Below are 121386 nucleotides of genomic sequence, written 5' to 3'. Positions count from 1 at the left end.
AATGCACCCCGACAGTCAATATGGTCAGGGCGCATTGATACCCGATGGCGCCTCTGTAGTTCCGGCTCCTGTGAACTCAGAGGGATGTGCTGGGAGTAGTGCACAGAGCGGGAGGTGTAGGAGGGCACTTCCAGTGGCAGTGCAGATTACAGACTGTGGAGCACAGGGCTTGAGCACATGGCTGGATAAGGGAGGTGAAATCCAATAATGAGCCGGTGGAAGGCAGCAGTGTGATGCAGGGGAAGGGGGCAGAGAGCCGGAGCATTATGTGTATATAAGGCAGTGTTTCAGAAGGAGGAGGGGGGCAAAGAGCCAGAGCATTGTGTGTATATAAGGCAGCAGTGTGATCCAGGAGGAGGAGGGGGGCTGAGAGCCGGAGCATTGTGTGTATATAAGGCAGCAGTGTGATCCAGGAAGAGGAGGGGGGCTGAGAGCCGGGGCATTGTGTGTATATAAGGCAGCAGTGTGATCCAGGAGGAGGAGGGGGGGCTGAGAACCGGGGCATTGTGTGTATATAAGGCAGCAGTGTGATCCAGGAAGAGGAGGGGGGCTGAGAGCCGGGGCATTGTGTGTATATAAGGCAGCAGTGTGATCCAGGAGGAGGAGGGGGGCTGAGAGCCGGGGCATTGTGTGTATATAAGGCAGCAGTGTGATCCAGGAGGAGGAGGGGGGGGGGTTGAGAGCCAGAGCATTGTGTGTGTATATAAGGCAGCAATGTGATCCAGGAGGAGGAGGGGGGCTGAGAGACGGGGCATTGTGTGTATATAAGGCAGCAGTGTCATCCAGGAGGAGGAGGAGGAGGAGGAGGGGGGCTGAGAGCCGAAGCATTGCGTGTATAAGGCAGCAGTGTGATCCAGAAGGGGGGGGGGGGGCTGAGAGCCGGAGCATTGCGTGTATAAAGCAGCAGTGTGATCCAGGAGGAGGAGGGCAGCTGAGAACTGGAGCACTGTGTGTATAAGGCAGCAGTGTAATCCAGGAGGAGGAGGGGGGCTGAGAGCCAGAGCATTGTGTGTAAAAGGCATATAAAAATCGTGTTGGTGGTCCGCCGGATTCAAAATTGCGAGTTTAGTGGTCTGAGGTCCAAAAGGTTGGCAACCACTGGTCTAGAAGTGGAATGCGTGTTCCTAGGCAGGCTGCCTTTACATACAGAGCACCCTAGGTAGCATCCACATGTGATGCTGAGCCTCCATGATGGGAGGAACTGTCAATGAATGAAAGAACTGGGATAGTAAAGCTGGGGAGGAAAGATAAAGCTAGACATCCCCCAGCCAGGAAATGAATAAGGTGCTGTCTTGCTGCAGCTTCTAACGCACATTGTGAGAAGCTTACAGTGTGCATTGAAATCAGAACTGTGCAAGACTGAAGGGAAAGCTGGGGGTCAGCTTGAAGATTTTCCTTTACTTCCCATCTGATTAAACCTTTGTCACCGGGACAAGAAATGGGGAAATTGCTATAATGGAGCCAGGAAAGTAATAAAAGCCTGAGATGGAATCGGCACCTAACCTACGCTAGTCAAAAAAAAAAAAGTTTGGCTTGATCTGCACTTTACTGTAGTTCCTCCTTGGCGTATTCCACAAGGCAGAGAAATGAGCAGATGTTCCTGGCAGCCAATCAGAAGTCATCTTTCGGACTGTAGACTGAATAAAGATGAAAGCAGCTGATGACATAAGATCATTGCTCTTTGCACTGTAACTGAACACTCCTGTACAAGTTAATGCAACGTGACACGAAATACCGCTACCCCCTGTGCGCAGACTGACGGCTCGGCCTCTTGCACTGTACACAAAAGGAGTCTTCAACAGGAAGTCATTAAACCTAACGAGCACCATCTTCATCCTGGGCCCAGGACTCCAGTAAAGAGGCCCCCAGTGACAGGAAAACAGACTCCACATTGACTCCGCTCTATGCAGGGGTCATGCCGTCACCACTGTAAATCTCAGGGGCACACGCCTGCCTTGTAGGAGTTAAAAACGCAGGACCCCCTGTACACTCGATACAAGGAAATGTTTCATTCACAAATGGCTTCCTGAAGTGCAAGCCACCGGCTGGACAAATAAATATGTTAGAGGCTCAGAAAGGGAGAGTGACAGAGCTATAGGAAGCCGGGCGGATGTATCCAACACACAAAAGTGTTAACAGAATAAGGCAGCATTCATCACACTGAACGCCACGAATTTCACTACTTGTCGACCGCCTAAGTGGGAAAATACGTCATGATTTTGCAATGTAATACCGAGGTTATAACTGCAGTTAGAGGCCATATCCTGGTATTACATTTTTCTGCAGCTGCTGCTCTTTACGATAAAAAAAATAAAAAAAAACAGACCCAGCAGTTGATTAGCCGCTGGATCACTTTTAGAAGCAGCCCCACTGCCTTCTGGTGATTCTTGGGCTTACCTGGCTCCAAAAAGGAATTAAGCCTCGTACACACACACCGATTGTTGGCCGACCGATCGGCCGACTTTTGTCCAGTGTTGTGTTGGTCAAAATGTGCTCTAGACTGCACACGAATTTTGACGGCCAACAACAACCAACTGCAGAAGTGATGTCATGTGCTGGTTTACTTTTCGTGTGTTTTTTTCTTCTCTGAGCATGCCCAGTCTTGCTCATCTGACTTTTATCGGCCGAAATCTGTACTGACTGAGGAACAATCGGCCGTTCTGCTGACGGCCAACAAAAATTTTATAGCATGCACACCAGATTTTGTTGGGCTGAAAAGTCACAGTTGGTTGTTGGAAGCATCATACTAACAAGCCGACAACCGGCCGATTGGAGGTTGGCCGAAAATTTACGGCCAACAATCGGTGCGTGTGTACGGGGCTTTAGGGTTTTTGGTTTGTAGCGTTCAGGTTCTGGGACGATCTGCTTTAAAGTGGATCTTCACTACATCTGAGCACCACAAACCCCATTTAATTCATTTTTAATATTTAAAGCAACCCCCCCCCCCCCCATCTATCCATGTCTCCATACTTCATTTTGTTGAGAAATCACTTTAAAAAAAATACCACCCTGGCATTTCTGGTTGTAGCCATCTTGAGTAAGGGCAGATGATTAATGTAGCATTTACTTCCTGTAATCAATCTGCCCTTAGCTCAAGCCTACAGGCAAGAGGGTGGGCTTGACTGAGAAAGCCCCTCCTGATGACTCTTGGGATGTAGTACATAATTTGCCTAGGCAAGAAACTAGGAAGCACTTAAAGAAATGTAAAATAAAAAGTTTATAACAAGTAAACAGGATATACTTGTCCTATCAACTAACGCTAGCAGCTTGAGGATTAAAACAATGTTGATTGTTTTCATGCAGAACTTCACCCAAAAAAAAAAAAAAAAGGTGGTTTGGACAGGTACCCGCTCCCACTTCCCGTCAGATACACCACCGTGACTGACCTGATCCGGAAGTTTACCCCTCCTCCTTTCCCCACAGCGTTCTGGGACCTGTAATGTGTTTCAGAAGGCTGTAGGGAAAGGAGGGGTGAAATTCTGGCTCAGGTCACCGTGGTGCATCTGACCGGAAGTGGGAGCGGGTACCATCACAAATCGTAGCGCGACTCGCACACGCGCAGTAGAAACCTGGCTGTAAAACTGCAAAACTTTAATGCCTGTTTCCCTTATAATGTCGGCGCCTGGACCCAAAGCAGACTGAAGAATCGGCTTGGATGAGGACATTGTCGGATCCCTGGACAGGTAAGTGTCCTTAAAACAGCAGCTACAGAATTTACATAGATACACAGTAGGAAAGGTTGAATAAAGAAAATAGTCCATCAAGCTCAGCCTGTGTGGCTTTATGTGTGTTCGTGTAGACAATCATTTCCTATATCCCTGTATTGTGTTCGCCAAGATTCACATCCCAGAGTTTAAACTAGGGATGCACCGATCCAGCTTTTTTGGAGCCGATACCGATATCTGGCGAGGTGAAATCGCTGATACCGATACGGAGCTACACACAAAGCAAGCGGCTGCAAAGCCGCTGCTTCATGTGTACGGCTCCTCCATTCACAGGCGGAGTGCATCCGATATCACTCCGCCTGTGAGCCGGACCTATACAGGAAGTAGCGGCTCCCATCCAAAACTACTACTGCACCTAGTAAGGGATGGCTGAGCCGTTACTCATCAAAAACCGGATCGGCCCGTGGGACGGCTGAACTTTACCGATCTCCGAACCAGCTATTTTGTCCGGATCGGGGCCGATTTCCGATCCAAATATTGGATCGGTGCATCCCTAGTTTAAAACTATCAATACTTTCTGCTGACACCACTGATTGTGGAAGAGAGTTCTACATCCTCACTGCCCCGACAGTGAAAAATCCCCCACGCAGCTTAAGGTTAAACCGCTTCTCCTCCAATCTCATTGTGTGACCACGTGTCCTCTTACACTCAGACAGAATAGTTCGCTACCTACACTGGGATCACCATTGCGATATCTGTACATTGCTATCATATCTCCTCTCTAGGGAGAATATATTCGTGCTTGTAGTCCTTCAGTCCCCTTTATTCATTTGTCAGCCCTTCTCTGTACTCCAGCACATCCTTCCCGAGGACTGGTGACCAGAAATGGACAGAATACTCCAGATGTGTGCCAAGAGTTTAAATCAATGGTAGAATTATCGTTCTCTCTCTGGAGTCAATTCCCCTTTTTAAATGCATGCCAATAGTCTGCTGGCTTTGCTTGCAGCAGCTTGACATTGCATGCTATTGCTCAGTCTGTCTTCTACCAGGACCCCCAGATCCTTCCCCATCCTGGAATCCCCCCCAGAGCTTCTTCCACTAGGGAGTAACTTGCATACATATTTTGAACACCCCCCCCCCACCCCCACCGTGCATCACTTTACATTTTTCAGTGTTATTTGTAGCTGCTGACTTAATTTTTGGGGGGAGCCTGGAGCTCCTCAAACTTGTCAGCAGGACGGGAAGTGAAATCTCTAACTGAGCCCAGGATAGCAGTCAATGTAAGTAGCCATGTCTGCTGAGCACTTTGTAAATAGGAAAGAACGCACAACACTCACCCCCACTGAACCTTGAGTGTATAATTCCTCAGGAAGGCAACATCTTTATTCTGTAGAGTGCAGTAAATGTCTTCAGCTGTTTCCAAAGAAATCTAAATTGATGACAGCTGCAAAAAGCTCTCATTGTGAACGATCGTTCCTAGCGTGTCCTACTTCGCTTTACAGACAAGTATTTATATGAAAGTTTGGTAATTACTATCTATTGCCCAGAGCTCCCAAATCCATGCGGCTTTTTTTAGTACAGAGTAAGACAAGGATACGGCAGGGCTCACACCTTTGCCTTGCGCTAACATGTATTGAGAACTTGTTCACATCAAGTGCATTAGGCAGCCTAAAGGCCCGTACACACGCACCGATTGTCGGCCGTAAATGTTCGGCCAACGTCCGATTGTCGGCTTGTTCGTATGATGCTTTCCGACAACCGACTGCGACTTTTCGGCCAAACAAAATCTGGTGTGCAGGTTATAAAATTTTTGTTGGCCGTCACCAGAACGGCCGATTGTTCGCCAGTCAGTACAGATTTCGGCCGACAAAAGCCAGATGAGCAAGACTGGGCATGCTCAGAGAAGAAAAAACACACGGAAAGTTAATCACCACATGACATCACTTCTGAAGTTGGTTGTTGTTGGCCGACAAAATTTGTGTGCAGTCTAGAGCACATTTCAACCAACAAAACACTGGACAAAAAGACGGCCGATCGTTTGGCCGACAATCGGTGCGTGTGTACGGGGCTTTACTTATGCCGCAGTCCCAACACAAAACAAGGCAATGGAAAAAAGTCTGGTTCCAGATTAACCCAGTTCACACCACTGCGCTGTGGAGCAACATGCTAAAAAATATGATGGCATTCAGCACTTTTTTCAGCATGGTGGAATGGGATTCACTGCATCACACTGCAGCCAAAAATAACCTAAAGCAGTTGTAAAAATCAGACATATAAAAAATATAATCACGCATATCCCTCTAGTGTGTATTTGTCTCAATCCAGATCAAGAAGTGTCATTTCTGTCTGCTGCCTCCTTCTGCTATCAGCATGACTCACTACTGACAAGTTTTCCTGACGCCAAGAGAAGAAAAAGAAAAGAGAAAGAAAGAAAGGAAAAAAAAGAAAGAAAAGAAAAAAAAAAAAAGCAGAAGGAAGAAGAAGAAGAAAAAAAAAAAAAAAAAAAAAAAAGGAGAGTGCTCGGGCACACAGCCTGTGATTTAACAGCCTCGGCCCTGTTCCAGTGTGCTGTCTGAAAGGGACTGTGTCTCTTCCATCCAATCAGCTCTTAGAGTTCTCCTCACTGATCTCTGTAGAGTAATTTTAGCTCGCCGCCCCCTTTTTTCTGACAACTCAGAAATTCCAGACTTTGAATGGATGTAGAGAAGACTGCAGATAAACAGGTGCCACTTATGCAGGAGGATTTGTGTCAGAAATTTTCTGTGTATCACATGAAGCCAGTCACCTCACTGGGTATGTGGAAGGGTTTACAACCACTTGATTGAAACATCACATGACTTTTTATTAAAGCTGAAACAAAAAACTTGTATAAAAATAAATAAAAATGCACAAATGCATGCATGGCTGCAAGTGTGAATGAGCCCTAAAACCCTTTTATTGCACATGTAACATTGTTGTTATTCAAAATGCATTGTAACAGACAAATATATTTAAAAGAAACCTGCGCTATAGCGCAAGTATGTAAATGCTCTGCATTGCCAAAAATAGCACACTTTTTTTTTTTTTTGACACTGCACTTTTTTAAAATGTAAACAACAAAAAAAAAAAAACAAAAAAAAAAAAAAACACACACACACGGAGCCCAAGCCCTCATTTACATTAAATGCGTGACATCTGTAATTGCACAAGTTTCAAAGACGCAGGTTAGGGTTGTACTTTGAAGACATCTGTGTGGCTTAATGCAAAGAGGTCTATTCAAGTCACACCCAAAAGTAGTGCAGGAACTACTTTTCTTCAAAATGATGCAGCACCGCAAAGTTGGCGTTGCATCAATTTGAAAATGACCACTGCCGACAACAGGAGGAGACTTTTCCTGCATCTTGTTGCATGACAAGTCGCTCCAATGTGAACGAGGGCTAAGTCTAGGCTCACACATGTCCAGCTGCAATTTGCAGTCCGGTGCGGTTTTGTTCACCGGTTCAGGTGCAAATCTTTACTGGAATTCGCACCTAAACCGGACCAAAAAAAAAAAAAAAAAAAAAAAAAAAAAAAAAAAAAAAAAAAAAAAATCGCACAGGACCCTTTTCAGAGACGGACAGTGGCCGCCCAGGACGTGTGAACCAGCTCCATTGAAAACGGATCTGATTCACATATATGTGAAAGGAGCCTTAAACTAAACTGAGAAAACTATTTTTTTTTTAATATTATAAATATATAGTATATGCAGGCAGCCAAACTTATCTGCCCCATTGCAACAATCTCTGGAGCTGCAAGCTCATTATATATACTCCGCACACCTGGGTGCTGGAATGAATGACATCCTGAAATTGCATCATTATGTCCTGGCCAATCAAAGCGCAGCTCATTGCATCTCTGCATTTTTTTATGCCGAAATTAATGAAGTTCAATGCACAACTCTGCATATTCTCAGCAGAATTAGGTGCTGGAATGAATGCACTCCTATGTGTGGAAGTTACATCATTATGGGCTGGCCATTCAAGATGGCCAATGATCCCAAACCCAAACGAAGACTGGGTGAAGGCGTTCTGCTTTTCATTGTAAAAAGAAACCTGCCAGTGACCCTGTTCTATAGGGAAAGTTACAGGTTCACTAAAACACTGAGCAAAAATAAAAAGAATAACCTGCGCTAGTGTAGGAATAAACCAAAGTGAGCTGCAACCATTTTGTGAGATATACACAATACAAAACATACAATAAATATATGTCGCGCTAATAGTGAATGTCCAAAAAAAAAAAAAAAAATCAGTTGATATCAAATCAATCAACAGGTGATGAAATAAGGAATCCTTGATGTGACCATAAACAGGCTTAGATACCACCAAAGGTCCCTTCTCTTATCAGCCGGACGAATGACCAACTCTTTATTCTTACACAGAGTCCAAATTTCTTTTGGACCCTTTTGCATTTTACCTTAATTTGGTATAAATCCCTTAGAACCCAGCTGGAGGCCTACCATGTCCCCAATACACCGATTGAACACCTGATGTGGTTACAGCCTAAGGACCGCCCGGCAATTTTGTGTCCTACTTTGTCCCTGTCATTAGATATCTGGAACAGATTGACGAAACGTCACGGCTTCAGGTCCCCCCATGCCCCTATTGGGTAATCCTCGGTTTCCTCCGGGCCTCTGTCCCCAAGCATTTTCATGGTGGACCAACAAAGCTCTTCTCCGCCTAGCTGACCTAATGGACAACAGGGGTGTTCTCTCTAAAACTGTACTACGGGACAAATATTTTCTGCCAGAGAGCGAGATTTTCCGCTACACCCAGATCCTTCACTATGCCTCTTCTCTGAAGAGCCTCTGATTTGACTACCTCTACCCCCATGGAGTATCTTTGTAACAACATAGACAAGCAGAAGGGTTATATTTCCACGATATATACTATGTTACTCGATGATGATACCAAATTGCCTTATATGACCCGGCGGGAAGCGGATCTGGGTGAGGAACTAGATAGGGCGGAGTGGAACAAGCTGGCACTCATGAACTGTAAGTCCCTGATAAATACCTCCCTAATAGAGGCAAATTATAAAGTATTTCTCAGATGGTATATGGTCCCGGTTCGGCTGGCAGCAGCAGTCCAGGGAGCATCTCCTTTATGCTTTAGGGGCTGTGGCCAGGTGGGCACGGTCCTCCATATTTGGTGGACCTGCCCTAAGGTCCACCGGTTCTGGATACGAGTATACAACTTCATCTACTCGCTCACGAGTGTCAACTTGGTCAAATCCCCTATACAGGCGTTGTTAGGCAAGCCAATTGAGCAAACCCCTACATTTACGAAGAGGTTGGTCACCTTTATATTCACGGCGGCCAAGATCGCCATAGCTCGTTCATGGCGGTCCCTGGTGATATTGTTTTGAGTTGCTTAAAGCTAAGCTGACATGGATTATGGTGAATGAGCGCATGGTAGCCATCCTCCAAGATAAGCTACCCCTATTTGAAAAGACATGGGACCCCTGGATCAGATATCTGGCGGGACCTAGATGATTTACAGCTGTTCCCCAACAGGCTCACAATTGGGGGGACAGTCGTGACAGCAGCACTCCCCCGTACCCGACCTGGATGCCAATTAATCCTTCCCCCTACCTTTCCTCTTCATTTTCTTTTCCACCTTTCTCCGTTTCCTTCTCTTTCCTAAGTTGTTTCTTTGTGATCCCTCTTTCCCTATGGGGTTCGGACACCTGACGGAGCTAACCCCCTGGGGACTTCTTTGGGGTTTTTCTTCTCCCGCACACCGCTTCCTGTGGCCCCGCTGTCCCCGATGGTGGGGCGGTGGGTTGGGGCCCGGGTGTTCGACTCTCCCCTGCCTTGGCGCAGTGTGTTCCCTTTATGGGGCGCTGGGTGGGGGGGGGGTGGCCCTGGGCCTGCCTTGGGCCTCCTCGGTGCGGGGCATGGTGGGTTGCGGGTGTGGGAAATGTTTTTATTGTGTGTTCCGAGGGGCTGCGTCCCCGAATCCCTTACCCATGCTGTAATGTTGCACTTTTTGACAGTCAATTACCTGGTGCTTTCTGTTATGTTATTGACTTGCACTTAAAACCTAATAAAAACCTATTGAAAACTAAATCCCTTAGAACCACATCACAAAACACCTTGAGAGAGGGACCTAGTGCTCTTGGAGGCTTACGGCCAGCCAAGGCTCACATTGAGGCTTGGCTAAGTTTATACTGTATAAGTAGCGGTGATTCAGCACGCCACCCGTACCCCAGAAGATGTCAACATATGACGAAACGTATAGGATGGAGCAGCTTGCTGACATCACCACATTTGCGATCCCCGGAAGGATGGGCTGTGTTTTTCATGCTGGTCAGCATGTTTGTTTTAAAGGCAATTTTAAGTTGCCAACCAAGTAAGTGCAATCTTTTAAAGACATACAATAAAAAGTGTTAACGATCTACACTATGTGGAGCCCTTTATGTTTTTGGGTGTCTCTATGATGTTACCATTTTCAGTATCGGTATGTGGAGCTTCGAGAGGACCCTGCACTACATAAAGGCACCGGCTGGGTATGAAACCAAAAGAGTCCCTTACCTCTAAATACAGGGTCAATAGTTGCTGGTAAGAGCATTTTAGCCTTTAGTGGTGGTGGTGGTGTTACCTAAGACTATTTATGGTGACGGACAGCATGGTCTCATGATCACCACATCAAGGATTCCTTATTTCATCACCCATGGAATGATTTGATAATCAACCGATTTTTTTGGACATTCACTATTGCGCAACTTCTATTTATTGCATGGCACTAAAATGCTGGCCTGTTGCTTACCCTTACCATCCCTTAGTAGGCTTAGTTGGAGAAAGAAGAGTCACGTGTGCCCCATACCCATGTACCAGGTATAGGTCATCGTTCCAGGTGAACAAAGGTGAAGCTACAGACAAGTATTTGGGTGATCCTGTTGCTTTTCCTTGCATGGAAAAGATTGTCAAAGTCGATAATTTTGCACTAGATATTACTCGGTACCAGAAGCACGCAAATTGAAAAGTGTCTGGTCTCCATCTGCCCTACAACACACGATGTGCGGCTTCAATCGTGACAGATTCGCAACAAAACCTACAAGCAATTAGTTTCACAAAACACATACAGCTGTGTGCAAAGCAGAGCCGCAAAGCTTTTTTCCTCCATAAGGAAAAGTATCCAGAGCGATAGTAATGACATCTTTATTTGCAGCGGGAAGACAAATGGAAGACACTTTTAATAGCGGCTGTGATTTCAGGCCGTGTTGAAATGATTTCAGATCTGCTGCCAGCGATCTGTCACACAGATCTTAGTCTGGAGACGGCAGCGCTCATTCATAAATTACCCAGCAGCTCATATGGGAAACTATGCAGAAGGAAATGTGTTTACACTTTGTAACAACTACAATGTACACTGAAGGAAACCCGTGCTTCGCTCTTCTACAGCTGCTCTGCAGCCATTGTGCGAGATGTGAATCAACCAATGCAGAAATCAGGAGCCGGTCAGTCCAAGTTTAAATCGGACCTAACCTCTCCCCCCCCCCCCCCCCAGCCTTTGCAGCCAAGGAAGCTTCCATCTTAGCTTCTACTTAATCTGCAACTGCCATGGTGCTGCACGTGATCCGTTATGACTCCCAGCTGTTTGATGGTTTTGGAAAAACGTTATATTTCTTTTTCAGCAGAGACCCTAGAGCAGTGGTCCTCAACCCTGGCCCTCAGGGCCCACTAACAGGCCAGGTTTGCAAGAAATACATCCCAGCTGATATCATTTGCTGCTCAGCGATTGCAGTATTCTAGTCTGCATCTCCCCAAGGTAATACTTAAAATCTGGCCTGTTAGTGTGCCCTGAGGACCGAGTTGAAGACCACTGCCCTAGAGAATAAAATGGAGATCGTTACAATACTTTATGTCACACCGTATTTGCGCAGCGGACTCACAAATGCAATTTTTTTTTGGGGGGGGGGAATACAACTTATGAAAAAAAAAAAAAAAAAAAACACCGTAAAGTTAGCCCAATTTATTTATTTTTATAATGTGAAAGATAATGTTACGCAGAGGAAATAGATATCCAACAACCCAACATGTCATGCTTCAAAATTGCGCACGCTCGTGGAATAGGGACAAACATGGTACTTAACATCTCCATAGGCGACTCTTTAAAAATTTCTACAGGTTACTAGTTTAGAGTTAGAGGGGGTCCAAGGCTAGAATTTATGCTCTCACTAATGATTGCGGCGATACTTCACGTGTGGTTTGAACAGTTTACATATGTGGGTGCGACTTGCATATGCACTTTCTGCGCGCGAGCTTGGAGGGACGAGGCACTTCGAATTTTTTTTTTCTCTTTATTTTACCTTTTATTTTAAAAATGTACCTTTAAGCGCCGGTTCACATAGGAGCGACGCTACTTTCAGGGGCGACCTCCGAGATCGCGGTGCGAGCAGCGCGCCGCGACCTCGGAGCGGCCGCCACGGACTTCATAACATTGAAGTCTATGGCGGTCGCCTCCTGGTCGCCCCAAAGAAGCTCCAGACCCTTTTTCTAGGGTCCCAGCTTCCCTATGGGAGGCGACCTGTGAGGCGACCAGGTCGCCCTAGTGTGAACCGGGGCTAAGAAAAAGTATTTTGGTCACTTTATTTTCTATTAAAAGGAATGTAAACATCCCTTGTAATATAAAATCAATAAATACCAGCGCTGTGATGTATAAATAGGTGAAGATAAAAAAATTGTATGTTAAATCCTGAAGCTGCTGCTCACTAGGTAAAACACCAGAAAAGCTACAATTCATAAAAGGCAGCGCCAACAGGTAAAAAACAAAAAGACACACACACATATATATATATATATATATATATATATATATATATATATATATATATATATATATATATATATATATATATATATATATATATATATATATATATATATAGATATAGTGCTAAAGGTGTATATAAAAATATAACTGATCAAAATATTAAAATTCATATAAGATAAAGTGCATACGTGATCACCAAGTACAAAAATCAATACATAAAGTGCAAAAAAGATTATATATATATGCAACCATATATAAGGTGCAAAGTATATAAGCTGCAGTCCGAAACTCTACGCGTTTTGCCCGCCTTAATGGGCGTTATCAAAGACCTAGAGGTCTTTGATAACGCCCATTAAGGCGGGCGAAACGCGTCGCACTTCCGGGCAGCGGAGCATTACGACGTCCTTTCCTGTAACCACCGTGGAACGCACGCCGGCAGCGTACACGGATGTGGAGTGACATGCAGAGTTTTGCTTCCTGCCTGGGACATGGATGGATCGATGGCTCTGGTAAGCTGGGAAAAAGACTTCGAAGCGGTGGGAGGGGGCACCTCTCCCTTGGCCCATAAAAGTGATCCTGTGGCGAATCCACCGCTGGGGCCACTTTTATGTGAAAAGAGCCCTGTAAGAAAATACCAGGGTTATGGCAGCTATCTGCAGCCATAACACCAGTATTGAATGTCAAAATAACAACGCAAAACTGTGGCGGACGGCCTGGAAGTGGTTAAAATTTGATTTTTTTTTTTTTTTAATCGAAATTTTAATAAAATGCTTTGAGTAAAATTGTATCTAAAAAGATACCGTATTTTCCGGCGTATAAGATGACTTTTTAACCCCTGGAAATCTTCTCTAAAGTCAGGGGTCGTCTTATACGCCGGATATCGTCTTATACGCCGAATCAGAATATGCGGTGGAGGGGGGGGGCGCTCAAAAACATCCGTGGTATGCCCGGGGTATGGAGAGAGTGGCAATGTGATCACATGCATCGGGAAAAACCTGCCTTTCACCCGTCTGACCCGCCCGCTCGCTTGCCCGCTCTGGTATCCTACCTTCTTATCGGCTTCCATCCCTGCGTCTCGCTCCTGAGGCCTGAAGCGGTGTAGGTGCACATGCGCGATAAGATTCGGCGGCGGGGATACCAACTCTGACAGGGAGTCCTGTGTCATAGACTACGGTACAAGCAGGGCAGGGGCCAGACAGGTGAAAGAGGCGGGTTTATCTGGTCACATCTATTATTACCAGATAAAGGGGTGTAAATTAAGTGGAAGAAAATAAATAAAATGATGTTTCCCAACTGTATATACGGTACAATATAAAATTTAAGGTGAAATACCGGTATAAAAGATAAAATATAAAATCACTCCTTTATCTGGTCACATCGCTGCTCTATACCCTGGGCAATACCATAATCTCTGAGACAGGAAGGGCTGGGCAGGCAGGGAGAGCCAATCAAAGCTTACAAGCAGCCATTATAGCAAAACATAGCAGTACAGTATACAGTATATTGAAATCAAATCTGATGTTTTTTTCTTTTTTATTTGGTGTGCGTGTGCATTGGAAGAGGGGTAGTCTTATACGGAGAGTATATCCCAAACTTTATATTTTAACTGGAAAAGTTGGGGGTCGTCTTATACGCCGGAAGATACGGTAGTTTTCTATTTAAGATACATTATTAATTTGGTTTATTCAGCACAAAATGGAGCTTAGTTATGTAGCATGAGGCTGTATATTCTGCAATATTTACATTTTTGGTGAACTCATTCAATGAATCCAAGCTCTGCAGGCTGAGATAACATGCACTGCATTGATGCATTCACACAATTTCACACCAAATACCAGCAAGAATAAGTCCTTACATTTAAAGAGACCCTGTCATTTCAGATCCAGCATTTAAGCGCCTGTTAGCGGGCATCCACTCCCCTGCTGCCACCACGTCCCTCACCTTGTTGTGTCACTGCCACATCACCAGCTGTCCCATTAAAGTGAAAGACTGTCGGTGAGTCAACAGCGGGTCAGAGGAGGAGCTGATGTGGGACAGATGACATTTGCTCCTTAAAAATTATGATTTAAAATCAAGCCTTTTTTCTAGTGATTTAAATCAAATCAAACCTGACTGACATGCCAGGAATTTAAACTGTTAATGGGTTTAGTTCCACTTTAAGAGTACCTTCAGGCCTCATGCACACAGGGTGTTAGAGAAAAACCAGCTGCAAAACTAGTACTGCCGCCAGGAAAAAGCAGCTGTAGAAAGGCGCTTTAGAAGCGTTTTGCATTGGCAATGTGCATTTAGCAGCATTTCTCTGCCCTCTTCTATTTTTCACTCCAAAATTCAATTACCACAGCTTAAAAAAACACTTGATGCGGCTTAACACCGTATACAGCGTTAACACGCATTGATATTGTAATGGGATTAGTGCAGCGCTATAAAAAAAAAATTTCCACTACAAAGTACAATGAAAGTCCATTAAACTAAATCAAGACAAATCCATGCAGGAGGGGCCCATGCAGAGAAAGTGCTCATAGTCTATAACAGGGATCCTCAAACTACGGCCCTCCAGCTGTTGTGGAACTACACATCCCATGAGGCATTGTAATACTCTGACATTCACAGACATGACTAGATATGATGGGAATTGTAGTTCCTGAACAACTGGAGGGCCATAGTTTGTAGACCCCGGGTCTAGTACATATACTGGATCCCTTGGAGCTTGATGTGAAAAGAGCATTCAGAGCCACCAAACAGGCTGGCCTCCTACCTTGCCAACTGACCTCTGAGCTAACAGTGGGTCATAAACACTTAAATCTCTCCACACCAAGTATAGGAATAGCTGGGAATTTTTCCAGGACCATCCCTCAGCTCCAGGTTCAGATATGGCAGAACAATCCTGACCCCACACGTGCAGCTCAAGTAAAGAATAGAAGGCAGAGCATAGTGAAGTACTTCCAAAAACACAGTTTATTAAATACAAATAGTGCCTCTTACTTGAAAAAGCCCTGTGCGCCCAGTGCTAGGTAAAACAGCATGTAATACAGAGTAGTTTCAGGATACAGCTCGCAAAGCCAGATCCTCAGTGAGACAGCGGGTGACGTCACGACTCCTCCTACCCTCCGTACGCGTTACGTCCCCTTTAGCCGCATCAGGAGTTTTTACAGCTGTAACGCTGCTGCTCCAGAACGCACTTGCTCTGGGTTTTTTTTTTGCAGCTTAAAAAAAAAAAACAACGCTTATGCCACTAAAAGCCTAAGTGTGCAAGGACACATAAAACATGAAGATGCTCCTAAGAGTGGCAGGAAAAAACACTGTAGGAACAATAAAAATACTTTTGATTGATTGTATTAAAAAAATGGTTGCTCAATTTACCTGTTTCTGCCTGCATAACAGATGTATGGAGGCAAAGGAGGTTGGGCTTTAAATGCCCACACATCGCACATATCATATGTCACTGGGCAGCCAATGTCCCCATGTCAGAGTGCATTCACTGCATCAGACAGCTCTCAGACCCCCACTAACAATCGGTAGCTGCTGGGACCAGATCCCAATCATGTGACCACTGTGCCAATTACAATGGTCACATGATCACTGATCTTTCCCAATGGGGACACAGACAGGAATAGGATAGAGGTCCTTACCCTTCCATACTCTGCCCAAACCCAGAATAACGTTCTGAAAGAAGGTCTTTAAAGAGTACACATGCAAGAATGATTAAAGCTGGTTTCATACAGGCTTTGGCTTGTATAAGAGCAGTGTGAACTGCAAGCTTTGCTGAAGCTTTTAAAAGTACCATTCAGCTCATGTTTGAATGGCGATTCTAATAGCAGTGCCGATTGTCACTTTAAGCAAGCTGCTAGCAGGTTTCAGCAGACTTTCAATAAGCGTTGAGTGCCGGTTCACACTTATGCGATGCGGGAAGGCTGCGAATTCGCAGCCTGTTCTCGCATCGCACACGCACCCCCGGCAGTTCACACTGCCATATGCGATACGCTGGGGGTGTCAATGTAATCTTAACGACACCCCCAGTTTGATCGCATATCGCAGTGCGATCGTGCAGTTCGCACAGGATCGGATCGCACAAGTGTGAACCGCTGTGCGATCCGATCCTGATGCGGCTGCAAAAATGCCTCCTGTGCGTGTTTGCAGCGGGTGCGATGCGAATTTAGCCATACAAACTGTATGGCTAAACTCGCACCGCACAGCCGATCGCATGTAATGTCGGAGCAGTGCGCTCCGATATTACATGCGAACCCGGCACTCGCACAAGTGTGAACCGGCACTGAAGCCTGCCAGCATCTTGTTTAAAGTAGCAATCAGCACTGCCATCAGCATTTACAAACTGTAGCTGAATGGTACTTTAAAGTGATTGTAAAGTCTTTGTGTATAATATATGTGCAGTTGGTTTTGAACAGAGCAGCCTAGATCCTCCTCTTCTTGGGTCCTTCTCTGCTGCTCCTAGCAGCTCCCTCCTGTCGAATGCCCCCACATCAAGCAGCTTGCTATGGGGGCACCCGAGCAGAGTTGCAGCTCCTTGTGTGCATTCAGACACAGAGCTGTGGTTTGGCCCCACCCCTCTCTCTCCTGATTGGCTAACTGACTTTGAATTGACATCTGTGGGAGCCAACGGCACTGCGGTTGTGTCTCAGCCAATCAGGAGGGAGAGTCCCGGACAGCCAAGGGACTCATGGACATCGCTGGATAGAGAGGGGGCTCAGTAAGTATTAGGGGGTGCTAGGTCAGCTGTTACAGACTTTTTATAGAATGCATTAAGATAAAAATCCTTCTGACTTTACAACTCCGTTAAAGTCTCTTTTCACACTTTGATGCCCCCGACTTTGGAGTGCAACTTGGATACGATGTTGGTTTTTACCAGCGATAATGCACAACCGTTGCATTGTATAACATACGGCTTTTATGCAACTTTTAAAAAAGGTCAACATTGAAGTCTATGGCCCTCAAGTTGCATGAGCATCAGACCAAAAGTAGTGAATGAACTACTTTGAAGTCGCTGCAAATTTAGGTCACACATTTGATTGGACTTCATGTTTCCCAACGATAACCAAAGTCGCCCGACAAGGTGTACAAGTTAGAAATGGAGCCTAAAGGCTTCCACAAAGCTTGCTGAAAGCTCTGCAAATGCTTTGTCAAATCTTGCTGTTTACACTGCAAGCTGAAGCCCGTATGAAACCGGCCTATGAGAATTCTGAAAGTGAAGCACCATCTTGGGGCCTACAGGAACTATGAATAAAGCTGATCATACATGACTGGAAATTCAGCCTGTTCAGCAGACACCAGACAAATTTCTGTCCATATATGAGCACCCTGGTTGTACAGGAGGCTGATCTACCAATCGACTTCTGTACAACCAACCTGTCTGGTTTCTCCTGTAATGAATAGTGCCACCGCCACTGATCATGGCATTCTGATGGCAGGGAAGACCCCTCCGCCATTAGAACACAATAGCTTAGTGCAGTGATGGTGAACCTTGGCACCCCAGATGTTTTGGAACTACATATCCCATGATGCTTATGCACTCTGCAGTGTAGTTGAGCACCATGGGAAATTTAGTTCTAAAACATCTGGGGTGCCAAGGTTCGCCACAACTGCCTTAGTGGGAACAATTCACCCATCCACCTTGAATGTGTGGAGAGGGGAATCGGATTTTATTTTTTTTGATTAATGTATGGGCTGCCAAATCCTCAGATCTTGTTCCATCCACCCAGGGAATTCTCAGACAAGCTATACAGACACCTCGACTTCCAGCTCAGAACCAAAGTGACTGGTGATCTATCACTAAATGATCCTCAGTTTTTCATCCCGCTTCAAAGCCATTGAATGGGAAGTGCACTTTTAATGTCTTTTCCGTTTCCAATTCAACCACATGTGACAAATTATTTGCAGCTTTCTCACAGAAGTCGTCAGAAGCGATCTGATCCATAACCAAGGAGAAGAGGTCAGACCAGCGCCCCGATGTCAGGATTCAGTCTGGTTAGTATTATTAAAGTTTGTGCCTAAAGCCAATTTAGCAGGCTGACAGCAGTGCAGAACGCACGGACGCAGCCTACAGGACTCGGAGCAGTCCCTCCTCCCTTCATGAAAAACGTTGTGCAAACATCAGACCATCCTTTACATCAGTCATGTGTTCCTTCAAAGCTATGAAACTTCTCTCAATTAGTGCAATTAAACAATTTCTCCCTTTATGAAAGTCACAACACAGCAGCCTTCAGCTAAAATCAGGTTTGTAGTCTTATGTCTGATCTGTAGCATGATGATTCAGAGGGGACATAACTGGGAGGACTCTCTCTATTAACTCCATCTTCACTAGTAACCTGAACAGCTTGCCGTACACCCGACTCTTCTACAAGATGAAGGCCAACTGAAGAAAGCCTCGTACACCCGCAACGATTGTTGGCCGACCGATCGGCCGTCTTTTGTCCAGTGTTGTGTTGGTTGAAATGTGCTCTAGACTTGCACTAGACTTTTGTTGGCCAACAAAAACCAACTTCAGAAGTGATGTCATGTGATGGTTTACTTTCAGTGTGTTTTTTCTTCTCTGAGCATGCCCAGTCTTGCTCATCGGATTTTTGTCTGCCGAAATCTGTACTGACTGACGAAAAATCGGCCGTTGTGGTGATGGCCAACAAAAATTTTATAGCCTGCACACAAAATTTTGTTCGGCCGAAAAGTCAGTCGGTTGTCGGAAGCATCATACTAACAAGCCGACAATCGGACGTTGGCCGAACATTCACTGCCAACAATTGTTGCGTGTGTACGAGGCATTACACAAACCTCCCCTAGACACCGGCCACAGAAAAACGCTAAAAACGTCCCCTAATGTGCAGCAATGAGTGCCACTGATAGGCTGCATTGATGGGCACTGATGAGCCTTCATTATTAAGGCAGCACTGATACGACACGGATTGGTGGCCACATTGGCTGTCCAGGGAGTAGCATGCTCTCAGGCTGCCTAGACCCCACTCAGAGCTGAAGTTGGAGCCCAACTAGGGGGGGGGGGGGGGACCCAGCGAGGTGGTGTCCGGCTTGGGACAATTGCTGAGCCCATTCAAAGCTGTCGATTCCTGTTCCAGGGAGCCCCCGCGGACAGCTTTATGCAGACCCGAACCCAGTGAGAGGTAGGGGGGGGGGGGGGGAACGCTGCCCAGGGAACACTTCCTGCCAAGAGCTCCGCTCTGCCCCTGTCAGCTCCGCTCCTCCCACAACCTTCCCCTCCTAGTACCTTACAGCCCCTCATCCCCATGCCAGCCACTGGGGCCGACACCAGCCCAAACAGACACTTTGCTTTGAAGCATAACTCCATGCAAATGGTTTAGTACACAGAATACAAACCTACATGGGGGGTTATTTTTTACCTCTCAAAGTTGTATTTGTCCATCCTGTCCTGAGATTTACTCTGTTCTCACTTTGGTAGAGCGGGGGGGGGGGGGGGGGGGGGGAGTTGACTTTTCTAGTGCAATTATATAAAAATTACAAATCTTATATCCTCCCCAGCCAGTGATTGGACATGGAAAGGAGAAGCAGAAGGCATAAGCTCATCCCTCTGTCGCTCTCTACATCTATAATCATTCTTGTTGGTGCATGAGCTCTGCAGCACAACCGATTGGCTCCCTCTGTCTGAGCTCTGCTGTATAGGGACTGCAATAGTCTGATACAAAGTCAATTGCTTGCATTTAAAAACAACGATTTTAGTATATAAAAAACAGGGCTCGACAAATCCCAGGCGCCAGGTCACCATGTTGACTAAAAATGTGGATTGGCACCTGGGATTTGTCGAGCCCTTTTTTTTTTTTACATACTAAAAACATTGTTTTTTAATGTAAGCTATTGGCACCAGATGGATTCTTCTAGTTGCCATCTTTTGCAATTTAGAACCGTGTGAAATGTTTAAGGATTCAGTCTCAATCCCACATCTGGTGGACCTCCACAGGACTCAGAAGACAGTTCGGTACCAACAGACATAGCATTTGCCAAATAATGTCTCATGTAGATGCACGTCAAATGCAGGTCATCAGATTTCCATTGACTTCAAGGGAGTAGTGTTGATGACCGCTCAGAGGCTGCCTTTTATCTGCTTTGTACTTTGCATGCAACATGTCCTATGGAAGTGCATTTGAATTGCAGCCTTGTCTAATCAAAAATTGCACTTTGCATTCAAATGCTAAATTTGGGCAGCCTTGCATTTGTAAGCAAAAGACATGAGAACAACACCCATCCACAGGAGCTTAAGGCAGGCCATAGATTATCAAAAAATCAACTGTGTTGATAGGGGGAATCCCTCCTGTGAAACTATTGTGCTCCCCCAGCAGGGGGGAGGGTGAGGGCTGTCCCGGGAGAACAGTGATTATTGCTAGCAGCTATAGCCACATGCTAGAAATCCAACAAGCTGATTGTACCCAAGTCAATCCCTGGATCCACTTCAATATCAATACAGTACAATCAGCTTGCCCATAGATGGTTCGAATCTCAGCCAGTCCCTGCTGAACCAGCCAAACATAAATCCATGTATGGCCAGGTTTAGGGCTCATTCGCACTAGAAAAAGCATGTGAATTAGGGATCGATCGATTAGGGGGCGGGGTGGGGGGAGAAAGGAGACAGAACTTCTGAGGGATGGCGCCGCAGCCCCCTCCCCTCTGAAAGGTGCCAAACGTGGCACCAGAGGTGGAAGCAGAAGTTCCACTTTTTGGGTGAAACTCCGCTATAAGTACAGAGGAGGGGTTTGGGGTACTACAGACCCCTGATCCCTCCATAAACAGTACCTGTCACAAGAGAGGTTTACATTCCTTGAGACAGCAAAAGACGTTAAATGTGCAGAATATCGGCACCCAATATCGGGCTGAAAAAACTATATCGGTCGATCCCTAGTGTGAATGGCACAGAAACACAGTGCATGTTCCTGTGTGATTCACATGCAGTTTTGTGCACAGCGATTTCTGCCCATTCATTTTGAATAAGGAAAAAAAAAAAACGCATCAGTAGTGCATGCAGTCGGATCACGTTACTTTACCATCATGCGATCCAGTACTGGCAAACGCACTGCATTAGCGATCTGTGTTTGGGTTGTCAAGAATTTTGCACTTACACCTACTGCAGATTGCAAGGGCAGAGTGATTTGAATGCGAATGGAATGCGAATTCTCCTGCACTGTGTATAAAGGCCCAAAGTGTTGCCCAAACCATCTTCCTTTAAACAAAAAAAAAAAAAAATAGGCTTTTTCTTCTGATGGTGGATTATGTAAATGTTGCTTGTTTATGCTTTATATACTTGCGTCTTTTATATGGTGACAACCAGAGAACTGGCTTTTGTTTACAGGATATATCTGCTATTACCAGATCTTTTCAATAAAAATATTGAAATAAAAAAATATACGCGGAAACTCAAACGCAGGGCAAATAGGACCTGACCTGGTGGAAAAATAAAATGTGCTTTACATCTACAGCAAACAGTCACACAGCAAAGCAGTTTCGCAAAACGCAGGTTAGAATATTTGCCCCTTATTTCTAACAGTAACTTCAGAAGGTACAGCGACTCTGAAGACATTCTTGGCTCATTACCGAATTGCTGTTTTCACCCACAAACCTGCTCCTCCAAATTGGAGATGAAATATTAATTCCTATATATTGGCTATAAACGCACCCATAATAATAACCAGGATTCCATCCCAAAACAAGACCCAACAGCTCTAATTGTTTCTTTTGAAACTGTTGATTTTGGGTTTCCTTAAAAAGTTTTGTAAAAATTTTTTATTGAAATTGATGGCTTTAGCAACTCTGATCAAACTGATTCAAGCCCCGTACACACGCGACGATAATTGGCCGTGAATTTTCGGCCAACGTCCGATCTGCCGATTTTCGGCTTGTTAGTACGATGCTTCCGACAACCGACTCCGACTTTTCGGCCGAAGAAAATCTGGTGTGCATGCTATAAAATTTTTGTTGGCCGTCAACACAACGGCCGATTTTTCGTCAGTCAGTACAGATTTCGGCAGACAAAAATCAGATGAGCAAGACTGGGCATGCTCAGAAGAAAAAACACACGGAAAGTAAATCAGCACATGACATCACTTCTGAAGTAGATTTTTGTTGGCCGAGAAAATTCGTGTGCAGTCTAGGCACATTCCAACCAACAAAACACCACTGGACAAAAGTCGGACGATCGGTCGGCTGATAATCGTTGCGCGTGTACGGGGCTTTAGGCTTAAATAGAAACTGCGGCCAAACTGATGAAGGTAACCCAAGGCCAACCATTTTGAAAGACACCATGGCCAGCCTGATCTAGGTAACCTAACTGCCAACAATGTCAATAGGCTACTTTGATCTATTTGGCTATAGTTTGTCATTTTTTTTGGCCTTGAGTACACTTAATCAGTTTTGTTGCTAGTTTCTCCTGAAATGGTGTTGGGTTACCTTGCTCAGTTTGGTCAGCATCTTCTAATACCAACAATTCCAAGAGAAACCAAACTAATCTAGGCAACCCAATGACAACCATTTTGATAGAAACCCTGACCAGCGATCTAAGCAATCTACTGCCAAGAATTTCAATAGGTTGCCCTGATCAATTCAGTTATAGTTTCGAAATTGTTGACCTTGAGTTGCCTTGGCCAGTTTTGGTCCTAGTTTCTCCTGAAATTGCTGGCGTTGGGTTGCCTTGATTAATTTGGTCAGCTTTTCCAATGTTGACATTTTGATAGAAATCATGGCCAGACAGATCAAGGCAACCTATTGAAATTGTTGGCTGTAGGTTGCCCAGATCAAGCTGGCCATGGTTTCCTTCAAACTGGTTGGCCTCGGGTTACCTTGATCAGTTTGGACATTTACACATGTAAAGGAGTGCTACGTCACGCAGTCCGTTCAAAATGAACGGGCTGGCACGCACCTCAGGACGCAGAAATTGGACCAGCGTCTTTGACGCTATGCAACGAAACTTCATTGGCCAGATGTGTTGAGATGTCATTCAGATTCCTTCACTCTGCATTATCCCATTGCAGGCAGTATGCAGTACCTCACATCGCGGTGATGCGTACAGGACTGTGAATGTTCCACAAATAAAGGTTTTGAACGGGGCCTAAGGGGTGAACTGAATGGCCTCTGTCCCTTCAGTAAATCAACACCATCATCCCTGAAGTCTAATGCCCCGTACACACGCATCGATTATTGGCCGGGAATTTTCGGCCAACGTCCGATTTTCGGCTTGTTAGTATGATGCTTCCAACAACCGACTCCGACTTTTCGGCCGAAAAAAATCTGGTGTGCAGGCTATAACATTTTTGTTGGCCGTCAACACAACGGCCGATTTTCCATCAGTCAGTACAGATTTCAGCAGACAAAAATCTGATGAGCAAGACTGGGCATGCTCAGAGAAGAAAAAACACACGGAAAGTAAACCATCACATGACATCACTTCTGAAGTAGATTTTTGTTGGCCGAGAAAATTCGTGTGCAGTCTAGGCACATTCCAACCAACACAACTCTGGACAAAAGTCGGCCGATAATCGTTGCGTGTGTACGAGGCATTAGTGCAACACAGACACAGTCCAGGCACTGAGCGCCCACTCTGATCGGTCGATCTGCATTTGCTACAGCACACATCCATTTCAAAAGCAGTAATAACAAGGGACAGAGTTAAATCCCCCCCCCCCCCAGCCATCACTTACAGTGTTATTACAAGCAATTTAACTTTCCCAACACAGAAAGTAATAAAAGACTTTCAGACAGAATTTAAACTGTCCTCTCTTCACCTCAAAGTACAGAAGGAATGCCTAGGGAGGCAGACCAGCACAGGGAAAACGAGAGTCACACTCACCGGACAGGTTTCTTCTGAACTTTCGAAGGGTCTGGCGGAGTGTAAGGGATGATCTTCGGCTCGAAGTTCTCATTGTTATCCATGCCGGCCGGAACCGAATTGGGCTTCCTGACGACGCTCACATCGCCCCTCGAATCAGAGGACACCCCGGGGCTGCCGGGGACCCGCGGGCCGCTTCCACAAGGCTCCTCCACCCATGTAACACTTAGCAGGCTGAGGGTGAAGCCCAGGGAGATGCCCACCACCACAGGGCCCACAGGCCGCAGTAGGGACAGCACCATCGAAAGTCTCATCTCCACTGAAAAAAAAACAGGAGGCTCCAAACCAAGGACTGGCTTCAAGGCTTGTGTTCTGTAGGCTGTGTTCACCAGTCACTGCACCAAACTCATCCCCAACTGGAGGAACCCAAAGAGATGTAGTACAGGTGGAAGAGGTGAAAAGACTCAAGGGCGGGGGGGGGGGGGGGGGTACTCTACGTAGGTGATAGGTAGAGATGTAGTAATGTAGTACAGGTGGAAGAGGTGAAGACTCAAGGGGGGGGGGGTTACTCTAGGTAGGTGATAGGTAGAGATGTAGTACAGGGAAGACAGGTGAAAGATGCAAAAAGGGGGAAGTTACTATAGGTAGGTGAAGGATCCAGAAGAGGTGTGTAGAGGAATGGGAGATACAAGGAAGAGGACTGGTATAAGATTTGTGCACCGACCAATAAATACGGAGTATAAAAAGAGCGAGAACGCTAATAATGGAAGGAATGTATCAGAAGAGGGGACTAAGCCCAGATGTAGGGAGGGATGGAGTAGAAGATTGGGTTGACTTAGCTGCAAGTTTCAAGGGGCTAGTGATGATATGAAACAAAAGAAAGATGAGGCAAAGGATATTAGAAGAGAACAAAGATGACACACTGGTGATGGGGGGTTGGCTAGAAGAGGATGAGGTTGAAAAATGGCCAAAGATGAGAGTTAAAAAAGAGAGATGAAGAAAAGGATGGGAGATATCAGAACAAAGGCCAAGCGGGAGGATGGGGGTAGAGTAGAAAAAGATGGAGATGACAAAGTTGTATAACAGGTAAGAGTATTGAAAGAGAGACAAGGCAGAGGGTGGTCAGAGTTTATCAGAAGACCAAGGACCTCCAACTAAGAGGATGGAGATGACGGAGTCGTAGAATGACCAGGAATGGAGAGCGAGATGAAGCAGAGGATGGTGGATCTAGATGGAAAGCCTTTATAGTAGAGAAAAAATGAAGCCCTGGGAGATGGGGGGGGGGGGGGGGTAGAGTAGATGAGGATGAAGTAGACAATGTCAGGAATGAAGAGGACAGTTGTCAGAGATTGGGGGACAGAAGATAACAGAGGGGCGAAGCTGAGGATGGAAGGCGTAGATCAGAGACGTAGTAGGAGAGGACAAGGATGAAGAAGACGAAGACAAGGTTGGAGGTGAAGAAGACAAGGTTGGAGATGACAAGGATGAAGAGGACAAGGTTGGAGACAAAGAAGACGAGGCTGAAGACAAGGTTGGAGACGAGGATGAAGAAGACGAAGATGACGACAAGGTTGGAGACGAGGAAGACGAGGAAGAAGAAGACAAAGATGAAGACAAGGTTGGAGACGAAAGAAGACGAGGAAGAAGAAGACGAAGATGACGACAAGGTTGGAGACGAGGAAGAAGAAGACAAAGATGAAGACAAGGAAGACAAGGAAGAAGAAGACAAAGATGAAGACAAGGTTGGAGACGAGGAAGAAGAAGAAGACAAAGATGAAGACAAGGAAGAAGAAGACAAAGATGAAGACAAGGAAGAAGAAGACAAAGATGAAGACAAGGAAGAAGAAGACAAAGATGAAGACAAGGAAGAAGAAGACAAAGATGAAGACAAGGTTGGAGACGAGGAAGACGAGGATGAAGAAGACAAAGATGAAATCAAGGCTGGAGACGAGGATGAAGAAGACAAAGATGAAGACAAGGTTGGAGACGAAGAAGACGAGGATGAAGAGGACAGTGGATAGAGGGATGAAGCTGAGGATGGAAGGTTTAGATCAGATGGATGTAGTAGGAGAGGATGAGGATGATGAGGAGAGTTGTCAGCAGTTTAGGGGACAGCAGAGGAATGAAGCTGAGGATGGAAGGCGAAGTTTAGAGTGATAGGAGAGGATGAAGAAGAGGATGGGGATGAAGAAGAGGATGGGGATGAAGAAGAGGATGGGGATGAAGAAGATGGGGATGTAGCAGAGGGGTGACTGAGGAGGAGGATAGAGATGTTCGGCAGGGATGGCGCACACAGCAGCAGTAGCGTTGTACAGACACAGAAGAAGTAGACTTGGTGTAGGAATGTGGCAGTCACAAGGTGACAACAGCCCAGGAGGAGATCAGGTGGGGTAGTCAGCTCTGTGAATGGCCTTTAAAGAGAGCAGTCCATGTGCCGGGTGTCTCCTCTGCTTCGGCGGTCCCTCAGCCGGCCAGTCCCGATATCTCCGTCCCCTCACACGTCCCGGAGCCCAACTCCCATTCACTCCTCTTCCTCCTCCTCTAATCGCAGCTCCCAGCAACCCGCCTGACGTGTCACCTTTCCGCCCCGCCCTTTCCCGAGTCCCTGCCCTGCGTCATCGCCCTTTTTCCCGCCCACCCCGGGCTTCACAGGGAGGCCTGGAACGCAAAGCCGGGCAGCGTGGTGCCGAGGCGGCCCGTGCGCTGTGATTGGCTAAGCGCGCGGGGAGGGCGTGGTGCGAGTGGTATCTGGGTGAAGGGAATGAATGAGAAATGTAATTAAAGTTTTTATGTATAATGAGATTAGCCCGTCTATAGATACATTGCCTGGGGACACATAGAGCGAGGCCATTTATTATTGCTTGTAAATTATTGGCTGTGACTGAGGCCCAATGTACTCCCCAGGTATATGAGAACTCAGGTAAGTCCGTGCCCAGGTATGACTGAACTCAGGTAACCTGCATCCAAAACGCAAGTATTTTGTTTTTGCCGCAATTTGCATTTTTAAATCTGTACAAAAACACAGAAAGTACAGCAAAAAGCACTACAGAAATACTCAAAAGCAACGTACATAGGTGTGAATCGAGTCTAAAGCCCCGTACACACGTACCGATCGTCGGCCGAACGATCGGCCGTCTTTTGTCCAGGGCTGTCGGTGTCTGTTGAAAACTGCTAAAGACTGCACACAAATTTTGTCGGCCAACAACAGCCGACTGCAGAAGTGATGTCATGTGATGGTTAACTTTCCTTGTGTTTTGTCTTTTCTGAGCATGCCCAGTCTTGCAAATCTGCTGTCTGTCGGCCGAATTCTGTACTGACTGGCGAACAATCGGCCGTTCTGGTGTTGTCCAACAAAAATTTTAAAGCATGCACGACAGATTCTTTTCGGCCGAAAGTGCGATGTCGGCTGTCGGAAGCATCATACTAACAAGCCTACAATCGGTCGTCGGCCGAATATTTACGGCCGACAATCGGTACGTGTGTACGAGGCTTAAGTCTGCACCCAGGTATGATTGAAGTCAGGTAGGTCTGCACCCAGGTAAACGAGAACTGGAGTAAGTCTGTGCCCAGGTATGACTGAACTGGGGTACGTCTGCACCCAGGTATACGAGAACTTGGGTAGGTCTGAACCCAGGTATGATTGAAGTCAGGTAGGTTTGCAATGCACCCAGATATACGAGAACTCAGGTAAGTCTGCGCCCAGGTATGATTGAAGTCAGGTAGGTCTGCATCCAGATATACGAGAACTCAGGTAGGTCTGTGTCCAGGTATGACTGAAGTCAGGTAGGTCTGTGCCCAGGTATGACTGAAGTCAGGTAGGTCTATGCCCAGGTATGACTGAAGTCAGGTAGGTCTGTGCCCAGGTATGACTGAAGTCAGGTAGGTCTGTGCCCAGGTATGACTGAAGTCAGGTAGGTCTGTGCCCAGGTATGACTGAAGTCAGGTAGGTCTATTCCCAGGTATGACTGAAGTCAGGTAGGTCTGAACCCAGGTATGATTGAAGTCAGGTAGGTTTGCAATGCACCCAGATATACGAGAACTCAGGTAAGTCTGCGCCCAGATATGACTGAAGTCAGGTAGGTCTGCATCCAGATATACGAGAACTCAGGTAGGTCTGCACCCAGGTATGACTGAAGTCAGGTAGGTCTGTGCCCAGGTGTGACTGAAGTCAGGTAGGTCTGTGCCCAGGTATGACTGTAGTCAGGTAGGTCTGTGCCCAGGTATGACTGTAGTCAGGTAGGTCTGTGCCCAGGTATGACTGAAGTCAGGTAGGTCTGCGCCCAGGTATGACTGAAGTCAGGTAGGTCTGCGCCCAGGTATGACTGAAGTCAGGTAGGTCTGCGCCCAGGTATGACTGAAGTCAGGTAGGTCTGCGCCCAGGTATGACTGAAGTCAGGTAGGTCTGCGCCCAGGTATGACTGAAGTCAGGTAGGTCTACTATGCCCAGGTATGACTGAAGTGAGGTAGATCTCTGCCCAGGTATGACTGAACTGGGGTAGGTCTGTGCCCAGGTATGACTGAACTGGGGTAGGTCTGTGCCCAGGTATGACTGATCTTGGGTAGGTCTGCACCCAGGTATGACTGAAGTCAGGTAGGTCTGTGCCCAGGTATGACTGAACTGGGGTAAATCTTCATCCTGTAATGTCATGTCTGAACCCAAATATGTTTGAACTCCGGTATATCAGAATCCAGGTATGACTGAATGGCCAGTATAACAGAAGTCAGAGGCCCTCCAGGGTGTTCAGGTGAATTCCATTAGCTCTTGCATTGTTCACTGTCCTGTTGGGGGGGATCTTTGTTTACTATCTGCCAGAAACAAAAGCTCTGATATAATTGGGTTATTTTGATGACAATCAGATAAGGCCGCTGCCCAGTGCTAATTGTAATCTCCTTATGCATAATAATCCTCCTCATTCCATTCACTGGGCCTAGTAACAATGGCCGTGCTCATGCAGAATGGAGCCTGAGGAACCTCATCACCGGTCAGGTTTACCTTATCTCACCCCCCACACCCTCCGCCTTTTATCTGCTGGGAAATCAGAGCAAACTCCACTGACAGGACAATTTTTTCCGCCAATGAAAACCATCAAATGGCCATAGGTCCCTTCTGATCAATTCAGACTCTGTTTCAATTGAATTCGATCAGCAGGACAAAATATTGTCAATCTTTTTGCATCGATCGGCAGCACTGAGATGCTGATCATATCGTACACATGAATACAATCAGATTATGAGATGGCATGGTGGAAACCAAGATATGATCGATAATTTATGAATCATATCCTAACTATCGGTCAAAATCCACTTGCCCATGTGTTGCTTATAAGTGGAAGGGGTTGCTGATTATAGATCGATTTTATAATTGGAAGAGATCGACCAGAAAATAAATCCATAATTTTTTCAAAGAGTGTATGGTCATCGTTAATCTTCCAATGGGGACACTTGTTCCAGACACAACTAATGCCGGCCATACACGCTTCAATATATCGACTTCTTTTCCAGTCAGTCTCTTCCGATAAGAATAATTTGATCTATAGTTGACAGCCCATTTGTTCGATTTGCAGCAAACGGGGGAAGTGAATTTTGATCAATATTTAAAATATGATTGTCATGATCATAAATTATTTATCACATCTCTGTTTCTACCATGCAATCTCATAATCAGATCAATCAAATTGCGATTGTATACGTTGACAAAGTGCTTCAATCGATTCATAACAATTAATAATTTTCAACCCGGCAGGTCTGATTTAGTTTGATCGAATCTAATCGAAACTGAGCTTAAACTGATCTGAAGGGAAGTTATGATTGTTTGTGGATTAGATTTCTTTTGATCAGTTCTATCGGATAATAAAAACAAAACACGTGCGATCACCATCAGAGGGGATTTCCCTCACATTGGAGAAATTTTAAGAAGACCATAAATTATACAATTTTTCTTTTGTGCAATTTTGGTTTGCAGTAAAAATGATCGCTTGGGGTCAGGGACTGATGTGAATGAATAGCATGGAAAGTGCTACGTAAATTGTCAATGCTTTAACCGCTTCCCCACTGCTCACTGTGCGGCTACTGCAGCACAGTGGCTCGTTATCGTCTGGCGACGTAGGTCTACGTCACCAGACATTGCGCGAGGCTCGCTCCCGCTGTTTTCAGACACAGCGGGAGTCGGGCCAGGGGAGGAGCGGCGGCGATCGCCGCTGCTCTTCCCCGATCGTCGGGGAATCTAGTTTGGAGATCCACCCGCTTGTGTAAACAGAGCGGGCGGATCTCCTAAGTGACAGGCAGGGTCAGATTGCAGGGTTCAGCATAGCTGAACCTGCGATCTGTCCTTGAGTCACTCAGTCCCCTCCCCCCACACATGTCAGTAAGCACCAGGCATACATTAACCCCTCCCTCTCCAATAAAATGAACCCCTTCACTGCCAGTGTCATTTTTACAGTAACAGTGCATATTTATAGCACTGATTACTGTAGTAATGTCACTGGTAACCCAAAAGTGTCAAAAATGTCAGTCAAGGGTCCGATTTGTCCGCCGCAATGTCGCAGTCCCGCAAAAAAAATATCGCAGATCGCTCGCCGCCATTACTCGTTAAAAAAAAAAAAACACCAAAAACGACAGAAATCTTTCCCTTAGTTAGTAAACGCAATAACTTTTGTGCAAACCAATCAAAATACGCTTATTGCGATTTTTTTTACCAAAAATATGTAGCAGAAAACAAATTGGCCTAAAATTATAAAAAATTTTGATTTTTACATTTTTTGGGGGGGAATTTCATATAAAAAAAATGTGAAAAATATTGTTATTTTTTCAAAATTGTCGTTTTTTTTTTTTGTTTATAGCGCAAAAAGTAAAAATCGCATAGGTGATCAAATACCACCAAAAGAAAGCTCTGTTTGTGGGAAAAAAAGGACGTCAATTTAGTTTGGGTACGGTGTCGCACGACCGCGCAATTGTCAGTTAAAGTCGCACAGTGCCGAATCGCAAAAAGTGGCCTGGACGTAAGACAGCAAAATCCTCCGGTGGTAAAGTGGTTAAAATACCTATAATATTTTATTGTTACTTCCTGTTGTCTGCTAGACAGGAAGTGAAAGAAAAAATCTCCAATCTGCTATAGATAGAGAAAAAAAAAACGTAAAGGTTATCAGCATTCCACCCAAAAAAAAAAAAAAAAAAGTTTTCTCTTTAGTTATACTTTTAGTATAAAAAGTTTTAACTTTTTAGTTACCCCCTTGGCACTGGCCTTAAGCAAATATATACGGCCTCTCTGCGCCTGGTCCTGCATGTTTGCATGAATTGTTTTGAATGCACTTGTGCTGAGACCAAGCACGGTTCCCATCTCCTAACCAAAAGCTCCCGATCTCAACAAGTTTTTGGACCACGTGACTGCGGTGACAACCAATCACGGCAGTCACATGATCTTAAGCCACACCCCGCCTCTCGGCGTCATAATCCACTTAAAGTGTCGGGAGACGCTGGTGCTAAGAGGCTAAATGTGTTCATCTAAAATTGACCAAAAATCAGCGTGTTTCCCTGGCTGTTGGAGTAGAATTTCTAGTAGAATTTAATTCTAAATTTTTTATCTTAAAGGGTAACTCCACTTTCATGGGGAAAAAAAAAGCAAATAAAGAAAAAATATTATAGCGCATACAATTGCGACACGAGTCATATTGTAATTAAATGTTATTCAAATTTACCTTTCCTTTTCAATCTGCAGCCGCTTTAATTTAATGAAATTCAATACAATATGGCCGCCTGGAGGTGTTCTGTACACAGAATGCATACTGACCACACCCCAGACACATCATTTCCTGCTTGTGTGATTGGCTCACCAATTTTCCCAGAAGTCTGCCTAAGATACAAGTCAGATTTCTGCCATCCCCTGCAAAAAAAATGTCATTTTTGATGAAATACTCCCAATAGGAAATCATGGCTAAAGGGATGCAGGCCCAACAGTTTTTCATCATAAGTGCTCTGCAGCTGCACAGCTGATCGATAAATATGAAACCACTCCCATTAGACCCACTCAGCACAGAGGAACAAACAGGGATTTCTTCAGAATAACAAAAGGTAGAAATCTGCAACAAAAATTGTTATAATCCTTGTAATGTACATGGATCACCCAGAGGGGAATGTTTTTTTTCTCAACAAAAGTGGAGTTACGGTTTAAGAACAGTATTCAATTTTTGAACCCTTTAGTGGGGTCAAATCTACATTCGCTGTTGACAGCAGTGATGAGAAAATTTGGAGGAGAAGGATGGAAAACGATTCTTGATTGAACAAATTTGTAACAGTGTATGTGGTGTTCATTCAGTGAAGTCCATTTCATTACAAAATAAATGTTAAAGGCAAAACTAAAATTTGGAAGTACCTTCGAACGTCCTTTGCCAAGTCTTTGAATGCACTGAGTTTTTTACGAATGTTCGACCGCCTACTAGTGCATGGCCAGCTTTAGAAACCAGCAGTTCAAACTATGAGGTAGATTTGCATAAACTGGAGCACACAGAATCTGGTCCAGGCTAGAAGCTGATTGGTTACTACGGTATGCACAGCTGCACCAGACTCTGTGTGCTCCAGTTTTAGGCCCTTAAGACACGGACGTTCCAATCGGGTCTACTTGTCAGTTTTTCAGGCGGACCCGATCAGACCATCCATTGCACTCAATGGAGCTGCGGATGTCAGTGGACATGTGTCCGACATTCGATCTGATCCTGTCCTGATCAGTTCCTTCTGGCGGATGGGATCAGATGACAGTAGGATGGAAGCGGACAGGCGGTCCAATTCCATCCAACCGCCCCATAGAGAACAGTGAGCTGTGTCCACACTGCATCAGCAGAGCCGTAACAGGCCTGTCATCCGCCTGCTCAGCGCTGTGATTACCTGCTGAGCAGGAGGATCCTCTTGCAAGGTTTGCAACCGTGTGAAAGGGGCCTTAGTAAATCCCCCCTAATGCCTCTGCTGGAGTGGCCCGCCGATGGGTTCTATGTGAGGTAGTAACATTTAGAAACCTGTCTCTGATCCTGATTTATCAAGATGAAAAGGCACTTAAGATGTGCTAAAAATAGCACTCAAGGTTTCTAAAATGACATACTAATTGAGATTCCTTTTAGCCTGCCCTAAGGGCACTTTAGGGTGCAAAGCTGCAAGGCTCTCTCCAGCCAGTATGGCTGCAGCTCTGTACAAGTAGGGAAGCTGGACAACACTTAGCTGGTACTGTCAGGCAGCCAGAGCTGACCAGAAGGACCTCCACTCCAGGGGTAGGTGGGAGTGCAGGTCAGCACACTCCTGCCACACTGCGGTCCCCATCTGCTCCAACAGCTAAAATCTGTCAGAGCAGACAGGAAACTAGGGCCTGGCAGGAAGAAGGCTTTAATAGGGCTTCTAATGTGAAGGGTCCCTTGTGTAAAAGGGAATCTAATGGGGACCCTGATGTGAAGGGAAGTATGATGGGGACCCTGATGTGAGGGGGGATTATGATGGGGACCCTGATGTGAGGGGGGATTATGACGGGGACCCTGATGTGAGGGGGGGATTATGATGGGGACCCTGATGTGAGGGGGGGGGGATTATGATGAGGACCCTGATGTGAGGGGGGATTATGATGGGGACCCTGATGTGAGGGGGGATTATGACGGGGACCCTGATGTGAGGGGGGGATTATGATGGGGACCCTGATGTAAGGGGGGGGGATTATGATGGGGACCCTGATGTGAGGGGGGGGATTATGATGGGGACCCTGAATTGAGGGGCGGGATTAGGATGGGGACCCTGATGTAAAGGGAAGTATAATGGGGACCCTGATGTAAGGGGTAGTATAATGGGGACCCCAATGTAAGGGGGGCTCTGATGTAAGGGGGAGAACGATGGGGACCCAGATGTAAGGGGGAGAATGATGGGGAACCTGATATGGGGGGGGGGCGCTCTGATATAAGGGGGAGAATGATGGGGATGCTGATAAAAAGGGGGGGGGGTATAATGGGGACCCTAATGTAAGTGGGGGCTCTGATGTAAGGGGAAGAATGATGGAGACCCTGATATGGGGGGCTCTTATATAAGGAGTTAAATGATGAGGACTCTGATGTAAGGGGCGTATAATGGGGACCCTAATGTAAGAGGGGGGGCTCTGATGTAAGGGAGAGAATTATAGGGACCCTGATGTAAGGGGGAGTATGATGGGGACCCTGATCTGGGGGGGGGGCTCTGATGTAAGGGGTAGAATGATGGGGACCCTGATGTAAGGGGAAGAATGATGGGGACCCTGATATGGGGGGGAGGGGTCTCTGATATAAGGGGGAGAATGATGAGGACTCTGATGTAAGGGGGAGTATAATGGTGCACCCTGATGTAAGGCGGGGGCTGTGATGTAAGGGGGACAATTATGGGGACCCTAATGTAAGGGAGAGTATAATGGGGACCCTGATGTGGGGGGGGGGCTCTGATGTAAGGGGGAGAATGATGGTGACCCTGATGTAAGGGGGAGTATAATGGTGCACCCTGATGTAAGGCGGGGGGCTCTGATGTAAGGGGGAGTATGATGGGGACACTGATGTAAAAAGGGGACTCTAATGCTGGGTGGAGTATGATGGGGACCCTGATGTAAAGGGGATTCTGATGGAGACTATGCTGTAAAGGAGGACACTTATAGGGATCCTGACCTAAGGGGGGCTCTGATGGGGATTGTAATGTGAAGGGGGCTCTGATGGGGATATTTTCAGTCTATGAATATTTTTAAAAACTAAATTTGGCCATTATATTGAAATGTTTGGAGTCCTCTGATCTAGCAGATTCCTCCCTTCACACTAAACATGTGGCTGGGTGAATGTGCCCATTGGCTATATGGTATGCTGACAGCCAGCATTCCTAAAGCCAGTCATACATGGATCAAAATTCGGCTGGTTCTCCAGGGACGGGTGGAATTTCAATCCATGTATGGACAGACTGGTTCTACATGAGTCAATCCACTGACTGACTTCTGTACAATAGGGCTGTTGGATTTCCCTGTTCGATCAGCACTGCAGGTTATAGCTGGCAGCACTGATCAGTGTATTCAGATGGCAGGGAGGTCTCCCCACTGTTAGAATAAATGTGTTTAGCAGGGAGGATTCCCCTATCCACATAGTTTTTTTTTTTTCACCCCACTTGTTGAATAAAAAAAAAAAAACACTCATCTATGGGCTGCTTAACTCTGGCTATAGATGAATGGGATTTCAAAGGAAAATTCATACAACAATTCTCAGAACATTCGTTTTGTTGTGCGAAAGATTTTGTTTCCCTTTCTAACATTTGATTTTTGAATGAATTGACTTTACTGAATGAAAACTACACACTGTTAGAAACATGTTCCTTCAACATCCCGCTCCTTTGAAATTTCACGTCACTGCGGTCGAAAATGAATGTCACTTTGACCCACCAACAAATAGAAAAAGGAACAAACTTTCTTAAAACATTCTTTTCCCAAGAGTTTTCGTTCAAAATTCTACCCATCTATGGCCAGCTTTACTTTTAAGATACCAAAATCAGCAGCTGCATCTGATTGGATATAAGCTCTGCTCGGCAGACCATTTTTCTCCCTGGCTCCTTCCCCAAAAGTCAGGGCCACCTACAACTCAGATTTCGGCTGAGGAAGCCGGAATCGTCTGCATTTCAAGCCACTATTGCAGTCTGTGCTCCTTTATCGTTTATCTGTCTCTCTTCTCTTAATTGTTCTTCGTTATCAGCAAATTCAGATCTAAATCCCCCCTGCAGTGCCTTTCCATAGTCTTGTTATCACTACAAAAGGGAACAAAACTCCTTTTCTTTTTGAAATGCTAATAGTATTTATCCCCCCCCCCCAAAAAAAAAAGCTTTTATTTATAAATGTAATTTACTGCAATTTGCATATTGCAGTCCAGATGCTGCTATAAACTCTGAAAGTACTGTATGTTGTGTTGCATATATTTTAACCACTTCTGTTCCCAAAGGTTTAACCCCCTTTCATGACCAGGCCTTTTTTTGCGATACAACACTGCGTTACTTTAACTGACGATTGCGCAGTCGTGCAACGCTGTACCCATATAAGATTTATGTCCTTTTTTTCCCACAAATACATAGCTCCCAAATGTCCCTGATTTTGAGAAACTGTCCCTGATTTGGAACAATGTCCCTCATTTCTCCTCATTTGTCCCTTATTTTGGTTTGAAGTATATAGCCAGTGCTGTATCTTGGCCTAGGCCAACAAGGCCCAGGCCTAGGGCAGAACTTTGCAGGGGGCCAGCAAAAAACCTGATGGGGCTGCACTGATATGCTGCCCTGATGGGCACTGATATGTTGCACTGATGGGCACTAATAGACTGCACTGATGGCCACTCATGAGGCAGGACTTATGAGTTGCTTTGATAGGGCTGCACTGATAAGGCAACACTGATGGGCACTGATATGATGCACTGATAGGCTGCACTAATGGGCACTGAGAGGCTGCACTGGTGGCCACTGATGGGGCTGTACTGATGGCCACTCATGAGGCCGCACTGATATGCTGCACTGATGAGGCTGCACTGATGGGCAGTAATGAGGCTGCACTGATGAGCATTGATAAGGCTGCACTGATGGACACTGATGAAGCTGAACTTATGGGAACTGATCAGGCTGCACTGATAGGCACTGATGGGCACTGGTAGACTGTGGTTGTGGTCTGTGGTTTACAGATTACAGGGTGGGTCATACACAGGAAAGGGTGTGTCGTTTACAGGAAGGGGTGGGTCATATTTAAATTAGGGGTGCCCAAAGTTTAGTCAGGCCTAGGGCAGCACAAAACCTAAATACACCACTGCATATAGCTGTATATAAAATGTACTATTTATCTATCAAAAAGTGTTTTGCAATGCTCAACCTTTTATCCAGTTTCTAAAGTGTTGCATTTGTACATTTCAAAAGCCAAAAAAAAAAAAGGAATAGAAGTGTTAAAAAAAAAAGCACTTGGGTTTAACTAATAATTATTTGTATAATTCTCCTTTATGGGGGTGTGGAAGGGGTGTGTCCGACATCTATATACTTTTGCTAATAGGTGTCCCTCATTCCCATCTCAAAAGTTGGTAGGTATGCAAATAGTGTTTTCTTTTGGTGGTATTTGCTCACCTCTGCGGTTTTTATATTTTGCACTAGAAACAAAAACAAAAAAAGAGTAACAATTTTTATTAAAAAAAAAAACATTTCTTACTTTTTCCTATAAGGCTGCATTCACATGTCAGCGTATTGACCGCGGGCAGAATCGCCGCGATTCCGCCCGCGATCTAGAAATCATTGCAAATCGCGGGACGCATGTGCGTTGCCCGTGATTTGCAATAGCACCCCAAACGCTGTGCGATGTTGCCGCTATTTCCGCCTGCTGAATCGCGGTAACATCGCACAAAGAAAGATCGCGGGACGCATTACGCCCAAAAAAGTACAAGAGCTTCTTTGGAGCGTAATGCGTCCCGCGATTTTTTTTGCGCAATGTTACCGCGATTCGGCAGGCGGAAATCGCGGCAACTTCTCACAGCGTTTTGGGTGCTATTGCAAATCACGGGCAACGCACATGCGTCCCGTGATTTGCAATGATTTCCGGATCGCGGGCGGAATCGCGGCGATTCTGCCCACGATCAATACGCTGACATGTGAATGCAGCCTAAAACACTTCCAATAAAAAAAAAAATTTAAAAAGTCAAATTTCTTCATCAGTTTCGGCCAATATGTATTCTGCTACATGTTTTTGGTAAAATAAATCCCAATAAGCGTATATTGATTGGTTTGCGCAAAAGTTATAGCGTCTACAAACTGTAGAATAGATTTATGGAATTTGTATTTACTAGTAATGGCGGCGATCAGCGACTGCGACATTGCGGCGGACAAATCGGACACTAACTGACCCTTCTTGGGCACCAGTGATGTTTTTACAGTGATCAGTGCTAAAATTTTGCACTGTCACTTTGCTAATGACACTGGAAGGGAAGTTAACATCAGGGGGGCGATCAAAGGGTTAAATGTGTTCCTAGCGGGTGCTTTCTGGCTGTGTGTGGGGGCTGCTTCTACTAGGGGGAGGCAGAGATTCGTGTTTTTGCTTACCAGAATCAGAGGATCACTACCTTCCCTATTAACAGAACGGCGATCTGCCTTGTTTACATAGGCAGACCACCATTCTGCCTCTCTCGGGAACAATCAGCGGGTCCTGATGAACTCGCTAATTGGCTGACGCTGTGTCCAATCACAGCAGGAGCAGGGTCGCCGACGGCGCACATGCGTGCCCTAGGCCTTGGGGTTCAGGATCAGGTACAGGTTACGTGATCCTGCGCAGAGGAGCCCCTTTGTCGCTGTATATATACAGTATATGGCGGCAAGTAGTTAATGAAAGTTTTGTCTGTATTTCTCAGATATTACAGAATATAAGGACACGGGTTAATTTACTAAAGGCAAATAGACTTTGCATGTGAAGTTACTCCAGAGTTTAGTAAATTAGTTAAAACTTCTCTTTCCAAAGAATAACCAATCATGTGCAAGGAAAATAAAAAAAGAATAGACAGCATTTTTGCTTGCACGCTATTGGATGATGGAAGTCATGATAGAAGTCTGCAGAGCTTCTGTTCTTTTTATTAAGCTCTGGAGCAACTGCACTTGCAGAATGCACAGTCTACAGTATTTTCCTTTAGTAAATCAACCCCACAATCTCTCTCTGCTCCTGAGGCCGGGCTCAGCCCACATCTCCCATCAGCCCTTGCAGAAGATCTATGATATTAGCATGCGTTGCATTGACTACATTTCCCAGATTCCTCTGCAAGGGGGGCAGTCAGAGGAAGCTGCAGGGCAGGTGAGAAAACATGTTTCTGAACAAGTTTTGCCAATCCGTTGCCTAATATATTAAATTATACAGCAAATGCTGATTTATTATATAGTATATGTGTGCAATTCGCTGGCCATGCTGGGACTTGTGGCTCCGCGAATGCTGGAGGACAACAAAAAGCAAAAGGATAGATAATTAATATATATAGTAATAGGCTGCAGTGCTGAGCAGAAGTCCAGGACAAAGACTTTATGTCTGGTTGTAGTCTGTATAAATAAACACGCTGTGCTGGTAACTGCAGTTTGACTGAAGATACGGTTTGCTCTTTAACGCTGAACTCCAGGTAAGTAAATACTGTCTAAATCCATTCGTCATGTGTATTCTTCCCTGAATCTTGGTGAGCTGTGTGTATTTCTTCCAGATCCGTGCAGTAATCCAGTGTGAGAATTTCCCTGTAATGAAGACCCCTCACTGCTGCTTTCTCTCCTTGTGCAGAGATTCTGGTCTTGTCTCCGCCCCCTCCTGTACTGTCCTGTCCTTTTTTTACAGGCAGATTGTAGTGGGTGGAGCCTGATAGCCTCCTCCCACAGCTCTGCTTGCTGCACAGGCTATGAACAGCACAGTGATGATGTCCCTGCTTGTAATTTACAAGGTAATATCTGGGTTTGCAAAGGCATTTGGTGCACACAAAATGGATTTATTTCCTTTGCGGCCATTGAAGAATCTATTTAAATGAAGGATCTTATGCCTGGAAGTGTCCAACTTTAGACCTGATTTTGCATACTATGAATTTTAGTTGCATAACTCCATTCTAAAGTCCTAAAAAACAGGCTAGAGACATGGGAGGGTGTATGCAACCGCCTAGAACTTCACTCTCTCAATAAACATTGACTATTCTTAATCCTAATGCTAGCATTAGTAAATAGACAGGAACCAATATTCTATTTGCTTGTTTTAACTACTTCAATACCGGGCACTTTCACCCACTTCCTGCCCAGGCCAATTCTCAGCTGTCAGCGTTATCACACTTTAACCACTTTACCACCGGAGGATTTTGCTGTCTTACGTCCAGGCCACTTTTTGCGATTCGGCGCTGTGCGACTTTAACTGACAATTGCGCGGTCGTGCGACGCTGTACCCAAACGAAATTTACGTCCTTTTTTTCCCCACAAACAGAGCTTTCTTTTGGTGGTATTTGATCACCTGTGCGATTTTTACTTTTTGCGCTATAAACAAAAAAATAGCGTTTATTTTTAAAAAATAACAATATTTTTCACATTTTTTTTATATGAAATTCCCCAAATCAAAATTTTTTTACATTTTTGGCCAATTTGTTTTCTGCTACATATTTTTGGTAAAAAAAATCACAATAAGTGCATTTTGATTGGTTTGCGCAAAAGTTATTGTGTTTACTAACTAAGGGAAAGATTTCTGTCATTTTTGGTGTTTTTTTTTTTCAACGCGTAATGGCGGCGATCTGCGATTTTTTTTTTTTACGGGACTGCGACATTGCAGCGGACAGATCGGACCCCTGACTGACATTTTTGACACTTTTGGGGGTACCAGTGACATTACTGCAGTAATCAATGCTATACATATGCACTGTTACTGTAAAAATGACACTGGCAGGGAAGGGGTTAATTTTATTGGAGAGGGAGGGGTTAATGTATGCCTGGTGCTTACTGACGTGTGGGGGGGGGGGGGGGAGGTGGCTGAGTGACACAAGGACAGATCCAGGGTTCAGCTATGTTGAACCCTGCAATCTGACCCTGCCTGTCACTTCAGAGATCCGCCCGCTGTGTTTACACACAGCAGGCGGATCTCCAGACTCGATCCCCGACGATCGGGTAAGAGCAGCGGCAATTGCCGCCGCTCTTCCCCTGGCCCGACTCCCGCTGTGACTGAAAACAGCGGGAGCGAGCCTCCGGCGGCGCGCGCGCGCCACCCACAAGGAGCGGAGTCCAGCGACGTAGGTCTACGTCGCTGGACGGGAACGAGCCACTTTGCTGCAGTAGCAGCAAAGTGAGCGGAGGTAAAGTGGTTAAATGCCAATTGCAAAACTGTACCCAAATTTAATTTTTATCATTTTTTTTTTTCACACAAATAGAGCTTTCCTTTGGTGGTATTTAATCACTGCCGGGTTTTTTATTTTTTGCTTAAAAACAAAAACTAGACCATAAACTTTGAAAAGAAAAAACTTTTTTCTTTGTTTCTGTCAGTAATGTTGTAAGTGAGAAAGTAGTCTACTAATGAGGCTACCTATAGCGCTTGCTCATATAGTAAATAATAAATAATAAATAAATGTAGCTGGTGGTCAATAAATAAATAAATACTCCTTAAATGATATATACCATGAATTAATACCTTAATAATAAAATTATTAATACTATGCAGTGTATTCAAATAAATAGTGAATTAGATAAAAGTGTTTGTGATTCATACAATAAAGTCCATAAAATGTGACTGTAGTGAAAAAAGTTCAAATAAATTGGTGAGTCTCTTGTGCAAAATGATGCTTATCCACAAAAAAAGTGCGGGTGCTGAACGTGGAGATTTTCCGTTCACTTTGTGATAACAGTGCAGCTCTGGTTCCTTTTCCACGTGATAATGGTAAGAGTGGGTCACTTACCAGATGATGTGGGTCTTGTATGCCTTATAGCATCAAGACCAACAAGGTTTAGGTAGCCTCCAGGCTAAATAGGGCTCTCCTCGTGGCTCACTTGGGATGGTGGACTCCCCCCTCTCCTCTCACCTCAGGTCAATATAGGAAGGAAGACAAAAAGGTGCTCCGGATGGTGTAGTATTTTTAAAAATTAAATTTTATTCCCATTCAATGGGTAAAAAAACATCAGGGCAATGGTACAAATGAAAGCAGAAAGCATAAAAGAAAATGAAATGCCAAAAAGGCCACTAATGGCCGCTTGTGAACGTGTGTGCCAATTCAAACTGGCTGCAGAGTGGCGAGCGGGGGAATGTCCGGCTTGAGTTCCACCTGCGTCATACGTCACGTTACGCTGTGCGTTCCAAAACTTACGCGTTTCGTCACATCCGGTGACGTCTTTGGAGGAAAGAAAATAAAAATACTACACTGTCCGGAGCACCTTTTTGTCTTCCTTCCTATATTGACCTGAGGTGAGAGGAGAGGGGGGAGCCCACCATCCCATCCATCCCAAGTGAGCCACGAGGAGACCCCTATTTAGCCTGGAGGCTACCTAAGCCTTGTTGGTCTTGATGCTATAAGGCATACAAGACCCACGTCCAGGGGAGGACTGGGCCAGGGGGCAGAGGGGCAATTGCCACCCAGGCCACTCTGATGCCCCATAAAAAGGCTGCACTGCTTCTGCCACAGACATGCCTAAAGGATTCCTGGTGATGAGAAGTAAAAAGTCCCTGCCGCTGACCTACTGAGGGTGGGATTAAGACAAGGACAGAGTGCTGCCCTCCCCCCCCCCCCAGCATGGATGGTGTAAGCTATGTCCGAGCAGAGGCCGGTTCCATGCCCCACTGGAGACTCTCCTCCTCCAGCCAGCCCTGACCGAACTGTCCCCGCTCCCCCCAACCGCCCCTGCTGGTCAGGTGGGGAAACCAGATCCGGCCGGCGAGTAGAGAGTACCTGGAGCAGAGCTTCAGCCTGGAATAGGGGTCACAAGGAGGCCGGGAAGAGAGAGAGTGGAAGGGGGGCTGAGTCGCTGCACTGTGTGCCTCTGGTTTGTACTTGCCCCCTGGGCTGAAAGTTGCCAGTCTGCCCCTGCCCACATCATCTGGTAAGTGACCCACTCTTACCATTATCACGTGGAAAAGGAACCAGAGCTGCACTGTTATCACAAAGTGAACGGAAAATCTCCACATTGAGCACCTGCACTTTTTTTGTGGATAAGCATCATTTTGCACAAGAGACTCACCAATTTATTTGAACTTTTTTCACTACAGTCACATTTTATGGACTTTATTGTATGAATCACAAACACTTTTATGTAATTCACTATTAATTTGAATACACTGCATAGTATTAATAATTTTATTATTAAGGTATTAATTCATGGTATATATCATTTAAGGAGAATTTATTTATTTATTGACCACCAGCCACATTTATTTATAACATTTATTTATTATTAACTATATGAGCAAGCGCTGAGGTAGCCTCATTAGTAGACTATTTTCTCACATCCTACCTAATTATTCTATAGCAGCTGCTAAAAACGTACACATATATGCACATTCAATCATATAATTTAATTTAAATGAATTGGACACACTAGGCGCGGGGTATATACCTCGGTATATTTCCTTTATAAGTAATGTTGTAAATTTGTAATTTTGTGCGCTGTACAGTGGGCAGGAAGTAGTTAAAGCGGAGTTCCACCCAAAAGTGGAACTTCCGCTTTAAATACTGCTGACCCCTCACATGCCACATTTGGCATGTCATTTTTGGGGGGGGGGGAGCGGGTACCTATATTTGACAGGTACCCGCTCCCACTTCCGCTCAGGCCGCCTAGGCAGCTCGAGCGGAAGTTCTCCTTTCCCCCTCCCTCCCTGCAATCTTCTGGAACACATCACAGGTCCCAGAAGATTGCTCGGCCATTCACAACGTGCACCGTGACTCGTGCATACGCAGTGCTCACCCGGCTGTGAAGCCGCAAGCTGTGACAGCCGTGTGCCCACACAAGAAATGCCGGTGCCGCCGAGACCAGAGGGAGAGGAACGAGGCTTTGGGCGGCCACATCCCCGGATCATAGGACAGGTGAGTGTGTTTATTAAAAGTCAGCTACAATTTTGTAGCTGCTGACTTTTAATAAACACAAAAACAAGTAGAACTCCACTTTTAAACTTTTTTTTTTTTTTACATTTCTTCAGTTACTTCCTGGGTTCTTTACACTTTAAAGGCGGTCCTTGTAACCTTCATGGCCCTAGGGCAGCGGTTGTCAACTTATGAGCTAAAGGGGGCCTCAAATGCGACCCCTGACATCACCCAAGGGCCACACATAATGTTCAATATATATATATAAAGTAAAACCTTGGTTTGAGAGTAACTTGGTTTAAGAGCGCTTTGCAAGACAAGCAAAATTTTCAAATAAATTTTGACTTGGTATACAAGCGATGTCTTGATATACAAGTAGCCTCAAGTCACTGCTAAGTATAAAAGAGAAGAGAGGCGCCTCTAAGTGTAGCAATATGGTTAAATTTAATGAAGGTACAACATTTAGCAACTCACATGGTTGATGATTGGAACAGGCACATCTAAGTATGCAGGCATTCGGGGTAAAGCTGTCTACATAGACCATCCTCCGCACCGCCATCTACGTCATCCCTTCCATGCTGCCCCTCGCTTTCAGATCGCTTTACTGCAGGGTGGTCTTCCCGGTCAGGATTACAGACTGGCGGTGCAGAAGATAGTCTATGTGGACAGCTTTACCCCGGATGCCTGCATACTTAGATGTGCCTGTTCCAATCATCAACCATGTGAGTTGCTAAATGTTGTACCTTCATTAAATGGAACCATATTGCTACACTTAGAGGCGCCTCTCTTCTCTTTTATACTCTGTAGCTCCTAGTGGATTTTGCTTCTAATTCCCTTATGGAAGCAGCTATTTGTGGATGGACATTTTATGCAACCTATCGCAATGCTATAATCTTTTTATATGGACTATAAACTGAAGGACTTATGAATAAATGGTTGTGGAACGAATCATCTGAGTTTCCATTATCTCTTATGGGGAAATTTGCTTTGATATAAGAGTGCTTTGGATTACAAGCATGGTTCCGGAACGAATTATGCTTGCAATCCAAGGTTATATATATATATATATATATATATATATATATATATATATACAGCTGCAAGAAAAAGTATGTGAACCGTTTGGAATGATATGGATTTCTGCACAAATTGGTCATAAAATGTGATCTGATCATCATCATCATCTAAGTCACAACAATAGACAATCACAGTCTGCTTAAACTAATAGCACACAAAGAATGAAATGTTGCCATGTTTTTATTGAACACACCATGTAAACATTCACAGTGCAGGTGGAAAAAGTATGTGAACCCCTAGACTAATGACATCTCCGAGAGCTAATTGGAGTGAGATGTCAGCCAACTGGAGTCCAATCAATGAGATGAGATTGGAGGTGCTCATTACAGCTGCCCTGCCCTATAAAAAACACACACCAGTTCTGGGTTTGGTTTTCACAAGAAGCATTGCCTGATGTGAATGATGCCTCGCACAAAAGAGCTCTCAGAAGACCTATGGTTAAGAATTGTTGACTTGCATAAAGCTGGAAAGGGTTATAAAAGTAACTCCAAAAGCCTTGCTGTTCATCAGTCTACGGTAAGACAAATTGTCTATAAATGGAGAAAGTTGCTACTCTCCCTAGGAGTGGCCGTCCTGTAAAGATGACTGCAAGAGCACAGCGCAGACTGCTCAATGAGGTGAAGAAGAATCCTAGAGTGTCAGCTAAAGACTTACAAAAGTCACTGGCAAATGCTAACATCCCTGTTAGCGAATCTACAACACGTAAAACACTAAACAAGAATGGATTTCATGGGAGGATACCACAGAGGAAGCCACAAATATTCTGTGGACAGATGAAACCAAAGTTGAGTTGTTTGGAAGAAACACACAACACTATGTGTGGCGAAAAAGAGCCACAGCACACCAACATCAAAACCTCATCCCAACTGTGAAGTATGGTGGTGGGAGCATCATGGTTTGGGGCTGCTTTGCTGCGTCAGGGCCTGGGCGGATTGCTATCATTGAAGGAAAAATAAATTTCCAAGTTTATCAAGACATTTTGCAGGAGAACTTAAGGCCATCTGTCTACCAGCTGAAGCTCAACAGAAGATCGGTGTTTCAACAGGACAATGACCCAAAGCATAGAAGTAAATCAACAACAGAATGGCTTAAACAAAAGAAAATACACCTTCTGAAGTGGCCCAGTCAGAGTCCTGACCTCAACCCGATTGAGATGCTGTGGCATGACCTCAAGAAAGCGATTCACACCAGACATCCCAAGAATATTGCTGAACTGAAACAGTTCTGTAAAGAGGAATGGTCAAACATTACTCCTGACCGTTGTGCACGTCTGATCTACAACTACAGGAAACGTTTGGTTGAAGTTATTGCTGCCAAAGGAGGTTCAACCAGTTATTAAATCCTAGGGTTCACATACTTTTTCCACCTGCACTGTGAATGTATACATGGTGTGTTCAATAAAACATGGCAACATTTCATTCTTTGTGTGTTATTAGTTTAAGCAGACTGTGATTGTCTATTGTTGTGACTTAGATGATGATCAGATCACATTTTATGACCAATTTGTGCAGAAATCCATATCATTCCAAAGGGTTCACATACTTTTTCTTGCAGCTGTATATATGTATAAAATGTTTGAGAGGACTGTTAGAAAATTCAGGCCTAAGTGCCGGTTCACACATTCACACATATGTGATGTCAGACATTGCATGTGATTCGCAGCGCACTGCTCTACAAATCACATGCGATGTCTGTGCGTTGCAAATTCAGCCGTACAGATGGTATGGCTGAATTTGCATTGCATTAGGACCAAAGTCACACAGGACCCTTTTTTTGGTCTGCACCAGAATCGGATCGCATGGGTGCTCACACCTATGCGATCCGATTCCTGTCCAAATTGACAGTTTGCACTGCGAAATGCGAACTGATCTGGGGGTGTCATTAACTTTGTATTGACACCTGCAGCAAATCTCATATGGTAGTGTGAACTGCCTTTGAGTCCAGTGCAATGCGAGAACCCGCAGTGGATTCGCAGGGTACCCGCATCGCATATGTGTGAACCGGTACTAATACAAGAAATGAGGGTCATAGAGAGAGGACAGGTTACATTGTTGGCTGGGGATATGCTGCAGAAGACAATAAAAAACTAGGAGCATGTTACATGAGGCTAGTAGCGAATAATGCTATCACCTTATTTAATGTTCCCACTACACACTGCTGAGGGCCGCACATCATATACCAAAGGGGTGCAGATTGGGCACCAGGGCCCTAAGGTATTAGGAAGGAATATTCTGTTGTGTGTAAATATGCTGTGCATGCATGCACAAAATGCCAAAGTCCTTGGGACCTGCATCTGAGTTTAGTTCCAGTTTAAAGAGAACCTTTTAATCTTACCACTGCATTCTTGAGCGCTGACTTTTCTACATTGAAGGGTCAGTGACCGTTCTGCTGATTGAGAAGAATCTGGCTTTTCTGGATTTCAGTAAGCAGTTCTTCAAATGCCTGGTACACATGATGAGATTATTGGACGAATGATCGTCCTTTTTTTTTTTTGGCAAGCTAATCTCATTTTGAAAAATGAAGAGTTTACTAAAGTTAAGAAAAGTCTCTTATGACAGAATACAAATTTGGAAGTGATGTAATGTATTGTATTTATATTGAATTTTGAACGATCTGGTATCTTATGAGAATTTTCGTGCTTATCCGACCTGCTAATCTCCTGATTGGCTCTGGAAAGCAGTGTACTAACGTGCAGATTGCCGTACGATCGCTTCAAAAGAAGTATTTTGCGTATGATTTTCTGATCGTGTGAATGGGTCTTAACTGGGGTCAAGGCTCTGTATCCTGTGCCCATTCACTGCTCTACACTGCCAACCATGGGCATCATTGGCTTTGGTTGAACAGTTTTTGTTTCACTGCAATCAAGTTGCTTTTTTACATTTCTTCAGTTACTTCCTGGTTTCCATGCCTAGGCAAATGATAAATACAAAGAAGTAGAATGCCCAAGGGACTTTGTGAGACACAAACCTCAAGGTATAAACATACAAAATGTATTGAATATTTAAACAGTTTTGATACATACAATTAAAAATAATTCTGGTAGACATAGGTGAATACATATATTCATGGGTTGGGTTTCCATAGTTAAGTAAATCAAGGTATGACTGAGAATCCAAGGTGTAAATGTATATATGATAAATTTCTCTACACGTTTCGCGAGGCAATGCTCGCTTTCTCAGGAGATACATATATAAATGCCTAAAATTAGAGACAAAGTTGTTAGGAATCGGAGCAGAAAGGATGGATAAGGAAGGAAAAGGGGAGTGAGAAGGGGACAAAAACAGGGGGGGGGGGGCAGGCTAAAAAGGGAGAGGGTAAACCAAAACGTACAATTATATATATAAGTCCTAACAAATTTCCAAACCAGGTTAAATAGTCAAGTAAATTCATGGTTCCCATAAGTCTCCCCGTTGAAAATGAAAATAAAGGAATACAGAAAAAGATCCATATAGTTCTTCCGGGGGGGGGGCTGTGGAGGGGAGGGGGCCAGCCAGACAGGCAAACGTTCAAGGAGGTGACCAGATGTCACGATGGTCGGGGTTTACAGATACTGAAAGGTGGAAAACAGCAACAGTAAAACTCAATGAGGGGGCCATTGGCACTTGTTGCAAATGGCAAACCTGACACCCCACGTGCAATAGTGCAAAAAAGAGCCCAGTATAGACGTAGAAGTAGCTGATGGTGAAAGTATAAAGTATAGACAATATAAAGAAGAAAGGGCACTTTCCCAGAGTGGGATTGTGCATGGGTGCGATAGATGATATATGGACCTCATTGGGCGTCTACCTTAGGGTAGATTAGTCTCACAAAACACGTAGAGAAATTTATTAAATATACATTTACACCTTGGATTGTCAGTCATACCTTGATTTATGTAACTATAGGAAACCATGCATATATGTTTGTACCTACAGTATCTCACAAAAGAGTACACCCCTTACATTTTTGTAAATATTTTATTATATCTTTTCATGTGACAACACTGAAGAAATGACACTTTGCTACAATGTAAAGTAGTGAGTGTACAGCTTGTATAACAGTGTAAATTTGCTGTCCCCTCAAAATAACTCAACACACAGCCATTAATGTCTAAACCACTGGCAACAAAAGTGAGAACACCCCTAAGTTCAAATTGGGCCCAAAGTGTCAATATTTTGTGTGGCCACCATTATTTTTCAGCACTACCTTATCCCTCTTGGGCATGGAGTTCACCAGAGCTTCACAGGTTGCCACTGGAGTCCTCTTCCACTCCTCCATGACAAAATCACGGAGCTGGTGGATGTTAGAGACCTTGCGCTCCTCCACCTTCTGTTTGAGGATGCCCCACAGTTGCTTAATAGAATTTAGGTCTGGAGACATGCTTGGCCAGTCCATCATCTTTACCCTCAGCTTCTTTAGCAAGGCAGTGGTTGTCTTGGAGGTGTGTTTGGGGTCGTTATTTTGTTGAAATACTGCCCTGTGGCCCAGTCTCTGAAGGGAGGGGATCATGCTCTGCTTCAGTATGTCACAGTGCATGTTGGCATTCATGGTTCCCTCAATGAACTGTAGCTCCCCAGTGCCAGCAGCACTCATGCAAACAAGACCATGACACTACCACCACCATGCTTGACTGTAGGCAAGACACACTTGTCTTTGTACTCCTCCCCTGGTTGCCGTCACACACGCTTGACACCATTTAAACCAAATAGGTTTATCTTGGTCTTGTCAGACCATAGGACATGGTTCCAGTAATCCATGTCCTTAGTCTGCTTGTCTTCAGTAAATTGTTTGCAGGCTTTCTTGTGCATCAACTTTAGAAGAGGCTTCCTTCTGGGACAACAGCCATGTAGACCAATTTAATGCAGTGTGCGGCGTATGGTCTGAGCACAGACAGGCTGACCCCCCCACCACTTCAACCTCGGCAGCAATGCTGGCAGCACTCATACATCTATTTCCCAAAGACAACTTCTGGATATGACTCTGAGCACGTGCACTCAACTTCTTTGGTCGACCATGGCGAGGCCTGTTCTGAGTTGAACCTGTCCTGTTAAACCCCTGTATGGTCTTGGCCACCATGCTGCAGCTCAGCTTCAGGGTCTTGGCAATCTTCCTATAGCCTAGGCCATTTTTTATGTAGAGCAACAATTCTTTTTTTCAGATCCTCAGAGAGTTCTTTGCTATGAGATGCCATGTTGAACTTCCAGTGACCAGTATAAGAGAGTGAGAGCGATAACACCAAATTTAACACACCTGCTCCCCATTTACACCTGAGACCTTGTAACGCTAATGAATCACATGACATCGGGGAGGGAAAATGGCTAATTGGGCCCAATTTGGACATTTTTACTTAGAGGTGTACTCATTTTTGTTGCCAGCGGTTTAGACATTAATGGCTGTGTGCTGAGTTATTTTGAGGGGACAGTAAATTTACACAGTTATACAAGCTGTACACTCACTATTTTACATTGTAGCAAAGTGTCATTTCTTCAGTGTTGTCTCATGAAACGATATAATAAAATATTTACTAAAATGTGAAGGGTGTACTATGTGTACTGTATGTGTATATGTATACTTGCCTTTTCTTTGCCCCTCTGCTGCTCTGTTCAGATGAAGGGAATACCCCCTTTTTTCTGCACTCTCTATATTTTTCTTCGAGCAAAAAAATTACTATAAAAAAATATGGGGCTTATACACTATAGTACAAAAAGTATTGGGACACCTGCCTTAACACCCACATCAACTTTATTGGTATCCCAGTCTTAGTCTGTAGGGTTCAATATTGAGTTGGCCCACCCTTTGCAGCTATAAACAGCTTCAACTCTTCTGTGAAGGCTGTCCACAAGGTTTAGTAGTGTGTCTATGGGAATGTTTGACCATTCTTCCCGAAGCGCATTTGTGAGGTCAGGCACTGATGTTAGACGAGAAGGTCTGGCTTGCAATCTGCACTCTAATTCATCCCAAAGATGTTCTATCAGGTTGAGGTCAGGACTCTGTGCAGGCCAGTCAAGTTCCTCCACCCCAAACTCGCTCATCCATGTTTTTTAGACCTTGCTTTGTGTACTGGTGCTTATCATTTTTGTGGAGGGAAGAATATGACATGGGTATTTTTTCCAGGGGTTGGGCTTAGCCCCTTAGTTCCAGTGGAGGGAACTCTTAAGACGTCAGAATACCAAGACATTTTCGACAATTTCATGCTCCCAACTTTGTGGGAACAGTTTGGGGACGGCCCCTTCCTGTTCCAACATGACTGCGCACCAGTGCACAAAGCAAGGTCCATAAAGACATTCGTATGATTTAGTCCGATTTTCTGATGGTGTGTAGGGCCCTCACTGGTGTCAGGGCTCTGTATCCTGTGCCCACAGACTGCTCCACACTGCCAACCACGGGCAACATCAGCTTTGGTTGAACAGCGTTTGTTTCAGTGCAATTAAGTTGCTTTTTTGATTGCACAATGGCATCACTAATCCTGTTTACTGCAGAAAGCATTAATCGATCTATCCTATGTCATCATAGCCATAAATGCCAGTGAAGAAGGTTAATGATACAGTCATGTAATAAATAACAAAGTGCACCTTTGTATGAGGCTGTTTACTGTAATAAACAAGGTGATAAGAACAGGAAGAAGAACACAAGTCAGCACATTTTTAAAAATGATTTTATAACAGTTCACACTTTACTGGTTCCTTACATCCCTAAACACTTGGATATATACAAGAAAGGCAATCAGTTTGAGCTTCTTGTGCTAAAACCAGGCTGTGTAGTTTAGATATCAAAGTGAACCTGTATTCTATTATGATATAACCTGTCTAGGGGGCCTATTCACACCAGCGAACGCCCAATAAAGCAGTTTTACACTCCACAGCAAACACATTTTTAATATATTACAGCTTGACAATTCTTAGATGTGATGGCTGCATTCGTTTTTTCTTTTTAAGGCTTTCTTTCTTCTATTTTCATCTGGTGATCCAGCCAGCATGTCTGTTCTTTTTCAAAAGCACAAGGTCTCCAGCAGAATGTATCTGTTTACATAGATAAGACAAACCATTTAACAATAGAAGGGGTTTTTAAAATGATGAACTTTTATTCATGCAAAACCTTTATCCCAAAAGGAACAATCTGTTTGCTGTAACCGCTTACAAATGCATATGTAAAGGAGGCTGCTCTGTAATGGAGGCACTGTGATGTAAAGGAGGCTGCTCTGTAATGGAGGCATTGTGATGTAAAGGAGGCTGCTCTGTAATGGAGGCACTGTAATGTAAAGGGGGCTGCTCTGTAATGGAGGCACTGTGAGGTAAAGGGGACTGCTCTGTAATATAGGCATTGTGATGTAAAGGATGCTGCTCTGTAATGGAGGCACTGTAATGTAAAGGAGGCTGCTCTGTAATGGAGGCACTGTGAGGTAAAGGGGACTGCTCTGTAATGGAGGCACTGTGATGTAAAGGGGGCTGCTCTGTAATGGAGGCACTGTGATGTAAAGGGTACTGCTCTGTAATGGAGGCACTGTGATGTAAAGGGGCCTGCTCTGTAATGGAGGCACTGTGATGTAAAGGGGCCTGCTCTGTAATGGAGGCACTGTGATATAAAGAGGACTGCTCTGTAATGGAGGCACTGTGATGTAAAGGGGACTGCTCTGTAATGGAGGCATTGTGATGTAAAGGGGGCTGCTCTGTAATGGAGGCACTGTGATGTAAAGGGGCCTGCTCTGTAATAGAGGCACTGTGATGTAAAGGAGGCTGCTATGTAATGGAGGCCCTGTCATGTAAAGGAGGTTGCTCTGTAATGGAGGCACTGTGATGTAACGGAGCCTGCTCTGTAATGGAAGCACTGTGATGTAAAGGGGACTGCTCTGTAATGGAGGCACTGTGATGTAAAGGGGACTGCTCTGTAATGGAGGCACTGTGATGAAAATGGGCTGCTCTGTAATGAAGGCACTGCGATGTAAAGGAGGCTGCTATGTAATGGAGGCACTGTGATGTAAAGGGGACAGCTATGTAATGGAGGCACTGTGATGTAAAGGGGACTGCTCTGTAACAGAGGCACTGTGATGTAAAGGGGACTGCTCTGTAATAGAGGCACTGTGATATAAATGGGACTGCTCTGTAATGGAGGCACTGTGATGTAAAGAGGGCCGCTATGTAATGGAGGCACTGTGATGTAAAGGGGACTGCTATGAAATGGAGGCACTGTGATGTAAAGGGGAATGCTCTTTAATGAAGGCACTGTGATGTAAAGGGGAATGCTCTTTAATGAAGGCACTGTGATGTAAAGGGGACTGCTCTGCAATGGAGGCACTGTGATGTAGAGGGGACTGCTATGTAATGGAGGCACTGTGATGTAAATGGGACCGCTATGTAATGGAGGCACTGCGATGTAAAGGAGGCTGCTATGTAATGGAGGCACTGTGATGTAAAGGGGACTGCTATGTAATGTAGGCACTGGGATGTAAAGGAGGCTGCTATGTAATGGAGGCACTGTGATGTAAAGGGGACTGCTATGTAATGTAGGCACTGTGATGTAAAGGAGCCTGCTCTGTAATAGAGGCACTGTGATGTAATGGAGGCACTGTGATGTAAAGGGGGCTGCTCTGTAATGGAGGCACTGTGATGTAAAGGGGCCTGCTCTGTAATGGAGGCACTGTAATGTTAAGGGGCCTGCTCTGTAATGGAGGCACTGTTATGTTAAGGGGCCTGCTCTGTAATGGAGGCACTGTGATGTAAAGGGGACTGCTCTGTAATGGAGGTACTGTGATGTAAAGGGGACTGCTCTGTAATGAAGGCACTCTGATGTAAAGGAGGCTGCTATGTAATGGAGGCACTGTGATGTAAAGGGGACAGCTCTGTAATGAATGCACTCTGATGTAAAGGAGGCTACTATGTAATGGATGCACTGTGATGTAAAGGGGGCAGCTCTGTAATGGAGGCACTGTGATGTTAAGGGGCCTGCTCTGTAATGGAGGCACTGTGATGTAAAGGGGACTGCTCTGTAATGGAGGCACTGTGATGTAAAGGGGGCTGCTCTGTAATGGAGGCACTGTGATGTAAATGGGACTGCTCTGTAATGGAGGCACTGTGATGTAAAAAGGACTGCTCTGTAGTGGAGGCACTGTGATGTAAAGGGGGTTGCTCTGTAATGGAGGCACTGTGATGTAAGGGGACTGCTCTGTAATGGAGGCACTGTGATGTAAGGGGGGGGCACAGTGATATAAAGGGGACTGCACTGTAAAGGGGCACTGTAGTGATTACAGTGCAGCCCCCTTTATATCACTGCACCCCTATACATTACACTCAGTGCCCCTAGCAATCAGAGCCTCCTCCTTTAAAGTGCCCTGCAGTTTAACCCCCCCTCCCCCATCATTTCCTCTCTAACATTATGCCCCATTCCAATCCCAGCCTCCCCTTCACATAACTCCTACCTTTGGCAGGGCAGATGCTGTTAGTAGCCCATGTGTCCTCTCCCAGCCCCCCTCAGCCAATGTCATCCTATCAGCAGGGTAGGGGGCGGAAGGTGCTGCAGATCTTGATGGAAGAAATACGTACGCTCTCTGTCCAGATCTCCAGCTCCTCCTGCACCCTGCCCTGTTGACAGAATGACATCTTCGGTCGGGCAGGGGAGCCAAGGAGGATACAGGAGCATGGCCACACAGCAGGAGGTGAGCAACGAATGCGGTCTGTGATACCCTCTGCAGACCATAGTCACCACCCACCTCCTGCTGTGTGGCCCGGTCATCAACAGGCCGCAGCCCGGTGGTTGGGGACCCCTGATTTAAAGCAGTAGTATACTAGCACTAAGTCCCAGTTCACACATATGGGATGCGGGAACCCTGCAAATCTGTATGGCTGAATTCGAATCGCACTATGGCTGAATTTGCATCGTACAGACATCGCATGTGATTTGCAGAGCAGTGCGCTCCGAATCACATGCAATGTCTGTCGTCACAAATGTGTGAACCGGCTTTTAAGCAGATGCATACTAACGCATTATGATATTAAATTGCTGGGGACCGAATTTTTTTTTTTGTTTTTTGAGTGTAGAGTTTACCACTTACCACCACTTTTAACACTACCCTCCCCCCCCAGATTGACAATGCTGCTTTCGCTCCTGTGCTCATTCCTCCAGAGTTGTGTCTCACTAATACAAAAGGTGTGTTACTGGCCAGATCACCAGGGGAAAACAGAGGGAGAGAAGCCAAAGAAAAGGAAACTAATGCAGCCACCACATCTCATGATTGGTAAGCTGCAATATATCACATTTTTGGTTTTGGGTTTAATACCACTTCAAAGTTCAACTCCAGCAATGACATTTTTTGCATAGTTACATTGGTCCACCTTGGCACAATGTAAATATGCATATCTTACGCTACAGGGGCCGCTGGGGAAGCTGACAATCACTGAAGTGGTCAGCGCCATGACAGCAATAGCCACGATCCTCCAGCTCCTGTGCCAAGCAGCTGCCCCACTAGACACACTGACCACAAGGTGTCGCTTGCACGGCACCACTGCCATTCACAGAATGTCATGTAATTTTTTTGTTTTTTTAAATGAATGCAAGGCTTTGTCTGATTGGATGCAGTGCAGAGGAGGGGTGGTGACATCATGATCCCCACTTCATCCAACCAGAGAGTGCCTTGTATTTATTGGGAGAAATACAAGGTGTTCTGTGAATTGCGGTGATGTTGTGGGGGGAACCTGTATGTTCGGGCACAAGATCTGGTAGATCGTGGATTTCTGTGTAGTAGCATCAACTTTTACAGTGATTGTTCTCTTTACCAGCTCTGCCTCAGGTATTAGATACGCATATTTACAGCGCATCCGGAAAGTATTCACAGCGCTTCACTTTTTTCACATTTTGTTATGTTACAGCCTTATTCCAAAATGGATTAAATTTATTATTTTTTCTCAAAATTCTACAAACAGTACCCCATAATGACAATGTGAAAGAAGTTTGTTTGAAATCTTTGCAAATTTATGCAAAAAAAAAAATAAATAAAAAAAAAAAAAAACACGTGCATAAATATTCATAGCCTTTGCTCAATACTTTGTTGAAGCACCTTTGGTACCAATTACAACCTCAAGTATTTTTGAGTATGATGCTACAAGCTTGGCACACCTATTTATGGGCAGTTTCTCCCATTCTTCTTTGCAGGATCTCTCAAGCTCCATCAGGTTGGATGGGGAGTGTCGGTGCACAGCCATTTTCAGATCTCTCCGGAGATGTTCAAGTCTGGGCCCTGGCTGGGCCATTCAAGGTCATTCACAGAGTTGTCCCGTAGCCACTCCTTTGTTATCTTGACTGTGTGCTTATGGTTGTCCTGTTGGAGGATGAACCTTCACCCCAGTCTGAGGTCCAGAGTGCTCAGGAGCAGGTTATCATCAAGGATGTCTCTGTACATTTCTGCATTCATCGTTCCCTCGATCCTGACTAGTCTCCTAGTTCCTGCCAATAAAAAAACTCCCCATAGCATGATGCTGCAACCACCATGCTTCACTGTAGGGATGGTGTTGGCCAGGTGATGAGCAGTGCCTGGTGTCCTCCAGACATGACGCTTGCCATTCAGGCCAAAGAGTTCAATCTTTGTTTCATCAGACCAGAGAATTTTGTTTCTCATGGTCTAAGAGTCCTTCAGGTGCCTTTTGGTAAACTCCAGGCGGGCTGTCATGTGCCTTTTACTGAGGAGTGGCTTCTGTCTGTTCACTCTATCATACAGGTCTGATTTGTGGAGTGCTGCATAGATGGTTATTCTTCTGGAAGGTTCTCCTTTCTCCACAGAGAAACGCTGGGGCTCTGTCAGGGGGACCATCAGGTTCTTGGTCATCTCCCTGACTAAGGCCCTTCTCCCCCCCATCGTTCAGTTTGGCAAGATGGCCCACTCTAGGAGGAGTCCTGGTGGTCTTAAACTTCTTCCATTTATGGATGATGGAGGTCACTGTGCTCATTGTCACCTTTAGAGCTGCAGACATTTTTCTGTATGCTTCCCCAGATCTGTGCCTCCATACAATCCTGTCTCGTAGGTCTACAGACAATTCCTTGGACCTCATGGCTTTGTTTGTGCTCTGACATGCACTGTTTATCTGTGGGACCTTATATAGACAGGTGTGTGCCTTCCCAAATCATATCCAATCAACTGAATTTACCATAGGTGGACTCCAATCAAGTTGTAGAAGCATTTCAAGGATGATCAGTGGAAACAGGATGCACCTGAGCTCAATTTTGAGTGTCATGGCCAAGGCTGTGAATACTTATGTACATGGGATGATTATTATTTATTTTATTTTTTTTACTCATGTTTTTTTTTAAAATAAATTTGCAAAAATGTCAAACCAACTTCTTTCATATTGTCATTAGGGGGTATTGTTTGTAGAATTTTGAGGAAAATAATGAATTTAATCCATTTTGGAATAAGGCTTTAAAATAAAAGGTGGAAAAGGTGAAGCTCTGTGAATACTTTCTGGATGCATTGTACATGCCCATCTGGATCAATGTAACAATGCAATGAAAATCATACCCGGAGTTCAGCCTTATGGTGTATGTAACATGTGCCCCCTGGTGAACGTTGTGCGCATGCATAGTGCTTGATTTTCTTTTTAACCACTTTACAACCGCCCGCCGCAAATCTACTGCGGCAGACAGCCGCGCCTGGGCAAACCGACAAAGGTATACGTCGGTCACGTGCAGGCAGCTAGAGGGCGAGCGCACGCTGCTGGCGGCGCGCTCCTGCCCCCGCTCGTCAGCAAGGAAGCCGATGCATGCATCGGGCAGGCGGCTCCGATTGCCGCCTGACACCCGCGATTGCTCCACGCTGAGAGAGGACAGTCGGCTGTTGTAAACATAGCTGACCGTTCTTCTCCCTGGGATACTGCTATATAGGAACACAGGTCTCTGTGATCATTTCACAAGCCACGCCCCCCACAGTTATAAACACGCTCCCAGGTACACATTTAACCCCTTGATCACCCACAGTGTTAACCCCTTCGCGGCCAGATTAGCACTGATTACTGTAGTAATGTCACTGGTCCCCCCAAAAGTGTCAAAAATGTCAGTTAGGGGTCCGATCTGTCCGCAGCAATGTCGCAGTCCCGCAAAAAAACGCAGATTGCCGCCATTACTAGTAAAAAAAAAAAAACATAAAAATGACATAAATCTTTCCCGTAGTTAGTAGACGCAATAACCTTTGCGCAAACCAATCAAAATACGCTTATTGAATTTTTTTTTTTACCAAAAATATGTAGCAGAAAACAAATTGGCCTAAAATGTTAAAATATTTTGATTTTTAAATATTTTTTTGTTTTTTTTGGGGAATGTTATATAGCAAAATGTAAAAATTTATGTTTTTTTTTTTTTTTCAGAATTGTCGCTCTTTTTTTGTTTATAGCACAAAAAATAAAAATCGCACAGGTGATCAAATGCCACCAAAAGAAATCTCTATTTGTGGGGAAAAAAAGGACATCAATTTTATTTAGGTACAGCGTCACACGACCGCGCAATTGTCCATTAAATTAACACAGTGCCGAATCGCTAGCCTGGTCATTAAGGGGGCAAATCCTTCTGGTCCAGAAGTGGTTAAATTATATTACACTCGATAGTTCATTTAACTTTTGTGTGCAGCAGCACGTCGCAATGCGTTGTAGTGTGTCGCAACTTGTCCTACTGAAGCAATAAAAGCAGATTCCTTGTCTATGCGCTGAGACTATCGCAGCCCAAAGGGGGCCGGTGTAAATGAGCTCAAGATACTGCTGGATGCCTGCTGTTTCCTGTATTATATTGTGTCACTGTAATCTGGCTGGTTATGTTGTGTGGATGAGCTCTTGTATTCCCCAGAGCATGTCATTGATAGATTGATTTTTTTTTCTTATCTTCTCACTTTCCACTTGCCTTATCATGGCTTGTAGCATATGTCTGCAGTGGAAGTGTTTTTTGATGCCAAGTCCCAGCCAACAAGTTGTCCCAGGACACACAGCACCCCCTGCTGTGCACAGGAGATCCTTGTTTCTAACTTTAAAGCAGAACTTCACCCATAAAGACTTTATCTTTCCTTATTCCTTCCCTCTCCCTCTTAAAGAATTGGGTGCTGTTCCCTTTCAAACAAAAAAGCTTTCCTACCTTTTTTTGTGCTGCTTTTGTCCAGCACTTCCTGCATTCTGGCCTAGGCAGCTATGAGGTTGCGCCCCGCTGCCTCCTGGGATACTCCATGATTCTCTTTCGGGTGCAGATATAACATGAATCTTAACCACTTAAGCCCTGGAAGATTTTAACCCCTTCCTTACCAGGGCCTATTTTGCGATTCGGCACTGCGTGATTTTAACGGACAATTGCGCGGTCGTGCGTCGCTATTCCCAAACGAAATTGACGTCCTTTTTTTCCCACAAACAGAGCTTTCTTTTGGTGGTATTTGATCACCTGTGCGAATTTTTTGATCATGCGCTATAAACAAAAAAAGAGCGTCAATTATGCAAAAATAACAATATTTTTCACATTTTTTTATATGAAATTCCCCCCCAAAAAAATGTAAAAATGCAATTTTTTAACATTTTCGGCCAATTTGTTTTATGCTACATATGTTTGGTAAAAAAAATTGCAAAAAGCGTATTTTGATTGGTTTGCGCAAAAGTTATCGCGTTTACTAACAAAGGGAAAGATTTTTGTCATTTTTGTTGTTTTTTTTAACGCGTAATGGCGGCGATCTGCAATTTTTTTTTTTTGCGGTACTGCGACATTGCGGCGGACAGATCGGACCCTTAACTGACATTTTTGACACTTTTGGGGTTACTAGTGACATTTCTACAGTAATCAGTGCTATACGTATGCACTGTTACTGTAAAATTACACTGGCAGTGAAGGGGTTAACTTTTTTTTGAGAGGGAGGGGCTGTGTGTGTCCCTAGGGGCGTGATTCTAACTGTGATTGGCTGTGGCTTGAGGTGTAGGAACAATGATCAACGGTCCTACATAGTAGAACCGTATGATCACTGTTTCTACACAGGGGAGAATGACAGGCGGCTTGTTTACATTAGCCGCCTGCCTTTCTCCCTCTGCAGCGACGATCGTCGAGTGAACGGCGGACATCGGGTTCACCGGTCACACGCGCGGGGGGGGGGGTCCGTGACCACGCGGGAGCGCGCCTCTGGGGGCGCGCGCTCGCTCCCTAGACCCTCACAGGCTAGCGACGTAGATCTACTCTGCCTGTGAGGGGCTGACTGCCGACGTAAATAGTCGTGTGGCAGTCGGCAAGTGGTTAAAGACTTTATCTTTCCTTATTCCTTCCCTCTCCCTCTTAAAGAATTGGGTGCTGTTCCCTTTCAAACAAAAAAGCTTTCCTACCTTTTTTTTGTGCTGCTTTTGTCCAGCACTTCCTGCATTCTGGCCTAGGCAGCAATGAGGTCGTGCCCCGCTGCCTCCTGGGAGACTCCATGATTCTCTTTACATAGTTACATAGTTACATAGTAGATGAGGTTGAATAAAGACAATAGTCCATCCAGTTCAACCTGTGTAGGTGTGTGTGGCTGTACTCATCTCACATACCCCTGAATGTTCTGATCCTTGAGATGTAAGTCTAAGAGTCTTTTGAAAGCCACCATACTTCCCGCAGAAACCACCTCTTGTGGTAGAGAATTCCACAATCTTGTAGCCCTAACAGTAAAGAACCCCCCACGTTGCCTGAGGTTAAAACGCTTCTCCTCTAATCGCATTGTGTGACCTCGAGTCCTCATGCAATCCCTTCGACTGAATAGCTTTTTTTCTAAGCTGAGATCCCCATTGAGATATTTATAAATTGCTATCATGTCCCCCCTAAGGCGTCTCTTCTCCAGGGAGAATAAATCAAGCTATTGCAGACGCTCTTCATAATTAAAGGTCCTCCAATCCCCTAATTAGTTTAGTTGCCCTTCTCTGGACTCTCTCCAGCTCCAACACGTCCCTCCTGAGGACTGGCGACCAGAACTGGACAGAATACTCCAGATGCGGTCGGACCAGGGTGCAGAAATAACATGAATCTTAAAGTATAACTCAAGGAAAAACTTTTTTTTTTTTAATTTTTGGATGGAATGGAGAAATTGGAACAACTTTCATTTTTTTATTGTTTCCTCTATCCCTGTTAAGGAGATTCACCCTCTCTCTATTTTTTCTGTTTACCATTAACGTTTAAAGTGAAAAAAAGAAAATCCCGAACTTTGGGTTGTTCCCAGAAAAGTAATAGAGGGGAAATCTTCCAATGGGGACACTAGCATACCTCCCAACTTTTTGAGATGAGAATGAGGGACACCTATTAGCAAAAGTATATAGGTATACGACACACCCACTAACACACCTCCTTAAAGGTGAATTATTAAAAAATGATTAGTTAAACCCACAAGTGCTTTTTTTTTTACCACTTCTATTCCTTTATATTGGCTTTTGAAATCTAAAAATGCAGCAATTTATGAATTGGATGAAAGGTTTAGCACTGGGAAACACTTTTTGAAAGATAAAAAGTGCATTTTTTTATACAACTATATAGATCAGACCAAAATGAGGGACAAATGAGGAGGAAAGAGGGACTTTGTTCCAAATCAGGGACAGTCCCTTGAAATCAAGGACAGTTGGGAGCCATGGACACTAGTTCTGGCGTTCTGGGGGTGCCCAAGGATTTGCCCTAATTTGCAGCGATTTACTCTCACTTCCTGTTTGGCTGTGGGACAGGAAGTGAAAGTAAATCCTTGCAATGGGACACAAAGGGCAAAAAAAATCTGACAAGGGTTATAACCCCCTCTTACTCTATCCAAAATAAAACGTTTTTGCCTACAGTTCTACTTTAAAGATATGGCGAAGAGAGTGATGGCACATCTGCACACGCATGGGGGCATTTCCATTCATGTGCAAACAAGCCGCAAAGCCCCATAAGGTTCGCTGCCAACAAATAATGCGTTGAAATGCCCCGCGCGGGCACAAATGCTCCAAAAGACTGGCAGAGACCGTACTACACATCTGCTCACACGCAAGAAAATTAAAGATGGGGTACCAAAAAAGAATGTCATCAGTTGACCTCTGTGCTTTTCTATGCAATGCAGGCAGATCATGGCTGGTTGGAGGAGCCGACAGGGTGCCGTACAAAGCTTTCTGAAACCATCACAGCCCCTGCCTCAGTTCTCCTCTCAAAAGCCCTCAGACTTGATTCAAGCAGGGGGCTGGCTCTTGGGAGGAGTAAATGTAAATATCATAATGCCTCGATGGGTAAATTGTCAGTTTGGAGGGGTAGGCGTTCCTAGGGTGACTGAATCTGCGTGCAACCCTCCCTTGGTAATGCCCACATGTGGTGCTGAGTCCCCATGATTTAACAACTTGCCTACTTGGCACTTTCACCCCCTTCCTGCTCAGGCCAGTTTTCAGCTTTTAGCGCTGTCACACTTTGAATGACAATCGCGCTGTCATGTAACACTGTACCCAAACTATATTTGTTATCACTTTTTTGACACAATTAAAAAAAATTTGGCGATCTTTAATCACAAATGTTTTGTTTTTTTTTGCTAAATAAACGAATAAAGATTAAAACTTTTGAACAAAACAAAACGTTTTTATAATTTGTTATAAAATTTTGCAAACAGGTCATTTTCTTCACTGATGTAAACTTATGAGGCTGCACTGATGGGCACTAATGAGGCGGCACTGGTGGGCATTGATGAAGCAGCACTGATAGGTGGCACTAAAGGGCACTGATAGGTGACACTGGTGGGCACTGATAGGTGGCACAAAAGGGCACTGATAGGTGGCATTGATGGGTACTGCTGGGCGGCAAAAATGGGGCACTTATTGGCAGCACTGGTGGGCCCTGTTGGGACTGCACTGATAATCAGTGCCCTGATTGGACACAGCTGATCATGTGGTAAGGAGCCGCTGATTGGTTCTTTACCTCAATCTTTGCTCAGCAGTGTCCTACGGACACTGTGATCACAGAGTGCGCCGTACGCACAACAGCGGGTATGTGGCGGGCGCAATCACGGGAGGCCGGCATTTTCTGGCCTCCCAGAACTAGCCGGCCCACGCTGTAGCCGCCATTTGGCTATAGCGTGGCTGGGGAGTGGTAAAAAACTAGAATTCAATAAATGAACAGGAAGGGCCATGGATTGACTGGGAAGGAAAGTGCTAGAGATGATGCTGGATGTCCTCCAGCCAGGAAATGAGGTGGGCTCTGTCTGACTTGCTGCAGCTTCTAATGCACATGGTGATAAGCTCACAGTGTGCAGTGAAATGAGGAGTAAGCTATTTCAGTCCAGGAGAGGAGCCTGTACAACTGTGCAAGACTGAAGGAGAAGCTGGTGGTCGGCTGTAAAGAAAAAAAGTTTTAATTGGGCTTTACCATGTTTGTCACTTACTTGACATTTCTCTATTACTTCATGTCTATCAAGGATTCCTCAGTCCGCAAGGTGACAACGCTGCAGTAATTTCATTGCAGAACACACAGCATTGTCAACCTGCGACAGGAAATGGATAATAAACAGAGCTTCTAGCGGCACCAAGAGGTCATCTGCCAGTACTGCAACTTCAGAGATATTAAATAAATTAAACCACATTTTTAGTATCGCATTATCTGTCACTGTCATGGATTTACATTCTGTTCCCGAAGTATTTTTGTTTGCTGAAACAGTTGATATGACAGAAGCATCTGAAAATAACTGAGAGGGAGCAGATTGTTGTGCCGTGTAGGAGAATCTGTTCCTACAGGATTCCATTTCAGGGTCTGGGGCGCAGGTTTGCGTTGGCAGTTTTTTGCATCTCATTGGCATTTTGTTCCAGGAAGATGAAATCTGAGAGAGAATGAAGAGACTTCGTAAGAATACAAGACCAGAAATGAGCTGCTAATTATCTCTCGCCATTTACCTATCCGTTCAAATCTGCAATTCTACATTTTATTTCCTAGGAGAAAGGATAGAATAAAACACGGTATAATTATATACTTCTATAAAGCAGGGCTGTCCAAACTTTCTAAACAAAGAGCCAGTTTAGACTTCAGATTGTGGCCAGTGGCAGTAGAAACGCCCCAGCATTAGAAGGGGGGGGGGGGGGTAAACCATGCCTAGGGCTTGGTGGTCAGTGGGAGTAAAAAACTTACCTGGCACCTGTGGTCAGTGGGAGGAATAGTGCCCCATCATTGGTGTCAGTGAGAGGAATAGTGCCCCATCATTGGTGTCAGTGGGAGGAATAGTGTCCCATCATTGGTGTCAGTGGGAGGAATAGTGCCCCATCATTGGTGTCAGTGGGAGGAATAGTGCCCCATCATTGGTGTTAGTGGGAGGAATAGTGCCCCATCATTGGTGTCAGTAGGAGGAATAGTGGCCCATCATTGGTGTCAGTGGGAGGAATAGTGCCCCATCACAGGTGTCAGTGGAATGAATAGTATCTCATCATTGGTGTTAGTGGGATGAATAGTGCCCCATCATTAGTGTCAGTGAGAGGAATAGTGCCCCATCATTGGTGTCAGTGAGAAGAATAGTGCCCCATCATTGGTGTCAAGGAGAGGAATAGTGCCCCATCATTGGTGTCAGGAAGAGGAATAGTGCCCCATCATTGGTGTGTGGGAGAGGAATAGTGCCCCATCATTGGTGTCAGGGAGAGGAATAGTGGCCCATCATTGGTGTCAGGGAGAGGAATAATGCACCATCATTGGTTTCATTGGGGGGAATTATGCCCCATCGTTGGTGTCATTGGAAGGCAAAGTGCCCCATCATTGGTGTCAGTGGGAGGAATAGCGCTCCACCATTGGTCACAGTGGGAGGAAAAGCGCCCCTCCATTGGTCACAGTGGGAGGATTAGAAAGTGACACAATAAGGAGAAAGCAGGGAGGCGGGCTGAGCCATGGGTCTATGTGTCTTATGGGCATTTAGCCCATAAGACACATAAAGCGAGCACAGACCAGTGCCTCCATAGCAAGCGACTTGCTGTTGAAGGCACTGGTCAGGAGGGAGGAGCCAGGAGCACCAGCGGGGGACCCGGGAAGAGAAGAATCGGGGCTGCTCTGTGCAAAGACCTTGCACAGAGCAGGAAAGTTAAAGGTTTGGTGTTTTTTCTTTTTTTTAAATATTTCTTTAATGGAGAGTTAAAGTGTTGCAAAGCCCACAACAGTAAAATCAGTCTGTATATGCAGTAAAGCCGACAAACAGCCGATTAGCAAGACTGGGCATGCTCAGAAAAGAAAAAACACACGAAAAGTTAACCATCACATGACATCACTTCTGCAGTCGGCTGTTGTTGGCCGACAAAATTCATGTGCAGTCTTTTGTAGTTTTCAACCGACAGGACAGCACCGGAGAAAAGATGGCCGATCGTTCGGCCGACATTCGGGACGTGTGTACGGGGCTTTAAGCCCCGTACACACGCATCGAAAATTGGCAGGGAATTTTCGCCCAACGTCCGATCTGCCGATTTTCAGCTTGTTAGTATGATGCTTCCGACAACCGACTCCGACTTTTCGGCTGAAAAAAATCTGGTGTGCAAGCTATAAAATTTTTGTTAGCCGTCAAAACACGGCCGATTTTGGTGCAGTCAGTACAGATTTCGACAGGGAAAAATCTTATGAGCAAGACTGGGCATGCTCAGATAAGAAAGAACACACTTCTGAAGCAGATTTTTGTTGGGCGAGAAAATTTGTGTGCAGTCTAGGCACATTTCAACCAACAAAACACCACTCTGGACAAAAGTCGGACGATCGGTCGGCCGATAATCGTTGCGTTTGTACGGGGCTTTATGCACATGCTCAGTTTGGTGTGTATTGCTAGAGAGTTTTTTTTTTCTTGGGAGGGTGCATGTGATCAGCACAGGGCCAATCAGCACTGTCCAGACAGAGGATCAGGGGTCCTGCAGCCTCATAGGACAGTCAAAGGAGAATAAAAACTCCTACAAGCTTTAACCAGACACTGATAGATGAGAAAAGGTATTTAACAGTTTATAATTACTAAGCTAATTGCACCCCCATGTTCTTTGTACTGTGGGAGACCAGATATAGTGACTGCAGGCTCCTGGGTTTAGTAATACTTTAAGCTGCCTGTCGATGGTGCCAAGTCAGCAGGTGACCATACTGTCTGGACTGACTAAGGAGATATGTCCATGCAGAAAGCAATAATTGAAAATGAACGGAGTGTGGAAGGGTGAAAACCTCTGACAACTCTCTGTTGCTACACTTGTCCTCTTTTAGGAGATTTCCCTTTTTATTTCCTGTTATCTAACAGGTTGTCATACAGAACAGGAAGTGTATCAAAGTATTTCCACTTCCCTTCTATTGATGAGAGGCTGCCCAAGCAGGACACAAAAGGGAGCCCTGTCCTCCAACATGGACACAAATTTTCTATATGACAGGGTTATGCAAACTTTGGCCCTTCATGAGGAACTACAAGTCCCATCATGTCTCTGCTTCTGGAAATCATGCTTGTGGCTGCCCGTCATACAATGCCTTCTGGGACTAGTAATTCCTCAAGAGCTGGAGTTCTGAAATTTGCTTACCCCCGTGGAGGAAAATTTAGAAGCTCTGTGAAGATTTCCTTTTTCTCCCACAAACAGAGCTTTCTTTTGGTGGTATTTGATCACCTGTGCGATTTTTATTTTTTGCGCTATACACAAAAAAGAGCAACAATTCTGAAAAAAAAAAAAATCAATATTTTTCACATTCTGCTATATAACATTCCCCCAAAAAATTTTTAAAAATCAAAATTTTTTAACATTTTAGGCCAATTTGTTTTTCCTACATATTTCTGGTAAGAATCGCAATAAGCGTATTTTGATTGGTTTGCGCAAAAGTTATTGCGTCTACTAACTACGGGAAAGATTTATGTCATTTTTATTGTTTTTTTTTTTTAACTAGTAATGGCGGCGATCTGCGATTTTTAGCGGGACTGCGACATTGTGGCGTACAGATCGGACCCCTGACTGCCATTTTTGACACTTTTGGGGGGGGGGACCAGCGACATTACTACAGTAATCAGTGCTAAAAATATGCACTGTTACTGTAATAATGACACTGGCAGGGAAGGGGTTAACATTGTGGGTGGTCAAAGGGTTAAATGTGAGCTTAGGGGAGTGATTCTAACTGTTGGGGGGGGCGTGGCTTGTGAAATGACCATAGAGACATGTGTTCCTATATAGCAGATCACAGGGGCTCTATGACCATTCCAGGGAGAAGGACGGTCGGCTGTGTTTACAACAGCTGACTGTTCTTCTCTCTCAGCGGGGAACGATCGCGGGTGTCAGGCGGCAATCGGAGCCGCCTGCCCGCTGCATCCGCTTCCCTGCTGACGAGCGGGGGCTGGAGCGTGCGCGCTCGCCCCCTAGCCTCCTGATTGCAACCGCCGTACAGTTACGACGGTTTGCGCAGGAGCAGCTGCCTGCCGCAGTACATCTGCGGCGGACGGTCGTAAAGAGGTTAAAGAACAGAAACAACTTGCTAATCCTTTCTCTATTATCCTGTTTAATCTGGTGCTATGATTGCTGCCCCAGGTTTCCTGTTTCAGGGTGGCTCCTTTCTCTTGCTGCATCCTATGGAGCCACCCTTGCATGCAGGGGCTAGAGCTGTGTCTGCCCACATTGTGTGCATCAATAGAGACGCACAGCCCCATAGCCTAGTATAGCATGGCACCCCTCTGCTCTTCCCTCTCCTTTTCCCTCACTTCTCCAAGCTAACAGATTAAATCCAGACTGCACTGTCCACTGTTAACTCTGCAAAGACCGGATGTTCAGGGAAGCAACACTGACAGAGCAGGAGCCAGTTGCATGGAATGTCGCTGGGGTAAGAATTTAACCAAATAGTTTGCTGGGGAATAGTTTGTTTATTGTGCTCAATGGGTTAAGCTAAAAACGCTGAGGGTTTAATACTACTTTAACTGAAGGCATGTTAATGTGTTGCATAATATGTGTGCATTAAAGCTGCACAACAGTGAGAACCCCGCCTCGGGGGAATTACAAGATGAGCTCCTTCTTATCACAATATATATATATAACATTGGTGCTATCTGTGCTTATCATAACATATATGACATCTGTGCTGTGTATGCGTTTTAGATGTATTACATCTTTCTGTTTATTGTCCTCCTATAACAGGGATCAAAAGTCTGCAGATAACGCAGGAAGATGGTATAGAGAGGTGACTATGGATAGTTCCTTCTGCTATGGAAACACAGGAAATATGCACCAGTGTGCTCTCCATGAACAGGGCAAAGGTAAGTGAATAAAGTCCAGAGATAATAATGTAGTACACAGCTCTGACTTGCAGTGCGGCATTCTAATTATCGGTGCTGAGCTGTGTGCGTTGTGGACCTCGGCGTCCGTCTTAAATTCAGCAACAGACGCAGAAATTCTTACAGATCTCCTGGCACTTGGGTGGCTGTGGTGAGTGGATTTCTAAATCTTTTTGAACTCCCAACGCACAAACACGCCCTATGCCGCATGTTTGCAATAGGGTGAGCACAGGGGTTATATGGTGCTTTTTGCATCTATATATACTGTGTGTGTGTGTGTGTATGTGTGTGTGTATATATATATATATATATATATATATATATATATATAGTATCTCACAAAAGTGAGTACACCCCTCACGTTTTTGTAAATATTTTATTATATCTTTTCATGTGACAACACTAAGTGCCAGTTCACACTTCCGCGTGTGCGCACTGCTCCTTCATTACATGCGATCGGATGTGCAGTGCGAATTCAGCCATACACTTTGTATGGCTAAATTCGCACTGCACCCGCACAAAAGTCACACATGAGGCATTTTTTCAGCCGCATCAGGATCGGATCGCACAGTGGTTCACACTTGTGCGATCCGATCCTGTGTGAACTGTCAGATCGCACTGCGATATGGGATCAAACTGGGGTTGTCGTTAACATTTCATTGACACCCCCAGCGTATCGCATATGGCAGTGTGAACACACACACACTGTATATTATATATATATACATATACACACACACACTGTATATTATATATATATATATACACAACATATACACACACACTGTATAAATTATATACATGCGTATATTTACATATACACACATATATACACTGTATACAGTATCTCACAAAAGTGAATACACCCCTCACATTTTTGTAACATTAATTTAGACATTAATGGCTGTGTGTTGAGTTATTTTGAGGGGACAACAAATTTACACTGTTATACAAGCTGTACACTCACTACTTTACATTGTAGCAAAGTGTCATTTCTTCAGTGTTGTCACATGAAAAGATATAATAAACTATTTACAAAAATGTGAGGGGTGTACTCACTTTTGTGAGATACTGTGTACAGTGTATATATGTGTGTGTATGTATATGTGTGTGTGTGTATATATCTATATATATATATATATTGTGGGATTGATTAGCTCGGCGACGGGTGTGGATGACCCCTTGGGGGGGTTCGTTACACAGGGAGATAGCCGAGAAGTGGTTGCAAACAACAGTGTAAGGTTTTATTCTTGCAATTTTCTTCACACAAGTGCAAGCCTCAAAAACATCAAAATAAAATAAAACACAAAATAAATCCTTGCCACTGTGGGCGGCTACCTTCTCACACACAGGAACCTATCTAATGAAGTCTGTCCCCAACCTACTGTTGGGCAGACTTGGCTGATCATACAGCAGACTCTCAATAGTCCATGTTTTATCTCTTCACACAACAAATGTCCATTGAACATGTCCCTTTTCCTCTTCACATTGAACATGTCCCTTTGCTTTTCTCTTCACATATAACACATTCCTTTGCTTGTCTCTTCACATTGAACATGTCCCTTTGCATGTCTCTTCACATAGCAAACAGTTCATTTATTTCTTCCACATAGAAATAGTTCATTTTCTCACCTTGAGAAGTCTTCACACTTTTTACCCTCCTCAGCGCACATCGCTCCAGGAGGTCTTCTCCCATGCTCACACAGCGTCGGGAGGTACACATCTGACTGTCCTCCTCTCCCCAGCTCACACAGCGTCAGGAGGCAGCATTTCTTAGACTTCCTTTGGACAAATTATAGAGGCCTTAACTTCCTCATTCCGAACAGCTGAAGGCCTTTCAACTTCCTTAAGCCAGTTCTGGCTACCTTTGCAGCCGACACCCTATAGTAATTGGTGAATTTTCTAAACCAGGTGGAAATGTATCTCCTGTCTGTGACTACATCCACAGATTTAACCTGACTTCCTGTCACAATATATATATAGATATATATCTATATATATATATATATATGTGTGTGTATATGTATGTATGTATGTGTGTATATAAATATATATATAATATTTTTTTTTTGTGCATTTTTTGAAAACCCCCTATGTAATAGCATGAACGGGTGACAGAACCTCTTTATGGAGACAATAGTGGTCTTCCGTGCCATCCACTGCTGCTAATCAAGCACAGATTGAGCTTGATTATCTGCATCCATAGCTACAGTAGCCAGGGAATGACAGCTGTTAATCTGGAAATGAAGTAGCACACATTGTTTCCCGGTTGGGATCATAGAACAGTATTTCCCACTCAATGCTAAAGCCTCTTACTGTGGTCCCTGGTTCCCCCCTGAGGAACAGGAAAGCCCAGCATCTAACGCTCATAACCATGGTATGGTTATGAGTAAGCGACTGGAATTGTTGTGAAATGCGTCAACCTATTACCTGTCCTATGTCCTACCAGTCTTGCCTTGATGTTTGTGATGAAGAATAAACAACTCCATTTGCTTTGATTAATACGGTCACTACTTTTCTGTGTTTGCTCACTGTTTGGATAGCGGATCCGACCTGCACCTGAGTTACGTCTCACCTGAGCGGTTTGCCAGCATTGGATCTCTGCAATCTAAGGCTTCTTTCACACGGTCCGCCTCCGCAGGCGGATCCGTGTTGCTCAGCGGGGATCGATCCGCGATCCCCGCTGAGCCGGGCGGGTGACAGCTCCGTCTCCGCTTGCAGAGCGGAGAGGGAGGTGTCTCAGCACCCGCTGCCCTCTATGGGGGATCGGAGGAGAGCGGACCGCTTGTCCGCTCTCATCAGATCCGCTCCGCTCCGATTACTGAACGGATGGAAAAATAGGGTTTCCATCCGTCCAGATTTCAGCACAGGATCGGATGCGGATGGCAGCGGGTGTCAACGGAGGTGTCTCCGCTGACACCCGCTGCCCCATAGAGCTGCATGGAGGATCCGATCAGATCCGCCTAAAAAACTGACAGGCGGATCTGATCGGACCGCCCGTGTGAAAGAGCCCTAACGCGCACCCTCAGACCCCCATAAAAGTGAAATGTATACCAATTTGTGAGCTTGCTTTAACCTCTTGAATGCTAGGACATTTATAACATACCTTGGTAGATTAGGCATTAGGCTCCTTTTTTCATTAGTTTCTCTAAATTCCTGGCAACAAGAAAACAGACATTCTCAAGTGCCCGGCTTCCAGATCTGGCGATAAGTTTATGCCAAAATCTTTTAAATATTAAAGTCAACTTCTGGTTACTGCATGTAGGCAGGGCTGCTGATAAGGGGGTAGCACCGTCCCTCCTGTATGCGGCCCAGGCCTCATAGGTTCAGGCAACTTTATGGTGGCTCTGAGGAAGAGGCTGAGCCTCGAAACGCGTCAGCCGTCATCATAACAGGAATATGGACTAATACATGAACTACTCCTGACACTCGAGCGACTGAGCTTGATATGACTATTTTCTACCATCGTTTGTGAGTAGCCATTTTTTATGTTGTATAATAAAGCCTTATTGAAGATAATGCGCTAGGTCGGTGCGCCCTTCTTTTTGTTTCTTTTTAACTTTATGGTGCAGGCAGGGCAGTTCACTAAGATAGTGGCTTAGGGGGGGGGGGGGGGGGCACCTGCATGTAGGACAAGCTTTTTTCTTTATCTACATCTGCAGTTCAGTCCTTCCGGCCCTTTGTAACAAATGTTTTTTAACCTTCTAATGTTGCCTCTCGGCAGCCCTTTTACTGGGCTTTAACCACTTGCCTACGTCGCTATCCTGTGAGGCTCTAGGGAGCGAGCGCGTGCCGCCGGAGGCGCGCTCCCCCTCCTGCGCGGTCACGGACCCCCCCGTGCGTGTGCCCGGCGGACCCGATGTCCGCCGGGCACTCGCGATCTTCCGTTACACCGAAAGAAAGGCAGGCGGCTAATGTAAACAAAGCCGCCTGTCATTCTTCCCTGTGTAAAAATGGAGATCACACGGTTCTACTATGTAGGACCATTGATCTCTGTTCTTACACTAGTAGCCACAGCAAAAAACACAGTTAGAAACACGCCCCTAGGGACACACTTAACCCCTCCCTCTCCAATAAAGTTAACTCCTTCACTGCCAGTGTCATTTTTACAGTAACAGTGCATATGTATAGCACTGATTACTGCAGTAATGTCACTGGTACCCCCAAAAGTGTCAAAAATGTCAGTCAAGGGTCTGATCTGTCCGCCGCAATGTCGCAGTCCCGCAAAAAAAAAAATCGCAGATCACCGTCATTACTCGTTAAAAAAAAACAACAAAAATTACAAAAATCTTTCCCTTAGTTAGTAAACGCAATAACTTTTGCGCAAACCAATCAAAATACGCTTTTTGCTATTTTTTTTTTTTACCAAACATATGTAGAATAAAACAAATTGGCCTAAAATGTTAAAAAATTTTGATTTTTACATTTTTTTTGGGGAATTTCATATATAAAAATGTGAAAAATATTATTTTTGCAAAATTGACGCTCTTTTTTTGTTTATAGCGCATGATCAAAAAAATCGCACAGGTGATCAAATACCACCAAAAGAAAGCTCTGTTTGTGGGGAAAAAAAGACGTCAAATTAATTTAGGTACGGCGTCGCACGACTGCGCAATTGTCCATTAAAGTCACGCAGTGCCGAAATCGCAAAATAGGCCCTGTTCAGGAAGGGGGTAAAATCTTTCGGGGCTTAAGTGGTTAATGCTTGAGTGGCATAGTGGCTTCTGTATCATGTAATTGCCAGCCAACTAAACAATAAAAACTGAACTGACTTCCCCATCCAAACTTTCGAGGTGGATGGGGAAATCCCCTTCGCTGTGTTATTGTATTCTGACAGCAGGCAGAATACACTGATCATCCTGCAGTTGATTGGCTGCATGCCCTGAGTGAAATATATCACCAAGCCTGTTCATGAAAAGTTGATCGATATAACCGGACGAATATTGATCCATGTATGGTCAGTTTTATCCTTATTATACCATATAAAGCACAGGATACAATGCATTGGAAGCTGACAATATAACTAAATGGTGATGCAGCCATGATTTTTTTTACATTTCCTCTTTTTTTTTTTCAGCTGCAAACCTGATCTTTATATTCATATTTGCATGACAAATAGATGCGAGGCTTTAAACTTTTATGCAAATGTGAGCATTTTACTTTTATTTTCTGTGCCCTCGGGTCTGCACGATTTGTACTTTGATTTTACTTGCAGTGCGAATTTACAGTCAGTGAGCACAGAAGAAGGCTGAGTGCAGAGATGCTGCTGGGATTGTGGCGGCACTGACAGCGGGTGGACGTACAAATCCTGGATTCCACCATGCAAGCCTGCAGTGAGAGAGCGGCGGCTCTGATTTATTATCCAGCAGGAAATTTCAGTTAGCAGCGGTGCAGAGAACACATTATTTCATAGTAAGAGGAAACATCTGTACCTGCATAAAGAGGACTCTGTGCTGAGAGCGGTATGAGAGTAAGGCCCCTTTCACACTTGCGCGACTTCAAAGTCACGCGATTTAACCTGCGATTTTGACGCGACTTTGTTGCCGGGATTTTGACGCGAGTTTGACTGGGCTTATAAGGAAGACACAATGAGTCGGCGCACGACAGAAGAGATCTCAGAAAAGACTCTGACCAAGTCTACCAATGTCAGAATCGCAGCGAGACGTCTTAAGATATAGGAAGATGCTGAAGAAAAAAAGGGGGTCTCACTACTTATAATATATAGACAGACCAGATAATTAAATCAGAAGTTAGCAGGTATACGAAACATATATGATCCAACTCTTGCAAACTAATCCGATTCCTTTAAAATCCTTAAAAAATCCCTATATCTGTCTGAGGTGTATGAAGGTGGGAAGTAAATCCTACTTGTAGACAACTTTCATCAGGTCAATCTATAAAAAAAGGAGGTATTAGACGACATATATAATGCGAATCTTTAAAAACATCCAAATCCGATTCCTTGACACTAATTAAAAATTCTAAAATATTAATTCCCAGTAAAATAAAAAGCCTCCTTTTCTAAAAACGACAGTTGGTGCAGTGATAAAAATAAAGTTCATCCGTGCACAATAAATAGGTGACAATTAGTGATTTTCTAAGGCACTATTGTTGAGAAAGTCACGTAATCTGTGACGGAACCGGTCGGGAGGCTTTGGGTGACATCAGCTTCCGGTTGGACGGCCGTAACCGGAAGTACCCGGGAATCAACACCGCAAGAGTGCGACAACATTATATCGTCTCTGCCTATACCATTCATTTTAAATGTGAGTGTATTTCTTTGCTTTACATAATAAAGACAGTTTTTACATGCTTCACGATTGGGGATTATTCTCTTTTTCTGGGACACACTGGTAACGTTTGGAGATAATCTGGAACCGATAACTGTGGAGTACAGAGTGGAGGTTGGAGTATCCCTTGCTGAAGAACCCAGCAGTACACCCCTAGGGGAGAGACCAGCTTAAAGCGCCTATTAAGGCGCAGTGAGGTGAGCGGCCACTGCGCCTATACTATCGCGGCTCACTCTGGATCACAGCGCGGGATATTCACAATAGTGCCTTAGAAAATCACTAATTGTCACCTATTTATTGTTCACGGATGAACTTTATTTTTATCACTGCTCCAACTGTATTCACTGCACACGGATCATCATTTGCACAAAGATTTGTTTATATATATATATATACCTTTTATGCACATGGACTGTTGAGTGCACATAGAATTATTGATATATATTTATTTTTGATCACTGCACCAGATTGATATATGCACTTTAAATTATTTATCAGGATTACACACGAATTTGTTATACACCTTTTAGATATTTATTGTTATTTGATTATTTTATATTATTTATTGATTCATCATAGCACTTTATATATATATATATATATATATATATATATATATATATATATATATATATATATATATATATTTATTTGGTCACACATGCACCATTTGTGAATTAGCAAACTATTACTGCGATTCAGTTGGCTGTTGCGATTATCAAGGTCATTATATCTTTATGTGTCGTTTTTAGAAAAGGAGGCTTTTTATTCTACTGGGAATTAATATTTTAGAATTTTTAATTAGTGTAAAGCAATCGGATTTGGATGTTTTTAAAGATTCGCATTATATATGTCGTCTTATACCTCCTTTGTTTATAGATTGACCTGATGAAAGTTGTCTACAAGTAGGATTTACTTCCCACCTTCATACACCTCAGACAGATATAGGGATTTTTTAAGGATTTTAAAGGAATCGGATTAGTTTGCAAGAGTTGGATCATATATGTTTCGTATACCTGCTGACTTCTGATTTAATTATCTGGTCTGTCTATATATTATAAGTACTGAGACCCCCTTTTTTTCTTCAGCATCTTCCTATATCTTAAGACGTCTCGCTGCGATTCTGAGATTGGTAGGCTTGGTCAGAGTCTTTTCTGAGATCTCTTCTGTCGTGCGCCGACTCATTGTGTCTTCCTTATTGTATTGATATTTAGTGATTAATACTAGAGTTGGCTGCATATAGAATCGGATTGAATCCGAATCTCAGAGTCATTATTTATTTATTTACTCATTTATAACTAGCTGCGGCATATTAGAGGAATCCTCCCACTCGGATACATACGTGACAGCGCATTTATCACCCCACTATTTTTTCTCGTTGACTGGGCTTATAATGTCTTTTCCTCAAAACTTATCAAAATCATGCCAAAAGTAGTGCAGGGACTACTTTGAAGTCTGTGCGACTTCAAGTCGCACAGGTATGAATGAGGCTCATTGGAAATAATGGAGAACGACTTGTCATGCGAGTTTGCAGTCCCAAATCGCATGACAAGTCGCACAAGTTTGAAAGGGGCCTTAGGGCCTCTTTCACCTGAAACAGTGAGCTGCAGTTTTTCTGCCCGCCAACTGCCCACCTCAAGTCTAAACTACAGCTTGAGGGGGCTGTTTACATGCGGCAAATTTAAAGTGGGGGGTCGAGTTGACTGGCAGAACTGCCGGTCAAGCTTGGCTACTCAAGTCAATGGAGCTATGCCAAAACTGTGAGCAAAACACTTGGCTGGTGGCTGCAAGACATTTGGGCAGAGCTGCTGTTAGAAATCATGGGGCCCCAAACAGCCTACCTGACAGAGACCCCCCCCTCCCCCAGCCAAGTGGGTGTGTGGGTGCAGGTGTATGACCCCGAACACAGCTCCAGCCGCATCAACAAGCCACTTATTCACATGACCAGAGTACCTGTGTGAATGAGCCCTAATTATGTTTATATATACAGTGGTGATTGAAAGTTTGGGCACCCCAGGTAAAAATTTGTATTAACGTGCATAAAGATAGAAAAATCTCCAAAAGGCATCAAATTACAGATTAGACATTCTTATAATATGTCAACAAAAGTTAGATTTTATTTCCATCATTTACACTTTCAAAATAACAGAAAACAAAAAAATGGCGTCTGCAAAAGTTTGGGCACCCTGCAGAGTAAATATCTTGTACTGCCCCCTTTGGCAAGTACCACAGCTTGTAAACGCTTTTTGTAGCCAGCCAAGAGTCTTTCAATTCTTGTTTGAGGTATCTTTGCCCATTCTTCCTTACAAAAGTCTTCCAGTTCTTTGAGATTTCTGGGCTGTTTGTCACGCACTGCTCTTTTAAGGTCTATCCATAGATTTTCAATTATGTTGAGGTCAGGAGATTGTGAAGGCCATGGCAAAACCTTCAGTTTACGCCTCTTGATGTAATCCCCCGTGGATTTCGAGGTGTGTTTAGGATCATTATCCATTTGTAGAAGCCATCCTCTCTTTAACTTCAGCTTTTTCACAGATGGCATCAAGTTTCCATCCAAAATTTGCTGAAATTTTATTGAATCTGTTTTTCCTTCTACTCGTGAGATGTTCCCTGTGCCACTGGCTGTAATACAACCCCAAAGCATGATTGATCCACCCCCATGCTTAACAGTTGGACAGAGGTTCTTTTCTCATTAAATTATGTGCCCCTTCTTCTCCAAATGTACCTTTGCTCATTCCGGCCAAAAAGTTCAATTTTAATCTCATCGGTCCACAGAACTTGTTTCCAACATGCATCAGGCTTGTCTATATGTTCATTTGTAAAGTTCAAACGCTGATTTTTGTGGTGAGGACATAGAAGAGGTTTTCTTCTGATGACTCTTCCATGAAGACCATATTTGTACAAGTATCTCTTTATAGTGGAATAGTGTACCACAACTCCAGTGTCTGCCAGATCTTTCTGGAGGGATCGTGCAGTCAAACGTGGGTTTTGAATAGTTTTTCTCACAATCCTGCGAGCTGTTCTGCCTGATATTTTTCTTGGTCTTCCAGATCTTGCTTTAACTTCCACTGTTCCTGATGACTGCCATTTCTTAATTACATTCCGAACAGAGGATATTGACATCTGAAAACGCTTTGCTATCTTCTTATAGCCTTCTCCAGCTTTGTGAGCGTCAACTATTTTCAGTTTCAGTTTTCTAGGCAGCTGCTTAGAAGATCCCATGGTGCTGATTGTTGGGGCAAGGTCAGATGAGTCTGGGCATTAAAAACCTTTGAGATTGACATCACCTGGTCTTCCCAGACGATGATTGAGAACAATGCATGACACTGGCAGGTCTCAGCCTCGCAAAGGGGGCAGTGCATGCTATAAATTCTGCAGGGTGCCCAAACTTTTGCAGACACCATTTTTTGTAATTTTGAAAGTGTCAATGATGGAAATAAAATCTAAGATTTGTTGACATATAAGAATGTCTAATCTGTAATTTGATGCCTTTTGGAGATTTTTCCATCTTTCCTTGGCTTCTTTATGCCCATTAACCTCCCTGGCGGTATGATTCTTTTGGATTTTAGGTGCTGAAAGCGGTACCATTATTTTGCATGTAATTCTTGTGAATGAGCAGCCCAAACCAACTGTATACATTTATTATATATATTATATATATATATATATATGTATGTATACATATATTATGTATACATATATTTTATATATATATATATATATACGTGTGTATATATATATATATATATATATATATATATACGTGTGTATATATATATATATATATATATATATATATATATAATGTATACAGTTGGTTTGGGCTGCTTATTCACAAGAATTACGTGTATATATATATATATATATATATATATATATATATATATATATATATATATATATATATATATACGTGTGTGTATATATATGTATATACGCATATATATATATATATATATATATATACATATATTTACATAAAAAGTACAGTAAAACTGCAGGAAAGGGCACTGGGGGGCAATGTAATGTGATTTTATTTTGAATGGTATCAGTGTGTTTGGTGTGTTTTACATTTGAATTTGCCGCCGGTTCCACACCATGGCGGACGTCACGTCGCCGGAGACGGAAGCCGGGGCTCACAGACGATCGGGAGGAAGCTCCGCCGCCGCATACCGCCCGCATTCTTCGCTGGATCCCGGAGAAAAGGTAAGTAAAACCTCTTCCAGGATCCAGCGATCTTCCTAGCGGTACCCCGAGTGTGGCTCGGGGTTACCGCTTTTGGCTCTAAAATCTAACCCAGAGTCACGCTCGGGAATACCGCTAGGAAGGTTAATACAACTTTTTACCTGGGGTGCCCAAACTTTCGATCACCACTGTATATATATTCTTTTTTTTTAACAATATTAATATTAGACCCCTGTTATTTCACTACTTTCGAGACCGAGAAAATGATCGAGGACAGAAATCCCCAATCTATTCTCTGCAGCCTCAGCTGCTAAGAATGAATGAACAGTAAGCACTCTATACAGAGTCTCCCTGTTCATCCACAAACCGAAGCATAGTAAACAGGAAACCCTGCTGTCAGAATACAATAGAACAGGAGTAGAGAGTTTTTTTTCCTTCAACCTATTGGTTGAATGGAAGAAAACTGATCGTGTGTACCCTGCTTTACTCCATACAGATTAGTGGATTTGTGTAGATAGTTACATTAACCTCTTCTGACCATATAACACATACAGTATATGCGGTGCCATGCAAAGTGGTCCTTATCATTTAGCTGCCACCCGTGGTGGTCTGAGGCTGTGTGCTGACAGTATACTCACTGCATGCTTCCGGGACTCTGACCGATCTGTCACCAAGCAGAACTAGTTCCATCTTCTGATTCCCCCTACCCCCACTACCAAAATCTTTGGTGCCGCTGGGGGTCTAATGGAGCCAAAGGACCTGTCTTATACACGCAATAAGAGTGTCGACTTTGCCTGCCTTATCTGGATAAAAACATATTTAATATACAGTATGTATAATGAATATATGGAGGCAGGCCTTTCTTTTTTCTGCCCAACCCTCCCCTCCTCTAGGCTCCTCCACACTGCTAGACCCATCTCGGTGCCTCTTCTCCCCTATACTCCAGTGGTTGGGTGTCTCTGATGTCATCAAGTCCGATGCAGGAACCAAAGCTATGAATCGGACGTGAGGATGCCGAGGGACAGTCCACTGCTGGAGCATAGATGGCCCCATCTGCCTGGGGGGAGCCGAGGATCAGGTAAGTGAAAATGCTTTTACCATCCCTTACATCCTTGCCGTGGAGCTGAGGACTGTTAGTTTTCCCTGAGTTGGCTTTAACCTTTCAAAGTCCCTACTAATAATTAACTGAAAAATTATAAGGCAGAGTTATTTAACCACTTCGACCCTGGAAGATTTACCCCCCCCTCCCACTTTCTGAGCAGGCCATTTTTTGATATACAGCACTGCTTTCCTTTAACTGGCAATTGCGTGGTCGTGCGGGGCTGTACTCCCCCCAAAAAAAAAAATGTTGTCTTTTTTCCCCCCAGAAATAGTAGCTTTCTTTTGATGGTATTTGATCACCTCTGCTTTTTTTTTATTTACACGCAATAAACATAAAACGACCGACAATTAAAAAAAAAAAACAATATTTTTTACTTTCTGCTATAAAATATATCCAAAAAAAAATGTAAAAAATCAAATTTCTTCATAAATTTAGGCCAATATGTATTCTGTTACATATTTTTAGTAAAAAAAAAAATCCCAACAAGCATATATTGATTGGTTTGCGCAAAAAATATATCTACAAACTATGGGATATATTTATGGAATTTTTTTTTTGGCGATGATCAGCAACTTATAGTGGGACTGCGATTTTGCAGTGGATAAATTGGACACCTAATTGATATTTTTGAGACTTTTTTGGGGACCGGTAACACTAATACAGTGATCAGTGCTAAAAATATGCACTGTCACAGTACTAATGACACTGGCTGGGAAGGGGTTAACATCAGGGGCGATCAAAGGGTTAAATGTGTTCCTAGGGAGTGCTTTCTGACTGTGTGGGGAGGGTTCCTCCACTAAGAGAAGGCAGAGATCTGTGTTCTTTCTTGTTAACTGTAGCAGGAAAAATGCTATAGGGTGGTCGGCAATTGGTTAACCGCTTCCGGACCGGCCTCCAAAGTTATACTGCGGCAGGGTGGCCCTCCTGCGCGAACCGACGTAGGTATACATTGGTCACGCGCTTGCAGCTAGGGGGCAAGCGCACGCCGCTGGCGGCGTGCTCCCGCCCCCACTTGTCAGCTGGGACTCCGATGCACGGGGCAGGCAGCTCCGATTGCCGCCTGCTCCCAGCGATCGCTCCCCGCTGAGAGAGACGTTCTTCTCTCTGCAATGATCACAGAGCCCCCGTGATCCTTCTATATAGGATCACATGTCTCTATGATAATTTCACAAGCCACGCCCCCCCCCCCCCCCCCCCCCCACTGTTAGAAACTCTCCCCTAGGTACACATTTAAACCCTTGATCACTTACTGTGTTAACCCCTTCCCTGCCAGTGTCATTATTACAGTAACAGTGCATATTTATAGCACTGATTACTGTAGTAATGTCACTGGTCCCCCCAAAGGTGTCAAATATGTCAGTTAGGGGTCCGATCTGTCCGCCGCAATATCGCAGTCCCTCAAAAAATCGCAGATCGACGCCAATACTAGTAAAAAAAACATAAAAATTACATAAATCTTTCCCGTAGTTAGTAGGCGCGATAACTGTTGCGCAGACCAATCAAAATACGCTTATTGCGATTTTTTTTTTTTTTTTTTTTACCAGAAATATGTAGCAGAAACATATTTAGCATTGGTCTAAAATGTAGCATAGGAAGCATTGGCCTAAAATGTTAAAAAATTGTGATTTAAAAATGTTTTTTTTGGGGAATAATATAACAGAATGTGAAAAATATTGTTTTTTTTTTTCCAGAATTGTCGCTATTTTTTTTTGTTTATAGCGCAAAAAATAAAAAGAGCACAGGTGATCATATACCACCAAAAGAAAGCTCTATTTGTGGGAAAAAAAGGACATCAATTTTATTTGAGTACAGCGTTGCATGACTGCGCAATTGTCCGTTAAATTAATGCAGTGCCGAATCGCCAAATATGGCCTGGTCATTAAGAGGGAAAATCTTCCGGTCCAGAAGTGGTTAAAGGATAAGTTCACATTTCACAATATGTTGCATCTTATGCCCCATACACACGTGCAGATTATCTGCAGACTTTTGTCTGCAGACTTACCAAAACCATATAATATGAGGTCAAACCTAAACACTTTCAATTTGTATGCAATCCGGCAGGCCCTTGCACTACATAGAAAAGGTAAGTCTGCAGACAAAAGTCTGCAGATAATCTGCACGTGTGTATGGGGCATTACACTCATATTCAGGGTGTAAGACAGCTGTCACACGGATGGACCAATTGGATCCGCCTGTCAATCTTTTATGCAGACCCAATCGGACCATACATTGTTCTCCATGTAGCGGTGGATGTAAACAGACACGTGTCTCTGTACACCCTCCGACATCTGATTCTATCTGCTAAAAACAGACGGATGGGGGATCCATTCCCTATCCATCTGGTGGATCGGATTGGATGAAAAAAGACAGGCAGTCTGTTTCCATCCGACCGCCCATAGAGGAGAGCAGGCTGTGTCCCTGTCTGCTCTGCATAAGCGGAGAGGACACAGATCTATCATCCGTCTGCTCAGCTGGGATTAGATCCCCTGCTAAGTGGGCCGAGCCCGCCCATGTGAAAGAGCCCCAACATGTAACATATTAAAGATGCTGCAACCCCCCCCATTCCCCCTTCCCCTGATCCCCCGTTGCGACCACAAGCAGAGGATCTTCTCCACGCACTCACTATCACAATTTAAAAAAAGACATGGCTGTGTGAGGCTCTGCCCGCCCGGCTGCATCATTTATTCAGAGTTCTGCGAATGTGAGAACTACAAGTACCAACAGTTTTTGCGGCTGTCGGCTTGAAGTTCTCAATGTACGTGTTCATTGATGCTTCCCTTCAGTGTGCAACTGCCCGCCCATACAAGCAGAACACTTACACTGACAGTCTGCTAGAGCCCTGCATTGCACCTGAGATCTGCTGATTGATGGCGCAATGCTTTGCAGACTCCCAGTAAAAAAATAAATAAATAAATGCACATTTTCTTACCTGAAATAAGATGTGCATTTATTTTTTATTTTACAAATGTGAACTTATCCTTTAAAGATCTATTTGAAATGCAGGAAAATATGGCAGTATCAGTGAAAAATGTGACGTTGAACTCTAAGAACCCGATGAAAGGCAGTCCGGGCTTAAAACTAAGCTTCTCAAAAGTTAATTAAAGCGGAGTTCCGGGCCCCAGAAACATTTTTTAAATAAAAATACCCCCGGGACAGTCAGGGCTAGTGCAGTTCAGAATGGATAGCCTCTGTACTGTCCCGGGTCGCACTTACGTTTTAGAAGAAATACTTACCTTGAAAATTTCTTGTCCAGCGCTGGCATCTCAGGTGTGGGCAGCTGAAGCCGGCGCGTCCTCTTCGGTGTCCTCTTCGGTCCCAGAATGCCCTGCACCGGCCCCGCTCGTCAGTTCCGGTGCAGGCGCGTCATCCCTGCACAGCTTCTGGGCATGCCTAGAAGCTGTTTAGCAGGAAATGACACGCCTGCATCGGAAGTGATGTCGGGGCCGGTGCAGGCGCATTGACTCCTGGGAGCGATGGCGTTCATCTCCCAGGAGTCAATGCAAGGAGGAAGTGACGGCGCGGGCCGCGGCCGCGGAGAGAGGAAGTAAGGTAAGTATATTTTCTTTAAAAACAAGGTAAGTAAATAAATAAAAAAAATTGTAATTATCCGATTGTTTTTCAGGTAATTTAGAGCAAGTGGACAGGGAAAAGTGTATTTTTAGGGTGGAACTCCTCTTTAACCACTTGCCGACTGCCACAAGTACATATACTGCGGCGGTCAGCCCCTCACAGGCAAAGTGACGTAGGGGTATGTCACTAGCCTGTGAGGTTCTGGGAAGCAAGAGAGCCGCCGGATGCGCACTCCCGCTCGGTCACGGACCCCCCCCCCCCGCGCGCGTGTGCCCGGCGGACCCGATGCCCGCCGGGCACTCGCGATCGCCCGTTACACCGGAAGAAAGGCAGGCGGCTAATGTAAACAAAGCCGCCTGTTATTCTCCCCTGTGTATGAATAGTGATCATACGGTTCTACTATGTAGGACCGTTGATCACTGTTCTTACACCTCAAGCCACAACCAATCACAGTTAGAATCACACCCCTAGGGACACACTTAACCCCTCCCTCTCAAAAAAGTTAAACCCTTCACTGCCAGTGTCATTTTTACAGTAACAGTGCATATGTATAGCACTGATTACTGTAGTAATGTCACTGGTAACCCCAAAAGTGTAAAAAATGTCAGTCAAGGGTCCGATCTGTCCACCGCAATGTCGCAGTCCCGCAAAAAAAATCGCAGATCGCCGCCATTACGCGTTAAAAAAAAAAAATAACAAAAATGACAAAAATCTTTCCCTTAGTTAGTAAACGCAATAACTTTTGCGCAAACCAATCAAAATACGCTTTTTGCGATTTTTTTTTTTTTTTTACCAAAAATATGTAGCAGAAAACAAATTGGCCTAAAATGTTTAAAAATTTAGATTTTTTTTTTTTTGGGAATTTCATATAAAAAAATGTGAAAAATATTGTTATTTTTGAAAAATTTACGCTCTTTTTTTGTTTATAGCGCATGATCAAAAAATCTCACAGGTGATCAAATACCACCAAAAGAAAGCTCTGTTTGTGGGAAAAAAAGGACGTCAAATTTGTTTAGGTACAGCGTCGCACGACCGCGCAATTGTCCGTTAAAGTCACGCAGTGCCGAATCGCAAAATAGGCCCTGGTCAGGAAGGGGGTAAAATCTTCCGGGGCTTAAGTGGTTAATTAAGCCATAAACGACTGAGGTTTACCAGATTTTTTAGCTCCTTATATAAAGAAGGGAGGATACAGGCATCTGACACTCCTGAAAGAATCTCCTACTTTTTCACTATTTAGAAGCTTCTCTCTTATCGGTCATTGTTGCTGCATTTGTCTGAGTTAGGCTGGCCATACATTATACAATTTTCTTCAATTTCCTTTAGATTTACCTTCATCTATGTAGTGCAAGGGCCTGCCTGATTGCATACAAATAGAAAGTGTTTAGGTTTGACCTCATATTCTATGGTTTCGGTAAATCTAAAGGAAAATTTTACAAGAATTATGTAAAATGTCTGGCCAGCCTTAGTCTGTACTGACTCCTGCACTTCAGCCTCTGTCTGTTTCTGCATTTGCAATCGACCCTTCTGTCCTAAATATTCAGATCTGGTCCTGTTATCAGAGCTGTATTGGCTTTGCTTTTGATCCTGTCTATTGGTGCGATCAATTTTTGTCTGTCTGCCAATGTGCTGACATTCTATTTTTCTCTGTCAGTTGTTGTCCATCTGGCAATCCCACAAGTTCCCACTACCCCCAGATCTTTACAGTACCTCCTGATACCCAAAACACTTTTAGAAACAATATGCTGCTTTAACACATTTATGTCTGCAATATGTAGGTTAATGTTACTTTGTGCATAGCGCTGTGTAGAGAGAATGGTAATCTATGTTCCATTTTGGAATTAGCAGCACACACTGACGCACATATATTAAAAAAGAATAGCGCGCAAATGCAAAAGAAATAACTACCAAATCTGAAGACAATCCATAAATAAAAATGGGGGTTTGGTCCCACCATATGGCCATATCGTGCTCAAGCCCACTACTGCGTCAAAGTACCCCATTATCAGTGGGTCCTACACTATCCATGAAAAAGAGATGAATCCAGCCTAACCCTTGGAGATAATACTCCTTAATATACATGTCTTTTGGTTCATAGCTGCAGCAGCTTTAGAAATACATGGGTATGCTCCCCCAAATTTTTTGCCTGTTTACTGACGCACACTGCTAACCATCAGAAACCAGTCATCATGTCTCCTGATCATTTCATCGCTATAGGCCAGTGATGGTGAACCTTGGCAACCCGGATGTTTTGGAACTACATGTCCCATGATGCTCATGTACTCTGCAGTGTAGTTGAGCATCATGGGAAATGTAGTTCCAAAACATCTGGGGTGCCAAGGTTCGCCATCACTGCTAAAGGCTCTATTCACAAAGCTAACACCAGGAGAGTCCTTATTTAAAAAACAAAAATTAATAGTTTTTCTAGCTGAATCCAGTAAAAAATGTTCCAAATTGCAGTGCACATGGCTAAAATAAAGATCCTTCTTCCCGTGTTAAAGCTTCGGGAACTGTGCCTTATGTTCAGAGGTTAATGATTCATACTCTGAAGGGTCTAAGGTTATCAGTGGTGTGCCCCAAGGTTTAGTGTTGGGACCTTTTTAATATATTTATAAATGATATATGGTCTGGGAAAAGAGATTTAATCTCCAGATACGGAAAGGATTCTTCACAGTAGGAGCTGTGAAAATGTAGAATAAACTCCCTCAAGAGGTGGTTCAGGCCAGCTCAATGCCTGGATTTTTTCCTAAATGCACATAATATAACTGGGTACTAACATTTACAGGTAAAGTTGATTCAGGGAATATCAAATTGCCTCTTGGGGGGTCAGGAAGGAATTGGATCACGCTTTATTGGTTTTTATTGGTTTTTGGTTTTATTGGTTTTTTGGCTTCCTCTGGATCAACTGTGGGTACAGGATTGTGTATATAGGATTGTAATAAAAAAATGTCCTTCCACACAGTTGAAGCCATTATGATCATATGGCTTTGTTTGTAAACTGCCATGACTGACTACTGACTGCTATATTTGGTCTGGACATTATAGCATTAATGATCTGTGTTCACAAAAGGTTTAGAGTCCATTCACACTGCCGTGACTTGTGTGCCCTCAAGTCACCCCAAGTCGCTTGACATAACAAAAGCAATGTTAATCAATGAGTGCCGTCTTAATTGGCACTACTGAAGTCACTCCGACTTCTGAAAAGGGTCCTGTACTACTTTGAGGCGACTTGTGATCCGACTTGTCCCATAGACTTCAATGGGAGTGGCCTCCTTATCTTATTTGAAGCGACTTGTGATCCGACTTGTGATCCGACTTTCCATTTAAATGGTCCTGAACAAGAAAAAAAGAGCATTTTTCTTATAATTATTAATAGAGCAGGGTAGTGGCTTCTCTCCACCTGGGTGTTTTTTTTTGCAGGCATTTATCGGGCATTTTTTGGGCGTCTTTGGTGGCAGGCATGACTTTTTTGGATTTAGTGTCTGGGGGGGGGTCTAAAAAGTGTACCTCTGAAGTTTCAGCTCTGTAGCATGTCCAGAACCAGAAAAAAAAAGATAATTTTTCTTATAATTATTAATAGAGCAGGGTAGTGGCTTCTCTCCACCTGGTCGTTTTTTTTGCTGGCATTTATCAGGCATTTTTTGGGCGTCTTTGGAGGCAGGCATGACTTTTTTGGATTTAGTGTCTGGGGGGGTCTAAAAAGTGTACCTGTGAGTTTCAGCTCTGTAGCATGTCCAGAACCAGACAAAAAAGATAATTTTTCTTATAATTATTAATAGAGCATCGGGCATGCCTGCCTCCAAAGACACCCAAAAAATGCGGATAAATGCCAGCAAAAAAAACGGCCAGGTGGAGAGAAGCCACTACCCTGCTCTATTAATAATTATAAGAAAAATTATCTTTTTTTTCTGGTTCTGGACATGCTACAGAGCTGAAACTTCACAGGTACACTTTTTAGACCCCCCAGACACTAAATCCAAAGAAATCTCATTTTTCTTTTCAATAATTTTTTCAATAATTGGCTCTCTATCAAAAACGACAATTTTTAAGAACTTTTTTTTGTGTGATTGAGCATGACCCAGAACCATCATATTCTGATTGGCCAAGTACAAAGTCGTACAAAGTCGTCTATCATACAAGTCGCGCTGAATACGCGCAAAGTCGCGCTGAAGTCACGCTAACAAGTCGCCCCTTATAAGTCGACTTAGAGGTCGCGGCAGTGTGAACCGGCTCTTAAAGGAAATCTATTCTTACAGCTGAATCCTTTTTCCCCCATGCAGTGGGGGTGTGCTCGTACTGCGCAGCTTAAATTCTTGCTTTTGTCTTGGGGATTGGAGAGTGGAGATATACTTACCTACATCTCCAATCCTCCCCTCGGTCTAGCAGTCTTTTGCAGTGGACTGTTCCTGACGTCATTACGCCCATAGACTTGCTCTGGACGTGAAGATGCCAGGAACAGTCCACCGCTGGATCGTGGGTGAGCACCATTTGCCACTAGAGCAGAGGATCGGATGAGTATACAGCTTTCTGGTCGCCCCTTGACAAAACAAGCAGTTAACCCATGCATGGGGGAAAATAAATTGCCTGGAGTTCAGCTTTAAGAATGGTGGGTGCCCTTGCTGGCCTGAAATAGCTAGTTGCTTGGCTGTCTCTGGCTTCAATATTTTAGGACACAAAGTTAAAACAAGCTTACAGATCAGGAAAGTCAGAACCAATCTGCATACTTCTCATACAAATGTGTTACTCTACTTATTTCTAGGCCCCCTGGAGTCTCTTACTTTCATGGACTCAGAAAGTCAAGGCAACCACTCCCCCCGAGTGGTTATAGTTGGTGCTGGATTTGCAGGACTCGGTGCTGCCAGCACCTTGGTGAAGCATGGTATAAACAACCTGGTTGTTCTGGAAGCTTTAGAGCGCACAGGCGGGAGAGTTTTGACTCATAAACCTTTTGGGACAGCAGCACTGGAACTAGGGGCCACGTGGATCCATGGTCAAAAGGACAATCCACTTTATGAAATGGCCAAGGAGAATCGGTTGCTTGCAGATGATGGCTTCAACATGGTGACCTGCCAGCCAACATCGGTTACCCCTCAGGATTACTTTTTCACCGAAGAAGGAAAGCTGCTGCCATCACCCCAGGTTGAGAAAGTCACTTGTTTTTTTGGTGACCTGATGTCCAAGATTATCCAGCAGGACTTTAAACCTGAATGTGAGTCGTGGTCAGTTGGGGAGTATCTAGATCAGGAATATGCCTTATCCAGTGTTTCCGGAGCTGAGAGCTTAGATAGAGTTTATGAATGGTGTAAGAGAGCTGAATGTATTGATGAGGCATGTAACTCCATGTATGAATTCTCTTTGAGCCAGCTTGGCTTCTACACTGCCTTAGAAGGACCTTTTTTCAACTCTTTGAGCAGCAAAGGCTACCAAGGTTTGCTGGATATTTTAATAGACCAATTACCGGCTAATAGCCTACGCTGCCGTAAGCCAGTTCAATGCATCCAATGGGAAGGATCTCCATCCCCAGCCACCAGAACAGCCAAGTGTCCTGTCAAGGTCTTTTGTGAAGATGGTGAGGAGTTTCCAGCAGATCATGTGATTGTCACAGTGTCCCTCGGCTGCTTGAAGGAAAGGGCATCCACCTTTTTTGACCCACCATTACCAAAAGGCAAACTAGAAGCCATTGAGCGTCTGGGATTTGGCACAGTAGCCAAGATTTTCCTAGAGTTCTCTGAACCTTTTTGGCCAGAGGACTGTGCTGGAATACAGTTTGTTTGGAGGCAGGGCCCTGAAAGCTCAGAGGGATATTCCGAATCACTTGAAAAACATTTCTGGCGTTCACAGTGGTACAAAAAGATTGTGGGGTTTGACTGTGTCCCTATGCACAGGAGCACACTGTGCGGCTGGATCACTGGACTGGCTGCGGAGCACATGGAGAGCTTACCTAAAAAGGAGGTGGGAGATGTATGTACCAGGTGAGTAGACACTCTACCCCAGTGGTCTCCAAACAGCGGCTTGCTGGCTAGATGCGGCCCTTTTTGCTTGCCTTTATTCAGCCCTTGGGGTACCATTCCTCCCAACTGATACAAGGCACTATTTCTCCTACTGACACCAACAATTGGGCGCCATTCATCCACTGACACCAACAGTGGCCTAAAATTCCTCCCACTTCCACTGACACAAACAATGGGACATCATTTCTCTATTGACACCAATAACGGGGCACTATTCCTCTCGCTGATACCAGCGATGGGGCACTATTCCTCCCACCATCACCAACGATAGGATGCTATTCCTTCAACTAACTATTCCTCCACAGGTGCTATGTCATTTTCTTACTCCCAAGTCTAGGGCTAAGTTCACATGTAGGCGTTTTGGGGCGTTTTTGGGGAGTTTTTCTGCTCAAGGATCAGCTCAAAAAACAACCAACAAGACAAATCCTATTCATTTCAATGGCCCCTGTTCACATCTGAGCGTTTTGACGTTTTAAGCAAAACGCCCAACGCTCAAAAAAGTACATGAGCCTCTTTTTGGGCAGATTACAGGCGTTTTTATTTTTTTCCATTGGTTACTAGTCAACCTAAAAACGCCTGCACAAAAACGCCTGTAAAAACGCCTAAAAAACACCTGTAAATAGCAACGCCAAGATGTGAACGTAGCCTTAGTCATTGTTGCTCTCATTGATGCTGGGGCATTTTCTACTACCACTGGCCACAGTTCAGAACCAAGTCCAAAGAACAATAAACTGGCTCTTATTTATGAGGTTTGGAGACCCCTGCTCTATACTCTTTCAGTCCCCAGCCTCAAACTTTAATCTTAGTGTTATAAAATCTAATAGTCATTTTCAGAAGGCTCCACATATTATTTCTGGTGGGTTTGCTGTCCAGTGACAGGAAATATACAAGTTGTATTCAGGATTGTTATACTTTAAGATTTCAGATTGGGTAGACAAGAATTAGAACCCCAGTCGATTTTTTTTTTTTTAATTGCGGTCTGTGTCCCTTCTGTTCAGATTCATCCTCTCTATTTGTCCTGATGAGCCTTGTCACTGAGACAGAAAGTGATGGTAAATTCCACATTTTTCATCACTGAATAGACATTTCCTCTGATATCCTGTTCTGTTTCTGGGACAAAAAGTAAAGCAGAATCTCAAAATAGGACAGACAGCAAAAAAAAAAAAAAAAAAACGGGTTTACATCCTCTACGGCACAAGTGTCAAACACAAGGCCCACGGACCCAATCCGGCCCTCCAGGCCATTTCATGTGGCCCTTGCACCCAGGGATATTTTTCAGCTGGAAGTGGCCCTCACCCTCCGCTTCCTCGGCTGTCATTACAAGGAGTGGGAGGGGCAACCAGCCTGCACGGCCGCCGAAGACCCGATCAAAGCCGCATTCGGCACTCCATGCAAAAACCCAGAAGTGATGTCCTGACATCACTTCCGGGTACTGGCGCCAGATTAAAAAAAATGACAGCAATCAAAACAGCCAAACTTTTTTTTTTTTTTAATGCTTTTAAGTGCAGAGGAGGGGTTTGGGGTCTTTTAGACCCCCAGATCCCTCCACAAGAGTACCTTTTAAAGAAAAAAAAAATTGTTTTTAAATGTACGAAAATATCGGCCGATACGCGATGACCAAAATATCGGTATCGGCAATGAAAAAAAAATATCGGTCAATCACTAGTTTAAATGCACCTGTGACACCCAAGATACGAGTGTGGACTGCTCCACCTGATATTCCCTGTTTATCCAGCTGTGGCCTCTTGTCAGGGTTGGCTTGATGGTACACATAAAGAAAAGGATAGGAAGGCTGTCATTCTGTGGCATTGCTTTATAAATAAATAATTATAGTCACTGCACCTACATGTGCATAATAGTGAGATTGCTTTACCAATGAGAAAGCGCTGCTCTGCCTAGATCCAGTGTGTGCTCCAAAAACAGGATATGACGTCACCTCGAAGTTCTGCCCATTACAGGATGTGATGTCACCTGGAAGTCCCTCCCAGCGCATTTCGTCATCAAAGTGCAAAGTCTTCAGGTTGTGTTTTGTATGATATAGTATGCTGTACATTGTTTATATTCACTTGCGTTTTTTTTTAACACCTTTTTACAGTTGCCAAGAGTTATAGTTCGTACTAAAATGCAGGTTTTTTTATATAAAGCTTTCAATGGTTTATTGATGTAGCACCCTCCTAGGTAGGTGCTAGAGAGAGCGAGAGTGTAGTTTTTGGGTCTTTCTGCTTACCAGAGAGATGGCCAGGTAAATTTTATATTGCTCTCTGCCTACCTGAGAGCAGGAAACATTAGTGAGGTCTGCTCATGGTGCTCAGGTGCAGCTTGTCTGAAATGTTTCACACTGGTCCAATAGGCATATTGGACAGTGGGAGGAAACCTGACAAGTGAGTGCACAGGCATTTGTTACAGCCCTGGTGATTGGCAGAGGAAAGTGCCTCAGTGCATGCTGGGTGACTGTATAAATGCCAAGGACACATGTGCTCAGGGCCTTTTAGCTGAATAGCAGGGTCCCGGAGGTAGGGGGCGGCTGCCCTTCCTCAAAGAAGCTGCCATGCAGCCTCAGGTGGTCAACCTGAGGTCCTGCAGAGCTGACTGGAGAAAGAAACTGCAAAGGATCTGATTCTCCCGACAGTAAGTACAGATCTGTGTCGTGAGGCCTAACCTGAGAGGGCACCCCTTCTGCTAGAAGAGTCATTGGACAGGTGTCAGTCAAGGGGATGATAGAGAGTGTCGTCAAGAAAGTGTGGTTGCATCAAGTCTACTGCTATAGAGAGCAAGATGACCTAATTCCTCCATACAAGTGGCAGTATGGTTAAAACAGTGTGTCTGCTTCCACAAGTAACCTGGTGAGGCCAGGTGAGAGTTGTCCTCATCTACTGTGAATAGTTACAGTTGGAGTATCTCACTATTCCCTTCTCCTATCCAAGTTCCACAGTAAATATAAAGCCAAATCCCCTGGACTGTTTAAGTAATGAGCCAAACGGGAGTAAGGATGGATGTGTGAAAAGTCCACTAGTGACTGTCTACAGGTAATCACAGGGAGACCCAAGAAGTCATCATACAGCAAGCCCTAAAGGGACAGTGCTACATTTAACAAATATAAAACAAATAACAAATATAAAAGAAGTTCATTGTTGGGTTTTACATACACTTTATCTAGGAGTTTAGATATGAAGATGATCAGCATTCCACCTATCCCATTTAACAGCAGCTGTGCATAGAGGCTTTATTTTGCAGAAGCACCTGCTACAGCTCTCTAGCAATCCCTATATAGCAGCTGTGCAACTTTGTGTAAAAAATTAACTTTTCCTTCAGAAGCTGGATCTTTAAAACTGCCAGTTTGCCGTATGTCTCTTTGACATTCGCTTTCCTTTCCTGATCGGCTGATTTTTTTTTTCTGGCTGTCCTCTCCTTGTTTTTCCAGCTGCACCCCTGATAACACACTGTGGCCCTACCTCCCAACTTTCTGAGATGGGAATGAGGGACACCTATTAGCAAAAGTATATTGGCATAGGACACCCCCCTGTTACGCCCCCTTAAAGGAGACTAATACAAAATAAAAAAATAAATGTTTGGTTACACAAGTGCTTCTTTTTACCACTGCTATTCCTTTATATTGGCTTTTGGAATTTACAAATGCAGCAAATTAGAAATTGGATTAAATGTTTAGCACTGGGGAAACACTTTTTAAACGTTAAAAAGAGCATTTTATATACAACTGTAGCATTTTATATACAACTGTAAAGATCAGACAAAAATGAGGGACAAATGAGGAAGAAAGAAGGAGAGAGGGACTATGTTTTGAATCAGGGACAGTCCCTCAAAATCAGGGACAGTTGAGAGCTATGGCTGTGGCACGAGGGTATAGTCAGGAGCCGGCTGCTAGAGCCAGGAAGGGACAGCCAGCTCCCAGATCACGTAAGAATGAAAGTTGGCAGTGTGGGACTTGGTGAACAGCAGTAAAATAGTTGGCATGTATGTTTATGAAAGACAACCAAGCCTAAAAGGTAAGAGGAGTTTAAAAAAAAAAACGAGAGATTTGTCTTAAACTTTTTTGGCCTCCTTCTTACGTGCGGTTTCCTATATACACCAGATTTCAGCTGCAAGAATTGGCAGATACTTGCAGCTGGGATGACAGGTGTATGGGAACAGTGGCAGCCAGTTAGCCGGTACAAAGTAATGACAGGCTGAGAGTAACAGTCCCTGTTTGAACGTACCAGCGGTGGATGTCCGAGTCTGGAACCATATTTCTACATCCAGGGTTGCTCACCTGTCCCTCAATTCATGTAAGTACTAAATGTGAACAGCTACGGCTCCCTTGAGCCTGTCATTACTTTGTACAGACTGAGTGACTGCCGCTGGTGTACACCCGTCATCACAGCCGCAAGAATCCGCTGTATGCAGATAATCACCTGTGTGAAGGAAGCCTTTTACTTGTCAGGAATGTGAAAATAGTTTAAAGTGGTTCTAATCTAAAGCCTTAAGTTTTTTTTTTTTACCTTAGAGTATAACTAAAGTCAAAACTTTTTTTTTCAGTTTTGGATAGAGTTGAGGTGGATTAGAACCCCTGTCAGTTTTTTATTGCTGTCTATGCCCCCATTAGGGAGATTCATCTTCTCAATTTGTCCTGTTTACCATTATAATTGAAAGAAAAAGTAAAAGAAAATCCCAAATTTTGGGATGTCCCCAAAAATGTAATAGAGAGAAAATCTTCCAATGGGGACTCTAGTTCTGGTGACCTGGGGGTCCCCAAGGATTTCCCTTTAATTTGCAGAGATTTCCTCTCACTTCCTGTTAGGCTATAAGGGACAGGATGTGAAGGGAAATCTCTTCACTGGTACACAGATGGTGAAATAAAATCTGACGGGTTATAACCCTGCCTTTAAGTGGGGTACACACTAGTAGTACCCCAGTCTGCCGAAAATTCCCGTCCAAGGTAAAATCATACGATTTTCGGCCAGGGTGTACACAACTTTCAGCAGCCGATGCCGACATTTTCAACGAAAAAAAGCGGAGGGACAAACACCAAAATTTTTATCGTCCGTCCCCAGACGACCAATTTTCGTTTAATGTGTATGTGGTACGTCCGTGAAAAGTCGGAATACGAAAGAGCGCGCATGACCGGAAGTCTAGGAACAAATGTCCCAAAAAAAAAAAATTGGACGAGAAATTTCGTGAACATTTATGCACTGTCAACTAAAAATGGTTATGAACGCTGAGCAAGAGAGAGAAAAATCGGAGGATATTTCGTCCGATTTCCATCAAGTGTGTACGGGCCTTTACTCTATCCAAAATTTAAAAAACATGTTTTGCCTGTAGTTCTACTTGAATGCATTAAATTTAAAAAACCTTCTCTGCTGCAGGATCCCCCAGCCCCCACTTATTCTTACCTGAGCCCGACCCAGCAACATTCACAAGAGCAGCAGCTCTCGCCGCTGTCTCCCTTCTCATTGAGCAGATTGATAGCGTGAGTCACTGGCTCCTGCCCCTGTCAATCACCTGCAGTAATGAAGGAGGGGGGGCGGGGCTGAGTCCTGCGTCCTGTGTCGATGAACGCAGTGGTGGGGCTCAGGAGCGAGCACGCATGAGTGCCCCTATTGGAAGCAGCTTCCTGTGGGGGCAAGGACAGAGAGGAGCCAGGAGCGCCGGACCCGAGAAGAGGAGGGCCACAGAGCAGGTGAGTATAGAGATGTTTTTTATTTTTTTTAAAAATCCTTTAAATTGCTTTAATGTCCATGGCTGAAGCAAAGGTGCACTTTAAGTTCAGACACATCACACCAATCAGTAGCTCTACCTGAAAATGGATTCCCCTTTGACAGAGTCCCCCCTGCCCCCCAGGCCGGCTTTGCATGGGTGATGGAGACTGAAGGCACCCCAGAGCTCTCTGTTGGGTAAGAAATTGGCAGCTTTATGCATTAGATGTCATAGGACAGCGGGATGCTGGAAATTAGCTTACATTTAGTGCAGACTTTAGTTCCGCTTTAATGCATTCTTGGGCAGCTCTGGCAGAGAACTGACTGTCCTCTAGTATTGCGTAGGATGTATCGGAAATGCATCCTACATCCATTGCGTTCTACCTCGCCTGTCTCCGCGCCACTTAGCTAGAGAGCTATTATAAGCCACAAGTTATGTCACACGTCCATTGTTTCCTCCTGTTTTGCAGCTATATTGTTTTTTTTTTTTTAGCTGTTATCTAGGGAATGCTGAGCTGGGGAAACACCAACGATTGGGCTATTATTAGCCCCCATTATAGTATCTTCTCCCCCACCCTCTCATTTAACTGCAGTAAGTGATTCACAAGAGTTTCCATCTTAGCACTAACTGAATCATTAATGCTTTCTTTGTATTCATGGAAATTGTTTCCCAGAAGTATTTAATGTCTGTGATCTGCTCTCTCTCTCTCTCTCTCTCTGCACTTTTCTCACTTTAGATTATTGAAGCAATTTACTGGCTGGCCAGTGTCAGAGCTGCAAGGGGTGCTGAGGTCCACCTGGCACAGTAATCCCTATGTCCGGGGCTCCTATACCAATGTGCCCGTTGGAGTGGATGCTGTGAAGGAGCAGACATCATTGGCAGAGCCGCTCCCATCCACCCACCACAAAAAGGGGCTGCGGGTAGGTATTGGCGTGGGTTATTTTCACTACCCCGCTTTGTGCTTTTGCAATTTGAAATCTCTCCAAAGTCTCCCTCTCAGTGACACTAATACAGTACTAAATAAATACGCTGTCACTATACTAATGACACTGGCAGGGAAGGGGTTAACATCAAGGGTAATCAAAGTGTTAAATGTGCTCATAGGAAGTGCTTTCCAACTGTGTGGGGGAGGTACTTTGACTGGGAGAAGACAGAGATTTGTGTTCCTGCTTAGCAGAAACCCAAGATCTCCATCTTCCCCTCTAACTGAACGGTGGTCTGCCTTTTTTACAGACTGCCGTTCTGCCTCCCCTTGAGAACAATCACCGGGTCCCAGTGGACGTCACGTCTTCCAGACCCGCTGATTGGGTCCCGCTGTGTCCAATCACAGCGGGAGCAGGTCGCTGGTGGCGCACGTGCACTCCAGACCCAGTGCGCAGGAGGGCCGTCCTGCCGCTGTATATCTCTGTGGGGCGGTCCATAAGAGGCTAACTTATTGCAGCTTATCAGTCCTTAGATGGAGTGGCTGCATTCATATTCCCGAGAGCTGAAGTGTTATCTTCCTTCTGTACACTACTAATCTCCCCAATCCCATGCAGTGCAGATGAACAACGGCAGGCATACTAGCTCAGGCTCCCAGTCTAGGTGACACCCATGGCTTCCTCCATAGATACATTGGAGGAGTGAACGTGACCACCCTGGGAAAGGTAGTGTGTTTTTTTACAGGATCAGGATTGTGCATGTAACACGTGCACTGGTGTGCATCGTGAACACATACCGGTGTATGCTACATACTGTAGCATTTGGTAAATCAGATTGCAGCTTTTGCCTTTTGATTTTTTTTCTTCTTTTTTTCAAACTTCCATGTAATTCTGAACTAAGCAATCGTTGCATTGCATTGATGCAGAATGTAATTTTCTTTTTTCTTCTCATTGCACACCAACGCAATGCTTTGGTGTGAGCTGGCCACATAGATAGCAATAGCATTTGCTGTGTTAATCAATACTGATTAACGCCGCTTAACCACTTTACCACCGGAGGATTTTGCTGTCTTACATCCAGGCCACTTTTTGCGATTCGGCACCGTGCGACTTTAACGGACAATTGCGCGGTCGTGCAACGCCGTACCCAAACAAAATTTACGTCCTTTTTTTCCCACAAACAGAGCTTTCTTTAGGTGGTATTTGATCACCTGTGCAATTTTACTTTTTGCGCTATAAACAAAAAAAGAGCGTCAATTTTGAAAAAATTTATATTTCTCACATTTTTTTATATGAAATTCCCCCCAAAAAAATGTAAAAATCTAAATTTTTTTAAATTTTTGGCCAATTTGTTTTCTGCTACCTATGTTTGGTAAAAAAAAAATCACAATAAGCGTATTTTGATTGGTTTGCGCAAAAGTTATTGCGTTTACTAACTAAGGGAAAGATTTCTGTCATTTTTGGTGTTTTTATTTTAACGAGTAATGGCGGCGATCTGCGATTTTTTTTGCGGTACTGCGACATTGCGGCAGACAGATCGGACCCTTGACTGACATTTTTGACACTTTTGGGGGTACCAGTGACATTACTGCAGTAATCAGTGCTATAAATATGCACTGTTACTGTAAAAATGACACTGGCAGGGAAGGGGTTAATTTTATTGGAGAGGGAGGGGTTAATGTATGCCTGGTGCTTACTAACATGTGTGGGGGGAGGTGACTGAGTGACACAGGGACAGATCGCAGGTTCAGCTATGCTGAACCCTGCAATCTGTCACTGCCTGTCACTTAGGAGATCCGCCCGCTTTGTTTACACAAGCAGGCGGATCTCCACACTCGATTCCTCGACGATCGGGGAAGAGCAGCGGCGATCGCCGCCGCTCCTCCCCTGGCCTGACTCCCGCTATGACTGAATACAGTGGGAGCGAGCCTCGGGCGGCGCTCGAGCGCCGCCCACAAGGTGAGGAGTCCAGCGTTTGCCGCAGTAGAGCTCGAGTGAGCGGTCGGCAAGTGGTTAATATACTAGATGTAATGCACTAGATGTATTGTCAGTACAAAATTGTAAAAAAAAAAAAAAAATGCGTCAGTCAGGTCCGCCTCTTATTTTTAATCTGGGCCTGTTAGGCTTTCCCAAAGCTTGCTTCTGACTCCTTTCTTTGTATCTCTTCATGCAGCCATTACAGGTACTCTTTGCAGGAGAGGCCACGCACCCAAACTTCTACACAACTACCCATGGTGCCTACATGACCGGGGTGCGGGAAGCCAACCGACTCTTACAGCTGTACGAGTTCAAGGCCAACTCCCGTCTGTAATTCACCCTGAAACCAAGACATCTCCCAGAAGACCACACTGTGTACCTCCCAGATGTGCTTCAAAAGGAACCTGTGACTTCAGCATATTCTTTCATTGATTTATATTAAATATGCACTTTTAACTATTCATTATGCGTATATTAATTTCCTTTACAGGCTGCTTCACAGGTCTGTCCAGCCAGACTGGATATTTCAAGTTTTCAGCGGATGCTGGAGAGTTAAATGTCCTGACCATGTCTAGGGTCTTTCAGGGACTATGTGATTAGACCCTTGGAGTTACTAGGCTAATTTAAAGTGGTTGTAAACCTCAGACATGGAATATGAAGAAAGTATATCCCTCTATAGTGTATATGTCTCAATCCCGAGCACTAAGTGTAATTTCTGTCTGCTGCTTTGTTCCTCTGCTATCAGCATGAGTCACTTCTGACAAGTTTTCCTGACACCAAGAGAAAATGGTGACAGGGGAGGGATCTCCAGCAGATTGACAGCCTCAACTCTGTTCCTGTGTGCTGTGTGAAGGGGGGTGTGTCCCTTCCCTCCAATCAGCTCGCAGAGCTCTCCTCACTGAGCTCTGCAGAGTGTAACTTCAGTTTGTCGCCCCCTTTTTCCTGAACTCTCGGACAAGCTTTACCTCTTGTAGTATTACTGCGGCAGGGCGGCTCGGCTGCACAAAACCACGTAGTACTATGTGATTTTGTGCACGAGGTCTCGGCGGCGCTCGCGCCTTGCCGGAACCGCGCTCCCACTCCCGCGATCGTCAGAGAAACTGACAGAAGACCCGTCTGCTTATGTAAACAAAGCAGGCAAGTCTTCTGTCACACAGGCAGGGAGAGATCAGAAGTTTCAGCTAAGCTGAAACCCCCGATCTCTCTGTGCCTGTCACAGAACCCTCCACAGTGATAAAGCATACTTAGGCATACATTAACCCCTTTGATCACCCCCAGTGTTAACCCCTTCCCTGCCAGTGTCATTTATACAGTAACAGTGCATAATATTTAGCACTGATTACTGTAGTAATGTCACTGGTCCCCAATAATGTCAGTTAGGGGTCTGATCTGTCTGCCGCTTTGTCGCAGTCTGAAGTGGTTAAAATGAATCACTTTGAACAAATCTAGAAAAAAGAAGACTGTAGATAGCCAAGTATAACTTATGTAGGAGGATTTGTTTCATCTCTGGGTATCACCTGAGGCCAGTCACTTCACTGGGTATATGTAAGGTTTTACAACTATTTTATGTTATTTAGTATATAAAAAGGTAAGAGTTGAAAGAGTATAAAGCTGGTATGAATGACATCATCAGCACCCCACCCAAACTGGGCTTTACCTGATATCACCTGAGCTCCAGGAATTCAGCCACTTTGTGTATTGTGCTAGATTACTAGGGGTTAAGTCATATGAGGTGCATGCCACCTCGTGGACTTATCCTTTTTAATTTACAATTTCTATTTTTACTGAGTACCGGGAGGATAGCTATCACTATACTCCCAGCACTCTGATGCTCGACCTTCTAGTCTCTGCTACAGAGTCACATGCAACCACTGTGCTTGCCCCTCCTCCCCCCTGCCCAATCACAGAGCTCTTTCTATTATTTCATTTCAGGTACTTATATAGCGCTGTCAATTTACACAGCGTTTAACATATACATTGCACATTCACATCAATCCCTGCCCTCAAGGAGCTTACAATCTAAGGTCCCTAACTCACATTCATACACAGTAGGGTCAATTTTATACAGGATCCAATTAACCTACCAGCATGTCTTTGGAGTGTGGGAGGAAACCAGAGGACCCGGAGGAAACCCACGCAGGCACAGGGAGAACATGCAAACTCCAGGCAGGTAGTGTCATGGTTGGGATTCGAACCAGCGACCCTCTTGCTGCTAGGTGAAAGTGCTAACCACTGTGCCACCCATCTATTATGTGAACTTGCTCACAAAATACAAAGGGTTCTGTGAATACACAGTGGAGGGGCTGGCACAGCTGTTGTATGAGAGAGCAGCATCTCTCCTGTCAGAGCCCCCCCCCCCGGAGTGTAGCCATAGCTGTGCTCCCAGAGCTCCATAAAACTGTCAGATGTAAATTAAAGGGATTTGACATGCACCTCATTGGACTTAACTCGTAGCATGTCTGCATATTTTACAGTGACTGGTTTCCTGGGGTTCAGCTTTAACACTTCCCATCATCCTAACCCTTAAAGCGGTTGTATCCTCACCAAAAAAAAAAAAAAACCTGCAGGACAAAGGCATAATGAGCTAGTATGCATTGCATACTAGCTCATTATGAAATACTTACCTTAAAACGAAGCCCCGACACGGTCGCCCGGACACCGCTGAGGGAGCTGTCATGTTCCCTCGGCGTCTGTTTCGGGTTTGGCGGCTCCGGCATTGTGAGTGGCCGGAGCCGCAATGACGTCACTTTCCGGCAAGGAGCCGGCAAAGAGCTCTGAAGGTCCGCCGGAGTGCAGAGACCTCTCCAACAAAAGTGCCATGGACATGCAGAGTACATGGACCATTCCAACAAACGTGCAACGGACATCCTGGTACACTAACCATTCAGTTAGCGCCAGGGATATTCTGGTTCTTGGACCATTCCAACAATACTGCCAGAGACCTGCTGGTACATAGACCATGCCAGAGACATGCTAAGCACAAAGACCATTCCAACAGTAGGGCCAGGGACATGCTGGTTCATGGACCATACCAATACTAGTGTCAGGGATATGCTAACTGCATGGACTGTTCTAATAATAATGCCAGCCAGGGACAGAGTACACAGAGCACCACAACAATAGACAACACAATCTAACATATTGAAGAGTGCTCACATTGTGGCAGATGACGCCTTCTGTGTTCTTTTATACAGATGTCAGTTACCAGACTGTCTCCACTGTCATGTTTGAGGCTCACATTTTAGCACTGTTTTTGCATTTTGAGGTACATTTATACAATATCTCACAAAAGTGAGTACACCCCTCACATTTTTGTAAATATTTTATTATATCTTTTCATGTGACAACACTGAAGAAATGACACTTTGCTACAATGTAATGTATTTAGTGTACAGCTTGTGTAACATTGTAAATTTGCTGTCCCCTCAACTAACTCAACACACAGCCATTAATGTCTAAACCGCTGGCAACAAAAGTGAGTACAGCCCTAAGAAAAAATGACAAAATTGGGCCCAAAGGGTCAATATTTTGTGTGGTCACCATTATTTTTTAGCACTGCCCTAACCCTCTAGGGCACAGGTGTCAAACACAAGGCCCGCGGGCCGAATGCGGCCCCCCAGGCCATTTCATATGGCCCTCACACCTCTCCTGCAGCTGTGGCACACCCTTTGTCTCTGCCCCCACCTTGTGTCTGCAGTCGGCAGCAGAGAGGACAGAACTTCTTTGCCAGATCCTGCAGTCCTCTGTGCAGCTGCAGAAAGGCTGGTCTTTGCCCCCCCCCTCTCAGTAGCCCGCAGCAGAGAGAAGGGCAGAACTCCTCCTACAGATCCTTCACCTCTCTGTGAAGCCGCAGCACCACCTTGTCTTTGCTTCCCCTGGTCTCAGCATTCAGCAGACTCTGGAAGCTGACTCCAGCCCTCCTCTGGTTCTCCTCCAGACCCTGCACTTCTTCCCAGATCCACCCGCATCTTCTTTCTGGCAGCAGCACAAGGTAAGGGGTGCATTGTGATGTAAGGAAGGGTGGGTGTCTCCTGACTTCTGATGGTGGGGGGCTCTTGACATCTCAGGTAAGGGTGTAAGGGGGCTTGCGGTGCTCTGGACATCTAATCCTACTGATATAACCGGCCCTTTGAGGGCAACCATGATGCTGATGCGGCCCGCAATGAAATTGAGTTTGACACCCCTGCTCTAGGGCATGGAGTTCACCAGAGCTTCACAGGCACTTGAGTCCTCTTCCACTCCATGAAGACATCACAGAGCTGGTGGATGTTAGAGACCTTGCGCTCCTCCACCTTCCATTTGAAGATGCTCCACAGAGGCTCAATAGGGTTTAGGTCTGGAGACATGCTTGGCCAGTCCAACATCTTTACCCTCAGCTTCTTTTGCAAGGCAGTGGTCGTCTTGGAGGTGTGTTTGGGGTCATCATGTTGGAATACTGCCCTGCGGCCCAGTCCCCGAAGGGAAGGGATCATGCTCTGCTTCAGTATGTCACAGGACATGTTGGTATTCATGGCTCCCTCAATGAACTGTAGCTCCCCAGTGCCGGCAGCACTTATGCAGCCCCAGACCATGACACTCCCACCACCATGCTTGATCGTAGGCAAGACACACTTGTTATTGTACTCTTCACCTGGTCGCTGCCGCACACGCTTGGCACCATCTGAACCAAATAAGTTTATCTTGGTCTCATCAGACCACAGGACACAGTTCCAGTAATCCATGTTGTTAGTCGGCTTGTCTTCAGAAAACTGTTTGCTGGCTTTCTTGTGCATCATCTTTAGAAGAGGCTTCCTTCTGGGATGACAGGCATGCAGACCAATTTGATGCAGTGTACGGTGTATGGTCTGAGCACTGACAGGCTGACCCCCCACCCCTTCAACCTCTGCAGCAATGCTGGCAGCACTCATACGTCTATTTCCTAAAGACAACCTCTGGATATGACGCTGAGAACAAGCACTCAACTGCTTTGGTCGACCATGGCGAGACCTGTTAAACCGCTGTATTGTCTTGGCCACCGTGCTGCAGCTCAGTTTTAGGGTCTTGACAATCTTCTTATAGCCTAGGCTATCTTTATGTAGAGCAACAATTCTTTTTTTCAGATCCTCAGAGTTCTTTGCCATGAGGTGCCATGTTGAACTTCCAGTGACCAGTTTGAGAGAGTGAGAGCGATAACACCAAATTTAACACACCTGCTCCCCATTCACGGCTGAGACCTTGTAACACTAATCAGTCACATGACACAGGGGAGGAAAAATGACTAATTGGGCCGAATTTGGACATTGTCACTTAGGGGTGTACTCACTTTTACACTTTTGTTGCCAGTGGTTTAGACATTAATGGCTGTGTGTGGAGTTATTTTGAGGGGACAGCAAATGTAAACTGCTATAAAAGTTGTACACTCACTACTTTACATAGTAGCAAAGTGTAATTTCTTCAGTGTTGTCACATGAAAAGATAGAATAAAATATTTACAAAAATGTATGGGGTGTACTCACTTTTGTGAGATACTGTTGTTATATAGACAATTGCTTTCTTTCTAAAGATTAAGGTTTGTGACTTTGTACGTTCACAGATAAGGGTTGAGTTCTGTGATCTGTCACTCTTCTTTTAGCCTCAGGTCCACATTTTATTGAGCAGGTCCTACCATAAATCCTTTACACTGTATTCCCACTGGAGACCAGTTCATGATGCTGGAAAAAGGACCTGCTAGGCTTTCTGGCCTTTGTCCTCTGACCCCCTCCCCTGAAGCTTCTTGTCACCACCTGGTAATAAAGGTTTGATTAAAAAGTGAAGACCATATAAAGTTGACATGTCTCCTATATCTTGTCAAGAAAGACAATAAGGATTCCTGCCTCCATAATGTCAGTATAACTGCTAATCTGCCATGAGCGTGTTCTTGTTTACAACGCATTCCAATAGCAGCAAATGTAATCAGAAATATTCTGAAACACACAATGGAAGCAGCAGTACATGGAGGAGACAGATGGGGATGTTCACAGCAAAGGTAAATTGTTTTCTGAATCGAGGTGGTAGCTGTGCGGTGGATCCATAGGAATATGCCTGTGGGTCAAAACGACCATTGTAACGGAGTATAAGAACAAATGAAGAAAAAAGCCAGTGAATCATATATGCAGAAGAAGATCCTGCAACATTCATAAAGAAGAATAGTTTGAAAAAGATAGGATATGTAGAGGTAAGGGAAGAGAAGTGATAACAAAATGAAATATTATTGCCAAGGAAAGAATATATTGATTGGCATTAAAGAAAAACGACACCATATGGCCAAAATCTTACCTTACCTATGGCCTTGTTGAACATCCCATTCCAAAGCCATGAGCAGTAATATAGCGTTGCCCCCTTTTATAGTTTCCACTTTCCCCGAAAGGCTTTCCACAAGATTTGGGAGTGTGTCTGTGACATAACTTGTAAACAGCATTCCTTTTCCTTCTAAAAGTGTGCAAGTAGGTTTGAGGTTAGGGCTCTGTGCAGGACACCTATGTTCCACCACACCAAACTGGTAAAACCTTATTGGAGCTGGCTTTGTGCACAAGCAGTGGCGGTTGGTGCTCCATGGGCAGGGGGGGCGGCAGACGGACCGCACCATACACCCCCCCCCGACCACACCAGGCCGCACACCCCTGGACCACAGCAAGACAGGACCCCCAGGACAGGACAGGATCATTCACCCTGCCAGGACATCGGTGACGGCGGCGGCAGCTTCTTTCCCCTGTCTCCTGCGTCTCCTCCCTCCTCCTCCTCCATTCCCAATGACATGGCTTCTCCTTTCGGCCAATCGGGAAACAGGTCTCAGAAGCCGCTTCCTTAATGGCCAGGAGGAGGATCCATGTGACAATAGTGAATTTTCATTCGCTATTGTCACACAACTGGGTGGGCTTGGGGCGCAGTGCTTTTTTAGCCTGTGAGAGCCTCTGGCTCTAATCACATGGTTAAAAAAAAAGCCCCATTGAACTCCATGCATCTGGCACCCCGCATGTAGATTAGTGGGCCGGACGCATGAATAGGGGGGGGGGGGCGCCCCTGTGCCCCATATGCACCAGCCGCCACTGTGCACAAGGGTACAGTCATGCTGGAACAGAAAATGGCCTTTGCCAAACTGTACAAAAATGGAAACTCACAATTGTCTAAAAGGACCTTGTAGCATAGGTGTGCACACTGGGTGTGCTGTATGTGCCTGGGCACACCCTAATCACCTTGTGAGCATTAGCATTACTGCTCCATTGTTTGTGCTAGGAGCAAGCTGCACAGCATGCTCCCAGCACAGAGACTGGGTTCTCACTGAAAACCCAGGGTCTTTTACTAACGCTCTGGGCCCAGGAATCCCGGTTCCCAGTCACCTGATTGCTTTGATAGCCTCTGATTGGCTAATGTAGAAGAGAATTGTACTGTGTTAGCCATCATTTAATGCAGGGAGTTTGGAGTTTAAAGTGGTTGTAGAGGCTGAAGGTATTTTACCATCATGCATTCTATGCATGAAGGTGAAAAAGCCTTCTGTGTGCTGCTCCACCCCAGCCCCCCCTAATTATCACCAGAGCCTCATCTCAATCCAGTGATGTGCATGAGAGCCTCAGCTATATCGGGACTCCCTGTCCTCATTGGCTGAGACAGAGGTGGGAACCACTGAGTAAATTACAGTCAGTGGGCCAATAAGGAGAATGCGGGGGCGGGGCCAAGTCGTGGCTCTATGTGTCTTTTGGATGCATAGAGCAGGGCTTGGGAGCGAGCATACACCAGTGCCTCTTTGCTGTTTGGGGCACTGGCCAAGGGGGAGGAGCCAGGAGCGCTGCCAGGGGACCAGAGAAGAGGAGGATCAGGGCTGTTCTGTGCAAAACCACTGCACAGAGCAGGTAAGTATAACATGTTTGTTTTGTTTTCTAAAGCCAAACCTTTAATACCACTTTAAGTGATATCCTTTATTGGTTATTGAAGATGCAAGCTTTTTTTGGATAAGGGATCAAGTAATTTAAAAATCTTGCATCTTTAATAACTTTAGCCCCTGATGACCACCTAATGCAATTTTTTTTCTCTATGTTTCGGGCCCACTGTGCGGCATTCAAAAACTAAACCCTATGTAAACCAAAAACGTGCATAGGGTACATCATTGGTCCACTCCCAAAGAGAAATTACCCTGTTGACCCCCTAGGGCACAAGACTCCTGACGGGGCCAAGACACTCTGCTCCACCTAACCAAAATGCCTGTTGGACCCCTCTCATTAACCACTTAAGCCCCGGAGGATTTGGCTGCTAAACGACCAGAGGGCATTTTGCGATTCGGCACTGCGTGACTTTAACGGACAATTGCGCGGTCGTGCGACGCTGTACCGAAACGAATTTGGCGTCCTTTTTTTCCCACAAACAGAGCTTTCTTTTGGTGGTATTTGATCACCTGTGCGATTTTTTGATCACGCGCTATAAACAAAAAAAGAGCGTAAATTTTGCAAAAATAGCAATATTTTTCCCTTTTTTTTATATGAAATTCCCCCAAAAAAAAATGTAAAAATCAAAATTTTTTAATATTTTCGGCCAATTTGTTTTATGCTACCTATGTTTGGTAAAAAAAATCGCAAAAAGCGTATTTTGATTGGTTTGCGCAAAAGTTATTGCGTTTACTAACAAAGGGAAAGATTTTTGTCATTTTTGTTGTTTTTTTTTTTAACGCGTAATGGCGGCGATCTGCGATTTTTTTTGCGGTACTGCGACATTGCGGCGGACAGATCGGACCCTTGACTGACATTTTTGACACTTTTGGGGTTACCAGTGACATTTCTACAGTAATCAGTGCTATACATATGCACTGTTACTGTAAAAATGCACTGGTAGTGAAGGGGTTAACTTTATTTGAGAGGGAGGGGCTGTGTGTGTCCCTAGGGGCGTGATTCTAACTGTGATTGGCTGTGGCTTCAACTGTATGCAGAGTGATCAATGGATCTACATAGTAGATCCATGTGATCAGCTCTCATACAGAGAGGAGAATGACAGGCAGCTTGTTTACACAAGCTGCCTGACTATCTCCCTCTCCCCCGCCGATCGCAGAGTGGCCGGCGGCGATCGGGTCCGCCGGTCACGCGCGCGGGGGGGTCCGTGACCACGCGGGAGCGGGAGCGCGCCTCCGGCGGCGCGCGCTCGCTCCCTAAACCCTCACAGGCGAGCGACGTAGACCTACGTCACTTTGCCTGTGAGGGGCTGACCGCCCACGTAGATAGTCGTGCGGCGGTCGGCAAGTGGTTAAGGTTAGTCAAAGCTGACCACAGAGTACTTAGTAAGGGGCCCTCCCAAGGACAGACACCCAGGCAGGAGAGCAAGGAACCTACATCATCCTACTAGACTTTAGGACAGGCCTGAAGCCCCCCACCCTATCATTGCTAGCGAGTGAAAAACAAAACACATGAAGTGCAGTGACAAACATGCACTTTTCTCCCCTTTCCCCCCCCCCGCCCCTCCCCCCCCTTTCCCCCCCTTTTTTTCCTGTCTTCCTCACTTAAAGACCACTTGAACGTTTTATTACACAATACAACTACATTTACACTGTATTGTCTAATTGACTAATTCCAAACATTTCATACCGACCTAGATGCCCATTAAGGACCACTTAGGACCAACTTTGGATCACTGTGGTGCCCACAGTCCTGCCGGTTACCAACCACTTTCTATACTGTTTTCTTCCCCAGTGAAATATATATATATGTGAGATTTGGCACTTCCTCTTTCGGTTTTATACCGTTTTAGCCAACAGACCAGCTATCCTTATAGAAGGACTTCCTTTGGTACGTACAGCTACTTTATCTACTTGCCTTCTGTGCACTTAAACCCCCTTCCCATCCAGACCAATTTTTAGCTTTCAGCGCTCGCACACTTATGAATGACAATTGCGCGGTCATGCTACACTGTACCCATATAAAATTTTTATCATTTTTTTCACACAAATAGAGCTTTCTTTTGGTGGCATTTAATCATCTCTGGGTTTTTTATTTTTTATAAAAAAAAAAAGAAAAAAGACAGAAAATTTTGAAAAAAAAAAGTTTTTCTTATTTTTTGCGAGTAAATTTTGAAAATAAATACATTTTTCTCCTTCACTGATGTGCGCTGATGAGGCGGCACTGATGGGCACTGATAGGCTGCACTGATGGGCACTGATGAGGTGGCACTTATGGGCACTGCTGAGGTGGCACTTATGGGCACTGATGAGGTGGCACTGATGAGGAGGTACTAATATGCCGCACTGATGAGCACTGATAGGCGGCACTGATGAGCACTGATAGGCGGCACTGCTGGGCACTGAGAGGTGGCACTGACGGGCACTGAGAGGTGGCACTGACGGGCAGCACTGATGGGCACTGGCGGGCGGCACTGATGGGCACTGGCGGGCAGGACTGATGGGCACTGGCGGGTGGCACTGATAGGCACTGGCGGGTGGCACTGATGAGCACTGATGGGCGGCACTGATTAGCACTGATGGGCAGCACCATCAGTGCCCACACTCAGTGCCCATAGTGCTGCCAGTCAGTGCTCATCAGTGCCTAGATGAGCAGGCACTGACTGGCAGCACTATGGGCACTGATTGTGTGCACTGATGGGGGGCACTGATGGTGGGCACTGTGGGCATTGAAGGTGTGTTTGGTGTACCTCTAGTAATCAGGGCACTGGTGATCGGTGCCCTGATTACTTTTTTCTGTGTCCCCGGCGCTGTGCAGCTCTCCCTCCTTCCTCACACGCAGGCTCTGTGTGAGGAAGGAGCGCCGGCGATGAGAGATGATCTCATATGTTTACATATGAGATCATCTCTCATTGGACGGCTTGATCACGTGGTGAATGGCCGCTGTGATTGGCCATTTACCGCGATCTGTGATCGGCTGTGTCCAAGGGACACGGCCGACACAGATTCCCCCCGATGCGCGCTCGCGGGAGCGCGCGGGGGGCGTGTCACTGGGAGGCCGTTTAAAAGCGGCCTCCCGAAAATTCGAGTCCGCGCTGCAGCCGTATATAGGCTGTAGAGCGGATGGCAGGAGGTTAAAAACTATTGATACTGTTTTGAGAAATGGGATTTTCCTTGAATATGTCCTTATTTACATCATACTAAATGGAATTTATCTGTATATTTACTACTTAGTGTATTGAACTCTGGTTGACCCCTGAAGAAGGGTGCTACACCCGAAACGCGTAGGGTCTGGTCCGGTTCTCTCCAACAAGGGTCCTTAGGAGTTTTCTGTACAGAAACCGGTCTGTTATTTGCATGCATATTTTAATCTTATGTATATCCAGTGTCTTGCTGGGTATACACAAATGTTCAATGTAAATGTTAAATGTTTTTTGATCTTCCTTTTGCAATAAAATTGATATGTTTTATATATACACATTGTTTTGTTCAAATTGTTTCAGTGCAATAGTGGCATATTTAGTCCCACTCCCAAACCATTGGGGGCACCCCTCTTTTTTGTAAATAATAAAAGATAGCCAATATATGGAACAATGACTTTGTGGCCAACAAAAATTGCCCCGCTCTCAGCCAAAAGGCCTAGACCATGAGGCGAGGTGCAGAAAAAAAGTGGTTTGTGTTTTGGGGTCCCAAATTCATAATGATACTCAGAGGACCCCGGCTCGCCACTCCCAGGGGGTGCATAGCACTGCGGGCTCTCTGCTTTCCCTGCCCTCAGCCAGACCAGGTAGCACCACACACATTAGGAAGTCTGGATTTGATATCCTTCCTATGTGGAAGGTCCCTCAGGGCCCCCATCATACCAGCAGGGATACTACACTGCCAGCCATAAGGCCAGAATCATGACGGCGGATCATCTCTACTAGACACTGATAAGAACAGATACTACACTTCATCTTAACATGGTTTCTGGGCAATAACGCCCATGTGGCTCATCTGTGTATGTACAGAGCCTTGCGAGCAGCTCAATATATCTGTAATGATTTGAGAGCTGCTAACACCTACCACATTCCCATATGCATGTGTAATCTTACAAAAATAAAATTGAAAAAATATGTCGCGTCCATGATGAAGCACTGTTCTTTGATGAGAGCGCACTCTGAGGACACTGACCAAGCTGTCACCAACAGCTCCCAGTCACCATTTATGATCATGTATGGGGGGATCATGTGACCTCTGTGATAACCAATAACAGTGGTCACATAATCAGGAACTCCACCTTTGCTTCCCATCATTCAGGACCCCCTAAAGCAGGAGTCCTCAAACTTTTTAAACAGGGGGCCGGTTCACGGTCCCTCAGACACTGTTGGGGGCCGGACTATAGTTTGAAAAAAAATATGAACGAATTCCAATGCGCATATTTTTTATTGATTTATTTATATAGTGGCGGCTGATGCTCAAAATTTTTGGGGGGCGCAAACAGAAAAATGTAATAGGCATTGCTTTGCGGCAAAAAACGCTGTATAAAAATTGCGTGACTTTGAGGTCACAAAAGTGTTAAAGGGGCCTTTAGTAATCAAGGTATAGTGTGCCCCCATCAATGCAGAGAGACCACAGCATGCCCCCTTTCAATGTAGAGAGACCACAGCGTGCCCCCTTTCAATGTAGAGAGACCACAGCGTGCCCCCTTTCAATGTACAAACTAAGGAAGATAGGTATGGACCATAAGGTGAGTACCTGGATAGAGAACTGGCTCCAGGGGAGAGTCCAGAGGGTGGTGATTAATGGAGAGTACTCGGATTGGGCGGGTGTGGAAAGTGGGGTCCCCCAGGGTTCTGTCCTGGGACCAATCCTGTTTAATTTATTCATAAATGATCTAGAGGAGGGGATATCTAGTACAATCTCAGTATTTGCAGATGATACTAAATTAGGCATGCCAATATCTTCTATGCAGGATGTGGAAATCTTGCAAAAGGACCTGAACAAAATAACGGGGTGGGCAACTACATGGCAGATGAGATTTAATGTAGGAAAATGTAAAGTAATGCACTTGGGGGCCAGAAACCAGAAAGCAAGCTACTCACTAGGGGGGGAACCTCTGGGTGAGTCTAGGATGGAAAGGGACCTGGGGGTACTGGTAGACAACAGGCTTGGCAGTGGCATGCAATGCCAAGCCGCCGCAAGCAAAGCCAACAGAATACTGGGTTGTATAAAAAAGGGGATTCACTCCAGAAATAAAGAGATTATTCTTCCACTCTACAAGACTCTGGTCCGGCTACATCTGGAGTATGCTGTCCAGTTCTGGGCACCGGTCCTCAGGAAGGATGTGCTGGAACTGGAGAAAGTCCAGAGAAGGGCAACAAAAATAATTAGGGGAATGGAGGACATCAGCTATGAGGAAAGACTACAAGCACTGAACTTATTCTCTCTGGAGAAGAGACGATTGAGGGGGGATATGATATCAATGTACAAATACTGTACTGGCGACCCTAGCATAAAGAACAAACTATTCAGAGTAAGGAGATGCAATAAGACACGTGACCACTCACTAAAACTTGAGGAAAGGCGGTTTAACCTTAAAGTGCGTAAGGGGTTCTTCACTGTAAGAGCGGTAAGGATGTGGAATTCTCTTCCACAAGCAGTCGTATCAGCGGGGAGCATTGATAGTTTCAAAAAACTATTGGATGGACACCTTAAAGACCACAACATACAGGGGTATACAATGTACGGTTAAAAGCAAACACACACACACATCATAGGTTGAACTGGATGAACTTGTGTCTTTTTTCAGCCTCACTAACTATGTAACTATGTAATGCAGAGAGACCAGCATGCTCCCTTTCAATGCAGAGACCATCGTGCTCCCTTTCAATGCAGAGACCATCGTGCCCCCTTCAATGCAGAGACCAGCGTGCTCCCTTTCAATGCAGAGACCATCGTGCCCCCTTCAATGCATTAGAGCCTCTGGTTCTAATTTGGTGATTCATGAAAAAAAAAAAACATGAATGATACATCCCGGCCGGCGGGCCGGGTTCAGGCCGTAGTTTGAGGACCCCTGCCCTAAAGGGTCATTGAGGGGCTGCAGAATAGGGTTAGGTAAGGCAACAAAGGGTATCACCGAAACTTTAAATCTTCTGCACATGCAAGAATGAAATGTATTTGTCTGAAGCCTGTATCTTAATAATTATTTTTGAATAAAAAAAAAAAAAAAACTACTTAAAATGATTATGCTTTTTGCAAAAAGGCTGTTTTGTTTTATGTTTAAATTAAACTGTATAACATTGTAAAAGAAAATCTAATTAAATTGAATGTAATACTATTATAATGACATTTCCATTTAGGCATTCAGCCGGTTTTGATTTTCAACAATTGACGAAAAATTGTAATTTTCTTTCCAGTGCAACTATAGCAACAGCATTCTGTTTGTGGAAACCTTTTTTTTCACGGATCGTCAACCCCCCCCCCCCCTCCCACTCTTGTATTTAGACAATTGCCTACCCCAGATGTTTACATGTAGATTAAAGTGAATGCGCTGGTTTTGTACATATTTTTTTTTTGTGGTCCAGTAAATATGAAACATTGCACGATTATATTTTTAATTTTATTTTTGAGCCACCAAGTGGAACCATAGGCTTATTTTTCCACTTTTTCTTGAATCTCTTTTTATTCTTATATTTCTTTTTTGCAAGGTAAATTGTACACGCACAAGTGAATGTGTCAGAGCAGTAACTCCATCACCCGACGTGTCATTAGGAGCCTTTTTTCCTAAAAACATAATATCCTGCTATGCTCTGGAAAACCTGTAGTGCTCTGGGAATCCTTTGTAATAGGTTAATGGTTTATTTGTAAAATATTAGGTATATGTACGTATGTAGCTCTACCCCCGTAGTTGCCCCTGGATAGGATGGTTCCAGTGTTCTTTGCCTTGACCTTCTCAAGAACCTCAGCCCCTCTGACACACCAGGTTGAGTGTACAAACATATAATGTCATATGAATTCACTGAAATATAACTTAGTACTAGGGTTGCCAACCGTCCGTCAATTTACAGACAGTTTGTAAATATCAGCCGATTTACAATTTGTCCATAAATGTCCGTTATGGACGGCAGCTGCCTGTAAAAAAAGATGGCCTTCTGCTGACATTAGAACTGTGCATACATAGGAGGGGGTGGGCGCGCTGTGAAGTCATGGCACCTTTTATGAATCACACAGCAGGACTGGAGGGGAAGCCCGGACTCACGGCAGAGGCAGGATAGCACCTGGAAGTCAGGACTGTGTCACTGGAGTGGAGGATTTTGGAGTAGAAGAGGACAGGGGTGTCCAGACTAAACCGTGTCTGATTGCCTGCCCTGTTGCACCCCAGCAAGCCTGGAGGTCAGGTTAGTAACAGCTTCCAGCCAGCCAGGCCACACAAAATTTCTGGGGGGGGGGGGGGATTTACTGATGTAAGAGGGGAGCGAATAATACACTAAGGTAAGGGGGGGACTGATATAAAGCTTCTCCCTTATATCAGTTCCCCCCCTTACCCTAATGTGCTCACTCTGCAGAAGGTGGTCTGTGGTCACCAGAGTCCTCACTCCACATCAGTGTTCCTGGCATTTCCCCTTAAATCCAAGTCCACAGAGTTCCCATTTACATCTGAGCTTTCTGTGTTCCCCTTTACAGTGCAAGGGGGAATTCTGCGGACCCTGATGTAAAGGGGTACTCTGCGCACCCTGATGGAAATGGGAGCTCTGTTGTAAAGGGAAAGCTGCGGCTCTAATGTAAGGGGGAGCTCTGGTGACCAGGGACCACCTTACATCAGAGTTTCTCTTTACACCAGAGTCCACAGCGTTCCCCTTTACATCATGTTCCGGAGAGTTCCCCCTTCCACTGTAAGAGGGAATCCTGCAAACTCTGATGAAAGAGGAACTCTGTGGACTCTTGTGTAAGGGAGAAGAGGGAAGGGGGGGGGGGTCTGGTGACCACAGACCCTCTTGAATCAGAGTTCCCCTTTACATCAGGGTCCACAGTGTTCCCCTTTACATCAGGGTCTCCCCCCTTTACATTCCTCCCCTCTCAGACCTTAAGCCGTTTAAAACCTTACAACCCACAAAAAGGTTTGCAACAACAGGTGTACAACAGTAAACATTTTCAATAAAGTGCCATAGCAAGTACTTAAAAGAACAGCAACACTTAAACATAAAAGTCAGGGTCTGGCAGAAAAACAAGTGCACCTGTAGCCGGGTGAAATCCTCTGGCGACCGTCAGGTTTCACAACCTTAACCAGGTCCATGTAAATGTGCCGTCCTGTATTATATTACTTGTTGAGCCTGTGGAACTTTGCCTCTATGTATTTATTCTGCAGCAATTAAGTGTTGGGTGGCCAGAAATACTTCTGCCCTGTGCCTTTTACCAGGGCTGATGTAGCAGCTGGAGGTGCCCGTGGTAAAGGTGAACACAGATGAGAGACCTCGGGTTCTGAGAACAGTGGCAGTTCCTCATCCAGGTCAAACATGATTTTTTTCCAAGAAATTCCTATTTTGGCTTCGGGAGTGCTTAGGTTTAAGAGCAAGTGAGTTCTCCCGAGGAGGCTTGCCTTCCAAAAAAGGTGCTAGTCTTAAGTCCACAAGTCGGTCAGAGCTGTCTGGCCCCTCATATTCATCATCAGAATCTATGATGGGGGAAGGTGGATTTGAGAATGCCTCCACAGGACAGCTGGGTCCTTTCTGCACGGGTGCAGATGTTGTGGGAGTGCTGCGGGATGGTGGCCAAACCCCGGCTCCATCAGGTGAGGCCTTCCTTCTAGGGTGGTCATTGCTGGGCCATAGGATCTTTGCCGGAGTTTCGGAGGTGGATATATCCCCAGCAGTGGGATCACTCCTGGGCAGGTTGTGTGGTCCAATCTTGCAGGTGGGTTCCTCTTCCAGCATACACTTAAATGGCAGTATGCCACAGATGCTGCAGTGGGCCCAAGGAGACAGTATGGCAAGACGTCTCTTGCATGCTTAACACATGACTCAAAACTCCTCCCAGGTGCCTGAGTGGCAAAGGGCTAACCCATAGGCAGGCTGGTACCGCTTCCCAGTGTTGATCAGCGTTAGCACTCTTTTCCATGGGAGCTGATGACTGGCCATTATAGCTGGTAGCAAAGCATGCAGCATTTGCGCTTAGTTCGGGGTGCTGTTGCTATAAATGCCCCTTATCGGGAAATCCACCAATCGGGAGAAAGAGACTTTTTCAGGAGCCAATTAGGTAACACACATGTGTTGTTCAGGTAGAGTATTGCTGGGTAAGCCTGGACAAGTTCTAACTAACTAGCTAACGCCATGGTCTCTTTAGTGTTGGTCTTCAGGTGTATGCAGTAGGCTTCTCACATTGGGTGCCAGATTACAGGGGGCTGATGATGGACCTTTCCTCCATGCTTCCCCATAAACTTGTTGGACACCAAGTCTAGGTCACACAAGAGGACTACCCCCAGGGTGGGTTCTTCTGGGCTATGCTAGGCACCTGTATTAGGTCACTCTCTACATATGGGGTACCTTTGCTGTGTGCTGTTTTCATCAATGCTCCACTACAAGGTGTGGGCCAACATGGGGTAATACTCCACCTTAAGGCGAGCCTCTGCTTTTAGAGATGAAGATACACTGTGAACACCTAACTGTACCCCAGTTAACTCTCAGGTCCCCATGACAATGTAAACCTTCTCTGTAACTTGCAGGAGGAGAAACACACTGTGCCTTGGCTACATCCACCTGTTCAGCATATCACCTTTACTTCACTCCTGGTAATGGTATGGGGTCCCGCTGTGCACCCAGTGCAGACTTCATGCTTGCACTTGACTTCACTAAACTCTTCCGTACCTGTATACAAGCTTGGGACCTCTGCAGCCTGAGTTTGCTCCTGTTGCTATAGGAGATGGACTGCTCACAGAGAGAGTCGAACTACCTCCTGCAAGAGGCTATCTCATCTATCTCAGGCACACCCTTAAAGACAGGCTGCTTGGTAAACTTTCGTTCTCTAGGTAGCCACATGTATCCTCATACTGTATAAATTCTTGTACTGATGTCTTCATAACCCAAGGTACATTAGTGACCTGAACTGTGGAAAGGTGCCAGTTACTTGCATTACACCTCTTTAGCATCTTCAGACCAGGCAGGAACAAGGTTTCAAAGTTTGAAAAGTGAAAAAATATCACAAAGTCCAGAACAGAAATTCTTCCTGCATCCCTAATCCTCACTCTGGCTATGTGCCCAGAACTTACTGGTTATAAAATCTTCCCAGCAAAGTGGCCTAAATAAGGTTTCCAAGGTGGAGGTGCTCACCATTACACAGGTGTTTTGCCAAGTTCCCAGTTCAAAATATTAAGTCCTTTTGCCTAAAACAAGTCCCAACCTACCGTGGTGCAGTATGTCATTAAGCCCAATCTCGAGAAAACTCATCACAACATCTCATGATCCCAGAAACCTCAGGAAAATGGATTCCAGATCCCTTACCTGGTACATCATGGACAGAACCCAGCCTTAATGGCCAAACGCCCCTACAGGTCAACTTGGTCGAAACAAACTATTTAAAGTAAAAGTAAACCTGGATTTCAACTTTAAATGGTTAGAATGGGGTCCATTGTTCAGTTCCTACTAAGGACAGTAGTTGCAGAGGCGTACCTAGGGTCTCCAGCACCCTTGGCGAGAAGCTGTATCGGCGCCACACCCCCCCCCCCCCCCCCAGAGAGAGAGAGGGTTCGACACAGAGAGACAAGGGGGGGGGGGTTGACAGAGAGAGAGGGTGACAGAGAGAGAGAGGGGGGGTGAAAGTGAGAGAGGGAAGGGGGTGACAGGGAGAGAGAGGGGGTGACAGAGAGAGAGAGAGGGAAGGGGGTGACAGGGAGAGAGAGAGGGGGCTGACACAGAGAGAGGGAGAGGGGGCTGACACAGAGAGAGGGAAAGGGGGCTGACACAGAGAGAGGGAAAGGGGGCTGACATGGAGAGAGGGAAAGGGGGCTGACAGGGAGAGAGGGAAAGGGGTGACACGGAGGGAGAGAGGGGGGTGACACGGAGGGAGAGAGGGGGGAGACACAGAGGGAGAGAGGGGGGTGACACAGAGGGAGAGAGGGGGTGACAGGGAGAGAGAGGGGGGTGACAGGGAGAGAGAGGGAGAGAGAGAGAGAGAGGGGGTGAAACGGAGGGGGGGAGCTGCTCACTGGGCTATGTTAGAATGAAACACAAACACAGCCTTGTGACAGGGGGAGGGGGGTGCAGGCTGAACGGAGGAGCTACACAGGCTGAACGGAGGAGCTACACTGCTAAATCACTACTACACTGCCAATGTTTTTGCGACCACCACTCGGCCGGCGCCCCTGGCGGGTGCCAGTCTGGCCATCCCCTCGGTACGCCCCTGAGTAGTTGCATGGTCTGTGTTTGTTTTTCTGTAACCTGCATGGATTTCCAGTTTCTTCCCAGAAGCATACAGGAAGGTAGCAGTCTTTCGCTTAGACATTAAGGTCATTCAATGGTAAGCTGCTTCAGCTGCAGGTACTAATGTGATTGGCCCAGGGTTCTCTTTTAAATTTTGCTGAAAAATGCAGGCTCTATATCAACTAAAAAGTGATCTGAATTGTGCTGCCATTAAAAAGGATAGAAACCTTCTTCTATAGATCAGAGGAGTTCTTCAAATTTTTTTTCAAAGTTGTATGGAGTAGCAGATCATAGCCTGCTGAAGCAAGACCTTCTCCCCCTTTCCATGGATGTCACACATGGCTGCACTTAGAAACAGAAAGCAACGCAAGTGTCAGCCTTGTCTGTTATGTCGGACATTTGAGCCGCCAATGATGTGTTACATAGGAGCGCTCTTGGGTTTTTATCCTGTGTTAGAAATATGTTGCCATAGACTCTGCCATCAACTGCAAATGTGAGATCTTGGTTCCAGATATAGAACATGTAGCCTGGAGGGAAATCATTTTATAGTAAGAGGTTAGCACACAGCTCTATAAATGCAACCAGTGGAACGGATTCCAGCAGCCGTGTGTCCAATCGCTGGCTGAATTGAGTCCCAAGGTTCTTAGTAGTGCACAATTCCAAAAAAGGAATTAGGGTGTTAAATTATAAGTCAAACTAAAACATTTTTTTCCTTTTTCCTTCACTTCCTGTTTGATAAAATGGCTGTCACTGGGATAATAAGTGAGTATAAATCTAGATCAGCACCTGGAAGCCGTCCCCGCTGGGAGAAGACAGTGATTATTGCTGGTGGCTATAGCAGCCCCTAGCGATAATCGTAAGAGAATACAGCAGGCCGTTGTACCCAAGTTGATTGATGGATCGACTTAGTGCATTCAGCCTGCCCATTAACAGTTCGAACCGTGTATGGCCGGCCTAAGGAAGTTCAATTCTTCTCCACTTGTAGGCAGGGGAATGGGACACCGGTTGTTTGCAGCTACCCTCCCCTCAGAGTTGTAGTGCTGGTGGCCTCTGCATGGGGAGCGATGAAGTGGTGGTGTACTCTTCTTCCTGATTTTAACCACTTTACCACGGGAGAATTTTCCCGCTTTACGTCCAGGCCACTTTTTGCAACTTGGCACTGTGCGACTTTAACTGACAATTGCTCAGTCATGCAACGCCGTACCCAAACAAAATTTACGTCCTTTTTTTCCCCACAAACAGAGCTTTCTTCTGGTGGTATTTGATCACCTCTGCGCTTTTCATTTTTTGCGATATTAATAAAAAAAGAGCGAAAATTTTGCGAAAAAATTGACATTTTCTACTTTGACAGTTAAAAAATATCCAATATATTACATTTTTGTCATATATTTAGGCCAAATGTATTTAGCTACATGTCTTTGACAAAAAAATTCTCAATGAGCGTATTTTTAACCGCTTTAAGACCGGAAGATTTTACCCCATTCCTGACCAGGCCATATTTTGCGATTCGGCACTGCATTATTTTAATGGACAATTGCGCGGTCGTGTGACGCTGTACCCAAATTAAATTTATGTCCTTTTTTTCTCCACAAATAGAGCTTTCTTTTGGTGGTATTTGATCACCTGTGCGATTTTTACTTTTTGCACTATAAACAAAAAAAGAGCGACAATTTTGAAAAAATAACAATATTTTTCACATTCTTTTAATATGAAATTCCCCCCCCAAAAAATTTAAAAATCAAATTTTTTTAACATTTTAGGCCAATTTGTTTTCTGCTACATATGTTTGTTAAAAAAAAATCTCAATAAGCGTATTTTGATTGGTTTGCGCAAAAGTTATCGCAGCTACTAACTACGGGAAAGATTTGTCATTTTTATTGTTTTTATTGTTTTTTTTTTTAACTAGTAATGGCGGCGATCTGCGATTTTTTTTGCGGGACTGCGACATTGCGGCGGACAGATCGGACCCCTAACTGACATTTTTGACACTTTTGGGGGTACCAGTGACATTACTACAGTAATCAGTGCTATAAATATGCACTGTTACTGTAATAATGACACTGGCAGGGAAGGGGTTAACTTTATTGGTGATCAAGGGGTTAAATGTATGCCTGGTGCTTACTGACGTGTGTGGGGGGAGGGGACTGTGTGACACAGGCACAGATCCCAGGTACAGCTATGCTGAATCCTGTAATCTGTCCCTGTCTGTCACATAGGAGATCCGCCCGCTTTGTTTACACAAGCGACGGATTTCCTCACTCGATCCGCGACGATCGGGGAAGAGCGACGGTGATCACCGCCTCTCCTCCCCTGGGCTGACTCCCGCTGTGTATGAATACAGCGGGAGCGAGCCTCTGGCAGCACGCGCATGCTGCCGAGAAGGGGAGGAGTCCAGCGACGTAGGTCTACGTCGCTGGACGATAACGAGCCACTTTGCCGCAGTACCAGCTCAGTGAGCGGTCGGCAAGTGGTTAAGATATAGGAGAGAGGTCATGTGACCAGACTATTGTTTTGACACTGACACTATAAGACCCAGTATAGGACTTCTGCACCCTCAACCATCTTGGGTAGAGCCTGTGTCTAGTTTTGAGTTCTCAGAAGATTTTGACAGCCATTTTGAGATGCAGATGAGCTATAAATAGCATGATGTGAGTCACCAAGTGGCCCTGGACTGGAAAGTTAGGGACAAGAACTAATTCGGTAGGAATAAATGCAGCACACCCCATATAGGAGTTTAAAGGGATCCTCTACTTCTGCACAGCCGGGCACACCAAATTTTCACCAGCACTCCAGAGACAGAGAACAGTCCATAGCTTTGTTTTTGTGTTTTATTAGAGGGTTTCAAATTAGATAGGGATGGGAGATTATGGGATGCCCACTTGACTTCAACAAACTTTGGGGACAGCTTCCTTCCAACAGTCTCTATACACAGCCTTCTGTTTTTCAGCCTCCTTCACACACTTGCATAGCTCCCAACTGTCCCCGATTTTGAGGGACTGTGCCTCATTTGGAACAACGTCCCTCTGTCCCTCCTTCCTCCTCATTTGTCCCTCATTTTGGTCTATTCTACAGTATATAGATGTATATAAAATGCACTATTTATCTATCAAAAAGTGTTTTACAGTACTAAACCTTTCATCCAATTTCTAAATTGCTGCATTTGTAAATTTCAAAAGCCAATATAAGAGGGTGTGTCCTTTGCCCACATACGTTTGCTAATAGGTGTCCCTCAGTCCTTTCTCAGAAAGTTGGGAGACATGCTCTTGGTTCCAGTTGGCTCACCCCTTTGGGGGAGCTGACAGGGCCTAACTATCAGCTTAGTAATAGCCCATTACAGGCAGTTACATGTAGTCCCTTGGCTATAGCACACAGGAGTCACACAGCTTAGTCTTTCACATCACTTCTTCCCTGTAGTCACTGAGTCCAGCGCCACATCTTCAGGCAATGCCAACCCACCTGACTGCATCTGCCTCTTTACACTAGTCTATCCGACTCACTGTTCACCAGCCCACCCAGCTGACTCTTCACCAGCCCACCCGGCTGACTCTAAGGAGAACTCCCAGGGAAGGGATGAAGATTTGGCGCACTGCGGTCTTCAGGGAGAACTGGCTACAATTGGCAGGCTCCCCCTTGTAAGTCCCCAGTAGTGCTGCTCTACTCACACTGTCCTCTGTCTTTCGCACATGCCTCCAGGAAGGGCTTCCTACATGTGTAATGGCATGATCCTTCCAGCACCTGAGCCCCGGCCCAAAGTCACCCCACCCCAGACTAGGGGGCACCCCAGAGGGCCACCGACAGCCTCCACAGCACTATATCTCCATCTTCCACCCAACTGCCCCTGCTGGCATGGCACATGTCTATTTTTGAGGTCATCTCTGCCCTCTGCCAGCCCACTACTGGGGATTGGCCAAGACCTCATAAATATGCATGGTAGCCCCTTCTTACTCCCACCATCAAGTTCTTGAAGTGTCTACAAACTTCCAGACCAGGGGGAAGTACTAGAGAGAGCTGCTAGATGAGTAATCCAGCCCTGAGTCACTGAACCCTGACCCAGATTCACAGCTCAGGCTTGGCCTTGAGCCAACTAAATTTACCTACTCTAACAACCATATACTACATCTAGCACTCACTAGAGGGTGCTACATAAATATGGACCAAGTTATGCTCCACCCTGAGGGCAGAAAGGGTGGAGAATTCAAGACCTTCATGGGTGTCTTAATGGGCAAGGAGCGCCACCTAGCAGAAAGTTTGAAAAGTTGCAGAGGTCCCCTCCTATGGAAAATCCCTTTGCCATGAGAGGCCATTTGAGAGGAACTGTAAGTAGTTGCTAGCCTTTGGAACCTA

The 121386-nt window shown here is 44.8% G+C and overlaps 2 protein-coding genes across 2 annotated transcripts in view; one reads left to right on the top strand and one right to left on the bottom strand.

Moving 5' to 3' along the window:
* CHPF (chondroitin polymerizing factor) overlaps window positions 1-24566 on the bottom strand; it is a 77611-nt gene extending 53045 nt beyond the window's left edge. Inside the window, exon 1 of the mRNA XM_082260954.1 lies at window positions 24267-24566. Within this exon, the coding sequence (XP_082117080.1) occupies window positions 24267-24559 (293 nt within the window). The 5' untranslated portion in view covers window positions 24560-24566. The remainder of the gene's footprint in view (window positions 1-24266) is intronic.
* A 14482-nt stretch (window positions 24567-39048) lies between these two features.
* LOC309558023 (peroxisomal N(1)-acetyl-spermine/spermidine oxidase-like) lies at window positions 39049-98219 on the top strand. The gene is made up of 5 exons (XM_082260944.1): window positions 39049-39060; window positions 67882-68000; window positions 87919-89131; window positions 95598-95781; window positions 97955-98219. The coding sequence occupies exons 2-5, from the start codon at window positions 67931-67933 to the stop codon at window positions 98090-98092; spliced, it is 1605 nt and encodes a 534-aa protein (XP_082117070.1). The 5' UTR covers window positions 39049-39060; window positions 67882-67930; the 3' UTR covers window positions 98093-98219.
* The last annotated feature ends 23167 nt before the right edge of the window (window positions 98220-121386 follow it).

Source organism: Pelophylax lessonae (genome assembly GCF_965119305.1).
Source record: "Pelophylax lessonae genome assembly, chromosome: 6".
NCBI lineage: Eukaryota > Metazoa > Chordata > Amphibia > Anura > Ranidae > Pelophylax > Pelophylax lessonae.
This window is presented reverse-complemented; position numbering and strand designations above follow the sequence as displayed.

Bases quoted from the DNA above. Each gene is read 5' to 3' on its own strand.
- LOC309558023 (XM_082260944.1), top strand. From the start codon at position 67,931: ATGGATAGTTCCTTCTGCTATGGAAACACAGGAAATATGCACCAGTGT. The intron at 68,001-87,918 runs GTAAGTGAATAA...ACTTATTTCTAG, and splicing joins TCTCCATGAACAGGGCAAAG to GCCCCCTGGAGTCTCTTACT. The intron at 95,782-97,954 runs GTAGGTATTGGC...CTCTTCATGCAG, and splicing joins ACCACAAAAAGGGGCTGCGG to CCATTACAGGTACTCTTTGC.